General features: G+C 40.3%; 1 non-coding gene and 1 pseudogene across 1 annotated transcript; one reads left to right on the forward strand and one right to left on the reverse strand.

The window, feature by feature from the left end:
* Positions 1–30,616: 30,616 nt before the first annotated feature.
* On the reverse strand, positions 30,617–99,603 carry LOC131748160 (ubinuclein-1-like; annotated as a pseudogene).
* On the forward strand, positions 45,943–46,085 carry LOC131749055 (small nucleolar RNA SNORA62/SNORA6 family). Its single transcript, XR_009333170.1, has one exon. It is a non-coding gene; the product is annotated as a small nucleolar RNA SNORA62/SNORA6 family (small nucleolar RNA).
* Positions 99,604–127,148: the final 27,545 nt, after the last annotated feature.

Consider the following 127,148-nt stretch of genomic DNA (forward strand, 5'->3'; position numbering starts at 1 on the left):
AATAGGTACATTTATGATGACAGAAAAATACAAGTGCCCACCCTCATCCCCTTTTATGAGACAACCATTATGAAAAGTTCTTTATATGTATATTTTAATATATTTATACTTATATTATTTTTATTGTCCAAGTTTGGATAGTATTGATATACACTGAATGTTCACTCTGAAAGGTAAGGAATTTTGTGCACATCCACTGTTTCCCCTTTTTTTTTTGATTGCTAATATATTTTTAGTTTTTCTAGTAGGATACCTTGATTACTTTAAATATTATGCTTTTTCTGTCCTTAGTTACCAGCTTTAGATAATATCTGCTAACTCCCTGTTATTAAAGATGAGGAAAATAAGTGTACTTCTTCTCTGTTACCCTCTGGCCTCCTGATTTTTGTTAAATTATTATTACTTTTTATGGTATAGTCAAATGATAGAATTCTATATAATTATTAAGAGGAATGTAGAGCTATATAAATTGATCTAGAAAGATCCACATATTAGTGATAAAATCAGGTTACAAAAAGTATGACCCCACTTAAAAAAATATATGCAGGTGAGCATGAATGTGCACACAGATACTCACAGAGGCTGTCTCTGAGAGATTGGTATATAGGATTTTCATGTTGTATTTTCAACATTTTTGTGTCATCTGAAGTCTTTACAATAAGTACATGTTACTTTATAGGAAGCAAACATTGTTTGTTTAGAACCAGGAATAGGAATTAAAATTAACAGGTTATTGCTAGTTTAGGGGGCTATTTCTGCTTTATTCAGTGAATTTATTTTTTTTATTTTTATTTTTTTTTAGGTCCGGGGCCCGGTCCAGTCCATGCAGGTGTCTGACCACCGAGCGGTCGGTGTGGAGCAGTCCCAGGGAGCCCTGGCCGTGCTCGCAAGTGAATTTATTTTTTAAGTGGTTTTTGTCAAAATAATACAGTCCAAGAAGTCAAATGGTATTTGACTATAAGTAAGGCTTCTAAGCAAAGGAGCATTTCTCTGTCCTACCATTCCTCAATTTAGTGGCTTTTTCCCCACAGAAGTTTCAACTATATTAGTTGTTTCTCTTGGTATTTACTGCAACCATATTTCTTGGACTTCCTATTATGATAAATAACTTGGCTTGTACTTCCTATTATGATAGATGTGGATTTAGCTCCATAACGCCTTCCTTTTCATATCTTTGTAGTAACCATTTATTAAATTCTATGAAGTTTTATATGTTACTGTGACAAATATCGTTTACTGTTGAATAAGGACACAACTTCCTGTAGGTCCATCTATGTGGGTTCAGCTGGAATCTAGCCTTAGCCTGATCCTGCAAGTAGCTCTGGAGCATGAAGGGCACTGGGGCTGGCAGAATAATCCCACCCCCGCCCCCCCACTGCCGCAAAGATATTCATGTCCTAATCCCCCAAACCTGTGAATACCTTAGGTTACATGGCAAAAGAGAATGAAGGTTGCAGGTGGAGTTAAAGTTGCTCATCAACTGATCTCAGAGAGGTTACTCTGGAGTATCTTGGTGGGCCCAATGTGATCACAAGAGTCCTTAAAAGAGGAGGAAGGCAGAAGAGAGACAAAGATGTGAATATGGAAGAAGAATGATCAGGCCGATGCTGTTGTGGCTTTGAAGACCGAGGAAGGGGGCCATGAGCCAAGGAAAGCTGGTGGCCTCTTGAAAGCTGGAAAAGGCAAGAAAACAGACTACCCTATTGCTTCCAGAAAGGAGCACAGCCCTGCCGACACCTTGATTTTAGCTCAGTGAGGCCCATGTTGCACTTCTTACCTTCACATCTGTAAGATAATAAATTTGTGTTGTTTTAAGCCACTATGTTTGTGATCATTTGTTACAGCAGCAATAGAAATCTAATACTGGCACCACTGAGTTGTGTCCCCTTGTGGCAAGAGAGCTAACTTTTTGTATACCCGTATCAATCAGGCACTGGCTGCAGTCTGCCCTTAGGGATTGGGGTGGGTAACCTCCAGGCTAGGGAGGCACTGTCCTGCTGAGAGCAGCTCTCAAGAGAATGGTGTGATTGTTAGCCGTCAGCAGTTAATAAACAGTAGTAGGTATATTGGCCCAATAAAAGGGCTCTGGGGGGGACACCAACAGTCTCCACTACAGTGGGTAATCTAAGCCAACATTGCTTGTGTAAAACAATAGCTAAGTATCTTCTGGAGCTGGGGGGAGGGGCATGTTGGAAGGGCAATAAAACAAATGTAGAACTGAAATATTTGGAATCTTAATGTAAAGTCCTTGTATTCTTCCAAAACATTGATTAACCTCACACTTTGAGTATGCATGCATGTTAAAATTTTAAGAGCAATCCCTTAAATGAATTACTGTTAGTTGAGGACCAATATATTTCAAACATACAAATAAGCAATCTAAATGAAGCCAGGAAAGGAAGAAGCATAGAGAAAGTAAATAGGAAGCATAAAAGATGGTAAAAATAAATCCAAATATATCAGTAATCGCACTTCAAAAGGAAAAATGAACAGAATTCACAATGTGATTCTATATAAACGTCATCCTATGTAGACCTAAGTAGTGGGATTAGAGCCACAGAAAGGAAATGTTTATAAAACATCACCGTTCAGTGGAGAATTCTCCAAACTTCAAGATGTAATAAAGCCTCTTTTAACTTTCCTTCAAATCCTCTCGCCCTCCCCCCCAATCTGGAACAAACAGTTTCTTTTACGTCATGTGCTCTTTCTCGGATTACTTATATTTTTGGTTGAACTATTTTCTTGAGTAACTCTTATAAGTGTGGGAGGTAAACTTTCCGAGTTCTCGTATGCTTAAAATATCTTTTGTTCTCATACAATTCAAGATTGACAATAGTTTTCCTTTAGAATTTCGAAGACATTGCTCCATTGTATTCTACTGTCTGATGTTGCATGATGTCAGTCTGATTTTGAACTTTCTGGGTAACCTTTTCTTTTGTATTTTTTTTTTTTTTTTTACTTTGAAAGCCTTGTAGATTTTCTTCATCTTGGAGTTTTGAAATTTCATAAATTTGTCTCAAAATGTGAGTTTTTTAAAACTGAATTAGAGAACTTTAAAAATGCATGCTAGTGTCCTTTTGCTGTGTGTTCTTGTCATTACAGAGAAGATACATATTAGCTAACATTTAAAAACTAAAGCCAGTGGGAGGGTCTAAACTCACTCCCTAGAATGTGAGATTGAGAGCCCCGGAATAAGTGCTCAGTAAATATGAGAGGGAGGGATTCAGAATCACAGAAATGAAATACAGTGTTCTTCTTTCATTATACGTAGCATTCTTTAGATTCTTTCATTCTGAAGATTCAGTTTGCCTCAAGCAAATTGTGCTTTTTCAATAGACTTTATTTTTTAGAACAGCTTTAGGTTTACAGAAAAATTGAGCAGATAGTACAGAGAATTCCCATGTATCTCCCTCAGACCCACACAGTTTCCCTTATAATTAACATCTTACATTAGTGTTGTACATTTGTTACAATTAATGAACCAGTCTTGGTATGTTATTATTAACTAAAGTCTATACTTGATTCAGATTTAGTTTTTACCTAATCTAGGATCCCATCCAGGATATCATGTGACATTCAGTTGTCATGTCTCCTTAGGCTCCTCTTGGTGTGACAGCTTTTCAGACTTGCCTTGTTTTTTTGTTGTTGTCGTTGGTTTTGTTTTGTTTTGTTTGCGGTACGCGGGCCTCTCACTGTTGTGGCCTCTCCCGTTGCGGAGCACAGGCTCCGGACGTGCAGGCTCAGTGGCCATGGCTCACGGGCCTAGCCGCTCTGCGGCATGTGGGATCTTCCCAGACCGGGGCATGAACCCGTGTCCCCTGCATCGGCATGCGGACTCTCAACCACTGCACCACCAGGGAAGCCCCAGACTTGCCTTGCCTTGTTTTTGATGATTTTGACAGTTTTGAGGAGTAATGGTCAGGTATATTGTAGAATGCCCCTCTGTTGAACCTTTTCTGATGTATTTTCATGATTAGACTGGAGTTACAGGCCTTGAGGAAGGATATCACAGAGGTAAAGTGTCATTTTCATCATATCCCATCAGGGTACATACTATCAACATGACTTCTCACTGTTGACGTTGACCCTGACCACCTGGCTGAGCTAGTTTTAGTCAGCTTTCTCTTTTTTGTAGAGTTATTCTTCTCTCCACTTCCTATTACTGCATTCTTTGGAAGGAAGTCACTATGTGTGAAATATCTATATGAATTATTTGTAATTCTGCACAGGAGGTATGTATTTTCTCCTTCATTTATTAATTTGTTCAGTCATTTATATCAGTTCGGATTAATGGAGATTTATTTTGCATTTTGGGCTATAATCCAATATGACTTTATTTTCTTGCTCTTATTCCAGCTTTGCTCATTGGAAGCTCTTTCTGTTGGCTCCTGCGTCCCTTTGAGATACCCCCGTCAATATGTTTAGCAAATTGTATTTTAATAATAATTTTGATTATTTCTTCCCTGACATAGTGTCTATCCTCTACTTTTGGAACATTGATCAGTTAGATGTTGGAGCTCCTAGATTTTTCCTTCATAACTTTTATATATATATATTTGGCCACACCGTGCGGGCGTGTGGGAATCTTAGTTCCCCAACCAGGCATCAAACCCATGCCCCCTGCAGTGGAATTGTGGAGTCTTAACCACTGGACTGCCAGGGAAGTCCCCTTATTAGTATTTTTCATCTGTTTTTTTTCTTTCCCCCTTTATTTTTCTAGGTTAGTTCCTTAGTTTTATTTCCAGCCCATGAATTTGATCTTTTAGGCAGGTTTTATCATTCAGCCTATTAATTAAAAGACTTAGGTCAGTAATTATATTCATTCATTCATTCATTCATTCGTTCATTTATTTGCTAAGAACACTTTTTGTGTCTTCGGTTGTTTCTTTTTCATTGCAATCCGTTTTACTTTTTGTATTTTACTCTTCTGTTGCAGGATTGGTTTTTCTCCAAGATCTGGCAACTCTTGGCTTTCAGTTTATTTTTATGAATAAAAGGATTGTTTTGGTTAATATAGATAGCTGGAGTGGGTTTTCTTGGCAGCTCTGTAGGCCTGCTTTCCTGGCAGGGGCTCCTTTGAAGAGGAGGGCTGGGTGCAAGTTCAGTGTGAGGCCAGGTTGTAGCAGCAGGAGGCCTTCCTTAGAGATAGGTAGGGTCAGGGAGTAGTAGGCAGGTGCAGTTCCACGGAGGACTTACCGGAAATCTAGAGGGATGGAACCTGTTTTCTATTTTCTCTTTCCTGACCCTGGGATAGTGCCATTGCTACTTTCTCAGGGTTTTACACCCTCATTAGGGCCAGTTAGAGAACAAACTTGGACTTTTCCTGCCAGCAGTTCTGTTCAGGTGAGGGGGAAAAAAGGGCCAGATGGAGAGAAAAGAGGCTAGTTGTCCCCATTCGTGCCACTAAATTTTGAAAATACATAACTCCGGGAAGGCATACTTCCTCACCCGCTTTTCTCAAGGCTGCTTTGGCAAGAGCCCTTGTGATGACTTGATCTGTGGTTTCCTGTCCTCTGACTTCTCTTCTGGTCCCCTCTGCTGTCAAATGTCTCGAATTTCACAAAAATTTTGGTCTTTGAATGGCACTATTATGGTTTTTTAAAACTTTTTATTCTGGAAATTTCTAAATATATATAAAAGTAGAGGGAATAATATAACAACCCCCCATGTACCCATCCCTCAGCTTCCACAATTAACACATGGCCAATCTTATTTCAGCTACACTCCCCCACTATCTTTAACCACTGCCCCCCCAATTATTTTGAAATATATCCCAGATGTATAATTTCACCAGTAAATACTTTTGCATGTATCTCTAAAACACAAGGACTCTTTAAAGAAAGCTATATTACTATTATCACACCAAAGAAATGAATAATAATCCCTTAATCATATGAAATATCCTCTTGGTATTCAAATTTCCTCAATTATGTCAAGGTTTTTTCTTTTTATTATAGTTGGTTTTTTCAAATCAGTGTCTAAACAGGGTGTCTACACATTGTATATGGTTGCTGTTAAGTTTGTTAATTCTCTTTTAATTTATTGAACCCACTTCCTCTTTTTTTTTTCTTATAATTTAGTCATTGAAGAAACCAGGTCCTTTCCCTATTGAACTTACTATATTTTGAATGTTGCTGATTACCTCCTTGTGGTGTCATTTAACATGTTCTTTTGGTCCCTATGTTACCTGTCAACTGATAGTTAAATCACCAGACATAATTAGATTCGAATTTGACTTTTTTTTTTTTTTGCATGACTGTTTCATAGGTAGTGGTATATACTTTGTGTTGTATTGCAAGAGGCAACACGTAATGTCTGATTACTTCTCTTTTGGGAGCATTAAAACTGATCAGTGGTTCAAGTGGTGTCAGCCTAAATCAACCATTATAAAACTTCCCATCAGCTTATCACTTAATGTTTGAGCAGCTTTTAATGATTGCCTATTTCCATGATTTCATTTGGGATTACAAAATAGTGATGTTCTAACTTAATTATTTGTTCTTGAACAAATAATTTATAAGCTTGAATTATTTTAGAAAAAAGAACATTTTCCCATCAACCATTTGGATATTTTTAGATTTACTTAGTTATAGGAAAGGCAAGATATGAAAATTTACATGAAATGGATAAAGTTTTCAAAAAATACAATTTACCAAAATTTACTCAAGAAGATACAGAGAATCTGAATAAAACCTGAAGAGTCTTATATCTTTTAAAGAAATTGAATCCACAATTTAAAGCCTCCCATAATGAAAACTCCAGGCCCAGTTCACTTCAATGGTGAATTCTTTCAAAATTTAAAGAAGAAACAACGGCAGTCTTATTCAAATTTTTCCGAAGAATAGAAACAGCAGAAACACTCTCATAGTTATTTTATGAAGCCATCATAACCTTAAGACCAAAATCTAACAAGGAAATTACAAGAGGAAAATGAAAGTGTAATATCTCCCGTGAACATTGACTCCAAAATCCTAGAAAAAATATTACAAATCAAATCCAACAATACTTAAAAATGGACAATATATCATGACAAAGTGGGATTCATTTCAGGAATTCAAGATCAGTTTAACATTTCAAAATCAATGTATTTCATCTCATTAACAGACTAAAGGGGAAAAAAACTACATTATCAGTTCATCAGATGCAGAAAATCTTTTTTTTTTTTGGCCACATTGCGTGGCTTGCAGGATCTTAGTTCCCTGACCAGGAATTGAAACTATGTCCCCTGCAGTGGAAGTGCAGGAGTCCTAACCACTGAACCGCCAGGGAATTCCCCAGAAAAATCACTTAATGAAATTAAAAATTATAAAAAATATAGATTCTCAACAAACTAAGAAGGGAACTTCCTCAGTTTGGTAAAGTGTATCTACAAAAAGTCTACATCACATTTAATGGTTAAATATTGAGATCATGGGACCAGGAAGTCAATTTTAACTGCTTCTTTTTCAACTTTGCACTGGGGCTCCAGCCAGTTTGTCATCAAACTTTTGGATTTTGCCAATCTGATAGGTGAGAAATGGTATCTTTGTGTAACTTAATTTGCATCTCTTTTATTACCAGCAAGGCTGAGCATCTTTTCATGTTTAAAGACTATTTTATTTGCATTTCTTTTTCTTGAAATGTGTGTTCTTTTCTCTTTCCCATTTTTTTTTATGGGGCAGATGGCCTTTTAGTTATCTATTTTTAAACAATTACATAAAGGAAATTAAACCTTTATCTGTGATGAAAGTTGCAAATATTCCTTATTTGCCATTTGTCCTTTTCCTTGGTTTGTGATGTTTTTTGGCATGCAGTTTTCTTTTTTCAATTTTATGTGGTCAAATTTAGCAATATTTTTCTCTTCTTGTTTCTGGATGCGTCCTAGTTAGGAAGGTTTTTTACATTCCTGATTTATAGAAGAATTCACATATGATCTGTCCTAGACATGTGGCTTACTTTTTTACTATTAAATCTCTGTTCTATTTGGAATTTGTCAGATCCTATTTTATCTTTTTCTGTATAGCTAACAAGTTACCCCACTACCATTTATTAAAGGTCCATCTTTTTGCCACTGTATTGAGATGCCACCTTTATATGCCAAGATTCCATACTCTGCTTATGTGCCAATACCCTACTTTAAATTATTGAGGCTTTGTAATATGCTTTTTTATATGCTTTATTTATTTTTTCAGATGGAAATATAGGAGATTGCTTTATTATCTCAATAGGATAGATTTTTCAAAGGAACAACAGAATGTGTATGCCATAAAGAAAAAAAAGATAAATTTAACTACATCAACATTTGAAAGTTTTCTGACATAAAAGACACTATTAAAATGGTTTAAAAACATTGGACACTTATATAATATACAAATGTTCTAAACTACATGAAGAGCCAGAAATCACAATGTTAAAGACAACAGGCAACTCATTAAATAGGAACTTGGTCAAACTTAACAAACATGAATACACAGAAGAGAAAGGCCTAATGGTCAAGAAACAGGAAAAGATAATCGACCTCACCAGCAACGGCAGAAATGCAAGTTAATACAACTATCCCTGTCAAGTTTCCACCCAGTAAATTTTCAAAAAATTAAGTCTGAAAATACAAACATCAAAGAGTACACAAGTGTTATGGGGGAAGCGGGGGTGGAATTAGATTTCTTATACACTGATGGTGTGGATGAAAATTGGTACAAGAATTTTAAGATCAATTTGACAATATCTAGCAAAGCTGAATTATATGACCCAGCATTTTCACTTCTAGGTATATTCTCCAGTTAACCTATGGCAAAGGCCAAAAGGTGACATCAACAAAACCGTTTTGTGCAGCATTTTTTTCAATAGACCTTTTTTAGGACAGTATTAGATTTACAAAAAAATTGAGAAGATTGTAGAGAAAGTTCCCATATACCCCACACCCAGTTTCCCCTATTATTAACATCTTAAGTTAGCATGGTACCTTTGTTACAATTAATCAACCATTACTGATATGTTATTATTAACTACAGTGCATACTTCATTCAGATCTCTTTAGTTTTTACCTAATGTCCTTTTTCCATTCCAGGATCCCATCCAGGATACCACACTGGATTTAGTTTTCATGTCTCCTTAGGCTCCTCTTGGTGTGACAGTTTCTCAGACTTTCCTTGTTTTTGATGAGCTCTACAGTTTCAAGGGGCACTGGTCAGATATATTGTAGAATGCCCCTCTATTGGGGCATTTGTCTGATGTTATTCTCATGATTAGACTGAGGTTATGAGCTTTGGGGCAGAAGAGCACAGAGGTAAAGTGCCATTCTCATCACATTATATCAAGGGCACATATCAACACGATTTGTCACTGTTGATGTTGACCTTGATCACTTGGCTGAGGTAGTATTTGTCAGATTTCTTCACTGTAAAGTTACTCCTTTCTCCCCTTGTTTTCTATTTTGTCCTCTTTGGAAGGAAGTCACTATGTGCAGCCCACACTTAAGGAGTGGGGAGTTAGGCTCTATTTCCTTGAGGTCAGATTATCGACATAAATTAAATGGAATAATGCACGAGAGATTTGTCTCGTCTGCATTTATTTATTTATTTATTTATTTATTTATTTATTTATTTATATCAGTGTGAACTCTTGGATACTTATTTTTCGCTTTGGGTTATGCCCTATTTGGATTATTGCCCTATCAGTACCTGATAGGGCAAACCCCCATCACTGCCTATCTTTTTCAGGTGTTTCTTGGCTATTCTTGCTTGCTTGTCCTTCCTAAAGTACTTTATAATCAAGTCCAGGAGACAAAAATCTGATTTTTCTTTTTTTGGCTGTGCCCTGTGGCATGCAGGATCTTATTTTCCCGACCAGGGATGGAACCCGTGCCCCCCACAGTGGAAGTGCAGATTCCTAACCACTGGACCGCCAGGGAAGTCCCTCTGATGATATTTTTTATTGCAATAGTATTAAATATGTATACAGTCGATCCTTGAATAATGCAAGGGTTAGGGTTAACTACAGTGCATACTTCATTCCGATCTCTTTGGTTTTTACCTAATGTCCTTTTTCCATTCCAGGATCCCATCCAGGATGTCACATTGGATTTAGTTTTCATGTCTCCTTAGGCTCCTCTTGGTGTGACAGTTTCTCAGACTTTCCTTGTTTTAGATGAGCTTGTTTTTGTTAGGTACACAGTTGAAAATTTGTGTATAACTTTTAAAATTTATGTACTGTGACCCTTTGGAGGACCACAGTATTTTCTTAAATTAATTTTCATTGGAGTATGGTTGCTTTACAATGTTGTATTAGCCTCCACTGCACAACAAAATGTATCAGCCATACACATACAGATATCCCCTCCCTTTTGGACTTCCCTCCCATTTAGGTTACCACAGTACACTAGGTGAGTTCCCTGTGCTATACATCATGTTCCCATCAGTTGTCCATTTTACATATAGTATCAAAAAGGTATATGTGTCATTCCCAGTCTCCCAATTCCTCCCACCCCACCCCTTTCCCCCTTGGTATCCATACATTTGTTCTCTACGTCTGTGTCTCTATTTCTGCTTTGCAACTAAGATCATCTATACCATTTTTCTGGATTCCACATATATGCGTTATTATATGATATTTGCTTTTCTCTTTCTGACTTACTTTACTCTGTATGACACTCTTTAGGTCCATCCATGTCTCTACAAATGACCCAATCTCATTCCTTTTTATGGCTGAGTAATATTCCATTGTATATATGTACCACATCTTCTTTATCCATTCCTCTGTTGACGGACATTTAGGTGGCTTCCATGTCCTGGCTATTGTAAATAGTGCTGCTATGAACATTGGGGTGCATGTGCTTTTTTGAATTATGGTTTTCTCTGGGTATATGCCCTGTAGTGGGATTACTGGGTCATATGGTAGTTCTATTTTTAATTTTTTAAGGAACCTCCATACTGTTTTCCATAGTGGCTGTATCAATTTACATTCCCACCAACAGTGTATGAGGGTTCCCTTTTCTCCACACCCTCTTCAGCATTTATCATTTGTAGATTTTTTGATGATGGCCATTCTGACCAGTGTGAAGTGATACTTCATTGCAGTGGGTTTTTTTTTTTTTTTTTTTTTTTTTTGCGGTATGTGGGCTTCTCACTGTTGTGGCTTCTCCCGTTGTGGAGCACAGGCTCCGGACGCGCAGGCTCAGCAGCCATGGCTCACGGGCCCAGCTGCTCCGTGGCATGTGGGATCTTGCCGGACCAAGGCACGAACCTGTGTCCCATGCGATTGGCAGGTGGACTCTCAACCACTGCGCCACCAGGGAAGCCCTCATTGTAGTTTTGATTTTCATTTCTCTAATAATTAGTGATGTTGAGCATCTTTTCATGTGTTTGTTGGCCATCTGTATGTCTTCTTTGGAGAAATGTCTATTTAGGTCTTCCACCCATTTTTTGGTTGATTGGGTTGTTTGGTTTTTTTGATATTGAGCTGCATGAGCTGCTTGTATATTTTGGAGATTAATCCTTTGTCAGTTGCTTCATTTGCAAATATTTTCTCCCATCTGAGGGTTGTCTTATCATCTTGTTTGTGGTCTCCTTTGCTGTGCAAAAGCTTTTAAGTTTATTTAGGTCCCATTTGTTTATTTTTGTTATAATTTTCATTACTGTAGGAGGTGGGTCAAAAAAGATGTTGCTGTGGTTTATGTCAAAGGGTGTTCTGCCTATGTTTTCCTCTAAGAGTTTGATAGTGTCTGGCCTTACATTTAGGTCTTTAATCCATTTTGAGTTTATTTTTGTGTATGGTGTTAGGGAGTGTTCTAATTTCATACTTTTACATGTAGCTGTCCAGTTTTCCAAGCACCACTTATTGAAGAGGCTATCTTTTCTCCATCATATATTCTTGCCTCCTTTAGCAAAGATAAGGTGACCATATGTGCATGGTTTATCTCTGGGCTTTCTATCTTGTTCCATTGATCTATATTTCTGTTTTTGTGCCAGTACCATACTGTCTTGATTACTGTAGCTTTGTAGTATAGTCTGGAGTCAGGGAGCCTGATTCCTCCAGCTCCATTTTTCTTTCTCAAGATTGCTTTGTCTGTTCAGGGTCTTTTGTGTTTCCATACAAATTGTAAAATTTTTTGTTCTAGTTCTGTGAAAAATGCCATTGGTAATTTGATAGGGATTACACTGAATCTGTAGACTGCTTTGAGTAGTATAGTCATTTTCACAATATTGATTCTTCCAATCCAAGAACATGGTATATCTCTCCATCTGTTTATGTCATCTGATTTCTTTCATCAGTGTTTTATAGTTTTCTGAGTACAGGTTTTTTGCCTCCTTACGTAGGTTTACTCCTAGGTATTTTATTCTCTTTGTTGCAGTGGTGTATGGAATTCTTTCCTCAACTTCTCTTTCTGCCCTTTTGTTGTTAGTATATAGGAATGCAAGAGATTTCTGTGTATGTATCCTGCAACATTTTTGTGTATAACTTTTTACTCCCCCCCAAACTTAACTACTAATAGCCTACTGTTGACTGGGAGCCTTACCAATAACATAAACAGTCAATATATGCTTTGTATATTATATGTATTATATGCTGTATTCTTATAATAAAGTAAGCTAGAGAGAAGAAAAATGTTATTAAGAAATCATAAGGAAGAGAAAATACATTGGCAGTACTGTACTGCATTTACTGTAAGTTTACATTATCTGTTTACAAGATGAATTATCTGCCTGTCAGTACCTATATCAAAATTGTCCTATCTGATACAAAACATTGGGATATGTGTTATATGTGTTACTAATGCTAGACATCAAAAATGAAAAGATAATATGAAAAAGAAATTCATATTTATTTACAGATATCACGATTCATGCATTGATAATGAAGAAGCAGTAACATGATTGCTTTAAGGTAGCCTAGTGTAATCGATACAATTGCTTCATGGTAGCCTAGCCTATACACTAATGAATGAGTCATTATAAAATGTTATGGCATACAGTATTACAGTCATATTCATAATACAGTATTGGGAAAATTGTTACACTTTTTAAAAAACCACTTACCTGTGATGATAGGCTGATATGAAGCTTCTCCCATTATGAGAGGGAGAGGCATACTGTACAATAATGTAATTCTTTGAGAGCTAAGTTATAAAACAGTAAGAAAACTAACATTAATTTTATATTAAATATCACTCACCTTTATGGCTATGTAAGGCTGTCCACTACAATACAAGTTTTGCATATGATGTTCTACTCATGTATTTTTGTATATTTATTGAAAAAAATCCACTTATAAGTGGACCTGTGCATTCAAACCTGTGTTGTTTAAGGGTCAACTGTACTTAGAATTAGTTGACATCCTTTATGATGTTAGGTCTGCCTATCTCCAAATATGGTCTTTTCCATTGTTTCAAGGCTACATTTGGTCTTTTAGGAGTTTTGTCATTTTCCTCATATAAGTTTTGAACCTTTCTTGTTAAGTTTATGCTTAGTATTGTTATTTATTCTTTTTTAAAAGTATAATTTCTGTCATATCAATGGAATTTGAGTGTTATGGGATGGAGTGTTACGTGTGTGTTCAGTCTTTCCCATTGGCCTATAAGTCCTGATACATTTTTTCCCTTGACCTTTTTTAAATTGATTTTTTAAATTGTGGTAAAATATACAATATTTTTATTATTTTAACCACTCGTAAGTGTACAATCAGAGGCATTAAATACATTCACAATGTTGTATACCCATCACCACTATCTATACCCAAAAGCTTTTCATCATCCCCAACATAAACTCTGTACCAACTGAACAATAACTTCCCCTTTCCCCATTCCTCAGCCCCTGGTAACTTCTATTCTGCTCTCTGTCTCTATGAATTTGCTTATTCTAGGTACCTCATATAAGTGGAATCATACATTATTTGTCCTTCTGTTTCTGGCTTATTTCATTAAGCAAAATGTTTTCAAGATCCATCCATGTTGTAGCATATATCAAAATTTCATTCCTTTTTATGGCTGAATAATGTTTTCTGATCCATTTTTTATCATAAAACATGTTTATCATTCTTTTACCTGGTGAATAGTAGTTCTGGTTTCACTCCAATCCTTACCTGAACTTTTCTCTTTTTCAAGAATGCCATCTAACATTGTTGATTCTCAGTAAATACTGAGCGGGTCAGTGTTTCAGTGTAATTAAAGAAGTATTGCAACATAAAACAAGTGAAAAATTAAGGATGAGGAAGCATCCCCAAAAAAGAGCCTTCTGGAATTAGGAATTTTCAAATATTTATAATGTATCAGATAATTCAAAAAGAAAACAGAATGTCCTCTCTGTTTCATTTGATTGTTAAGCCCAAGGGAGCTTACTATGTTTCTTGTAAGTGAAACTTGAGTGTAGGTAAATGAAGTCTATTACTGGTCACAATCCATTAAAATTCTTAACGTTATAAAACAAAGGGTAGTTATAAATATAAAGTAATAGTTAAAAGCAGAACAAAAAGAAATGATTAGCAATGTCAAGGCCTGTTATGTAGTGACATGCGTGCCTTGGTATGATTTATCCCCAGCATTGCTTTTTGGTTTGATTAGTAAATATCTAAAAACAATTTTTTAAAAAGAGAGAGAGATGAGTTATCTCTTCCTAAATATACATGTTTTGGGTGGGGGCAGGGGAGTAGGTTGTTAACTAGTTTAAGAATGATTTTGTACCATGGGCAAGCGGCAGGTGTACTAAAGTTAGGGGAATTGCTAAGTACGACAAAATGTCATGAGGTAGCACGAGAAAAATGCAAAACATTTTGGAGTTTCCTTTGTCCTTCACTGTAGATGGTAGTCTCTCATTGTGCTTAGTGGTGATATTTATTTTTGGTTTCTTTTGGGGGGGGCAAGTTATGGGGATAGGGGCGTGTCGAGCTACTTTTAGATGGCTGGAACAGGCTGCCAGCTTTCAGCATCTCCAAGTATTCTAACTAAAAACTATTGTTTGCAAAGAGTTTGGGTACTTCAAAAATATGTCCTGTGGGACTTCCCTGGTGGCACAGTGGTTGAGAATTAAATTTTATTTAAAAATAAAGGCATTCATTCGAAAAGATGAATTTTCTCCAGCGTTGGCTACAATAAATTATTGCACTTCCTCAATCTGATCAGCAAATGTAAGGCTCTGTTTCAGCTCTACAGCTTACATGAGTTTAACTTTTTAAAGAAGAGGTTGTACGTTCACATGATTAAAATAGCAAAGTGAGGGCTTCCCTGGTGGCGCAGTGGTTAAGAATCTGTCTGCCAATGCAGGGGACACGGGTTCAAGCCCTGGTCTGGGAAGATCCCACATGCTGCGGAGCAACTAAGCCCATGTACCACAACTACTGAGCCTGTGCTCTAGAGCCCACAAGCCACAACTACTGAGCCCATGTGCCACAACTGCTGAAGTCTGCATGCCTAGAGCCCATGCTCTGCAACAAGAGAAACCACCGCAATGAGAAGCCCGTGCACCACAACGAAGAGTAGCCCCTGCTCGCCACACTAGAGAAAGCCCGTGCACAGCAACAAAGACCCAACGCAGCCATAAATAAATAAATAAATAAATAAATTTATTTTTTAAAAAGTCCTGTAAAAATGATAACATTTATTATTTTTCCTTATAAAAGTAATACATGTTAATTGTAAGTTTAGAAATGGAGAAAAGTATAATGAAAACAGATCCATGATATTATTTCCTAGAGATAAGATAATCATGATTATATTTTGTTGGCATATGCATAAGGTGATTTATTGCAGCATTGTTTATAATTGCAGAGGTTTGGAAACAACCCGAGTGGCCGTTAATAAGAGATTGATTAAATAAATCATGGTATATTCACACAGTAGAATACTATTTAGCTATAAAAATGCTTTATGTACTGAAATAAAAAACCAACAGTATTTATTATTAAATGAGAAAAGCAAGGTAAAGAGTAGTGGATACTTCCTTTTCTGAAAGAGTTAGGAATATATGAAATATATTCATGCTGGTTTGGATGTATTAGGAAAAGGAAAAGATAGATAAGAAATAAATAGAAGTGGTTATCTATATGGGTGGGGGAGGAAATAGGGTTAAAGGAATCATATTGAGAGTGAGAATACCCACACTTTCATTTTGATTAAAAAATCTTTTTCCTATTTTTCTTCTGCAAGTTTTTTAGTTTTCTTTAAAACTTATTTACTTTATTTTTAAATTTATTTATTTTTGACTGTGTTGGGTCTTTGTTGCTGTGCATGGGCTTTCTCTACTTGCGGTGAGCGGGGGCTACTCTTCGTTGTGGTGTGCAGGCTTCTCATTGCGGCGGCTTCTCTTGTTGCGGAGCACGGGCTCTAGGCACGTGGGCTTCAGTAGTTGTGGCACACAGGCTCAGTAGTTGTGGTGCACGGGCTTAGTTTCTCCGTGGTATGTGGGACCTTCCTGGACCAGGCCTCGAACCTGTGTCCCCTGCATTGGCAGGCAGATTCTTAACCACTGTGCCACCAGGGAAGTCCCCACCTGTTCATTTTTAAATTGAGAGGAGTAGAGGTGATTTTGTTTTCTATAAAGCAAGAGTTAATTGGGAGTGTAGATGAAGCTGAGATAGACATTCTCTGGCCAAATATTAATGAATGGGATCAGCTGGCCAGTGAAGTCAGTGCTCAGGTGTCTGGGGGTAGTAATTTAATTTGTAATCTCTCACCCCGAGTCAAGGTTGCTTGAGAACATATTTTATGTATTATATAAATATTCAGTAAAATGTCAGGAAAACGGCACATGTGTAGCAAGTTTTCTGGAGAGTCTGTAAAGATTTGAAAGAATCAAGGTATGTAAAACTGTAGAGGTAGAATTTTTACAGCTAGAGACACATATCAGAACAAAACAACATAAGAGCAACCGACCAAACAAAAACCCTGTCAGTATCGGTCATTTATTGACTGAGAAGAAATGGCAAAAAAAAAAAAAAAAAAAAATCAATGAAAGAAGTGCTCTTAATTTGAGAATAAACTGACCCAATGGGGGAGGACGAGAGAGGGGAAGGGGGAAACCAAGTCCGAAAGAACTGCTAGAGATGGGAAGCTGCAGGAGTAGAAATCAAAGGAAGCCACAAAGACCCAGATAAACCTGCATATCTTCTGCTGTCTACATGGGTCAATGTTGTCAAATAAAAATTGGTATTTCAGGGCTTCCCTGGTGGCGCAGTGGTTGAGAATCCGCCTGCCGATGCAGGGGACACGGGTTCGTGCCCCGGTCCGGGAAGATCCCACATGCCGCGGAGCGGCTGGGCCCGTGAGCCATGGCCGCTGAGCCTGCGCGTCCGGAGCCTGTGCTCCGCAACGGGAGAGGCCACAACAGTGAGAGGCCCGCGTACCACACACACAAAAAAAAAAAAAAAAAAAAAAATTGGTATTTCAGATTAAGAACTGGAAGAACTGCAGGGTCCTAAATTGATGAAAATTCTGTTTTTTCAGCATTCTGGGTTTGACAAGGGGAAAGGCAGAACTGGTGCACTTTAAGGAGATTTTTTTGAAAAGGGTTGGGAAATTGTGGTGATTGACCTCACAATTCCTGTATAGTTCTAAAACTGATTCTACTGTGGCAGCGCTTACAAGTTACTTCTTAGACCATATGCTCATAGTAACATGGAGTGTCACGTCTGTTGCATCAGTGAGAAAAGATATCATGAAAACAAGTAGCTATATGAGATTGAACAATTTGTAAGTATTGGAGTAATGCAGTGGTTCTCAAAGTGTGAGAATCCTCTTCTCAGCGTAACGTTTTTGAAATGAATCAATGTTGTGTTAGTAGTTTGTTCCTCGTTGTTGCTGCCTACTGTTCCATTGTATGAATATACCCACAGTTTATCTATTTGCCTGTTGATAGATACAGAATATTTCTGGCTTTTAGCTGCCATGTTAAGGCTGTTATGAACATTTGTGTACAGTTCTTTGTTTAGACATATTTTCATTTATCTTGGGCAAATATCTAGGAGTGGAATTTCTGGGTTGTATGGTAGGTTATGTTTAACTCTATAACAGACTGCCACACTGTTTTCCAAAGTGTCTGTACCATCGTGCACTCCTATCAGCTATGTATGAGTGTCCCAGTTTGTACTACATCCTTGCCAACACCTCGAAGTATCAGGTGTTTGAATTTTAGACATTCTGGGGGGAGGTTATGTATAGTAGTCTCTTACTATGGTTTTAATTTGCATTTTCTGATGATTTTTGAGCATCTTTCATTCCGTGCCTGCTTTTTAAAAATTTGTAAAATACTAAACTCAAAGAATCTAGCCAGTACCCGTGGAGTCATCTGATTCCAAAAGTCTTAGGACAACAGGACAACAGCACAGCCATTTCACATTGGTATAAATCTCTACAATTTACAGTGCTCTCACGGTCAGTACTGTATACACGGTTCCTGACATATGATATTTTGAATAAACATTGGCCGAATTTTGGTCTAATGAACTGCTTAAAGGCAACAGTCACTATAACTAAGGGTAAGAAGAGTTTTTCAGAAGGTGATGTATCTGGTTTAACTTGAATATTTCAGTATATTATTTTATTGGGCCGTGAGGCTCCCAGGGGGAAATAGTGTTTAAGATTATTTTAAAATAAACGTTCACTGACAGAATCCTTGAAACTAGAAGACTAGAAAAAGGCTCCTGTGTAAAGCATTTCTTTATTTTTTAAAAAATTAATTAATTATTATTTGGGGCTGCTTTGGGTGTTCGTTGCTGTGTGCAGGCTTTCTCTAGTTGCGGAGAGCAGGGGCTACTCTTTAACTCTTCGTTGCGGTGCGTGGGCTTCTCATTGCGGTGGCTTCTCTTGTTGAGGAGCACGGGCTCTAGGCGTGCAGGCTGCAGTAGCTGTGGCTCGCAGGCTTAGTTGCTTCACGGCATGTGGGATCTTCCCGGACCAGGGATCAAACCTGTGTCCCCTGCACTGGCAGGCGGATTCTTAACCACTGCCCCACCAGGGAAGTCCCTAAAGCAATTCCTTAAAGATACAGGGCATGCTCTCTCCTGGACTTAGTTTCTTCATTTGCAAAATGGGACAGTTAGTGAATCTAAGTCCTCTTTCAGCTATAATCAATGCTCACTATTTTGATCTGCCTCACGACAATTAGGTAGTTCTTCCATGTGATTAGATTACTTAGATTTCACAACATGGTTTGGAAGAAAAAGAATATCCCTGTTAGCACTGACAGTGAGATGTTTTCCTTACTTTCTCTAAGATAATTAAGTAAAATGAACCTCTTGATTTTCTAGCTTGCGATAGTCAAATATTCATAAAATCTTTTTCTCCAATATTTTATGATGAAAAATTTTCAGACATACGGAAAAGTTGAAAGAATGTTGCAGTGACTACTCATATACCTACCACGTAGATTCTACAGTTAACATTTTACTGTACTTGTTTTATCACTTATCTATCACTCATTCCATCATATTTTTTAAAAAATATTTCAAAATAAATGACCACCAGTATACTTCCTCTTAAAAGCTTATAAATTCTTTTTTTAAGGCTGGAGTCTGTGGGTATACATATGCACTGTTGCATACATGTGCCTGTTTTCTGGAAATAAGGATGCTGGCGGCGTATTTCCTAAAAATAAAGATCTCTAAATATTAGGGCAGTGGCTCTCGACTGGGGACAATTTTGCCCCTCAGGCGCCATTTGGCAATATCTGGAGACATTGTTGGTTGTCATGACTGGGTGTGTTACTGGCATCTAGTAGGTAGAGGCCAGGCGTGCTGTTGAACATCCTAGGATGCACAGGACGGCCCCCCTGCAACAAAGAATGATCTAGCCCAAAATGTCAGTAGTGCTGAGGCTGAGAAACCTGTTGTAGGAAATGGTAAACTTATCTCTAGAGATACCTAGAAACAAAGTGGAGCATAAAGTTCTTTCGACACACTGTAGGAGAGCTCAGTAAAACTAAGAGGAAACAAAGACTTGAAGAAAAGTTTCTTGTTTGTTTTTTTTTTTTTTAACAATCCTTGTTGTGCTTGTGAAATTATTTTACTGAGGTATCTTGTGCTCATCATTAAATTTCTTCTCTTCCTCATTTGTTAATTAATTTAGATCTAAAATAATCATGTGTTTTCTTGCAAAGTGGTCTGAAACCTGCAGATAACAAGGGACAAATAACTCGACATTTTCGAGATGACAGCTGCCACACACAAACACCTCCTAACGAAAGAACAAGCCATCTCGGGAGTTGGGGAGGAAAGGGACAAGTCGTATTGGAATAGGGGTCTAAACGAGACACATGGATTGATCTGTTTTTTTCTAGTTTTCATGTACATCATTGTTTCCTTAACCCCAATAGCATCTGAATTGATGCCCTCTGAACAGAATTTGCTCTGAATTTCTCATCTCTACTTTCTATGACATGCACATACTCGAGAAGAATAAAAATAGAAGGAAAGCAAAGAGTTGAAAGACAAAAGCAAAAATGTAAAATCATACCCAGCAACAATTATTCATTCATGGTAATTACCAACGCAGGTTTGCCTCCGAATAAGTTAGATGTTCCTTTTCCATGTACCCACCAACCTCACCCTCATCCCCCATCATTACCTGAATGTCATAACAACTACCGTGGAGAGAGGGAGTGCAAATCCTCATAATTTCTCCTGCTACTGAAAAAATAGAATACTGTATTTGAAAATCTCCACTTTATCATTGCACTCCCTCAAGCATCGCAAATGCAGACCGACTTTCTGGACTGATTTTGGTACATACATGGAAATTTTGTGGGTTTTGTGTGTTTCTTTTTCCTTGAAATTATTTATTTACTAATTTTTAAAACAGATAAGCCATTCACATAGTAAAAATTCACCAGATGCAGGAGGATATACAGTGCAAATGTCTCCATCCACCTTACATCGTCGCTCAGTGCCCCAAACAACCATTGTTGCCAGCTCTTTCTGCATCATTCCAGACACATTATATGCCTATCCAAGCAAGTACTTAGAGAATCTCCCCACTCCTTCTTATGCAAATGCAAGCTTTCTGTACACACTGTCCTGTACCATGCTCTTTATTTTAAATGAGGTATAATATATATCCAGTAAAGGGCATAACTCATGAATTTTCATGTAAGTATATACCTGTGAAACCAATCAAGGTAGAGAATGTTATCAGTATGCCAGAGGTTCCATGGTATTTAGTAAAGCCAAGAATCTTCAATCTAAAAGAGACCTCCTCTTCTGAAGCTTTGAAGTGGCAGTAAAATTTTTTAAGTATATTTTAAAATTTTATATTTATTTTACTTTTTAATTTTTAGAAAAACTTTTATTGGAGTATAGTTGATTTACAATGTTTTGTTAATTTCAAGTGCACAGCAAAGTGAGTCAGTTATACATATACATATATCGACTCTTTTTTAGATTCTTTTCCCATATAGGCCATTACAGAGTACTGAGTAGAGTTCCCTGTGCTAAACAGTCAGTTCTTATTAGTTATCTATTTTACATATAGTAGTGTGTACATGTCAATCCCAATCTCCCAATTTATCCCTCCCCTGCCTTTCCTCCCTGGTAACCATAGGTTTGTTTTCTACATCTGTGACTCTATTTCTGTTTTGTAAATAATTCATTTGTACCATTTTTTTTTTAGATTCCACATACAAGTAATATTGTGATATTTGTCTTTCTCTGTCTGACTTAATTCATTTAGTATGACAATCTCTAGGTCCATCCATGTGGCTGCAAATGGCATTATTTCGTTCTGTTTTATGCCTGAGTAATATTCCACTGTATATATGTACCACATCTTCTTTATCCAGTCCTCTGTCAATGGACATTTAGGTTGCTTCCTTGTCTTGGCTATTGTAAATAGTCCTGCTATGAACATTGGGGTGCATGTATCTTTTCAAATTATGGTTTTCTCTGGATATATGCCCAGGAGTGGGATTGCTGGATCATATGATAGTTCTATATTTAGTCTTTTAAGGATCCTCCATGCTGTTCTCCATAATGGGTGTACCAATTTACATTCGCACCAACAGTGTAGGAGGGTTCCCTTTTCTCCATACCCTCTCCAGCATTTACTGCGTGTAGATTTTTTGATGATGGCCATTCTGACTGACTGGTGTGAGGTGATATCTCATAGTAGTTTTGATTTGCATTTCTCTAATAATTAGTGATGTTGAGCATCTTTTCATGTGCTTGTTGTCCATCTGTATGTCTTCTTTGGAGAAGTATCTATCTATATATTTTCAATTGTATTTATTATTGGCTGCATTGGATTTTCATTTCTGCACACACGCTTTCTCCAATTGTGGCGAGCAGGGGCTACTCTTCGTTGCAGTGCGAGGACTTCTCATTGCAGTGGCTTCTCTTGTTGTGGAGCACGGGCTCTAGGTACGCAGGCTTCAGTAGTTGTGGCACTCGGGCTCAGTAGTTGTGGCTCGCAGGCTCTAGGGCGCAGGCTCAGTAGTTGTGGCACACGGGCTTAGTTGCTCTGTGGCATGTGGGATCTTCCTGGACCAGGGCTTGAACCCGTGTCCCCTGTATTGGCAGGCAGATTCTTAACCACTACGCCACCAGGGAGGTCCCTGGAGAAGTCTATTTTTTTTAAGTAACACATTTTCATAGATGCCTTTACTCCTTTGCCACTCCAGTCACAGGTGAATACCTAGGTGCCTAATACCTATTGTCAATTCTTACTTTTTAAAAAAGAATAAATGGTAGAACTGATATACCACTATTTACTCTGGATTCAAAGTAGTCTGGAAAATGCTGGCAATTTTGAGAGAGCAGAATACTTTGAAAAGCATCATTTTAAATTTGGCTCTACCACCTCATGGCTTTGTAATTATGGACAAGTTACTCAACCGGTTTCTTCATCTGTGTAAGCAATAATGTTTACTTGGCAAGGCAGTTGGAAGAACTGCAAATAATAAATATTTGGTGCCTGGCACATAGTAGCTGTGATCAGAAGAGATGGTTGTAGGCTTGAGGGGTGGAGAATTGGAAAGAGAAAGTCTTCAGAACTACAGCAGAGAAGGTTTTTCTTCATGATATAACCAGTAGAAAATTTATTTTCCTATACAAAGTTTGAGATTCCCTTTCATCACCAAAGAAGTATGAATACATTTTGGGAATTTATTAATCTGTTTTTCTTTGAGAATATCTGCCTGGATGTGGCATGGTCGTGGTGATCTAATTCGAAAACAGTTTAGGGTTCATCTGGTTTTCCGGATATCACCTTTTCTCTAAAGTGCCATAGTTTGGAGGTGGTGACATCAAGATAAAGGATTGTCCCTTGGGGACTTGGCTAGCTGCCCAGACCAGGCTAACCAGGTTGGCTTCAGCCTTGCAGATCCAGAACCTGACCTTTTGTTTCCATGGTCACAGCATTGTTTATACTCTGAAGGGGCTGACCCATGTTTAAAGGAGGCAGAATGACAATTTATCAACTTTTTAGCATGGGAGATATTCTGTTTCAATTGCCAGAAGACTCATGGCTCTTGGCCATAGTAACTGTCTTCTTGTTGAAGGAATTTGGAGAGATGAATGAGTTGTTATAAAAGAAAACACTAAGGATGGAATCTGGAGAGATGTGGTGAGTAAGCTCAATGGCTTGTTCATCCTGGCTGTGTGTGTTTCTTCTCAGCCAGTGTAGGATAAACATGGCCTACTTTGGGTTTCTGGGCTTCCTTTTCTAGTCTGGAGCCTGACTACTCCCTTTTTGGGGCCACACTTTCTCCAAACAGGTGCAGTTCAGTTGACTTAGCTTCCATCCTATGTGTTACAACCACATTTGGTCTTTTTCCTTTCTGAGATTATAGTCAGGATACAGAGATAGATCTTGGGGGTGGGGGGTGTGTGAGTGAGTGTGTGTGTGTGTGTGTGTGTGTGTGTGTGTGTGTGTGTGTGTGTGTGTGTGTGTTTGGGGGTGGGTGGGAGCTCACATTAAGAAAAAAAATCTAAAATTAGATTTGACTGTGAACACTTATTCAGAAGTAAATCCAATTTGAAGTGAATATTTATTAAGGATGTCCACAGCCACTCCACCACCACACTACAGGAGGGAAAGTGTTATGAAGAGTACCTTTATGGAGACTGATAAACAAAGACCACAGAGAACTATATTCAATATCTTGTAGTAAACTTATAATGGAAAAGAATAATATATATATGTATATATATATATGAAACTCAACCACTTTGCTGGTTGAGTTGAAACTTGAAACTAACACAACACTGAGCTGGAGTGGAAAGAGACAGCATTGTAGCTGTTTGGAATTTGAGTATCTGACTGTTACGGACCAAAAGTTTGTGTCCTCACACCGACCCCCTTCATATGTTGAAATCCTAACCCTCAGTGTGATTAGGAGGTGAGGCTTTGGGGAGTTAATTAGGTCAGAGCCCTCCCGAACGGGGTTAGTAGCCTTATAAAAAAACACAAGAGAGCTTGCTTTCCCTCCCCCTGCTCTGTGCCGGATGAGGATACAGCAAGAAAACAGCCAACCAGGAAGTGGGCTCTCACCACACACCGGATCTGCCTGCACCTTGATCTTGCCTCCAGAACCGTGAGAAAGAAATGTTTGTTGTCTAAGCCACCCAGTCCATGGTACTTTGTTATAGCAGCCTGAACTAAGACACTGACTTTTGCAAATTTTACAGAAACGTCTGACTGTGTGAGCACGTAGCTAGGACCCCTCCCTGGGGCCTTGGAAGGTGCCATGCAGTGAGGGGCCCTGAAGCTTCTCAGTAGAACCACATCGGCCAGGTTAGAGGAGTCCCAGATGTGACAAGCCTGTTCCTCCTGCAGGCAGTCTGTTCTCTCTCACAGGTCAACTCTATTCTCAAGGTTCACACATGAGTTTTACAGAGGAAGCCAAATGTGCTAAATGACTAAATAATGGATATTTAAAAACCATATTTTAACCAGTCCAATGACCACTTAATTTCTTTAATACTTACTGTACCTGCTTGGAGTGTTGCAGGGAGGGGTTGGGGATGGAGATAAAGGCTTGCTAAAAGAGGCGGTCCAAGAGGGAAGGTATATATGTATACATATAGCTGATTCACTTCATTGTACAGCAGAAACTAACACAACATTGTAAAGCAACCATACCCCAATTTTTAAAAAAAGATGCATAAAAGGTTACAAATGCTGTGCTAAGACATCACTGCCTCTATGAACGTGCTTGTGGCTTTAAGAACTGCCCAAGAGGACAAGCTACCTTATAGCCAAATGATCCTTGATTAACTTTGGTGGACTTTACGAGTAAATTATTGGCCTGAGGTGGGTGATACTGAAGGAAGTGACAAGCTGGATGCCCACTCTCTCTACAGAAGAAATGGGTTTAAGTAGCCGGAAGAGAATGGGATTAGCTATTAGGAAAAACGATTTTATTTAGAGTAGAATAGGTTTATTTGATGTTAGGAGACTAAGCAGAATCACTGCTCAAGATTCCTTCCAATGGAAATCACATTCAGTATGTGTTTACCTTGTTTAAAGCAAATCCAATATTCTAAATTCAATTTCAAAAACAAAAGTGTGCGGGGCAGGGGAACAGGGGAAAAAAGGACTTTTTCATGTCATAAAGAACACCTTACAAGTTTAGTTTACAGAACAAGCTCCCTTCTAGTATGTTTAATCTAGGGGTCAGTAAACTACAACCATGGACCAAATCTTGGCTGATATCTGTGTTTTTTTTTTAAAACAACAGAAGTGTATTTTCTCACATTTCTGGAGGCTAGAAGTCCAAAATTAAGGCATCAGCAGGGTTGGTTCCCTCTGAGACCTCTCTCCCTGGTTCGTAGATGGCTGTCTTCTACCTGTGTCTTTACACGGTCTGCCCTCTGTCCTGCTGACTGTTTTTCTAAATAAAGTTTTATTGGAACACAGCCACGCTGCCCATTTGTTTACGTATTGTCTGTGGCTGCTTTTGTGCAACAACAGCAGAGCTGAAGAGTTGCCACAGAGACCATATGGCTCACAAAGCCTAGAACATTTGCTATCTGGCCTTTTACGAATAAAGCTTGCCAACTTTTGGTTTGTATTACGATGAGGTTGACCAAAATTCAGTCACACACATAGTGTTTGATATAAGATACAGTTTGGTCTTACTCACTTACACGGTCCATGAAGAATTTTAATCAGGGTACATTTTGTAGGTTGAGGATTAAATTTTCACATTAGTGAAAAGCCTAAATAAATAGACCTCCTCTCACAACATCTGTTCTTTCTAGTTATGGCAGCTAAGTGTAGCACTGACTAAATAAACAAATTATTTCATGTTGAATCAGATTATGTGGACATACAACAATGTTAGGATTCTGTGATTGGCTTTAGGAAGGAAGTGCTTAGATGCTGTTCTCACCATAAATGAAGTAAATGGTTTAGATTATGGCATTGCTGACACGGTAAACTGCTTGAAACCAGAAGATGATTTGACACTAGACCATACTACCTATTGCTTCATTTTCTATTTTACTATAATATACTACCTTTAATTTTTGATGTCACTTTGTCAGCTTTTTAATCTTGCTTTCTGATATGTTCCATGCTATCAACCTGAATGGAATATTCAAGTTGCCTTTGAACTCTTTCTGTAAAACCTTAACTTTTCAAAATTCTGCATCTTATGACGGTTTATTTATTTATTTTTTTGAATTTTGGTTTTTCCTTCCAGGTAGGAAAATGTATTTTGGACCCCATGTGTGATTTCTGGTATGAGCTGATGTCCTTTGACAGTGTTATGAATTGAATTGTATCCTCCTTCCTCCCTCCCCTCGCAGCCAAGAAAAAACATATCTTGGAAGCCCGAACCCCCGGTACCTTAGAATGTGACCGTATTTGGAAATAAGGTTGTTGTAGATGTAATTAGTTAATATGAGGAAGACGTAATCATCCTTGAGTAGTGTGGACCCCTGATCCAATATGAGTGTGGACCCCTGATCCAATATGAGTGATGTCCTTATGTGAAGACAGCCACGCGAAGGCTGAGAAACACAGGGAGAATGCCACGTGATGACAAAAGCAGAGAGTGAGGCAGCTGCTGCAAGTCAAGGAACACGAGAGATTGCTGGCAAAACAGCAGAAGCTAGGAAGAAGCAGGGAAGGATTCACCTGCAGGTTCTAGAAAGAACATGGTCCTACCGACACCTAGATTTCAGACTTCTAACCTCCAGAACTGTGAGACAATAAATTTCTGTTGTTTTAAGCCACCCAGTTTGTGGTACTTTGCTCTGGCGGCCCTAGGAAACTCTTTTAATAAGTAAAGATCAAATTTTGTGAGACTGACTCCCTAATGCCTATGCAGTAGGGATATGAGAACACAACAGTGAAACTCTTACATCATGCAAGTTTTTAATATTTTCCATTGGTTACAAATTCACTTTCACTGAGTTAGTCTAACAAGTGCCTTGTTGAGTGGAGTTTTCCTGCCTTTTCTGCCCCTCCTCCTGCCTTTCCCTCTCTGAGAGAGGACTCTTACCCAGAAGTGAAGAGAATGGCAAAAGCCATGACTCAGATGATCCATTCTCAGCAGTTCCTGTTATGTGGGGAATTTCCATAACTCTCTAGGGTGGACAGGTGCAGTCTTGGAAGCCCACCTAGAGACCTGGATGTCATCTTGAAGAAGTACTAGGGAAAGAAGGGGCCCTATACTTTTGTTCCTGATAAGAAGGTACGGCCCTGACAGGGACTGAAGGCTGCCCTCCACCTCAAAATGTGAGTGCACTTCCAAAGCTGGGTTTCAGAACAGTATCAACTGGACCCAAGCCACCAACAGATTTTTCCTTTCTGGTTCAAGCAACATTTTAACTCCGAGTTAACGTAATTCACTTTAATGGCTCCATCTGTAGGAAAATTTCTCCTCCCCTCACCTTTCCTCCACCTAGCTAAGGTGAAGAAAGCAAATCTTATCTGCTTGATAAGAAAGAGCTAACTTTTTGATCTGCTATTTTATGCATGGTTAGCCTAATAAGTCAAGTAAAGAAATAGGTGTTTAAGGTCCTTGGCAGCAATGTAAGGCACCGTTTGAGTGACCCTCTTTATAACAGAGAAGGGTGGTAATTGCAGAGATTTATGGATCCAATGATTTACAGCTGACTTAGCAAAATCAAGTCACATTAATAATATTTAATGGTGAATCATTTATTTTATTTACTGAAGAATACTTAATGTTTCCACAAGTGTTAACATGTGAAAAAGCCCACATCTTACATTTGTCTAGTGTGAGGTAGGGGATCAAGGTTAATTTATTTCCATAAAGATATCCAGTTACTCCACCACCATTTATTGACAGGGCTTTTTTCTCCATTGGATTGCTTTTGTGCCTTTGTCAAAAATCATTTGACTGTATATGTCTTACACCTTTCAGTCACATGACACTTTGTAGTTTTCAAAGCTCTTTCATGTTCATTTCGTTCATACAACAGCTTTGTGAGGTAGGCAGGGCAGGTATTAATTAACCACATTTCACATATATGCAAACAGACTCAGAGAGGTTAAGTGGCTTGTTTAAACTCACACAGCCATAAGTAGCAGACTGGATAAGGAATGGCCTCTGAGTTAGAAATGAATTTATTTACAAAACAGAAATAGACTCATAGACATAGAAGAAAACTTATGGTTACTAAGGGGGAAAGGGGGTGAGGGATACATTAGGAGTTTGGGATTAACAGATACACACTACTATACATAAAAAAGATAAACAACAAAGACATACTGTATGGCACAGGGAATTATATCCAATACCTTGTAATAACCTATAATGGAAAGGAATATGAAAAAGAATCTATCTATCTATCTATCTGTATAACTGAGTCACTTTGCTATACACCTGAAACAAACACAACATTGTAAATCAACTCTACTTCAATTAAAAAAAAAGAAATGGCCTCTGAGGAATCATCCAGTCCTCACTGCTGTATATTGTGCCCTCCATCTTGTGGTCATAGCGTATGGCTTTTATTTCAACCTCCAGTTGCTTGCTAAACATCTGAAATTCTTTGCAACATCTTGAATTCAACATGTCCAAATGGAACTCCCCTCCAGCTGTGTCCCCTTTTCCCTACCAAATCTGTGTTTCTTCAGTCACTGAGGCTCAAAACATTGGCTTAAGTCTTTACTTTCTTTTTTCTTTTCCTCACCTTCTGCAACCAATCAGCTATTAATATTGGACTCCTGGTCTGTTTTCTTCTCTACTGCTCCTCACAGCTGACCTTTCCACCGGGACTTGTCCCACTACCACACCCCACACTTTGGGTCTGGATCATAGCAGAAAAGTCTCCTTTTCTCTAGAGTAGTGGCTCTCCAGTCTAGCTGTACATTGGGACCTGCCGGGGCACTTTCTTTCTTTCTCTCTCTTTATTCCTCTCCTTTCCTCCCCTTTTTTCCCCTCTCCACCCCTCCATGCTCCCTTCCTTCCTTTCTTTCTCCCTCCCTTCCACCCTCTTTCTTTCTCTCTTTCTTTCCTCCCTTCTCTCCTTTTTTCTTTCTTTCCCCTTCCTTTCCTTCCTTCCTCCTTTCTTTCCTTCTTTTTCTTTCTCTCCTCCCTCCTGCCCTCCCTCCCTCCTTCTCTCCCTCCCTTCCTTCCTTTCTTCCTTCCTTCTTTCACATGCATACAATTCACCCTTTGAAGGTGTACAAGTCAGTGATTTTTAGTATATTCACAAAATTGTGCAACCATTACCACTGTCTAATTCCAGAATACTCTCATCACCCTCAAAGAAATCCCATACCTGTTAGCTGGCATTCTCCTGGCGAGCTTTGAAAAAGTATTAGTTCCTGGGCCTCACTCCCAGAGATTTTTATTTAATTAGTCTGGGGTGGGACCAGGACATCAATATTTTTTAAAAGATCCCCGGGTGATTCTAGTGCAGAGTGAGGGTGGAGAACCACACTGGTGTGGCCCAGTGTGCCTGGACCATTTCCACTGCAGTCCATCTCCTGCGTGGCTGCCAAGTGCAGCTTCCTAACACATTGCTTTTTATCAAGTCAGCCTCAGGTCAAAAACTTTGAGGGATTGTTTGCTCAGAGCAAAATCCATCCTGGCATTTAAGTTCTCCTGGGACCAGCTCCCGATTTCATACCTGTCCAGCTAGTCACAGTCTTTCCCTCTCTATGGATGGCCTCTCTGCCTCTGCCAAACTATCTTAATTCTTGTCTTTATAACCCAACAGGCCGCATTCCACCCTGAGCGCTTATCAGAAATTCTGTGACTGGCTGAAGTGGAGAAGCCCCTGGGATTAGGGTGATCTTTATGGAAAGACACAAAATATTGGGATATTTAATTACCTCACAGCAACCTGGAATGATTACAGTTCTCAAAAATAAGACTATATGTAATATTAAGAAAATCACAGCCAGGAACAAACATGTCCCTGCGAAAAGACACCTGTTTTGCCTCGATATATGATTTACGCGTTGTTTATTTTGTTGGCTTCTAGCAGAGAAGCAATAGCAAGCACCAAAGAGAGAACAACTTATAACAAATATAAGTTAGCAAGTTGTTCTTGCACGTGTGCGTGTGTGGAGAGGGGGGGAGGAGAGAAAGAGAAAAGTGGGAACAGACCATCCATGCTGTAGGTGGTTAGAGGTGACCCTGGATGCCCACCCAGGTTCGCCCCCCACTCCTCAGGGGTATAGCGGGCATGTTCTGTCTCCCTAGTTGTAAGTCCTTCAGAGGCAGAGCTGTGCCCTTCAGTCTCTGTGTCCTCTGTGTCTGACACAGTGGGTGCCCGGACCATTATCTGCTCTACATATCCAAGAACGTGGCCCAGGCCTTGGGCTCACACAGACCTTGCCTCCTGTATTGTGGAATCCTGGACAAGTTATCTTCTGTGCCTCATTTTCCTCATCTGAAAAATGGGGAAAACCATGCCTGTGTCAGCTTAAACGGGATAACATTGTCGGAAGACAAATCTCCATAGGTCTCTTGCATATCAGCCGGGTTTGTAAGCAGAGGCACTGCTCACAAAAAGAGAGCTTTTGTTCCAGACCATGTTTTCAAGGATGTTTGTCTGCCAAACAGCTGTGAAAGCTGGAGATAGTGTCTCTCCCTGGAGCAGAGGGCAGACTTTTTGCTGTCATGTATAATATAGACAACGTCTCCTTCTGGGGCAAGGGTCAGGCAGACTTACTGCCCATTATAAAAGATTTGGGTTCCTTAAGCTTGGGGTTCCTCTCCTGGAATACAACCCACTATGTGTGCAGGTTTCACCTGGCCTTCACTGCATTACCTTTGGGGAACTGGAGCTTGGGAAACCGGGCAAATGACGATACTTTGGATACTGCTTCTACTGTGAGTAATAAACTATGCTTTGTCCCTGATCCTTTGTCTTCTGCAGCGTCCATGAAATTGTGGCAGCCCAGCTTCTTAGCTTGCAAGAAGGGTAAAACCTCAGACCCTTCGTAGTTCTTGAGAAATTTATGTAGATCACTTAATGCAGCTCTTGACAGGTACACAGCAGGTTTTCACTGAGTTGTAACTAAATGTATAATAATGGCTGATGACAAACTGTCAGAAAAATGCCATCAACTGGTAACATTTTTACTGCACTCTTCCAAAAAGTAAAATATGGAAAAGCCTCAGAATGGCTAGTAGAGGGAAAATACACAGGGACAGCCATGTCAAGGAGCTCTGGCCCACTTGGAGGAGGGAGCAAGTTTCCTAAAGGCCAAAAATTCAGCTTCTCAGGCCCCAGGTAAGTTTCTCCCTCTGCTCTGTTGTTTTCTTTTTTTTTTTTATAGATTTATTTAATTTATTTATTTGTTTGTTTTTTGGCTGCATTGGGTCTTCGTTGCTGCATGCAGGCTTTCTCTAGTTGTGGTGAGCGGGGACTACTCTGTTGCGGTGCACGGGCTTCTCATTGCGGTGGCTTCTCTTGTTGTGGGGCATGGACTCTAGGCATGCGGGCTTCAGTAGTTGTGGCACATGGGCTCAGTAGTTGTGGCACACGGGCTTAGTCACTCCACGGCATGTGGGATCTTCCCGGACCAGGGCTTGAACCCATGTCCCCTGCATTGGCAGGCGGATTCTTAACCACTGCGCCACTAGGGAAGCCCTGCTCTGTTGTTTTCTGACTTCCAGGACTTAGGAAGAAAATAAGGCAGTGTGTGGGAGACCAGGGCCTTAGAGTAAGAGGGATTTCTAGAAGCTGAACCTTTTAGGAAGGCTACTTGGGAAGGATGGGCCAAGCCCCAGGCTCCAACATCAATTGTGTCTAGACTGAGGCTACACTGGACCAGCCAGGGTGGCTCCTCCCCTGGAGGGAACTCACTACCAGGTTCCATCAGGAGAGGCGCTCAGGGTTCATTCCTGTCTCACTAAGTCCTACCCGCGGACCACAGAACTTTCCTCCTGAGGAGGGCTGCCTCCATTTTCCCTTTTAGAAACTTTGTGTCTTGCAGGCTTGCTAAATAGTTAATATATTTGTTTAGCATATCTTTCCCCCACTAGACTGCAAAGTCCATAGGGGCATGTTTTTTTAAAATATAAGTTGAGGGCTTCCCTGGTGGCGCAGTGGTTGAGAGTCCGCCTGCCGATGCAGGAGACACGGGTTCGTGCCCTGGTCCGGGAAGATCCCACATGCCGCGGAGCAACTAAGCCCGTGAGCCATGGCCGCTAGGCCTGCGTGTCCGGAGCCTGTGCTCCGCAACGGGGGAGGCCACAACAGTGAGAGGCCCGCATACCGCAAAAAAAAATAAAAAATAAAAAAAATAAAATAAAATATAAGTTGAAATTTTTAATTTATTTTTTCCAGTTTTATTGAGATATAATTGACATATAACTTTGTATTAGTTTAAGGTATACAATATAACAATTTGATATTTGTATATGCTGTGAAATGATCACCACAATAAGTTAACATCCATCACTGCACATAGTTATGTTTTTTTCTTATGATGAGAACTTTTAAGATTTACTCTCTTAGCTTTCAAATATACAATATAGTATTGTTAACTATAGTCACCGTATGGTACATTATGTTCCCAGATCTTATTTATCTTATAACTAGAAGTTTGAACCTTTTGCCCACCTTCACCCATTTCCCCTGCCCCCAATCCCCAGGCCTCTGGCAACTGCCAAGTCTGATCTCTGTTTCTATAGTTTGATTTTTTTTAGATTCCACATGTGAGATCATGCAGTACTGCATTCATCTTTCTTTGTCTAACTTATTTCATTTAGCATAATGTCTTCCAGGTCCATCCACGTTGTCACAAATGGCAGGATTTCCTTCTTTTTAATGGCTTAATAATATTCCACTGTGTATATATACCACATTTTCTTTATCTGTTCACAGACACTTAGGTTGTTTCCATGTCTTGGCTACTGTAAATAATGCTGCAATGAATATGGGGGTGCAGATATTTCTTCAATTTTGTTTTCTTCTGTTGTATACCCAGAAGTGGAATTTGGGGATCATGTGGCGGTTTTTAAATTTTTTGAGGACCATCATACTATTTTACATAATGGCTGTACCAATTTACATTCCTACCAACAGTGGACCAGGGTTGTCTGTTCTTCACATTCTTGCTAATAATTACTTCTTGTCTTTTTTTTTTTTTTTTTACTTCTTGTCTTTTTTTGTTTGTTTGTTTGTTTGTTTGTTTGTTTGTTGCGGTACGCGGGCCTCTCACTGTTGTGTGGCTCACGGACCCAGCCACTCCAGGGCATGTGGGATCTTCCCGGACAGGGGCACGAACCCGCGTCCCCTGCATCGGCAGGCGGACTCTCAACCACTGCGCCACCAGGGAAGCCCTACTTCTTGTCTTTTTGATGACAGCCATTCTAACAGGTGTTAGGTGATAGTCTCATTGTGGTTTTGATTTGCATTTCCCTAATTGTTAGTGATGGTGAGCACATGTTCATGTACTTGTTTGCCATTTGCATAGTTTCTTTGGGAAAATATCTGTTCACTTCCTCTGCCCATTTAAAAATAATTGTTTTTCTTTTTGCTATGGAGTTGTTTGCATTTTTATATATTTTGGATATTAACCTCTTATCAGATATATGATTTGCAAATATCTTCTCCCATTCCATAGGTTGCCGTTTATTTTGCTGATGGTTTTCTTTGCTGTGCAGAGGCTTTTTAGTTTGATGTAGCCCCACTTATCTATTTTGGGTTTTCTGTCTATTTTGTTTACTGCTATATAAACTGTAAACAATGGCACAGGAAGTGCTGGGTAAGGAGTCTCTACTTGTGTTCTAGCCCCACTTCTGCCCTCTCCCTCTGCAATAGCCCCCATTTCTTAACTTCCTCAATGCTTTGTCAACTGCCTCTCCTAACCTATTTCCTAGTTTTTTAACCTCTTCTTCTGCAAAGAGACTTTAGGCAACCCACGGAGGTCCTGGAAAACACTTCCCCAGATCCTCAAAAATTCTCTAATTAAGCTCTTTTTTCCTGCCAAGATGACAGTTTTAAAGAGCAGATATCCAGGTGAAAGAAGATGTGATGCCTGAACTTCCCACCTGGACCTAGATGACTTGACTCCCTTATCCTGAAACTTTGAGTGGGTGGCGTTGGAGGGAGAAGGCAGCGGGAATGATGTGGGTGCAGAAGTCATTTCTCAGCTCAAACCCGTCCATTGGCTGCCCTGCCATTCAGATTTAGAGTCAAAGTCCTTACCATGACCCATAAGGGCCTCTGCACTGATACCCCTGTCACCTCTCTGCCCTCCTCTGCTGATTTACCCCTTGTCCATTCTGTTCTCGCCACACTGACTCCTAGCTGCTCCTTCAGTGTGCCAGGCCTGTTTCTCATGCAGGGCCTTTGCACAGGCTGTTTCTTCTGTTGGGAATGCTCTTCTCCCAAAAGCTACATGGTTTGACACTTCATCTCTTTCAGCTATTTGCTCAAATGTCATCCCCTCAGGGAGGACTTTCACGTTTTTGTTTTGTTTTATTTATTTATTTACTTACTTTCTTGGCTGTGCCATGTGGCATGTGGGATCTTAGCTCCCCGGCCAAGGATCGAACCCGTGCCCTGTGCAGTGGAAGTGCTGAGTCTTAAACACTGGACCGCCAGGGAAGTCCCAGGGGAGACTTTTCTGACGACCCAGTTTAAAGTTCCAACCTCCTCCCTCTCCCCTGTGCCACTCCCTATCCCCCTTCCCTGGTTTATTTTCTTCACAGCATTTTTCACCATGCTAAATACTTTATGTATTTGCTTATCATATCTTTTTCCCACTAGAATGCAAAGTCCATGAGGACATGGGTTTTCTGTCTATTTTGTTTACTGCTATGTCCTCAGAATTTAGAACAGCACCTGGAACCTAGTAGGTGTTCAATAAATATCTGTGGAACAAATGAATTAGTAAAAGAGTGAATAGCCTTCCCATCCATTTCCTCAACCACAGGGTCTGTGTGAATGAACACATGTATGTGCATGAGTGTGGTGGAGACCCCCAAGAAAATGATCACATTTAATCCCAAATTAATGGAGTGTGGGAAAGCAGAGCTCCAGAAATCCACAAATTATCCGAGGCAGTTCAGATTAATGGAAGGAGTGATAGGGCAGCAGGCTAGAGACCCGGTTTAAAGTCAATCTTTACCACTAATTGTTTGGGCAAGTTATTTAACCTCCCTGGGCTTCAGTTGTATCATCTGTAAAATGTGAAGGTTAGAATAAAGAATCACTGAGAAAAAGTATGTAGCATGTTATGGCTAAAAAAATTTTTTCACTTGTATTATCTCTGAATCCTGTGAGGCAGCCAGGACAGGTAGATAGATATGAGAGAACACGAAACATTTTTGTAGTCTTTGTTAATTGAAACCCCTCTCTGGACCCCAAGGAGGGGGGGATCCCATAAATGGAGGACCCTTTGTTTGCTGAATAGATGATGGGGGACAAGTTTGGACTTATGAGAGGGGTAAACTGCTTTAGTAAGAATCAGCTGAAAACAATTTTCTATTTCTTTTTGTGTCTATATGGGATGATGTATATTCACTAAATGTACTGTGATAATCATTTCATGGTGTATGTAAGTGAAATCATTATGCTGTCACCTTAAACGTATACAGTGCTGCATGTCTGTCATGTCTCAATAAAACTGGAAGAAAAAAAAAAGAAAAAGAATCAGCTGAGATAGCAGAAGCCTGGAGAAGCAGAAGAAAAGAGGTGGCAGAGCCCTGCTGGGGGAGATCAGGAAGGGGCGATCTCGTGGCGAGATGAGCTAATGGGGCATGGAATCGAGAAATAGCAAGATGGATTGAATTTGCTCTGCTGGGCATGACGCAGTCCCTTCCTACATCTACCTCAGAAAATCCAAGTCACTTCTGAATGCTTTGGCCCAACTTAATTATCTCAGCACAGAAATTGGTGTGGACCCCATGTGGAGGCTGCCAGAAAGGAGGTGACAACCAACATCTTGGCCACATGATAGCAAAAGGAGAGCTCGGGCTCATCAGAGCGGGGCTCTGGTCCAGGAAATATGACCACCATGGGCAGCCCCTCCTGTTATAAGTCGTTCTTGTAACGTCTTCTTAGGGTCTGATACTGCCCATTTCCCCCTGAATATCATATAAAGGGTCTGCTATAGATTGAATGTTTGTGTCCTCTCCAAATTCGTATGTTGAAACCTAACCCCCAAGGTGATGGTATTAAGCACGGGGGCCTTCGGAAGGTGATTAGGTCATGAGGGTGAAGCCCTCATGAATGGGATTAGTGTCCTTATAAAGAGACCCCAGGGAGGTTCCTGGACCCTTTTACCAAGTGAGCACACAGAGAGAAGATGGCTGCCTATAAATCAGGAAGCAGGTTCTCACCAGACCCTGAATCTGCTGGTGCCTTGATCTTGGACTTTCCAGCCTCCAGAACTGTGAGGAATCAATTTCTGTTGTTTATAAGCCACACAGTCTATGTTATTCTGTGATAGCAGCCGAACAGACTAAGACGGGGTCTTATTTACTATTTTAAAATCTCATCAGTTTATTATAATGAGACACTCTTTTGCCTTGAGCTTAGTAATTGCTTTAAGCAGTAGAGCCTTCCTTGACCTGATAAAATAGTCATCATGTTAAGAGTCATTAGGGTTGGACCTGAAGAAATCTAGAGCCTTTGCTTAACACTTTGACTTTGCAATTAGGTTCTTGATTTTGCACACTTAGGTAAATGGAAAAGCACTTTGAACTCACTTTGGGATAATGAGCACAAAGAGAAAATGGCTTTGCAAGTCACAATGTGGCATGGTTCAAACTGAGCAAATGAGAACAAAAAGCAACACTTTGATATTCATACAAACCTTCTGCCACAAAGAATTTTCATTTATTTTAAAGTGATAAATCTGAGTAATTATGTGACATGATTATTCATAAAACTGTTAATCAAACTCACATCTATTTTGTAGCATCTCATACATAACTCTGCAATTGGAATATTTTAGGAAAATATATTATCTGAACTTTAAAATATCACTCCATTGTAACTATTTATCAACAAAAATGAAAAAAATGGCTAGTTTGGTTTACTCAGTTATTGCAGTGGAAAGTGTTAGATGTATTCAATAAATACAATTATAAATAATACAGTGTATATCTGCTTCCAGTGTATACTCCCTGATAAACATCCAATATAAATAAAGAAATATAAATTGGGTCTGGAATGGACATTAAAAATGCTTTAAAAGTGAATGTTGGGCTTCCCTGGTGGCGCAGTGGTTGAGAGTCCGCCTGCCGATGCAGGGGACACGGGTTCGTGCCCCGGTCCGGGAGGATCCCACATGCCGCGGAGCGGCTGGACCCGTGAGCCATGGCCGCTGAGCCTGCGCGTCCGGAGCCTGTGCTCCGCAACGGGAGAGGCCACAACAGTGAGAGGCCCGCGTACCGCAGAAAAAAAAAAAAAAAAAAAAAAAAAAAAAAAAAAAGTGAATGTTTATCATGGACAGGTAAAAGACAAAAAAGTCCTTTCTCCATTTTTGTTATTTTGTTAAATCCATACATAAGTACTTCTTGAGTACATTTACTATCCAGTATCTTATTCAGACTTTTCCCAGATGAGATAGGAAGGTATAAATAAAACCAAAATAAAGATGGAGACTTTGGAGGTGATTTAAAAATCTGATGTGTTCTAAATAGCAGGCCATGATTATCTTGTGCTAGTATGTTTGGAAGATCCACAGGGTGACTAAGCTTTGCTTATTCTCAACTTCATTAAATGAAATTAATTCTCGTGTGATTTGGGGGCGCCTTTCAAAAGAATCTTCTTTTTTCAGTAGCATAGAAGCATTCATTTGCCTCACTTGGATTATCCATATTCTTTTTCAGCTCAGCAGTTTCCAGCTCAGTTTAGAAAGTCATTTCATCCTTGGGTGGAAGTGCATTTCCAGATATATTGGGCACTTTTGATCCCTCTTGGCTCAGAGGCCTTCCTTGAAGATCACAGTCAGTGAAAACATTTTTTCTGTGAATGACAACAATTGAGAGAATCATGGGTAACTCTTAGAACCGGTGAAATAAGCAGCTCATTTTCAACTGGTGTGGTTCTCTCGCAGATTAGCAGATGGGTTGCCAGTCAAGATTAAAGGAGAATACTGAGGATGGAAAGAAATGAAAACTTAATTAACTTCATTCTCCTGTCAATGGACACTTAGGTTGTAGGCACTTTTTCAATATTAAAAATAATGTTGGGATACTTATAGACGTTTCCTTGAGCCTATGTAGAAGATTTTCTCTAGAAAATATTCCCATAAGTAGAATCGCTGGGTCAAAGGGTATATACATCTTTAATTTTACTGGATATTATTACATTTTTCTCCGAAATGCTAGTACCAATTTACACTCTCATCAGCAGGACATAAGAGTTTCTGTTACCCTACTTCCTCATCAGAACTCAGTATTATCTGGATTTTTACCTTTAGTTGGTCCACTGGAGGTAAAATTGCTTTTCATTACTGTTTGTATTTCTCTGATGAATAGCCATATTGGACATCTTTTCACATATTTACTGGTTTTTAAGCTTCCTCTTCTGTGAGTTACGAATCCATATTCTGTTGGCTTGTTTCTTGTTTTTCCCTGTAGGAGCTTCTTTTAAAAATACGCTTTGTAATTTTATGTCTTGCAAATAGCATCTAGTCCATGGATTTTTTAAAAAAATTATTCATTTGGGTGCATCTTAGTTGCGGCACATGGGATCTTTAGTTGTGGCATGTGAACTGTGGCATGCATGTGGGATCTACTTCCCCGACCAGGGATCAAACCAGGGCCCCCTGCATTGGGAGTGCAGAGTCTTACCCACTGGACCACCAGGGAAGTCCCCCATGGATTTTCTTTTCACTTTATCTTTTGGTACATTTTATAGTTCAGAAGTATGTCATTTTAATATAGTTGAATTTATTAATCTTGCCTTTTGTGTGTTAAGAAATCCTTCCCTGTACTGTGACCACAAATGTATTTTTCTAAATTTTGTTCAAAAATTTGTAAAGTCTTATTTTTCACAACTGGAATTTTTTTTTTTTTGATTGTGTGTTTTAGCTCTCTACTGCCCTGTAACAAATTACTACAAACATAGCAGCTTACAACAGCACAGATTTATCAGCTCACAGTTCTGTAGGACAAAAGTCTGGTAGAAAATAGCTGACTTCTCTACTGAGAATCTTAAAAGGTTGAAATCTAGTTGTGACTGTCTGTGTGCTTAACTGGAACTTGGAGCCTTCTTGAAAGCTAACGTGGTTGTGGCAGAATTTTGTCCCTTGCAGCTGTAGGACTGAGGTCTCCATTTCCTTGCTGGCTGTTAGCCAGTGGCTGCTCTCAGCTCCTCTCAAAGCCATCTTCAAAGAATCTCCCTTGTGTGGAATCTCTCTCATGCTTCAAATCTTTCTGACTGAGAATTTCTTCTTCAGGACGAATCCTACCGGTTTTAAGGTCTCACCTGATTAGGTCAGGCCCACCCAGGATAATGTCTCTTCTTTTTTTTTTTTTTTTTTTTTTTTTGGCCGCACAGCACAGCTTGCGGGATCTGAGTTCCCCAACCAGGGATCAAACTCTGGGCCCCAGCAGTGAGAGCGCTGAGTCCTAACCACTGGACCGCCAGGGAATTCCCAAGTTATCTTAAGATCAACTGATTTGGGATCTTAGTTACATCTGCAAAACCCCTAAACATCACTACCTCAATTTGTGTTTGAATAAATAACTAGGAAAAGGTGTGTGTGTACCATGGGCCTGTAATCTTGGAGGCCATCTTAGAATTCTGTCTATCACATCATATAAAGTAATGATTCATATTTTTTCCATGTGGATCACTACTTTATATTCATTTTGGAAATTTAAAACACATACAAAAGAAGAGAAAATAATTTCATGAACCCGGATGTTCCCAGGAACCAGTTTCTGTGATTCCACATGGCTAATCTTGTTCCACCTAGCTCTCGACTTCCTTCTCCCCACTCCCCCAGATTATTTTTCAGCAAATCCATGACATACTAGTTCATCTGTAAATCTATCCATATGTATATTTAAAGACAAGGCCTTCTTTTCTTTCTAACTGGAACTAGCAAAACTTGAGGTTAAGGGCACCATCCTCCAGACTGCCAAGTCTGCCCAAGACTTCTGACACCAACTGCAAGTTCAGTGGTCTCCTCAAACCCCACAGGTTTGCTAATTTGCTAGAAGGACACACAGAACGCACAGAAACCTATTATATTCACATTCACTTTTATTACAGGCAAAGGGTGCAAATTAGAAGATACACATAGGGCAGAATCTTGGATTGGGAGGGTTCCAAATGTAAAGCTCCCATGTCCCCAGGGATGCATTACTTTCCCATCATTGCTATGTGGCAATATGTGCGTGGAGTATTGCCACCCCAGGAAGCTCACCTAAGCTTTGATGTCCAGACTTTTACTGGGGTTTCATTATGTAGGCATGATTGATTGGATCATCACCCATGTGGCTGAACTTGATCTCCAGCCCCCTTCTGCTCCCGGAGGTCAGGCTGATACCCTGAGGCTCACAGCCCCAACTGTCTAATCACGTGGTTGGTCTTTCTGGTGTGGCCAGCCCTTTCCCTGAGTCATCTCTTTGACGTACACTAACAGGCTGGGTCTAAAGGACCCACCAAGAGTAACAAAGACACTCCTGTCCCTTAGGAAACGTTAAGGGTTTAGAGGTTACCTCCCAGGAACTGGCAATAAAAGCCAGCCAAATCCATCCTTCCTTCCTTCCTTCCTTCCTTCCTTCCTTCCTTCCTTCCTTCCTTCCTTCTTTCCTTCCTCCCTCCCTCCCTCCTTCCCAACCACAATACCATTATCACACCTAAAAAACTAAAACAATTCCTCTTTTCATCAAATCTCCAATAAATGTTCTAATTTTTCCCATTGTCTCATTAAAAAACAACAACAACAAAACAGTTGATTTCTACAAATCAGTATCCTAACAAGCTTCACACGTTGCACTCAGTTGATATGTATCTTAAGTTTCTTTTAGCTTAGAGGTTTCCTTTCCCTCTTTTTTCCCCCCTTTAATTTATTTGTGGAAGGAAATGAGTCACTTGTTCTATAGAGGCTGCCACATTGTGGATTTTGCATAAATTACACAACCATAAAATTCACCCGGATTCTGTTTACACTTGACATATTTGAATTCATTTAGCTGGAGCAGACAGTTCAGACACACCTTGTGGTACACATTTCACAGGTACAGGTAAGCACTCTAAAGACCTTTGTGAAACAGTCATTAGTTTAGTGAACAGCTTGGTGGCTCAGGAACTCTGGAATATCTATCTGTCCTTGATCCATCCTCCAAACTTAATGCATGTTACCCTTATGTTTATATATACTCCAGTGCCTGGAAAACTCCAAGACTTCAAGGCCTATTTCTATATGACAGGTGACTTCATAGAGACCTGTTACTATAGCCCTGCCTAAGAGGATTTCTAAGAATAAAACAAACTGGCATGTCTATCTGTGACTTGGAACCCCTCATGACCTCTGCCCATAAAGAGATGAAGATTTGACCAACAAGGGCTTTGTAGCCCTGGGGTCCACCTGTATAAACTCTGGGGGGAAAAAAACAAACCTGGAACTCTGGCTAGATTGGGAATAGAGTTTTCTGGGCTCAGATGAACTTTAAGTCAGGATGCCACAAACTTACAGAATTCAACTGTAAAACTCTCAACTAAATAAAACTGGTTCTGTCTCAAAAACAGACATGTCTTTTTAAAAAGGTCTTTGAAAAGTGCTCAGAGGGCTGAAATGGAGGATGTGAGTTATCTAATTCTGCTCCACTATAAAGGCACCGGAGTCATGTCTTCCTATAATGTGATATGCCACGAACAGTCCTATTCTATCCAATGCATTTAGTGGTAATAGTAAAAGCTGAACCCAGCATAAATGCCTTTAAAAGGCTTATCACAATTGTCTCAAGATTGATGGATCTACAGGTCTTTAAAAGAGCTTCATTGTCATGTTCAGAGGAGAATATGAACATACCCATACAATGAGTATGTATCAAGTGCTCTGAATATATTTTCAGAGACAAAGCTACTTCTCTCAGCTGTGGCTTTAGTCCAGGTTTTTGTCCTGTTGAACACACCATCCAAGGATGAGATGGACACCGTGACCATCCCATGGATCCTCGTGTGGCCAGAAGGAGCCCTTGGCCTATGGGACTCCATGAGGTATTCTGACCAAATGCCAAGGTGTTTGGCAGATTTAAAGTGCAACTACACCAACTGATCTGCCACAGTGCTGGAATTCAGAACCACATATGCTCCCATATGCCAAATTCAGAACTTTCTCCATCCCAAGATCGGTCTCGCCATTAACTGTCCAACAACAAACACAACTGTGAAGCCCAGAGACCAGGCAAGTTCCTTTTGAAGAGCACGGGCTGCTAACCATGGTGGGTTTCAGGGACAAGGTCAGTACCTTTGTGCCTCCTTGGCTCCCATCACTAGAATCTCCATTTGGACCCCCAAGGCCAGCTTCTGAGGAACAGAGCTTTGTTCACTGTGGGCTTGGGACCTGTCCATTGACAGACTGTCCCATGCAGGGAGGCTGTACACATGGGAGCAAGTTTTGGGGAGGAAGGAGAGCTCTGGATTGTGGTTCTTCCAGAGGAGAGCCTCTAGAAGGAACCTCATGTTGGGAGGTAGAGCCAGCAAGGGGAGACTTGTAAGACAGCCCTGAAGAGTTGGCGGAATGTCGTTTTGCCATGTGGCTCAGGGGAGTGTAGGATGAAGCTTCCTGGAGAGGCTGCCACGGAGGAATGGATGCTGAAGGAGGAAGATTTGGGGAGGTTGTTGCCAAGTGGAACTAGGTGAGGTGTGGGAGTGAAGCTTTGCGCTGTTCGGTGACTGCATACAAGATTGACTTGGGTCCGGGTTCTGTGGTACTGCCATTTAGACCTCTGTTCTTCTGGACAGCTCTGCTGAGGGGGGCCTGGCAAGAGAGCTCTTTGTAGCCAGAACTCTTGGGGGTTTTCTCCTCAGACTGCTCCAGTGCCACTGTCCATTCAGCCAGAAAATTGAGGGGGTGATTACAGAGCTCTAGAGAGTGATGGTCCAGAGAATTGGGCTTTGGAAATTTCCCTTTTTACTTTTGTACATAAAGACCCGTGACTTTTATACAAAGCAATGGGGTTGCCCATTCGGGCCGATCAGATGAGAACCTTTTTAGGAGACTTAGTCTATGTTTCCTTCACCTTGACTTTGAAGGAGCCATGACTTTCTTCTCGGTCAGGAGGGATGTCAGGGACCCATGGTGTGGTCTGTTCTCCTTACACAGAGACCTGGTGTGCGCCCAGCTTTAGGGCCAGAGAGTCTGCACTTCAGCATTCAGAAGAGCTTCCACGCAGTCCTCCCTAGACTGGCTCTCATTCCTTTCCAGATCATAGCCATCTGGTTCCATCTTTACCACCTGAAAGAGCACCTTCTTGATTCCAGCATTGCATTGACGTTTCTTCTGGGCTCTGCTCCCCTTTTCTTCTTCGTTACCAGAGCAAATCTGTTTACTCCGCTCCTTGTCTTTTTCCTCTTCCAGCATCTCTGCAGTCTTTGCTTGTGGTGTGCCGGGAATTCATCCTGGTACTGGGCCATCTGCTCTGGCATTGCCCTGCCAATAGCTTCTTTAAGTTTCTGTAGAGGTGCCTTCAGACGCACCCCCTGCCCCCAACACACAGAGATGAAGTTTTGGGGCAAGTGTGACCAGGATGTCTTTGCTGCAGGAGGATCCCATCGATACCCTGGGTGAAGAACTTCCTTTTGCACTGTCCCTCAGCAGGTCTGGCAGGCTGGAGCAGCTCCTCGAGGCACTTCTCCACGGCTGTTGGCAGGCCTTTGCGGAGCAAAAAGGCTTATGATCCTCGTGCCTGTTTTTCCTGGGCCAATTTCTCATTCTGAGATTTCTTTAACATCTCTTTATCACTTCGAGCCTCAAGAACATTTCTTCTTCTTTTTCTCCTCACCAGCATTGAGAGCTGTGAAGCTCCTCTGGGAAAAGCTGAGCTTTGTTCATTTCTTCTCCCTGTTCAAAGTGTCATCTTTTTTCTTTCTTCCCTTCTCACTACCTTCCTGCAGCTTCTTCTCCTTCTTTGGTGATTTTTCCCCCCCTCTTTTCTTTAGTGGAGTCGTTGTCAGATTCTGATGCTTGTTGTAACTGCAGGGCTCTCGGGTTAATGTAAAATCCTCCGTACTTTGTGGTCAGAGAAGCACCATGTGAAGAAGCTCATCATATATTTCAAGTCCTAATCAGTTGGTGGAAGAATCAGATTCATCATTCTCATCCCCCATGATAATCAAGTCTCGTATACGGTCTTTTCTATGATTCTTTCCAACCTTGTTTCCAGGTTGAAGACCTGCCACTTCATCCTGTGAACGCTTCACCAGCTCTGGGTAGTACTCTAGGAAGCGCTCACTTTCTGGGTCAACAGAACAGTTGCTGCAGCCAGCGTAGCATCTCAATGCTCTTCTGCTCTCCCAACGTCCTCTTGCCCAGATTTCTTTAAAAATGTGACATTCAGGGCTTCCCTGGTGGCTCAGTGGTTGGGGGTCCGCCTGCAGATGCGGGGGACACGGGTTCGTGCCCCGGTCCGGGAGGATCCCACATGCCGTGGAGCGGCTGAGCCCGTGAGCCATGGCCGCTGAGCCTGCGCGTCCGGAGCCTGTGCTCCGCAACGGGAGAGGCCACAGCAGTGGGAGGCCCGCGTACCGCAAAAAAAAAAAAAAAAAAAAAAAAAAAAAGTGACATTCAGAGGGCCTGGGAGAGAGGTGAACTGGATCCTGTTGGGTCCTGACGTGACTACAAAGAAGTCTTGGCAGTTGTGACCATTTGGCTTCTTTGTCACAAGTGCAGGGGCTGCAAATGATCTCTCACAGGCAGGATGGGCCAGATGCACTGGTCACAGCTCTAGTTAGCACCTGGGCCCTGAAGCATGCCTACCAATGGTGGCCCATGCACTTCCACGGTCCATGTCCACAGATCAAAAAGCTCTCGTGAGGGTCAGGAGAGGCAAAATCCCAACTCAAGGTTTGTACAACATCTCAGGAACAGCGGGGTGGCTTTTTGAAAAGCAGTCATTAAAAAAGAGCACTTACTGAAAACTCAACAATAAGAGAGCTAACAACCCAATTAAAAAATGAGCAAGAGGGCTTCCCTGGTGGCGCAGTGGTTGGGAGTCCGCCTGCCGATGCGGGGGATGCGGGTTCGTGCTCCGGTCCGGGAGGATTCCACATGCTGCAGAGCGGCTGGGCCCGTGAGCCGTGACCGCTGGGCCTGCGCGTCCGGAGCCTGTGCCCCGCAATGGGAGAGGCCGCAGCGGTGAGAGGCCCGCGTACCACAAAAAAAAAAAAAAAAAAAAAAATGAGCAAGAGATCTGAACAGACACCTCACCAGAGAAGATATATAGATGGCAAATAAGCACGTGGAAAGATGCTCCACATCCTATGTCATTAGAGAAATGCAAAGGAAAACAACGAGTTACCACTACACACCTATTAGAATGGCCATATCTGGAACACTGACAAGCCCAAATGCTGATAAGGATGTGGAGCGACAGGAACTCTCATTCGTTGCTGGTGGGAATTTAAAATGGTACAGACACTTTGGAAGACTGTTGAGCAGTTTCTTATAAAACTGAATATATAGTAGTGTGCTACATGAGGGGCAAGTTTTTCGCTAACGTCACAAGGGTCTCTGGCCCAATGAGTGGAGTTTGATAGTAATACTTGCTACAAATGTATGATTTCAATATATGAAAGCTTTAAGGAGAGATGAAAAAACATTTTAAAAATGGCCTGTGTTTTCTTCTGCTTTTCTCCATTATTTCTTACTCCTGGACCTCTCAGGCATTACTTGGCCTTTCTGTTTTCAGACTAACTTGATGTATCCTGATCTAAGATCCAGAAAGGTGGGTTGCATATGGTTCAAATTAGTCTGGTTTGTCACTGGTCACAAAACCCTGGTTACACAAAAGAATCAGGCAAAGAGGTTTTGGGGTTTTTTTCCCCTCCTACCAGTGTTCAGGCACCGACCCCAGGTAATTCATTTTGTTGTCTAGAGTGGAGTTTTGATTAACCCCCATGATTCATGCCAGTGGCAATCAAGGTTGAGAACCAGAGTTATGGAATACTCTTGTTAAATAAGTAAAGTCTTTTATTATTTTTATTGGAGTGTAGTTGCTTTATGATGTTGTGTTAGTTTCTGCTATACTATAAACACTTTTAAACTAAGACATGTCTGTTCACATGGTACCAAGGGACCCATCTGTTAGGTGGAATGGGAGGTGCTCGCTGTTTGGGGTTTGCGGAGTATCACTTTATAATAACCTGGCACTCTTGCAGAAAAACAAAAACAAAACCAAAAAAAAACCTAAACATATTCTTACCATAAGATGCTGTAATCACGTTCCTTGGTATTTACCCAAAGGAGTTGAAAACTTAACTCCACACAAAAGCCTGCACGTGGATGTTTGTAGCAGCTTTGTTCATAATTGCCAAATTTTGGAAGCAGTCAAGGTGTCCTTCAGTAGGTGAATGGATAAACTCTGGTACATCCAGACAATGGAATATTATTCAGTGCTAAAAAGAAATGAGCTATCAAGCCATGATAAAACATGGAGAAAACGTAAATGCATGTTGCTAAGTGAAAGAAGCCAACCTGAAAAGACTACATACTGTGTGATTTCAACTACATGGTCTAGAAAAGGTAAAATTATGGAGACAGTGAAAAGATTGGTGTTTGCTAGGGGTTAGGACGGAGAGAGGGATGAACAGGTGAAGCACAGAGGATTTTGGGGGGGGCAGCAAAACTATCCTGTATGATACAGTAATGGTGGAGACATGTTATTATATATTTGTCAAAACCCATAGGATATACAGCCACCAAGAGTGAACCACTGTAATGTAAACTATGGACGTTAGTTAATAATAATGTATCCATCTTCATTCATCAATTGTAACAAATGTACCACACTAATACATGATGTAAATAATAGGGGAAACTGGGTTGGTGGGGAAGAGGGGACATTTGGGAACTCTCTGTACTTTCTGATCCGTTTTTCTGTAAACCTAAAACTGCTCTAAAATAGTCTATTAATTTAAAAAAAAAAAAAAAAAAAAAAAAAAGCACACTGTGGGAGAACAGAATAGGCCTTCCACAAGGAGGAATCTACCAGATGAGAGTGACGTCTGGAGCACAGTGGAGAGCAGTCACCGAGCCCAGAACCTGGAGGGGACAAGGGGGCCAGGCTTCCTGGGGCCACACCCAAGCAGAGACCCCAGGAGCAAAGGAACAACCGTGGCCGCACTGCATGGGCCTTGTGGCCTTAAGGGAGAGGGGAGTGGGGTCTGAGGGGGGTGGGGCAGTGCTGAGTGACCAGGTGCTTGTGGTCCGAAGCCCAGGGAGGGGGAAAGGAGGCCTGCCTTCTTTGAATGAGTGTTTTGCCTTCACTGATCTCCTGGAACATCCCAAACATAATTATTTTTAAGTACTTTCTTCTGTTCCGCAATGTTGACTTCACCTGTATTGAATTCATATCAGATTATTTTGTTAGAAAATTTTTTTTCCATAGCGTGAAGTTTCTTCATGTGCTCTAGAATTTTTGTTTGCACATTCAGTTGGAATGTCTTTTCCTTTCTTCTCCTTTCCCTTTGTTTTGTTTTCACTTACATCCTGACTTTGTTGAGTGGTTTGGCAATTGCCTCAACTTGGCATCCCTTTAGCAAGCAGGAAATTGAATACAAGTAGCACCCACACCCTCTCTTTCCTAGGTCTGTCATTCCGTATACTATTGAAGAACCACTGTCTGTGGAAAATGAAACCACCACTTCCACACTGCACCTGTGGCGCCTCTTGGACTGTGATTCTGCACCAGCTCACCTTCTCTCTTACTGGGTCCTCAGCCATGCCTTCTTTCCAGGCTGAGGCTCCAGCCTCTGTGTACACAGACTGCATTCAAATTTTTGTGAACTTGACCTCTGTAGAGGTTTGGTACAGGAGAATGGCCTTCTTTCTATCTCCAGCTGCTTCTTCTGGAGAAACCAATCTAGAATCTTTGCTTCCATTTGCTTGGGAGACAGAGAAAATCTTTCTGAAGTGAAAGGGAAGAACAAAGCAGAAATGCAGAGACAAGCAAAAAAGATGAAGAGAGAGGAATTCATGAGTTCCCCATTTTCCTCAAGCCCTGTTTCCTGCCTTTCCTGAAGTCTGACTGTCTAACTCTTCCTTTAATTCCAGGACACACCTCAGTATCCTTCTACCCCTCCCTTATATATTTTTTTGCTTAAGCTAGCTCCAGTGGGTTTCTGATACTAGCAATCAAGAGGTACAGCGAACACATGTCTTTTGGGCATCCCTTGATCCAGTGTGTTTGTGATTTCTGTGCCAAGCATCACTGCACTTACACTCTGGGACTTCCTGCTCCCAGAACTCCTGCTTTGGAGTAATAATCTTGGCTCTCTGTATGCAGGGGGAGAGTTCAAACATCTCTCAATACAAGCAAACTTTGTCAGGAAGACGGGATTTGGTGAGGAAAACAGAGCCACTCTATGGGTTGTGGGAAACCAAGGGCCTGAGGGCTTACACGATGTGGGGAAGCTTGGGGAGTGAGGGTCTGCGGGCACAAAGCACTGGATGGGACCAGGTGGTTCTCAGAAGTTCCACAGGAAATTAACTACAATTACCACAATTCTCAAGCAAAAATGGCTGAACCGGGGCTTCCCTGGTGGCGCAGTGGTTGCGAGTCCTCCTGCCGATTCAGGGGACACGGGTTCGTGCCCCGGTCCGGGAGGATCCCACATGCCGCGGAGCGGCTGGGCCGTGAGCCATGGCCGCTGGGCCTGTGCGTCCGAAGCCTGTGCTCTGCAACGGGAGAGGCCACAACAGTGAGAGGCCCGCGTACTGAAAAAAAAAAAAAAAAAAAAAAAAAAAAAAAAAAAAAAAAAAAAAAAGGCTGAACCAAAAGATCTCTAGGGTCCTTTCCAGTTTTAAGATATGCTGACCCTTTAACACAGTCCAGAGAGCATCCCCAGTAGACTCATCAATAGCACGGAAAACGTGCAAGGTTGGGGAGCTGGACGACTCTTAGTCAAGTGACAAGAGCCCCTTGCACACCGGCCTGTGATTGGGAAGGCAAAGCCCAGTGTTTCTGCAGTTTTTCTCATAATACTGGCTTTCCTGGACAAACCATCCCTCCCTCCAATCCTTAGCCATCTCCCATTGGTCCTGCCCCCTGATTTTTATGCTGTGACCTGCCAATGAAAATGTGCTTTCCTACCCCAGCTGACTGCTCAGTGTTGATCCGTGAAAGGTGTCGTTATTCCTCCAGCGTGGCTGGAGGGGACAGAAGCACTTTTGCCCCGTCTCCTTGACCAATTTGCTTAACCAAACGCACAGAGGATCTGGGACAAAGACCCATACCTTCCTTTTGCAAACCTCTTCTTCAGTCAGCCTGTTCTGCTCACCTCTCTTCACGGAATATATAAAATCTTCCTTGTATCAAGAGATTGTGAAAGATTTACTCGCCTTAGTCACATGAGTTTCAAAATGTGTTAATTATGCATTACTCACATGCTCTGAGCTTTTGCTGCTAATGTCATCTTATTGGACTGGGGAGAAGTTACTTGTAGTGGTTACATAATCCTCAGACTTGCTGACAGGGTATTTTACCACCATAATATGCTTAAGTGCGGGTCCTAAATTTTGATTCATTGTCCTGATGAAATAAAATCCTGGTGTTTTCTTCCTTTAGTCAGATGGTAGAGGCAGTCAGCATTTTCTTTTATCTAGATGTTCAACTTCAATTCCGTAGACAAATACCATTGAAAGACTGAAGTAATAGTGATAGTCTAAACAGAGAACTAAAAATTCCTATACTAAAGATTAATGGGTTTTCATATTTTATTTGTCAAAGTAAACCATAGAGCATTATTTCACCCCCTCAAATTTTAGTTTCAAAAAGGTTGCAAGTTCAGTACTCATAAACATGGTGAAATTTATTGATCAGAAATGCTATCTTTTCTTCATAGTTGCCATAAATGGTATGATTATAAAATAGACTGACATAGAACACTTGACAGCTCTTTCTTTCTTATACACTGTAATTAATCTTGCAACCTGTCTTATTTGTCAATTAAAAAAAATGAGTCAGTGAAACATGCAGTTAACACATGGCATGATTCTATGACAAATAGACATGATTCACAGTCCAGAGCAGGTCCATGCAGAAACCAGCTTTGCCTTTGATTAAATGGCAATACATGTTTATACAGCATCCTCCAAGAACTTAAGGAAACCCTGTATTTGCGGCTGAAATACGTACACTACCATTTTGTCTTTTCAGCAGCATGGGTCAATTGTTTTTGGTCAAATACATTTTTTGGGTCCCATCTGTACAATCAAAGCAATAATGAATTGTGACAGTTTTAAAATATGTCCACAAATACTTTGGCACCCTTCCCACGTGGGTTCTATGGCCGGCCTCTCCCCCTGAATCTGTACTGACGTTAGAGACTCATTTGTAACCAACAGAACCAGCAAAATGATTCACATAACTTTTGAGGCAATGCAATGTCTGCCTGGTTCCCCTGGGGCACTTGCTGTGGGGGACCCCAGGTACCTTGTAAGAAATCCAACCACTCTGAGACCCTCATGCTGTTGAGGCCACGTGGAGGTGCTCCAGCTGACAGCCCAACTGAACTCCCAACCAACAACCAAACTGCCAGATGTATGAGTGAGTCATTTTGCACGTCCAGCTCAGTTGAGCCTTTAGATGACTTCAGTCATTGAGAGAGTCCAAACAAGAACAGCCCAACTGAGCCCTTCTCCAATTCTGCAGTCAAATAGTTTTAGAGAGAATTTTGCATCTTAGGAGATTGAAAATGCACCTTGTAATATTAAAGGCTCTGATAAGTCCTGCAGTACAGAAATCTAAATAAATTTAGCTTAAATTTATTTAGCCACAGAGCCATTCTGTCTTTAGACATCTATTAGGAACCGACTGATAAAATTAACACTCTGATTAATACAGTTTTCAGTTATAGCTTCGGACTCTAGCTTGGGTCAGAATTCAGAAAGAGAGCTTTTTGCAGTTGCAATAGTTAATTGACTTCATCTTGATAAAGAAATCAAACTTCCATGGGGAGGTATGAATAATAGGGATGGGTGAAGAATCTGAAATATCGTATTGGAAAATAAGAGGCTACTGGTTAAACCAGAAATTACACACTAGTGCAGGGAATACATCAGCAATCATCAGGAAGGAAATTACGTCTGGATAGGAAAACAATTGAGTTTTATTTATTTATTTATTTATTTTATATTCTTTTTTTTTTTTTTTTTTCTTTTTTTGGCTGCACCACATGGCATGTGGGATCTTGTTTTTTTGGGGGGTTTTTTTGGTTTTTTTTGCGGTACGCGGGCCTCTCACTGCTGCAGCCTCTCCCGTTGCAGAGCACAGGCTCCGGACGCGCAGGCTCAGCGGCCATGGCTCACGGGCCCAGCCGCTCCGCGGTATGTGGGATCTTCCCGGGCCAGTGCACGAACCCGTGTCCCCTGCATCAGCAGGCGGACTCTCAACCACTGCACCACCAGGGAAGCCCCGGCATGTGGGATCTTGATTGAACCCGCACCCCCTGTACTAGAAGTTTGGAGTCTTAACCACTTGACCACCAGGGAAGTCCCAACAATTGAATTTTAAAATGTCCCTTGGTTCTGCTTGTTTTGGTGGTCAAAGGAGTGGCAGAAACTTCTGGCTGTCTCAGAGCAAAACAATTTATCTACCTACCTACCTACCTACCATCCATCTTCATTCATTTCATTTGAATGGGTAATATATTCATATAGTGTAAAATTCACAAGGCACAGAGTGATATAAACTGAAAACTGTCCCTCCCAATCTGTCTTTCAACCACAGTGTTTCCAGTTTCTTGTCTATCCTTCCAGGGTTAACTTAAGCATATAGAAACAAACACATATATATGTTCTTAAAGAAAACATATATATTAGCATACTATATGTATTGTATTCTGTGTCTTGCTATTTGTAGGTAAAATATATATTTAAAGTCATTCCATATTCATACATGGAGAGTTTCCTTATTCTTATTTTTTCCATATCCATTTAATATTCCATTGTATGGATGTACCAGAATGTAATTAACTAGTCACTTACTGGTGGGTCTTTTCCTATTATAAACAATGTTGCGATGAATAAATTTGCCTGTGTGCAAACGCATCTGAGGTTAAATTACTAGATATGGAATTACTGGGTCAAATGCTGGCAGGTGTTATTGGTGCCTGGCCCTGACCTCTTTTATGGGACTGGTGTCATGCAGGATCTCGGGATCTTAGTTACCCGATCAGGGATGGAACCCATGCCCCCTGCCGCGGAAGCGCAGAGTCTTAACCACTGGACCACCAAGGAAGTCCCTCACATCTACTTTCTTTCCTGGGGAACTGCTGTTGACTGACAGTTGCTGCCTGGCCCGCAGATGTCTTGGAAGTTACACGCCCTTCTGGGGATAGCCCCTGGCCAATGACTTACAGATGTGCAGGTATCGCAGGCTAGCCTGTGCAGAACAGCCTCTGTGGTGCAATCTTCACTCAGGAGTTCCTTGTGGGATGAGGCTGAGGCTGAGGCTAGACAGATCTTATGCCACATCTCGCCCTATCTCCTTCCTTTGCCATCCTGCTTCCCTACTCCCCTGCAGGTTTCTCCTGAGAACATTCCCTCAGTAAGTCATCTGTACACGAATCCCTGTTTCAGCTTCTGTTTCTAGGGAGCCTAGTCTGAGACAAATGGTATGTGCACATGTAATCTTTTTGTTGCTGTTAAATCACATGGTTTTTTTTAAATTAAGGTGAAATTCACATAACATAAAATTAGTCATTTTAAAGTATACAATTCAGTGGCATCTAGTATATTCACAATTGACACACAATGCCTCTATTCACTTCTAAAATATTTTCCATCACCCCCAATATATAGACTATACCCAGTAAGCCATCATTTCTCTCAGCCCCTGACAACCAACCACTCTGTTTTCTGCCTCTACGGATTTGCCATTCTGGACATTTCAAATAAATAGAATCATATAATATGTGACCTCTCGGTGCATGCGTAATTTTTATAAATTTCATAGATATTGTTCAATTGCCTCCATAGAGGTTGTACCAATTTAGATCCATCCTAGCAATGTAAGAAAGTGTTAATTGCTCATCAAGTATTAGTGAAAGAGTGATTATATGCTGTATCTTACTTGGGTGATAGTATATTTGGAGCAGTGTGCCCCTACTTCTAAAAATGTGTTTGTTTCCAGATGAACTGGGACAACTGTCTGCTTAAAAAGTTGTTTCCATCTCAACAGCCATGTGACCACTGACCCCATGGCCCTTACACATGCCATGTAGTCCCATGGTCAAAGGGACTGGGTAGGAAGGGTTAGGATCCTTTAGGACATAACAAGTTATAAGGTCTCCAGTTTTAAAATCTTGACAAAGCTCAGACTACCTAGTTGTAAGGAAAATATCTGGGACTCATAGGGAGATTCTGTTTCTGAGCCCAAATTTGACCAGTGCTTTTAGAGGGTAGATGGTTTAAGCGGCAGTGTGGTTTGCATAAGCCAGAGGCAGCCTGCTGTGGGCTTTCAGGTCAGCACACTTGAGATCCAATCCCAGCTCTGCTGCCTTCTAACTCTATGCCCTTATCTTTCTGAGTCTTGGTTTCATTTTCAGTAAAACAGTAATAATAACACCTATCTTGCAAAGTTATTATGAAGATTCAATGTGTTTGGTCCCTGGTAGGGGTTCTGTAAAGAGTACTGAAAAGGTAGTAGGAATTGTGGTTATTATTATCGGAGAGCTCTCCTTAATTTTGAGGAAAGGTTTCAACACTAGGGAACAACAGCCCCACTTTTCACCAATTCTTCACGTTGTCCTATTCCAATTCTTTTACACTAACAAAGACCCGTACTCACCTCTCACTGCGTTGATCTCTCAGTTCATTCAGGGGCTGGCATAGACAGCCAATAAAAGAAAGCCAGAGCATGCGGGTGTCAGGGTTTTCTCTGCTGGTAAATGTTTGGGAACCCTATGACCTGTGCTCAAGAGGAAGGACTGACTGCCTATATGACAAGGGGTTTCAATGGTGGGGAGTTTTCCCGTTTCCACTGAGGACAACATAAAAGGAAATGGAGACGCTGGAGCAGAGGGGGTTAGAATGGACTTAAGCAAGATCTTCCAAGACCCTCAGTGCTAGAAGATTCCATACTGTGAACACATTGCCTCTGGGTTTAGTTGAGTGTAGTCCAGCTTTATGGTTCAGCATTGGCTTTGTATTATCTAAGAGACCCAAAGGAATCCCCACACATAATACAAAATGCACACATTATAGAACAAAGCCAAGGATGATGATGATGATGATGATTTTGGCTGCACTGCACAGCTTGTGAGATCTTAGTTCCCTGACCTGGGATTGAACCCAGGCCATGGCAGTGAAAGCACTGAGTCCTAACCACTGTATTGCCAGGGAATTCCCAAGGATTATTTTTTTTAAACCCTCATTATGTTTAAAATCGTTTTGGGGGTAAGTTTCAAATGATCCTCTTTCATTATATTCCCCACTGTTGTCCTGTTCATAAAGGATGTTGTCGTATAATGAGTAGGGTTGTGAACAACTTTATTGGCTTATTTGTTTTGGTGGAAGAGGGGGTGCTTTCTTGAGAAAAGAAAATTTGGAACATTTGTTTAAGAAAAGTTTATGCGGACAGAATTTTCTCTGCTTTGGAAAACTAAAAAAGCCAGCTCTGTCTTGAGCCTTTCATGTTAGGTAATAGTTTGAGAGTATGTCTTCACATCTTGTAAAATAATCATTGCATAAATTATTTATCCTCTTTTCCAGAATGAAGAACTTCTTGGTACCCACACTTGAGAGAACTTACAGATGCAAATTGGGGTGGAGTGTGCTTTTAGCTTTTTTTTTTTCTTCTTCTGCAGTAGGGAAGGCGGATTGGGTAAAGGCACGTACTCCAAGATCTAGGCTGCCATGTTGTTACACGACTCCAAAAGACACTATTACATTATACCCTATGTGAATGGCGCCCCCTGGAATTCAACAGTGTAAATGGTGAGCCCTGGAATTGTGCATCACTTGGTAATGTCCACACTTTGTTTCCCAGTGGCACTTTTGGAGTCTTGCCTCATTTAGTGTCTCTAGGAAGCATTAATGGTACACACGGCACAGGGGGTGACCCATCAGAGGCAGGAGATTTTGGTCCTCTGGTCTATGGATATGGTGACCATATCTTTTCAAACAAAAATCAGGACAAATGGTCTAGCAAGGGATTATTTATGGTCTGTGAATATATTTAAAAGGAGCCTCACAAATAGCTTTTAGTGATTTATGTGACAAATCATTGTGTAGAAAAGAATGAAGCTGTGAAATGGATGTCGTCTCAGGAATTTTAATGTATACTCACCACCTATAATATTAATAGCTACCATTTATTGAAGGCTTATTATTGAAGCTTCAAATTAAGTGCTTTACAGAAATTATCTCATTTTCTCCTCAGGAGAACTCTAGTTGGTGGGCACTACCAATCCATTTTATAGAGGGGATAACTGAAATCCCGAGATGAGAAGTAGCTTACCACGATCATGTAGCTAGGAAGTGGTGGAGATAACATTCTGACCCAGGCTGGCAGGACCCATACTCTTCAATGATACAACACAATACCATCTCTCCTATTTAATGTGGGCTTTTTACTCTTTTATTGGCAAGTTTTACTCTTCTCTTTGGGTCTGGAATGTAGCAAAAGACGGTAGTTCCATCAGGCCAAGAGATTTATAACTCTCTCCTGTCGGTGGAGAATAAGATATTCCTCATTGGCTCAATTTAGTTCAGGACAACAAACATTTATTAAGTATCTACTTGATACCAGCCACGGGGCTAGTAGTTATGGAATATAAAGATTAATGAATATCAACACTGCACTCTTCCTACACTCAAGATGTGTGGATTAGGGGGAAAAAGCAAACACACAAATAACTTTAATGTGAGGCCAACTGGAATAAGTGACATATTGGAGAAGCTAGTTGTTCTGAGAGTTTCAGGAAGGTAGAAATTAAATCTGACTAGGGAATCTGACTACAGGAATTGGCATTTAATTAGGGCCCTGGAAGATTGTAGGGCTATCATCGTTACTATGGTTGTGTAACAATTTACCCCAAAACTTAGTGGCATTAAACAATCATTTTACTCTGTTAAAAAAAAAAAAATCTCATGTTCAGGAATTCAGGAAGGTCTCAGATGAGCAGTTCTTGCTTGGGGTCTCTTAAGTGGTTATGATCAGATGGGACTGGGGCTGCAGTCTTCTGAAGGCTCGAGCGGCTGGACATTCAACATGGCACACTCACGGGGCTGGCATTAATGCCAGCTGTCAGTGGGAACGCAGCTGGGAGCTCAGCTGGGCTGACACTGGAGTGCCTGCACTGGGCCTCTGTAGCATGGGGGCCTCAGGCAGAACTTGCGTGCACTAACCTTGGAAATCACGCAGCATTACTTCTGCCACATGCTGTTGGTAATGAGAAAGTCACTAGGGCCAGCCCAGGTTCAAGGGAAGGGGTCATGGGCCCCACCTCTCAATGGGAAGAGGATCAAGGTCACATTGTCAGAGAGAATGTACAGTCTGCCCCAAGGGTGTGGCAGGTGGAGGTGTGGGCAAAAGGCCTTCTAGGCAGAACCGCAGGAATAGGAAAGAGGGATGTTGGAGGAATGGCAGGTTGTCTGGTGTAGCTGGGGTGGGGAGTGTGATGAATTGGGAGAGAGAAATTTGAAAAATTAGTTGGGGTTCTGTCCACAGAGGGCTTTATAAGCCAGAATGCTGAGTCTGGCTTTATTGAGGGGTAATCTAGTGATGAGACTAAGAGCATGGTTTTGGAGTCAGCTAGAATTCTTTCCAGATCAACCCTTTACTAGCTGTGTGACCTTGGGTGAATTCCTTACCCGTCCAGAGACTCAATGTTCTTACCTGTGAAAGAAGATGATTGTAACTTTGTTGCAGTTTTACTTTACAGGATAAGAAGATGAATGTAAATCACTTAGTATATAATAAAGGGTGGCAATTATTATTACTCTGATAGGAATAAGGCAGCCTATGAAAGTGTTTGAGGATAAAGTAACATGATCATATTTGTCATTCAGAAAGATTCCAGCAGGCAGCTAGCAAGCCTGAAGTCAGGAAGACCAGTTAGGAAGCAATGTTACTAAGTTGGTTAAGAAGCCATGAGCGTCTAAACTGGGGTGGTGGCTGAGGAGGGCTTAGAATGACAATACGTTGAGGAGATAGAGGTTTTATTTGGTGGCTCATGGGCGACAAGGGTGAGGGACAGGGAGAATCTGACTTGGGTCAGAGGTCAGAGGTCAGGTCGTCCTGGTTGGGGTGCTGATTCTAGATGCAGAACCTGAGGCAGAGAATCTTGGGTGAGGGGTTTACTGGGGGAGTGTTCTCAGAAGAAAGAGTGTGGGAGAAGGATGGAGCAGAGGAAAATGTTAAGAAAAGAGGTGGTCTCACCTGACCACCAGCTTTGGTTGGATCCCACAGGAAGCTCTGCAGCTTGATTGCACCACACAATACTTTGCACCTTGAGGCAAGTGTCCTCCCTTTTGTACTTTGCCTGCAGCCAGTCAGTCAGAGCTTTGGGCTGCCTGGGCGTGATGGGGTAAGGTGTAATCTTCCTTGCCAGATGGTTGCATTTGGCCAAGAGCAATTCTCTGGAGAAGGGGGCAGCTGTGAGCTCTCAGCTGCCACCATTTCCGGCAGCTGGGGGAACGGGTGTACTGGCCCAGAAAAGGGGATTTGGACGAGGCACCACCAGTGTCCATTACAAGGGTCAGTGTTGCGATCAGTCTGCTCAACACCTTTCCCAAGCCAGGGAACCAGTGCAACTGAACTTCTGCTCTGCACGCCTATCTTCATTATAGAAAATTCCTATAGGTTGCAAGCTGTGATAATAACTAACATCTAGTGTTTGGGAGGTCATCTTTTCTTCTTAAAGGATCCTGGGGTATGGCATTGTGCATGTGTAGAGTGCTGAAATGGGGGCCACAAGGAAGTCCGTAGAGCCTTTGGCCTACAAAGAGAGAGAGAGAGGAAAAGCAACAGAGGCCAATAGAACAGATAGCGCATGGAGATGTGCATTACATCGTATTTACTGAAGAACTTCCCCCTCTCATAATTTATGTACCTCTCAAAAGACCCAGGAGGTGCTATTTATTCCATCTCTGGCTCTGTGATCTTCTGTTCCACGCACGCTGGATTTGATTGAGATTAGACAAATCACTGTTTTCTCTGAAAAGGGAAACTTCTGAAGCAATCGCTGAATGTAGTGCGTGATAAATTTAACTTTTCACGTAGGTACTGTTTACTTCTTTAAAGTCAGTACAAATGATTAAATGGGAATAACTATATAACTCAAAGCAAACACATACACACGTACCAAATCTTTAGATGAATGGCTTGGCTGCCTTCCACCAGAAATCTCCCACTTCCCTTTTATTCTTCGAAGCAAACACAAAACCAAATCAACACCGTCAAGGGTTTGCCCACTTGGAAAGGATATTGCATTCCAGAGCGGTCCAAAGGTTACACTACTCATGACAATTGTATATTGTTTTCTCTAAAGTTCATGGGAAGATAATAGTTGTTATTTTCTTCCTTCATACTAGCTTTCCAGCACTGCTTGTCCTTCTAAAAGGGAGAAGCACATCTTTTGTGCATTGTGCAAAGTGACCCTCTTTGGGAAGTCCTCCTACTGGGCTGAGCCTGTCTATTTACCACCATGGTTCTACCATGATTTGTTATAGAAGCCTGAATGGACTGCTATTTTCAGAAGGAAAGAAGACACTCATGAAAACCACTCAGACTATCACCATTCCTGTACTGGATTTATAGACATACCTATATAAGAATGAGCTACTGGAGGTCAGAAGTTATATTTTGACCAGATGACCACAAATAAATGGTTTCCAAATACGTGTTAGATGCCATCACACTGAGCGAGCTAATTAAGTCCTAAAGATTAAATGCTAGTGGAGTATCTTACTTCTATCAAGATTCATACTCAAGATGAACATGTTCTGTATATATTTAAAATTTTTAAAAACACCTTTTGTTATCTGATGTGTACTGAAAAGATGAAGATTCAGGAAACCCTAACTTGTAGTGACAGGAGATTTTGGACAAGTCTTTGAAGCCTCAGTTTCTGAATTTCTAAAGTGGTGATATTTGTTAGGCTGGTCAGCCAGAGTTGCTGGGAGCATCTAAGGAGATATAAATGTAAAGAAATTTTGTAAACTTGAGTGATGTTCAAATATTGGAAACTAGGGGACATTAAAGAATTATACATTTTAAATGTCTTCTTTTATTCCATCATATAGGAAATATATACTCATAACAAAAATATAGAAAAGTGGAAAAAAAATGGAGGAGGGGAAACAATTATAGGATTTAAGTGGTTATTAGATTAAAAGTGATACCTCTTCAAGTTGGATGTTATAGTGGACTGAGTGGTGGCTCCTCAAAAGATACATCTGAGTCCTGGCCCCTGGTTCCTTGAATGTGATCTTATTTGGAAAAAGGATCTTTGCAGTTATAGTTAAGTAAAGGATCTTACGATGAGATCATTCTGGATTAACTGGGTGGGTTCTAAATCCAGAGACAAGTGCTTTTATTATAAGAGGAAAAACAAGAGTGGGAAAATGTAGGGGAAGGCCATGTGACTATGGAGGCAGAGAATGGAGTGATGGGGCCATAAGCCAAGGGATGCCAGCAGCCACCAGAAGCTGGAAAAGGCAAGGAAGGAGTCTTTCCTAGAAACTTCAGGTGGAGCATGGCCCTACTGACACCTTGATTTCAGACTTCTGGCCTCTGGAACTGTGAGATATAACACCCTTCTATTGTTGTAAGCCACTCAGTTTGTGGTAATTTGTTATGGCACCCTAGGAAACTAATAGAGATGCTCACCATAAAGAAAGCCCTACGAATTTCATCATGCCAGAGAGTGAGCAGAGTATTGAAAGACAAAGGAAGTATGTGGTTGGCAATCTGCAATGCATGGCTTTTCTCATGAAAAAGCTTATTTTCTGCCCCTTTTAAAGGAGAATAGTCACTTTAAATGAACCAAAAGAAAACAGCAATAAAAACTATAATAAAGGCAGGTTAGGAGAAGGTTGAGAAGGAAAGTAACCACAGCAAATAAGATTAAGTCAGTTGAGTGGCCTTATCTTGTATTAAGGAAAGACTTTTGACATAGAATTAAGTAGGTGAGCATTTCCTCTTTAAAGTGAAGCATGGGAATAAAAGAACAAAGGGACTAGGAATGCAAACAGTTAAGGGATAGAGGGAAAAAAAATCACCCAGTTGATTCAGAATTTATACCACCTTTGGCTCAGACTTTGTCCTTTTTTCGATTTTACATTTAGTTGTGTTTAAACATTTTAATAAAGAAGTTGATTCTTATCAAGTTAAGTTGGAAAAAATTCACTGTTTAATTTGGGTGAGTCTGGGCAAAGGAAGTCCTTGGCTATTTGAGCAACCTTAATGTAGTATCTGGCACCTACAACTCAACCAGTTGAAACCCAAATTTACAATATGGATTTTCCATGTTCTGGGACTGACCTCTTGGCCAGAAGGATATTTAAAAGAAGTCCTGCCCAAGGCAAAAGTTACCTTAATTTAAAGTCTGCCTGGTTCCTATTTTGTTACTCCCCAGCCCCCTTAATGTCTTCTTTTCTATTCACTAGGTACATTTTTATGGTTCTTTTGTTGTTAAAAAGAAAGCACCGATTACCTCTTAGGCACTTATGTTTTCATAGATACCATTTGATTTTCATGATAATCTTGGGAGGTACCTAATACCATCCCTATGTTATACATAAGGAAACAAAGGAACTGTGACATTGGAGGTACAGTGTCTTAAGTGACTCCATGTCCAGAAATAAGCTGTGTGACTTTGAACAGATAAGTTCCATAACCTCTCTAAGCCTCAGTGTTTTCATATGTAAAATGGCATCACACTCCATTTTCTTGTGTTCTAAGGAGACTTTTATTTTCACTTCTTTTTTTTTTTTTCTGGTTGACTTTTACTTTCATTTTTTACTCTCCCGTATTTTCCTAAACATTGACAATGAGCAGGTCAAAAAGGAAACCAATAAATATTTTTACACACAGGAAAGAACAGGAAAGATAATTACATTGTTCAAAAGAGTAATATGGGTGTAATATGGGTGATCTTTCACTTCTTATTTTAATGTTTGAAATTGAAGTGTATCTTATAACTGCCATCTTATATTTTTCACCCTCTAAAACTGCTATTAAACTGATGATGTCTTAGTGTTGATAGCATTTGATAATTGAGGGATTTGGTAATGCATAACCTCCAGGGTTCTTATAAAGCCTAAAGATTATGTATGTAAAGTGCTTGGTACTGAGTCAGAGCTCAGGAAATGTTGATTTTTATTATTTTTTAAGTAACTTGGCCATAGGTTCTACTACTAGTAAGTGGCAAAGCCTAGACTGGAACCAAGTTTCTAACTGTAGTTACGGAGCTCCTTCTTTTCTAAGCCAAAATTCTAGTCCCAAATAGTGAGGGAACCAGCTCATTACATTAACTGTGAGTCGGTCCCCCATATAATGACCCAGACACCTTGATTCTCATAACTTTGCCTGTTCTTCCTAGTTCTTAATATCTTCACGAGGCATAAATTATGTTGACCCATCAACATTTTAAATTTGAAATCGTAATCTTTAAATCAAGGCACACAGGACTTGCATAATTATTATTTGTTATATTAAGTTGTCATGTTATCTTCTGGATACTGAGCTTCTAGGATAATGGGAACTAGGTGAAAAATAAAATAGGCTAAAAGGCAAATAGAAAGGTAAATCTTAAAATTATTGAAATGAAGTTAAGCCTTTAGCCTGTTCCAGTGTCCCCTTTCTGTGTTTTTGCTTTTCCTCCCAGAGGGAACCAACACTTCATCATTGTACCTGTGATTGGTGTCAATGTTCCTCTACCCACTGAAAGTGACTCTGAGCTGGGGAGGGAAGTGTGGCCAAGAATCTCAGGCACAAAGTTGGTTGTAGTAGACATTTATTGTTATTATTATTATTATTATTAATTGCCTACCTAACATCCAGTCTTTGTTCTTTTCCATTGGAGAAACTCTGTCATCCCTCAGTCCTTGTGATTTTGGGGGGTAGGATTCATCCTAGGGGTGATTGAGAAACCCAGGCCCAGACAATGAGCATATTTTATTCCTTTGCCCACCATATTTGGTTCAGGGATGAGCAAATAAGTTACATTTTTTTACCTAATCTAGTTTGAGTTTTAACTTTCTAATACTTTTGATTGAAAGAAAGTAACTAACATCACTAACATAATTGGAAATCAAGACCAGTTGGTGGTTGGGGACACCCCCGGTAGCCACAGGCCAACATTGGAACTAAACCCTTATTGAGGAGTTGATGAGGATAGTTTTTCAGGGTTCCCTGGCACCATCAAGGAAGAGGCTTGTTCCAGTAGACCGACCCAGGTGTAAAGTCAGCCAGGCAGATATTTTCATTAGCAGTGAGGTTATCGTGGTCCCACAAATCAATAACCTTTATTTAAACCACACAGTTCCGTCTTCTTGAATCCAGTGTTTGTCAACCAATCATTTGAACTTAATTTAGCCTTTCTTTTCTGGGAAAGCAGTCCATATAGCAAGTGAAACCCCTGCTCTGGTAGGTATTTGGTAGGGTAGTGTAAATGAATCAACTCATAGTCAGGTTATAAGTGAACCTCCTGTGAATCTGATTGTCACAAGCCAGTCCAACTGGTGAGCTCAACCTCGGATAATTTAATACATTTGAATTCTGAACGCACACATTTGAAAATCACATCCAGAAGAGAAATGACTAGTGGGTGGCAATTTAAAAAAACCCTTACAGTTTACCTTAAAACACCATATTTAAAAATTACCTATTTGCTGTTTTCTCTTGAGGGAGGAATGGGGTTGGTGTTTGTTCTTTGAAATGTCTTCCTCTCATCTAAGATCCTGGATGCACTGTATAGAAAGTCAGTGAGGGTTTGGGGGCTGATTGATTTACTTACTTTTTTCTAAGACCTCAGCCACTAAACAGTGATCCTTTGTGTGGTTGCTGAGATGTTAGTTATGAAAAATAGCCATCACAGCCCTGGTAAGATGTTCTAAGATCTTACTTGATAAAGTGATTCAGTCTTTCAGGAAGTTTATATCTGTGACTACCCCGATAAGACATGAGGCTCTAGAGAAAGGAGTGGAGCGTTGAATGTCCAATGTATTTTAACAGTAGAGCTTATTGCAGCATCTTCAAGATAAAGAATGCCATTTAGAGGTTATTTCTCTTCATTAAGAAGACTTGATATTCCTATGTAGTCTGGAAATACCAAACTATTAATAGACTTGCTAGGAGTTTTGCTTATGAAGTACAACAAACACTGACTATCTACTATGTACCTGACATGGGTTAAGTAAATGTTCCCTATTACACAACCTGAGTGCAAGATACTGTCAAAGTAATTTCATAATCATTTCATAAGTCAGATAAAGGCATTTACCATAAAGGTTGTAATGTTTTTAAATGTCAGAGCAGTAACTGAACAATTATAAGAGGGCACATTTTGTTATTAATTTGTCACTCTTACTGTGACATTAACTTCCTTCCTCCAAATTACTCATTTGACATTTTTCCAAACCGGACTATGTGAAGAGCTTCACAATGGACATTGCCTTATTTTTTTTTCTTCCTTTTTTCACATTGTTTTAAAAAAAACATACAAAGTAAGCACAAATACCTTCTTGTCATAAAAAGTTTTCAAATGATAAAAAAGCAAATGTCCCCTTTTATTCCTACCCAATCTTACGTCCCTTTCCAGAAGTTACACTGTTAACTGTTTATTGTATCTACTTTCAGCCCCTTCTCTATGCATTTATGAAAAAATATGTACATATATCCGTGTATGGTGTTATTTTTGGTATGTGTGTTTATAAATTGGATCGTAGTGTATGTATTGCTTTGTAACTTGCCTTTTTCACGTAATGGGCTGTGTTAGGGATCTTTCCATATCAACACACGTGGATTTGTTCCTACAAAATCATTCAACAAATATCTATTGAGCACTACTGTGGATTTTATTGTTGTCCGCAAATATTCACTCTCCTTTCCCCAGCTCCTCAGGGGAAGAGTATATTTCCCTGCCCCGTTGATGTGGAGCTTGCTCATATGACTTGCTTAGGCCGCCGGAACGTGGATGGTAGAATTGCCAGCATGTCAGATCCTAGCAGAAGCTTTCAGAGGCATTGCAAGTTCTGCTAGCCTTCTTGGTCCCTGGCACAGGAAGACGCATGGAGCGGATCTGAACCCAGCCCACAGCCCGGAACAGAGTTACTGTAGTTGACTGTAGAGCCACGAGCAAAAAATAAACATTTGTTGCTGTAAGCCACTGAGATTTTGGAATTTTTGTAACTCGGCCCGAGCACAGCAAAATCTGATGGATACAAATAGTTGCTATTTGCCAGACATTGCTCTAGATGCTGGGAAAACAACAACAATCCCTGCCTACATGGAGTTTACATTGAAAAGCTGGTTAGTATTCCATGGACTGGTTGAACCATGGTAAGGTATTGTCTCGTTTTCAGTCTTATAGGCCTTTTGTAGAAAGTGCTTAGCATGCAAGGTCTGCACATCCTCAACACTTCTGCCGCCTCTGTCCCCTCCCCTCCTTCCCATCACTGCCGCCACCTGGTCATTCCTCTGTTCTCGACCTTCCGCCTTGACTATGGAAGAACCCATTGGCTCTCCTCTAGGTTCTCTCTACTCTCAGATGCCCCACGCATTACGACAAGTGCGTTTTCTAGCCATGGCCTTGCCTCATGCAAAACTCAGTAACTCTTTTTCCTTCTTTATAAAACACAAAGTCTGGTCTTCAATGTCCACCCCCTCTCAACTTTCCAACTACATTCTTTTCTTAGTCTTGCACTCTCATGTTTTGCCAGAGCAGCCTGCTTTACTGCCCAGGACACACATCCTGTAGTGAATTTTGTGGACAGACAGAATTTCCCTTCGGAACTGAGGTACCCACTCCCCCAGCTGCCAGGAGTGTTCGTGGATGATGGCTGCCATGTAGTCTGCAATCAGATGAAAACACCCACCTCACCCAAGGTTCACATTCCCTTCCCAGGGACAGGCTACATCCAATGACTGGTCAGAAGGGGTGGGGATTCCCTGCTGGTCCGGTGGTTAAGACTCCTCACTTCCACTGCTGGGGGCCCAGGTTCAATCCCTGGTCAGGGAAGTAAGATCCCACAAGCTGCGCTGTGTGGCCAAAAAAAAAAAGTGTGGTGGGGGGAGATGCTATAAAGACCCATCCCCCTTGTCTCAAGGCAAGGCAACTCTGAAAAGTTATTCCAGCTTCAGACCAATCTATGAGATTGGCTCAGGCTTTTTGTTTGGTGTTGGCTATATTGCAGCCCAGTACCTTCCTTTGCCTAATCCTATTTCCTTGTCTCCTCCACAGGGGACGATCCCAAGGATACTCCTTTATACGTTTCCGAAATGCTAAACTCCATCCCAGAGTCTGCTTCCTGGGAAACCTGAGATGAAACACACCCTGCAGGTCCTTGGGCCTTTCCCATACTTTGGGACGTTTGATCACGCTATTCTCTCCACCCAGCACACCTTCCCTATAATCCTCAGCTAGTTAAAACTCTACCCAGACTTGTGACCTCTCCCTAACATCACTCCAGGTAGTTTTTCCTGACTTTTGAACCCAGAAGCCCTTGCTCTCTTGAAAGGCCACCGGTAATGTTCTTCTCATATTTCTGTTATGGTGCTATGGGACCTGGCAGGTTGTAAGGGGAGAGCTTGGACTTTGGAGTCAAGCAGGCTGGTATTCTTTTACTTACTAGCCGTGTGAACACAGACTCTTCAGTTTTTCTCATCAATAAAATAAGAAGAAAATAAAAAGGCTACCTCGTAAGATTGCTGTTAACATTAAAGGGAATTGCACAGATAAAGTGCCTGGTGCAGAGCAGGTGCCCAAGTGTGAGATCCTCCCACGCTCTCCTTTCTTCTTCCCTTTATCATATCTTGTATCTTTATTGATTGTGCCCGTCATTTATGGACTTGTCTCATCTGCCTACAGGCTTGGTAAGGGCTGGAATGTGCCTTGCTTACCTTTGTCTTCCCACAGTGCTTTGCACAAAGAGCTTCATAAATGTTGAGCTGAATGCCACTTCTGGGCCAACATTTCGAGTTTGTTTTGGGAACCAAGAATTTCCCTGTTGTATCCCATAGTTCATAAATTGATTGCACAAAAAAAGGGAGTCCAGAATGACTCAATAGCAACTTAAGCCGCAGAGAGTTCTGCCAGCCCTCCGGCTGGCCTTGTCTCTCACTGCAAGCACCATATGGGAAGCCAAACCTCAAACAAAGGTGCCCTTAGAGAGTCTGGACTCAGATAACAGCTAAGGAATTTCAAGGCAAACCATACACATCAGCGTTCCTATGACTACAGTTTCTTTCAATCTAATTTTTTAATGACCGTACTTGAGAATTCTAAAATAATCTTAAAGATGAGCTCTAGGGTAAGAAGTGACCAAGTTAGCACAGTGCCTAGCATAGGTTCAGGACGTGTTTCTTGAATGAATAAATGAATGGATGGATGGGCTGTGGGTGGGTCATGGGTGAAGTTCTCTAGAAGGGATACTCCCATCTTCTCAGACACGCTCAGGTCACCTTCAGGGCAAACTGGGGGACAGAGTGGGACCTCTCTTATGTAGCCACTCTTAGGCATGGTTACTGGGGTAAGTGAAAGACTCTTGTGTCTGACAGCACCATTTCTGAAGGTGATCACATATGGTGATAATGCTGTAGTGTTGGAAGTGAAATTTCTTTAAAACCCCAGCATAGCTCGAAGTCCAAGTTTCTAAATAGACATTAATGGCCCTTGTCACAGGTTGGCTTCCCTTCAGAAGCAGACTGAGGCTGAGACTGAGTTTAGCGTGCAGGGTGTTTATTAAGGAGAGCCCTTGAGATCAACACCTGTGGAAAGGAGACGAGGGAAGCAGGGGTGGGTGGAGAGAAATGTCGAGCTGCAATGCAGGTCCAAAGACAGCTTTAGCCTATACTCCAGGGGGCTCTAGGGCTAGATGACCCTTCAAAGTTGTCCCAAGCTGGGCTAAGATGATCAGGCCTTTATACCCTTGCCTCAATCAGTCATTGTATGTGGGTCGTCCCCAGAATAGTGTGATTTGGGGTGAGGTGCTTCTCTGCAGCTGAGGCAGACCCTGAGGGGCTGAGGGCTGTCTGTTCACTGTACTTGCACAGCTGGGGTATCAAGTCCTTCCTTGCAGGGCGGCTGGGAGGCGAAGCTCCATATTCTCAGCCCTTTATGCCCATCCCTAGCCCCCCAACCCCCTCTCCTTCAGCCACCCCCTTTATACCCCTGCAGCAGTTAAAAAGTGCTGGTAGTCGCCCTGCCTCGGCTTACGCTGCCTCTTTTCTTAGAATGTTCCTCCTCTCCTTTCTTGGGTTAACTTCCATTCATTCTTTAAGATGAATCCCTGGGCATTATCTCCACTAAAGTGTTCTTCTGGGCTCCTGAAAACAAAATGAGATGTTTCTCCACAGTACTTACAACATATCCTGCACCTCATACTTCTTTACCACGCTGTTGTTGTGTGTCTGCTTGTGTGTCTGTCTCTCGTTTCAGACTGGGAGCTCCATTCAGGGCCGAGCACCTGGGAATGTCTGACTCAGATAACGGGGATTCTATTCATGTTTGTTAAATGAATGATTGGGTGGAAGAATGACAGGGCTCGTTAACAGAATTGTTTTGTGAGTGTGTAGTCCTACTGGCTAAGAAATTACAAAGTAGGTCAATGATAACATCATGTGTGTTTATTCAGACTTTTACACTTGCAAGAAGCAGTCTCGAAAACCCCTTGAATCCTTTTGCATTTGGCTGGCTGGCTGTTTTGCAAAATGAACAGCATATATGGTGCTTGCTGAGCTGCTGTCTCCCAACTGGTAGGTTGGGACACTTTGATGGGTTGCAAAGATGTTCTCGATATGTCACAATCCCCTTGGTTTCCTCATTCTTTGTTATCGATTGCTGACCAGCAGGGTGGGATTAGTGGTAATGTGGCAGAGAGAGGAGGTGGGACAACACAGACAAATATGTGAATGGCTCGAGGTCAGGTGTTTGGGGTATGGGTGGCTATAAAGCTGGAGCAGCGAAGGGCTGGATGGGATGGAGCAGGACGCGGGAGACAGTACACCCTGCCTCACTCTATATCCTGTTTTGCACAAGGTTGGTGAACACAGAGATTTCAAATGACTGCAGATGATATTGCAATGGAAATCTCCTAGTGTGGAATCAAGTACCATCACCAAGTCAGGACGAGCTGAGGTTGGAAAATGAAGCAGAGCATGAACCGAGGATGTAGACCACTCAGAGAGGATTTTACTTAGTAAAAGGGAAAGTTCGCTCTGTATGTCTGTGCAAAGAGTGCTCACATGTTAGAACTCTTGTGGTTGCGCATGATAGAAGCTTGCCTGGAACAACCTTAGGCTAACAGGAGGATTTATTGGCTCATGCAGAAAACCCTGGAAAAGGCAGAGATGCAGCTGACTTCTGGGAGTAGAGTGACAGAGGCCAGTCCCCCTCTAGGGTGGAGAGTGTCCGGTTTCTCTGTGTCAGCTTTCCTCTTTTAGACAGGTTTTCCAGAAGACTGGATCATGGATGACAGCAACTGCCAGCTCTCATCTTCCCAGATTTCATTCATTCAATTCATAAAACAAATAGCCACGGAGCACCTATTACATGCCGGATATTGTTCTAGATGCTGGAATAGCAGGGAAAGAAAGATGAGAAAAAACCCTCTTTTTATATTCCAGGGGAGGAAATTCGGACAGCAAACAAGAGTATAGAACATTTGATAGTATATAGTATAGTATACTATAGTATATATAGAATAGTATATGTATAGATAGTATATATAGAAAGGGATAAGTGCTATGGAAAGAGAAAATCAAGCGTAGAAAGGGGATAGGGAGTGCTGGGGCTGGGGGTGGATACTGCAATTAAAAAATATTATTTTATTGAAGTATAGTTGATCTACAATGTTGTGTTCATTTCTGCTGCACAGCAAAGTGATCCAGTTATATATATATATACATTCTTTTTCATATTCTTTTCCAATATGGTTGATCACAGGATATTGAACATAGTTCCCTGTGCTATACAGTAGAACCTTGTTGTTTATCCATCCTGTATACAATAGCTTGCATCTGCTAATCCCAAGCTCCCAATCCTTCCTCCCCCATCTCCTTGGCAACCACAAGTCTGTTCTCTATGTCTGTGAGCCTGTTTCTGTTTCGTAGACAAGTTCATTTGCGTCATATTTTATTTTATTTTTATTTTATTTTTTTGCGGTACACGGGTCTCTCACTGTCGTGGCCCCTCCCGCTGCGGAGCACAGGCTCCGGACGCGCAGGCCCAGCGGCCATGGCCCACGGGCCCAGCCACTCCACGGCATGTGGGATCCTCCCGGAGTGGGGCATGAACCCGTGTCCCCTGCATCAGCAGGTGGACCCCCAATCACTGCACCACCAGGGAAGCCCCTGCGTCATATTTTAGATTCCACATATAAGTGATATCATGTGGTATTGTCTTTCTCTTTCTGGTATTGTCTTTGTCTTTCTCAGAAAGAGATCATCTCTAGGTCCATGATGTTGCATTTTAAATAGGGCCTCCAGGGAAGGCCTTACGAGGGAAATGACATTTGAGCAAAGACTTGAAGGAGGAGAGGGGGTGAACCATGCAGGTAACTGGAGTTGGAGACGATAGCAAGTGCAAAGGACATGAGGTGGGCATGCCCTTGGCATGTGTGAGGAACACCAGCAAGACCACTGAGACTGAACTGGGGTGAGCGAGGGGAACGGGAGTGGGAAATGAGGCCAGGGAGGTGAGGCAGATTACATAGGGCTTTGTGGGTCCTAGTAAAGACTTTGACGTTGACTTAGAGTATGAGGTGGGCAACCACTAGAGTGTTTTGCAAAGAAGAGTAACATTATCTGATCTGCATTCGGCTCTGGCTTCTATGTTGACAATGAACTGTAGAGAGACCAGGGTGGAAGTAGGGAGACCAGTTGCCTATTGTAATAATCCAGGTGAGAAATGATAGGAGCTTGGACCAGGTTTGCTCTCTGAGAGGGACTGCTCCAATTAAAGGGGAAATGGGGGCTGTGAGGTCATCTCTTTGGTCACAAGTAGAGCTGGTTGCCCCAGTGAGAGCACCTGGGTAGAGTAGGAGAAGGAGTAGTTTCTCTTAAATGTGGAGAGCTGTTTCTAGAAAAAGGGAAATTGGGAGGCAGACCACAGTAGCTGTCTCCCTCAGCCATTGTTTAGTCAAGACTGCTTGAAAGTTTTAGAAGCATTCTCCTCCCTTTGCCTATGTGTTTGACTAGATCTAGGAAACATTCTCTGCCTGTAACTCCCAAGTATATTCACTACACCCATGGACTGGTCTGCAGAAAACAGAGCTAAAGCTTTTGTGAAGAACTGAGCCATGAGTAGATTTCATCCTGACACAGTGTCTTTCAGACTCCTTGTTCTCTTTCTTAGAGAAGTGTTCTTTGTTGAAATATAGCTTACTCAATTTCTTACTTACTGTCACAACAAAGGACTTAAATGGTTTCATATGCATGTGCTTGGTTTTCTCAAAAACTACCTCTTTAGAACACCATACCGATTCCCTGAAAAGGGACAATGTGTGACAAACATTGCATTGCTTCAGAGTGACTCTTGAAAATGCTGGATGGAAATTTAGGAATCTAAAGAGTAAAATGCGCTCTTCCAATATTGCTGTTACAATTACAATGAAAGAGTCTAAATACAGAAATGGTCTCCCTTTCACTTGTCTGGGTGGTCTTTTATATTTAACCATGATACAAACACAACCAGTGGTCCTTGGAGAGTGGGCTCTTTTATCTCATGTTTTTCCACAGATATGATGACATCTGCAACCATTTCAGATGACATTCAGTGCAAAACATATATCTCATAATTTTAATGCCCTCCCACCTCAACTTTTATGATATTTAGTACTATTGGTTTAGAATGAGTTTACCCTTATCATCTTGAATCCTGGAAGGAGAAGCTGAATATTTCTTCTTTGTTTACAAGCTTACCTATGGCCTTTCTAGAATGAGAAGTTTAGACTTTGTCTCTGCTTTGTACTCTCTGGGTACCACAAGGTTCACCCAGATGGGAATAATTCTTGTTAACGTACCATTCTGTTCACTGTTGACTTTATGGTCTCCATCTTCTGACAGCCACAAACAAAAGAAGATATGCAATCAATGTATAAGGTATGAAGAAAAATGTGACAAGTACTCAGCAAGCTAACTTAATAAATACTACTAGATTCTCTGTACATCTTTCTCCTGTCATATCACTTTCCATTATTCCAGAGGCTACTACTATCCTGAATTAATCTCTATTTACTTTTCCTATTTTATTATGTCATTTGCTTTTCTTTCTTGAGTGTGGATTATTTTGTATGTACAAAAGAATGTTATATGGCTAACAAACACTCATGAATCTACCATCTAGCTGAAGCAGCAGACTATGACCAAGACCACTCAGGTCTTTACAGGCTTACTATATTTTCATGTATCCCGAAATAATACGTTCTTCAGTTTGACATTTTAAACTTCATGTAAATGGTGTAATATTGTATATATTCATCTATGACTTGCTTTTTATGATCAACATTATGTGTGTGAGAGTCTAGGGCTGTGGGGACCAATTATGCTGGTTGTGTACTGTACAACTCTAGGGGGGAGCTATTTACTTTGCAGGCTGGGCAAATGGTAACTTCTGGAGCTATACAGTGTACAACTTGTATCTATTACTAGATACCAGTAGCATCTTCAACCCCCTCCCCCAGTATCTTTCTCTCTCTATATATATATATATATTTTTTAATTTTATTATTATTATTATTATTTGCGGTACACAGGCCTCTCACTGTTGGGGCCTCTCACATTGCGGAGCACAGGCTCCGGACGCACAGGCTCAGCGACCATGGCTCATGGGCCCAGCCGCTCTGCGGCATGTGGGATCTTCCCAGACCAGGGCATGAACCCATGTCCCCTGCATCAGCAGGCAGACTCTCAACCACTGCGCCACCAGGGAAGCCCTCTCTGTAGAGATTTTTAATGGCTGCACTAAGTATTATATTACACATAGATAAGTCATCACAGCCTACTACTGTCTACATTTTATGAGTCTGAGTGAAGTGTAGAAATCTTACATCCCTGTTAAATGTTTTCCTCTCCCCTGTTTATAACTATCTTAAATATTTCTTCTGCATACATTGAGAACCACATCACATAATGTTATCTACTTTTGCTTCAAAAGTCAAAATTTAGAAAACTCAAGAGAAAGAAAATCGATTTTATTTACCTGTGTTTTTACTCTTTCCCTTATTTTTTATTCCTTGCTGATGTTTCCACACTCCTTCTTTTACCATATCTTTTCTTTTTCAAGAATTTCCTTTAGCTATTCTTTTAGGGTGGGTCTGCTGGTGACATTCTTTTAGGTTTCTTTTGCCTGAGAATGTCTTGATTTCCTCTTCATTTCTAAAGAGTGTTTTAACTGGATATGGAATTCTAGTTTGACCATTCTTCTCTTTTAGCACTTGAAAAATTTTGTGTCACTTTCTTATGGCCTGCATGATTTCTGATGACAAATCCAACTGCCATTTGAATTGTTTTTGCTATAGGTAGGGTATAATTTCTCTTTCATTGATTTCAAGAGTTTCACTTGTTTTTAGTTTTCAGAATTTTTATTATCATATTTTGTGGCATAGATTTCTTTGACTCTCTATTTTGTGTTTGCTCAGCTTCTTGAACCTATAGGTTTATGCCTTTTGCCAAATTTGGGAAATTTTTACCCATTATTTTTTTCAAATAATTTTTCAGTCCCACACTCTTTCTCCTCTTCTCTTCATGACTCCAAAGACATGAGTATTAGATCTTTCATTATAATTCTATAGGTCCCTGAGGCTTCTTTTTTTCCAGTTGTTTTCTTATTCTATCTCTGTTGTTTAGACTGGGTAATTCCTATTGGTCTATTTTCATACTCACTGATTTGCTCCTCTGTCCTCTCCACTCTGATGGTCAGCCTATCAAGTGAGATATTTTACATAAGTTATTATATTTTTTAGTCTCAGTTTCCTTTTCATTCTTTTTATCTGCTATTTCTATACTGAAGATTTTTATTTCTCTGCTTAGACTTTCTATTTTTTCATGTGTTTTTATTGTGTCATAATTGCTCCTTGAAACGTTTTCCTGATGACTGTTTCAAAATCCTTGTCAGATGATTCCACTATCTGTTGACACCTCATTGTTGGTGTCTGATTGTCTTTTCTTATTCAGGTTGAAATTTTACTGGCTCTTGGTATGATGAATGATTTTAGATTGTATCCTGGACATTTTTAGTATTATGTTATGATACACTGAATCTTACTGAGTTCCTCTGTTTTAGTAGGCTTCCTCTGACACCATGCTTTCTGGAGAATATGGATACAACCTCTTTTCTGCCAGTTTGGGGGTGGAAGTCCAGCCTCTGTTGACACCTCGGGGTTGGAAGTGGTACTTTGTTACCACTAGGTGGTGGTGAAAGTCATGACTCTCCACTAGACCCCCTCTGACACCATCTTAGCAGGGGGAAGGAAAGATTCCTTGTTACCACGGGGTGGGAGTGAAAGTCCTGTTTCCACATGTGATTTCCACTGACTCCATGGAAGGACATTTCATTATTGTCTGACTGGGATGAGAGTCTTACCTCCCCTACTTGGTCTTTCATTACACCACCCTGGCAGGGTATTTCAGGCACCTTGCTGTAGCCTGGCAAAGATGGAAGTCTACTCTCTCCCTTTGTCATTTTCTGATGTGTGCCACAGTTTTTTCCATGATGTTTGGCTGGAATACAGTGGTTATTGTCCAAAAGTTCTCTCTCTTGCTAGGTTTCCCCTTTCCTGGTCCTTTGTCTAGGAAGAGCAAGCTTTTATAGGGACTTTATGGGCTTCCCTGGTGGCGCAGTGGTTGAGAATCCACCTGCCGATGCAGGGGACACGGGTTTGTGCCCCGGTCCGGGACAATCCCACATGCTGTGGAGCGGCTGGGCCCGTGAGCCATGGCCGCTGAGCCTGCTTGTCCGGAGCCTGTGCTCCGCAACGGGAGAGGCCACAACAGTGAGAGGCCCGTGTACCGCAAAAAAAAAAAAAAAAAAAAAAGGTATAGGGACATTTTTTGTCTGTGCCTGCTGGCATTTCTGGGTTGGCAACTTCTGTACCACCCAGTCTGATATATATAAGGCAAAAAGAATACCCAAGGAACTCACTACTGTGTCATTCTTTGGGTCCTGAGGTTCCTAACTGGTTTGCCTTCTTCTCTCCCCCTTTCAAAATATTATGTTTGTTTTATGTACAGTATCCAGTGTTTTTAGCTATACTGTGTGGGAGAAATAGGAAGTGTGTCTACTCTTTTCTGTTCAGGACTAGAAGTCTCTATTCAACAATTTTAAAAAAATTTCTCTTAACTTTTATTTATTTTTATTAGAGTATAATTGCTTTACAATGTTGTGTTACTTCGTGCTGTACAACAAAGTGAATCAGATATATGTATACATATATCCCCTCCCTCTTGAGCCTCCCTCCCACCCCCCCATCCCACCCCTCTAGGTAACAATTTTTAATATGTAACATTTTCATTGTTATTCAGTTTAAGAAATTTATTTTTCTTATGATCTTTTTCTTTTACCAGTCAGTTATTTATATTGTGTTCTAAATTTCCAAATATATAGGATGTACTTTTTTGGTTATTTTACTGAACCTATTTGCTTGTGAGTGAGAAAGTTGCTTAAATAAATTTTGTTTTAAATAAATGCTTCAGTTTTTCATTTGTAAATGGAGATAATAATAGTTTTATTCTCATAGGGTTGTGAAGATTAAATGAATTTGCCCGTGAACTTTCCTAAGAAGTCATAGGTATATTCCCTTCACCATTTTTTCTTGATCTTTTTTTTTTTTTGGCATGCAGGATCTTAGTTCCCCTACCAGGGATCGAACCTGTGCTCCCTGCAGTGGAAGCACAGAATCCTAACCACTCAACTGCCAGGGAATTCCCTCACTTTTTAAAATGAAAGTTTATTGAAATATAATTGCTAGACCATGTAAATCATTATTTAAAGTGTATAATTCAATAGTTTTTTTAACATACTTACAAAACTATGCAAACATCACTACAATCAATTTTAGCATACTTTCATCTTCCCTCAGCAAAACCTATTAGCAGTCACTCCCCTTCGCTCCCCTCCCACCCCACATCTAGACTTAGGCAGTCATGAATCTATTTTATGTTGCTATATATTTGCCTATTCTAGACATTTTACATAAATAGAACAATACAATATGTAGTCTTTTGTGACTACCTTCTTTTGCTTAGCATACTGTAGCATGCATGTATCAGTATTTCTTTTTTTATTGCCAAATAATCTTCTATTGTATGACTCTAACACATTTTACTTATCCTTTCATCAGTTGATAGACATTTGGATTGTTTCCACTTGTGGGCTATTATGAATAATATGTGTGGATATATGTTTTCATTTCTCTTGGGTATATTCCTAGGAGTGGAATTACTGAGTCTTTATTAACTTTAATAAAGTTAAATATTTAACTTTTTGAGAAACTGCCAAACTTTTCCATAGCAGCTACACAGTTTTACATTCACACCACCTACATATGAGAGTTCCAGTTGCTCCACATCCTCTCCAACACTTATTACCATCTGTCTTTTCTTATTAGAGCCATCCTAGTGGGTGTGAAATGTGATCTCATTTTGGTTTTGATTTGTATTTCTCTAATGGCTAATAATGTTGCATATCTTCATGTGCTTATTGGCCATTTGATATTTTCTTTGGAGGAATGTTTATTGAAATCCTTTACCATTTAAAAATTGGGGTCTTTTTTGTTGCCATTAAATTATGAGTTTTTTGTCTATCCTGAATACAAATTCCTTATCAGAGGTATGATTTGAAGATGTTGCCTCCCATTCTGTTTGGTTAATTTTTCACTTTCTTGAGAGTGTCCTTTGATGCACAAGTTTTAGATCTTGATGAAATTTCACTTGTCTATTTTTCCTTTTGTTGCTTTTGTTTTTGATGTCATGTCTAAAACTCTTTTGCCAAATCCAAGGTCATGAGAGGCGTATGTTTTCATCTAAGAGTTTTATAGTTTTAGCTATTAACTTTAGGCCTAGGATCCATTTTGAGTTAACTTTTACATATAGTGAGAGGCAGGGATGCAACATAATTCTTTTGCATGAGTATATTCAGTTGTTTCAACACGATTTATTGAAAAGACTATTATTTCCCATGTCAAAAATCAATTGACTATAAATGTGACTGTTTATTTCTGGACTCTTATTCCATTGATCTATCCTTGTACCAGTACCACACTGTCTTGATTACTGTAGCTTTGTGTTAAGTATTGAATTTGGGAAGTTTCATTCCTCCAACTTTGGTCTTCTTTTGAAGGCTTGTTATGGCTGTTCTGCTTCTGTTGAATTCCCATATGAATTTTAGGATCAGCTTGTCAGTTTCTGCAAAGAAGTCAGTTGGAATTTTGAAGTGGGTTGCACTGAATCTGTAGATCAATTTGCAGGACTATTTTGATCTTAACAATATTGTCTTCTGATCCATGAACACAAGATATCTTTTAATTTATTTAAATAATCTTTAATTTCTTTCAATGATGTTTTGTAGTTTTCGGTGTACAAGCTACATCCTTTGTTAGATGTACTCCTAAGTATTTTGTTCGTTTTGATACTACTGTGTAAGATGTGCTCTTGAACCAGAAGAATGAGGGCCGTAGCCTAAGAATGGCAGACCAAGAGCTGGAAGGAGTCAAGGTACGCTACACAGTTGAGTACCCAAAGAACTTTGTTTCATCTACCCAGACAATTATGTAAGAGAAAAATAAACTTTTATCTTGTGCAAATATATGTTATTTTTGGGTTATCTATCACTTAAGATGAACTCATTTTAATAAATCTAACCCATAATGTTAATCATTTATTTATTCACTCATTCAACAGTTATCTGTTGAACATATAAAATGTCATAACATTGTCCTAGGCCCTGAATGCAATGAAAAAGACATGTAAATCCCAGCTATTTAAGAACCTCTCTATGATACATACACTCCAATAAAATGTTTTGGGTAATGACAAAGTGCCATTTGTCCACTGAAGTGAATAACACAGGCCATGCTTGCCTCAAGTCAGAAAAGACAAGGGTGAGAGGGTGGGAAGAGAAGAGATCCCCTAGGACTGGAGTCTCAGAGGAAGATTTGAGGGAGGAGTCTTGAGCTGGAAGAGGCAGTGGAACTTCAACAAACAGAAGAGGCAGATGATTGAGCATTTCAGATGGAATGTTGGGTGACAGGGAGCAATGTTAACAAAGCCCGGAAATGGGAGCGAGGATGGCAGAAAAACTGAAGGGACAGTGGGGAAAGGGGGCAAGGACCCAATGAAAGAACCATGAACACCCAACTGAGCAGTCTGTGGGCAAGGTGAGGATCCTCCAGTGGTGTAAACTAGACAGGCTTGACTGAGTGGCATATCAAGGGTAGAGTGGGCGGGGGGGGGCCATTGGGCCCTGAGTGCAAGCAATAAGAGGGTGCGTTGTCTATAGGAAACTTAAAAACAGTATTAAAGTGGCCTAGAATTTGGTCTGCTTTCTATTTTTCGCCTTGTACTGACAATTCTAAATAATGTCAGTGTTAAAATACTCCTCCTTCCCATAATCTTTTGTCAGTCTAGGGCAGTACTGCCCAAAAGAAATATAATGCAAGCCACATATGTTATTTAAAATTTCCCCGTATTTACATTAAAAAGTAAAAATAAGTAGGTGAAGTTAATGTTAATAATATACTTTATTTAACACAATATGTCCAAAGTATTAAATATTATATATCCAAAATATTCAACATGTAATCAATATAAAAATTATTAAATATTTTATATAATTGTTTTCACGCTAAGTGTGTATTTTCCACTTACAGCGCATCTCAATTTGGACTAACTACATTGCAAATGTTCAGTAGTCCCATGTGGCTAATGGCTAGTATTGGACATGTTCAAGGTCTAAACAAAAGCTTTGCATTGTAATAATAAGTTAAAAGCTCAAATTAGCACAACGTCATTATTTATCATTTCATAAACATTGTATTCTACATGTAGGTCAGCTTGGAGGACTCCCAGTTATATAGTCAGTCCCTAAAACATGTGGATTCAGGTATATGTGTTTGTTTGGAAAGTAAGTTTTTGTTTTAGGGTTTTTTTTCCCTACTTAATAACATTTTTTAGAAAAAATAAAGTTACATGAGGAGAAACACAAACTTTAACAATAATTATCTGTTAACAGAACAATTAAGTATATGAGAATAAACCTATCCAGGTGTATCTAGCATGTATAATTGTGATCTTTATATTCATATAAAGAACTAGTGTTTTAATTTGTTGTTCCTTTTGATCTGGCTTGGTATTCTATTTTATTGATTTCTGTTCTTCCTTTTTAAAATTCTTTCCTTCTACTTGTGTCACTTCTAACTTCTTATGTTACTTTTTAGCCTTTCACCTTGTCTTTTTTTCCCCCAGCTTTATTGAGATATAATTGACATATTGCCTAAGTTTAAGGTACATAATGTGTTGATTTGATACACTTATATATTGTAAAATGATTAGCAGCAGAGCATTAGCTAACACCTCCATCCTGTCACATAATTACCATTTCTTTTTTGTGGTGAGAACATTTAAATTGTAGTTTCTTAGCCACATTCAAGTATATGATACAGTATCATTAGCTATAATCACCATGCTGTTCCTTAGATCCTCAGAATTTGTTAATCTAATAACTGGAAGTTTGGACTCTTTGACCAATAGCTCTTCATTCCTCTCACCCCCCAAGCCCTGACAACAACCATTCTACTCTCTGGTTATATAAGTTTGGCCTTTTTGAATTCCACATATAAATGATATCATACAGTATTTGTTTTTCTTCTGTCTGACGGGAGAATAAGTTTGTAATGGTTCATAATTATTAGACCTCTTTATAAAATTCACCATCACAAGTGTAGGTTACTGGTTTTACCAGAGAACATTTCTTTATACATTCCTCCTCTCCACCCCACACATATCCCACATAAACAATACTGTGACCTCCACCCACATACTTTAAAGTCGCTCAAATCATGGGCGGTGTCCAAGTTAGCACAGAAAAGTTTTTGTTATTGCCCTCTAAGACAAAATGTCCACAGTCTCTGAGAACATTACTCTTGGTGAACTGACCCTATCCACTGCAACTGTGACAACACTCACTCGTACCTAAAGAGAAGACATAATCAGAGCAAAGGAATGCACTTCAGAAAAAGTATACTGTCAACGCAAATGTCTTCAAGTAAATAATTCTAGCCTAGAGAATGCTTGTACTGAAGCTAAGAAAATGAGAAATAAATTAGGCCATTTGTCAATTCTGTGACTTGGAAGACAAATACCATTTTGTGAATCAGAAGTTTGATATAAGGCATTCTAATGATGTGAGCTTGGATATTTTATTTTATTTTTATTTATTTTTTTTTGTTTGCGGTACGCGGGCCTCTCACTGCTGTGGCCTCTCCCGCTGCGAAACACAGGCTCCGGACACGCAGGCCCAGCGGCCATGGCTCACGGGCCCAGCCGCTCCGTGGCACATGGGATCCTCCCGGAGCGGGGCACGAACCGGTGTCCCCTGCATCAGCAGGCGGACTGTCAACCACAGCGCCACCAGGGAAGCCCAAGCTTGGATATTTTAAAGGACAAATCTTTTGGCTTAAAACCAAAGTGTATGTAATAAAAACCTGCTATAACATGGTTAGTTTATGGGATGGGTGTCACTCTTATCCTGTATCTATATTAATATGGAGAAGGTCTTGCTGTATGACTGAATAAGCATACATACCCTCTGGAGCATACAGAGTGAAGCCCATATGCTTCCCTGGGGAATTTCCTTTCCATCCATGAACTGTTTCTTGGCTCTCAAAAGAGTCTTCATTTTGTTCATGTATGTATATGACTTTATTAGTTTCATTTTTTTCCATTTAGTTATCTTGCACCATCATTTATTGTAGTATTGTATGTCTATCTCATGTGGCATTTATTACAGTCTCTAACTTACTGATCTTTGTATACATCCTTCTTCCTCAAAATTGCTGAAACCATAAAAAGCATCAAAATGTAGGTACTCACATAACACCATAAATCTTTATTTTTTAATTCCTAGGCAGATAGAATTCCAAATTATTTTAGATGATAGTTTGGTATCTGAAATGATTAATCTATCCATTCTTTACACATAGCTATTTGTATGAAACGTTGTCTTTGAATAGACACGTTATCAGTAGGTGCAAACCTTAACACATGAAGAACTCATTGCAACAGGACTCCCTTATTTGGATCTATGATCTTATGATCTTTCATATACCACTCTCCTCATCCAGAAAAAAATTGTTCACTTGCAATAGGCTCTTGGGCATAACACAACATTTACAATGTATAGAGTGTGCATTTCATGTTTTTTTTCATGTATTTCCTTTGGTTAAAAACTAATATGCAATCTACAACATCCAAATAAATGATTTAACATATTTTATACAACATATGTTCAAGTAATTGATTTTCTCACGGAAATGTCATACCATTTAACTCATAGTTATGAGCCAAATATTTGTGCAGTAGTTTGTAATGAATATATACATCATCACAGATTGCCCTATTTTCTTTGTACTCAAATATAATTTAAAGGGACAGAAGGACTTGACATTTTTTTTTTTTTTTTTTTTTTTTTGTGGGGATGAGTTTTTTTGTTTGTTTGTTTGTTTTTGCGGTACGTGGGCCTCTCACTGTTGTGTCTTCTCCTGTTGCGGAGCACAGGTTCTGGACGCGCAGGCTCAGCGGCCATGGCTCACGGGCCCAGCTGCTCCGCGGCATGTGGGATCCTCCCGGACCGGGACATGAACCCGTGTCCCCTGCATCGGCAGGCGGACTCCCAACCACTGCGCCACCAGGGAAGCCCACTTGACATTTTTTAATGCTTGATGCATATTAAGCTCTCAATAACTCCTTGTTGGATGAATAAACACATGACTGACCAGTTTGGCAGATCTGATCAAATCCTGTGAGTTTAGGGTTTTGGTTAGTCTTATTGGAGCCTTATTATTATATTACTAACACAATTGACTGTGTATGATATGTTTTGAAAATACTTGGTTGCCCGAGTGCAGCAAAAATAATTATGGATATATGTGAACAAAAGCTTTTGTTAAAACCAATTTATATGCACCAACTAGGGAATACCTATATCAGTCAGATTATTTCAGTGGCAGGTAACAAAAATAAAGCTCAAACTGGCTTAAAAATACAGAAATCTATTACCATGCCCAAAGGTAATGCAAGCTTCAGGCACTGTTCTTTCAATTCTCTTGGCTCTGCTTTCCTTCATGTGTTTCTTTTCTCTTCAATCTAACTTCCCTCATGGTTGCAAAGTGGCTGCCAGTGCCAGCAGCACCTGGGATAACGTGTTTCCTTGCTCACATTCAGTGGGAGAGTGCAAGAAAGCATCTTCCTCAACCATGTCCTAAAAGTCCTTTCCTATAGTGTGATTGGGTGGGCTAAGGTCATGTGACCATAGTTGCTTGGGGAATGCCATGCACTGATTACCCTTAAGGCTGGGTTTCTGAACCAATCACTGGTAAGAATGATGGGATTACCTTGAATAGGTGAGACTAATCAAGACCTATTCTTGGAGCTGAGGAAGGAGTCAGTTTCTCCTGCATCAGCTGGGCTCTGGGGAAGTGAGGAGGGTACTTGAACAGAACTGGGTTCTGTCAGGAAGGAAGAAGGGGGAAATGGATACTGTGTATGCAAATGAATGTCTATTCCAGCACCACTCTTCTTTAAAAAATTTTTATCATTATTATTTTTCTTTCTTTAAAATTTCTTTATTAAACACTTGATTTTTCTACAGCAGTTTTAGGATCAGAGCAAAACTGAGAGGAAGGTACAGAGATTTCCCTTATACCAAATGCTCCCACTTGCTCATAGTTTCCTCCATTATCAACATCCCCACCAGAGTGGTGCATTTGTTACAATTGATGAGCCTACATTGACACATCATTATCACCCAAAGTCCATAGTTTACATTAGAGTTCATTCTTGTTGTACATTCTACACCTTTGGACAAATGTATAATATAATGACATGTATCCATCATTACAGTATCATACAGAATAGTACTCTGTGCTCCACCTATTCGTCTTTCCCTCTATCTTAACCCCTGCAACACCACTCTTCCTCAAAAGAGGAATTGAACTAGTCAATCAAGGAGAAGTATTCCCATATTGCTGCAAAAATGAGAATTGATTCTCTCCTAAAGATACATTCATCAGTGAATTAAGAAAATGAGGACAGAATGGGAAAATGTAGTCTGTCCTTCCCAAGTTTTTATTTTTATTTTTTTAAAATTCACTTTCCCCTCGATTGGTACCTATCAAGACCCCATCATGCTTTAGTTCTTTTTACCTGCTGCTTATTCTCTCACTTTCTCTTTTCAAGAGTGATCAGCTTCTTTGTATCATCTCTGAAAAAAATAAGTCTAAGAATCACCAAGATAATCCCATTATCAATTCTTAAAGGTTTTTCACTTTCTTCAGCTAAACTGATCTGGAAAAAAAAGACCTACCATCCCCATCAGTGCTTATTGAAAATCATGTGGCTTATCACTTGTATTCTGTAAGGATCCCAGCTTTCTCACAGTCATTTAACTTTTTCTGAAATTATTTGGATAGAAAACCCTGTGGCGATACCTTGGATATCATGATTGCCCATATCTGGTTTAAAAGGCAAAGAAGTGGGTCATCAGCCCACAGAAGAGCAAGCTTACAGGGCTCTGGCCACTTGGAAAAAGGGACAAAAATCAAATGAGAGGTCTGCTGAACCAAACACAGGGACATTGGGAAGAAAACAAAGCAGACTTCCAGAATCCATTCACTTTCTCTGCAACCCAGTGTGAACTTTGAGGTGACCATACTAAAGAAACAGGTACAGCCTGTAGTTTTCTCGAAGAATTATTGCCTTTTCTTTAAAGCCCCACTTTACATAAACATCAGAATCAAACATTAGGGAAAGCAAAATCTCTTATATGGAAAGAAGGGGAGTGCTAGTGACTTTAAATTTTTTTTTTAAACTGCTCCATCATATTCCATGCATATGCTGTATAAGACATTTCCTATGAGAAATGGGGCCATTCTTATGTATGATTTCACTTCTTGTCTTTTCCTTTTTTTTTTTTTTTTGGTGGGGGTGTTGCCATGCCTTTCAGCCTGTGGGATTTCAGTTGCCAGACCAAGGACTGAACCCAGGCCATGGCAGTGAAAGCCCGGAATCCTAACTACTACACCACCAGGGAACTCCCTTAGGATTTATTTTCTTAACTTTTGTATGTAACATACAACAGTGTTCATTATATTTATCACGTGGGTACATTATATCCCTAGTACTTACTTATAACTGGAAGTTTGTACTTTTTAACTATCTTTATCCAGTTCCCCCTCCCCGCAGCCTCCACCTCTGGTAACCACAAATCTGAACTCTTTTTCTGTGAGTTTGTTTGTTTGTTTGAAGTATAATTGACCTTCAACACTGTGATAGTTCCTGGCACACAACATAGTGATTCAATATTTTTATACATTTCAAGATGATCATCATGATAAGTCTAGTTACCATCCATCACCACACAAATATATTACATTATAACTGACTATACTCCCTATGCTGTACATTTCATCCTCATGACTCATTTATTTTGTTTTGGAAGTTTGTCCTTAATAGCTCTCACCTATTTTACCCAGCCCCAACTTTCTCCCTTTTGGCAACCACCTGTTCTCTGTATCTATGACTCTGTTTCTGTTTTGTTATGTTTGTTCCCTTGTTTTGTTCTTTAGATTCCATGTATAAGTGAGATCATATAGTATTTGTATTTCTCTGTCTGACTTATTTCACTTAGCATAATACCCTCTAGGTCCATCCAAGTTGTTGCAAATGGCAAGATTTCATTCTTTTTTTATGGCTGAATAACATTCCATTGTACATATGTACAATATACACACCATATCTTCTTTCCTATTCATCTATTGATGATCTCTTAAGTTTGAACGCATTCTAACAACCCTGCATTTTTACTTCCTTCCCCCAACAATGAATGTTTTTGGTGTCCTATTTCACATTGCTTTGTTTTGAGTATCCCTTAACTATTTATTGTGGCTATAGGTGATTTTACTACTTTTGTCTTTTAACCTTCCTACTAGCTTTATATGTGGTTGATCTACCAACTTTACTGTATATTGCCTCTACCAATGAGACTTTTCCTTTCATAATTTTCATATTTCTAGTTGTGACCTTTTCTGCTTAGAGAAGTTCCTTTAGCATTTCTTGTAAAGCTGGTTTAGTGATCCTGAACTTTTTAGCTTTTTCTTGTCTGTAAAACTCTTTATCTGTCCTTCAAATCTTAATGAAAGCCTTGCCAGGTAGAGTATTCTTGGTGGTAGCTTTTTTCTTTTCATTACTTTAAATATATTGTGCAACTCCCTTCTGGAATGCAGAGTTTCAGCTAGAAGTCATCTGACAGTCTTATGGGAGTTCCCTCTTACATAACTAGTTGCTTTCCCCTTGCTGCTTTTAAGATTCTCTCTTTAATTTTTGCCATTTAATTATAATGTGTCTTGGTGTGGACCTCTTTGGGTTCATCTTGTTTGAGACTCTCTGTGCTTCCTGGATCTAGATTTCTTTCTTTCTTTCTTTCTTTCTTTCTTTCTTTCTTCTTTTTCTTCTTTTTTTGGGTGCACTGTACTGCTTGTGGAATCTCAGTTCCCCAACCAGGGATTGAACCCAGGCCATGGCAGTGAAAGCCCAGAATCCTAACCACTAGGCCACCAGGGAACTCCCTGGATCTGGATTTTTATTTCTTTTCCCAGGTTAGGGAAATTTTCAGCTATTATCTCTTCAAACAACCTCTCTGCCTCATTATCTCTCTCTTCTCCTTCTGGGACCCCTGTAATATGAATGTTAGTATGCCTCATGTTGTACTAGAGGTCTCTTAAACTGTTCTTATTTTTTAAAATTCTTTTTTCTTTTTTCTGCTCAGCTTGGGTGATTTCCACTACTCTGTCTTCCACTTCACCAATCTGTTCCTTTGTATCATCTAATCTACTTTGATTCCTTCTAGAGTATTTTTTATTTCAGATATTGTACTCTTCACCTCCATTTGGTTCTTCTTTATATTTTCTAACTGTTAAATTTCTCACTGTGTTCATCCATATTTTTTTCTGAGTTCACTGAGCACTTTTATAATTATTACCTTGAACTCTTTATAAGGTAGATTGATTATCTCCATTGTGCTTTGTTTTTCTTTTGGGGTTTTATCTTGTTCCTTTGGAACATATTCCTTTGTCCCTTCATTTTGCCTAATTCTCTGTTTCTTTGTATGTATTAGGTTGGTCAGTTACATTTCCTGATCTTGGAGAAGAGGCCTTATGCAGGACACATCCTATGGGGCCCAGCAGCACACCAGAGCTATATGATCTAGCAGTGCCTCCTATGTGGGCTAAGGGGCTCTTCCTGTTGATGTGGGACTGAATACTGTGTATGTGCTGGTATGTGGGGCTGGGTGGCTGCCAGGTTCTGCCTTGTGCAGAGGCTGCCATCTGCTGGTGGGTGGGGCTGGGGCCTGGGCAGCTGGTTGCAGGCCTGGGAGGGGTCCCAGACTGGTGTTAACTGGTTAGCCCTGGTGGAACTAAGCTAGAGGGAGGATTCCAAAATGGCACTTGTAAGCACCAGTGTCTTCATGGTAGAATGAGCTCCCAAAATGGCTGCCACCAGTGTCTACATCTCCAGGGGGAGTCCCAGTTGCCTCCTGCCTCTCTGAGAGGCTCTCCAAGATCAGGAAGTGGGTCTGACCCAGGCTTCTTTAAAACTACTGCCTCTGCACTGGGTCTCAGAGTGTGTGAGATTTTGCAGGCACCCTTTAAGAGCAGAATCTCTGTTTCTTACAGCCCTCCAGCTCTCCCACAGGCAAATCCCACTGGCTTTCAAAGCCAGACGTCCTGGAGGACTTGTCTTCCTTGTGTGGGGTGGCTGGGGAGCCTGATGTGGGGCTTGGACCTCACTCCTTGGGGAGAACCTCTACAATTTTGATTATCCTCCTGTTTGTGGGTCACTTGGAGATATGTATCTTGACTACACTGCATCTCTGCTCCTCTTACCCATCTCGTTGTTGTTCTTTCTTTAAATTTTTAGTTGTGGAAAATACTCTCTGCTAGTCTTCATGTTATTCTCATAGATAGTTGTTCTGCAAATAGTTGTAATTTCAGTGTGCCCGTGGAAGCATGTGAGCTCAGGGTCTTCATACGCTCACATTATGGTCACTCTTTGGGTATGGGATCATAAAAATTATTTTTAAATAGTCATGTTATAAGTCATACTATGTAAGTACCACAATTAATAATTATCTCCTTTTAAAATTCTTTAAAACATTTCTTTGGCTTCCCTGGTGGCACAGTGGTTGAGAGTCCGCCTGCTGATGCAGGGGACATGGGTTCATGCCCCAGTCTGGGAAGTTCCGACATGCTGCAGAGCGGCTGGGCCCGTGAGCCATTTCCGCTGAGCCTGTGCGTCTGGAGCCTGTGCTCCACAACAGGAGAGGCCACAACAGTGAGAGGCACATGTACCGCCAAAAAAAAATTTCTTTAAAAATCGAGATATAATTTACAGACTGTAAAATGCACAGATTTAAAGCATACAGTTTGATGAGTTTTGACAAATGCGAACACACTCTAATCAAGATAAAGAATATTTCTCTCAGCCCCAAAAGTGCCCTCATGTCTCCTCCTATTCAATTCCCTATCTTTCCACAACCACTGCACTGATTTCTATCACCATAGCTTCATTTTGCTTATTCTTGGACTTCATATAAGTGGAATTATACAGTATATACCTCATTACGTCTGACTTCTTTTTTGCTCAACAGTTACCTTTTTAAAATTTATTTTTAATTGAAGTATACTTGATTTACAATGTTGTGCTAGTTTCTGGTATGCAGCAAAGTGATTCAGTTATATATATACATATTTTTTTCATATTCTTTTGCATTATGGTTTATTACAGGATATTGACTATAGTTCCCTGTGCTACACAGGGAACTCATTGTTTATCCATTCTGTATGTAATAGTTTGCATCTGCTAGTCCCAAATTCCCAATCCACCCCTCTCCCACCCCCTTCCCCCTTGGCAATCACAAGTCTGTTCTCTGTGTCTGTGAGTCTGCTTCTGTTTCATAAGTAAGTTCATTTGTGTCATAATTTAGATTCCACATGTAAATGATATCATATGGTATTTGTCTTTCACTTTCTTACTTACTTTACTTGGTATGATAATCTGCAGGTCTATCCATGTTGCCGCAAATGGCATTATTTCATTCTTTTTTATGGCTGAGTAGTATTCCATTGTATATATGTACCACATCTTCTTTATCCATTCATCTGCTGATGGACATTTAGGTTGTCTCCATGTCTTGGCTAATGTAAATAGTGCTGCTGTGAACATAGGGGTGCATGTATCTTTTTGAATTATAGTTTTGTGTGGATATATCACCAGGAGTGGGATTGCTAGGTCATATGGAAACTTTATTTTTAGTTTTTTGAGGAACTGTCATACTGTTTTCCATAGTGGCTGCACCAATTTACATTTCCACCAACAGCGTAGGAGGGTTCCCTTTTCTCTACATTTGTTATTTGTAGACATTTTAATGATGGCCATTGTAACCAGCATGAGGTGGTGCCTCATTATAGTTTTGATTTGCATTTCTCTAAAGTTAACGATGTTGAGCATCTTTTCATGTACCTACTGGCCATCTGTATGTCTTATTGAAGAAATGTCTATTTAGGTCTTCTGGCCATTTTTTGATTGGGCTGGGTTTTTTGGTTTGGTTTTTGTATTTGTTTTTTGGCTCAACAATTATTTTGAAATTCACCCAAGATATTGTGTTTATCAGTAGTTCATTCTTTATTATTGTTAGTAATATTTCTTTGTATGGATATGTAACAACTTGTTTATTTGCCAGTTGATGGATATTTGAGCTGTTTCCCGTTTGGGTTTATTATGAACCATACTGCTTCGAACATTTTTTTTCAAGTCAATTTTAGAGGGGGTGAAAAGTGATAAGAAATGATAGCTAGGTCAGTGATTCTTTTTTTTTTTTCTTTTTGTAGGGAAGGTACAGAGAAGCAGGGGATGCAGTTGAAAGACTGGGAATGGAGGGGTGGTAAAAAATGAAGCAAATAGGGCTTTTGAGAAGGAAAATCCAAGGGGGAAATTAATTTAAAAAGAAAAAAGAGAAGAATGAAAATGGGCAAGGATAAGAAGAAGCAATCAATCAAACACTAAATGAGAAACAAGAAAAGCCTATAAAAATTAAAATAAGTAAAAAGAATTAGAACCACAAAACATATTTTTAATCATGTTCTTTGAGAACTCCTGGAATGAAGAGAAACAAACTTTTGAGCTTTCTCCGCATGGACTTCCACCCCTCACATATTCCTGATGCTCTAATGCTTTCTTTACATGAACATTTTCTACAAGCAACACTCTTTCCCTTGCTTGCCAGAGCAGAAGAGTGTGTTCAAAGTGGCTTTGATCAGGGCAGGGAGGAAGCCAGGAAGCTTTTAATTTAAAAATAAGTGCTGCCTTGTCTCCCATGTTTCCTTAATTGAGGCAGAAGCTGAATCTAGGACACAGCCTGGTGGGAGATTGGCTATGGCCCAGTCACGTGGGGATTGGATTCTGAGCGAGAATGGGATGGTGAGCAGCGGAAAGGCAGAATGGCGCAGATGTGTGTGAATGTGTGTGTGTGTGTGTGTGTGTGTGTGTGTGTGTGTGTGTGTGTGAACAGTTACAGGGAAGTGTTCTCAACTGTTAGGCCTGTCAGATTAAGATATCTGAATGGGCTATAAGGGAAAGAATAACTGAATCTGCATTAGCTGTATTATTTCATTTTGTAGATGTGGTGCAGAAGGATTTAAATGCCTTCACCTAGAGATGGAGGAAAACAAAGAAAGGCAAGAAGATCCAAGATGGCTGGAATTGTTTTTGTCTGAAAGAGACTCTGCAGGCCTGAGAGTTGAAAATTTCTTTTCTTCTGTAATGTTGCTGACATTTTGACCTAGGATATTTCTTTTCTCTTGAAACCAGAAAATAGGCACAAAAATAATTATAAGAAATGACAAGCAAGAAGGATGAGGAAATATATAAGGTATATTGAAGACATTGCTGGTGGAGTTTTATGGTGCTTTATGGCACTTTTACCCCTGGCCCCAACTTTCAAATGGGTTTGGAGTGAATTTGATGGATAAAAGCATGAAAGGAGGGAGAGAAATGGGCTATGGCTGGCTGCGATCTACAGCTATTGAAAGTTGTTAATGCAGAGGAGGATTTATTTGGTCTATAAATCCCAAAGGGACATAACCATGAGAAATATGGTGTGGTTTACAAAACTTCTGATTGAAAAAGAGGAACAATTTCTTGATGTGAGAACTATTGGAATACAAAATAAAACAAAATATTATATATTAACACACTTAAAGGAGTAAAAGTGCTATGCAAATTCAAAGCATCATTATTATTTAGCTCTTAAGGGAGCTGGTGGTAACTCCACCATTAAAATACACCAGAGCAATCCCAAAATACAGTCTCCAAAAACCCTGGTGACCAGATGAGACCACAGCATATGCTGGGGTCCCTTGGGGAAGTGAAATATTCTGTCTGCTTCCCCAGATTCCCAGAAGGTTACCCCTTCCATATGATGGGCTTTGTTGCTCCCCTGATATAAATGGCTGCTTCTGTTGAAAAATCTCAAGTGATGTATGTGGCTGAGGACCATCTGCTTGGTTTCAGGCAATGAGCTAGGGCAGACATTAACCTTTAAAGAAACTCGGTGAATTTTCATCTCTTAGGTGTTAAAGCATATTTCTTGCCCAAATCAGGCTGGAGTAGGGGGCATTTCCACATTCGGTGTTTGAGAGTAATTGGAACTGGGCATATGAGTGTGAAAAAGAGTTCTCTTTGGGAAGCCACTTTAAAACAGAAAGTACAGTTTTCTGTTCCATAGCATAGCCTGGGGATGGGAGTTAGGAGGCTCTCAGTGATAATAATCTCATCCACTTTCAAGTTCATCCTACATTCTGGGCCCTTTACACCTATTATCTTGTTCAGTACAACAACCCTACGAGGAAGGATATTACAAGTGAGTAAACTGAGACTCCAAGATAGGATATAACTTGGCCAGAGTTACAGAATTAGGATATAGACAGCTCAGGATTAGAATCCAGTCCTATCTGACTCTGAAGCCTGTGCTTGCTTCACCTCATCGTAAAGCTGTGTGGGATAGTGGCTCCTTTCCTCCCTGCACTCGGTTTCAATGTCTGTGTTTTCATTTGGATTCTCCTAGAAGCAATTCTGAGACAAGGATTTGGAAGCAGGTCGTTTATTCTGAGGGTGATCCCAGGAGACACTGGGAGGGAAGTGGAGAAGCGAGACCGGGAAGAGAAGGCAGCCAATAAATGGTCCATTATTGAACAAGTTGCCTCTGCAGGTGACTGGGGCTCAGTCCTGCAGGAGAACTTTGGAAAATGAGTTATCCTGCCTAGAAGGCAAGGAAGCTGGTGCATTTACATATCCTCCACCCCTGAGCATGAATTCCTGGCAGGCAAAGCTGGCTCTGGCAGCCAGAGAATGCCTTCAGCCCAAGAAATGAAGTGAAAAAGGTGAGGACAAGTGAGGTATAGACGCCTGGGGACCTCTCCGGTGCCCAGGGTGCTGGCTAACTTGGTGTTAGGCACTGAGCCTTAAATGGTGCTGATCTCCTGGCTCTGCAAGGGCTCAAGTATCTCCCTCTGCACCCCTATTTGAGAGCAGCAGGGAATCCAGACACCACCATCTTGCCCAGGGGGAAAGCCAGTGTGTTGGGCAAAGAGGGAACAATGGGGTTATTTTTCTTACCAGAGGAGTCTCTCTTAGACTCATGACTGCCCAGAAACCCAGCGATGTGCTCACCATCTGTAGAGAGATACCAAAGCAAAATATGTAACATTTACTGGAGAGGATGGGGATATAACAGAGGATCTGCTGATTCTTCTAGATGCTGTGTTCCAGCTGTTTTTTTCTGGATGTTTCCCAACACTCTGCAAGGCTCTCCCAGGTCTCTTAGCAATTAGCATGTGTCATTAAAATCTCCTCTACAATTGTACTCTCCAATCTAAATTCTAGCTTTGAGTTTTGCCTGCTCTTTTCTTCCCTGAGCACATGAGTAGTTCAGAGGCCTGTGAAATAGACAAACCCCACAGAGAATTTGGTATTCCAAATCACACTGAATATTTTACCAAGAGGGTAAAACTTGAAAATGAATTTCTGAAAGGTTGTGCTCCTTTACATTGAAGTTCAAGCTTAGAGGTTGATAAACTGTTACTGTTAAATAGTGTGGTCAACACTTCTATTTTAGTAACAGAAAATTTGCCCTGAAAGGAGCCAAAGACGTGATGGGGCTCAATGGCAGGTGAGAGCATCTGCCTGAAGCCATCAGAGCCACCTTTGAGACATAGACATAAGGGTACTTTCAGAGTAAACAAATTGTCTACATTTCTTGGACTGTTTAGAAACAAATCTGAAGATTCTTCTATCTGAATATGCAAATTAAAATTAGCAATCTTTATGAATAACATTGCATGACTTCTCAAAAATGAGAAGTTAAGGTGTGCCACTCAAAGATCAGATTTTCTTCCTCCTAAAAATCCAAATTCTTAGGCATATAGGGCATACTTGTTGAGTCAAACACTCTCTGGGACTAAGTTACACAACTGTAAATGAGGTGTCTTGGTGATTTCTTAAATTGTTCCAGGAGAAGTTTTCAGTCATTTCCTCAGAGAACAAAGTCAACCCTTGGTCTGAAAATGGCAAAAAGTTCACATAAAGAGGAAGTAGTTGAGGGCCTAGGAGATCTCTGATCCATGAGAATCATGTTTCTTTTTACACTATATTCACTCTGCTGTGTATAATTTTATATAACAGAGATCATATTTTATGTATTGTCCTATAACTTGTATTCACTGGACAATACGTGGTAGGTCTTACAACGTCAATCATGATCAACTGACATCTCAATGGCTACATAGTATTCCAGTTGGATCAGTGGAATGCTATAGACCGAATGTGTCTGTTGAAATCGAATCCCCAATGTGATAGTATTTGGAGGTGGGTTTTGGGGGAGATGATTAGGTCATGAGGGTGAAGTCCTCATGAATGAGATTAGTGCCCTCATAAAGAAACCCCAGAGAGCTCCCTGGTCCCTTCTGCAATGTAAGGATAAAGGGAGAACATGGCCATCTATAAACCAGGAAGGGGGTTCTCACCAAACACAATCTGCCAGCACCTTGATCTTGGACTTCCCAGCCTCCGGAACTGTGAGAAATAAATTTCTCTTATTTATAAGCCACCCATTCTATGATATTCTCTTATATCAGCCCAACACAGACATTTATTTACATAACTGATCCTGTTGTGATAAACATTTTGGTTATGTTTGATTTTCCTGTATGATGAATAATATCTACCATAATTAAGGACTTACTATGTTCCAGGCATTGTTCTAAACATTCATATATAATAACTGATTTAATCCTCACAGCAAAACTTAGAAAGTAAATTTTATTATTATACCCATTAATAATGAGAAAACTGAGGTGAGAGAGGGAAGTATTGGGTTGGCCAAAAGGGTCATTCGGGGTTTTCCATAAGATGTTATTTTACTTTGCCCAAGATTGTCCAGGTAGTGAACAGCTATAGCGTCTACATTGGTTAGCAAACTGGACACCCATTCCCAACACTTTCTCCTTTGCCCCACCTCCATCATTAGACAAGAAAAGCCCAATTCTGCTTTCCCAGCCTTCTTTGCAGCTAGGAGAGGCCAATGAGACATAAGCATAGGTTTGCTGGTTACTTCTAGCAAAGACCTTGTACGTCTTATCATCTCAAATACAGAAGAAATGATTTAAGGTTATGCAGCCATCTCACCATCTTTCAAGTGTAAGTGAAAGGTCAAGAGAATTGCAGAGATGCCAGATCTGACACTGTGAAGCCTGCAAACCAATGCCAGGACCTGCCTGTTTTAAAATTGTATATAATGTGAGAAAAATGAACTATTTCTTTAAACCCCTGCTGGTCTGCTTTTCTGTAACTTGCAGCCTAAAGCACTGCTAGCTGATACACTACTGGGGCAGGGATTTGGGCCAGGGAGGCTGGGTCCAGAGCCCATATTCTTAATCTCTACACTATTGTGCACATTTGTGTATCTAAATCAGCTGGGACAAACATCTTTCCATGTACATATTACTTCTGCTGTTGTATTAAGGAAGAAAAGTTGACAGAGTTACTTGTCTGATTTTCTGTTTGTGTCTAAAATCCAACAGATAAAGGATGGGGGAGGTGAGGCTCAACAGCAGCATGCATGAGAATGATTGAAGTAATTTAGTATAAAGTACATCATTCCCTTGGGTCAGCTATGGGAAATGCTGAAAATGCTGACCCGACCTGAGATGTATTTAGAGAATTGTGATGTCTCCACGGAAGTGTGGTGTTTAGTTCTGACAACACCAATTAAGAAATATTGTGATGACAATATGCTGAGTGAAAGAAACCTGACACAAAACAATGCTGTCTTGGAGCAGATCCTCTGAGAAGCAGACACCCAGGCAAGAGTAAATGTACGAGGACTTTATTAGGGGAAATGACTATGAAAGAAACAGGGAGAGACATCGGCAAGGCTGGGAGATCTGCCAATGTGCTGTAATGTTGGTTTGACCCAAGGGAAGGCGAGAGGGCAGGGAAGTGGGCAGGAGCATCCTAGACTGTCATGCAGTCTCTGGAAGGTTCAGCGAGGCCGGCAGGCTGTCCTCAAGCCAAAGTCAGCTGTCAGAAGTCTTGTTTCTTTCAGGAACCGGCCTGCCTTAGTGCCACGCCTGGATCAGTCATTGGCTGGGGCAGCCAGTGGGAGGCATGGCATCAGTGCAAATACCACGATGGATTTTGGAGCCCAATAGCTGTGGCCCTTGGTCAGTGATGCTCCCTGGAGTTGGATGTCTGCAAGGCACATTCTTCCTCTTGCCTGCCATAAGTACATAATGTATGATCACATTTATGCCAAGTTCTACAACAAGCAGAACTAATCTATGGTAGAAGAAAATCAGAGTGGTTGCTTATTCTGGGGGCAAGGACTAAATGGGGAAGGGTATAAAGAAATTTTGTTTTATATCTTGATAGGGATTGGGGTTACACTGGAGTATGCATTTGTCAAAACTCAGTAAATGTATGCTAAAGTTTTGAGCATTTCATTGTATACAAACTTTATATCAAAAGAGAAAAGCCTGTAAATAAATTTTAAACTCCAGCTAATGATATGCTCTCTGAAGTATTTTTTGAGGGGGGGAGGTCTGCAATTTACTTTGGAATGCACCAAAAAGTAAAATGGAACTTCATACCCATTAGGATGGCTACTACAAGAAAATAAAAAATAACAAGGGTTGACAAGGATGTGGAGAAATTGGAGCCATTGTACACTGTTGGTGGGAATGCAAAATGGTGCAGCCGCTATGGAAAACATTACATATGGCAGTTCCTCAAAAAAATTAAAAATAGAATTACCATATGATCTAGCAATCCCACTTCTGGGTGTATACCCCAAAGAACTGAAAGCAGTATCTTGAAGAGATATTTGTACATCCATGTTCACAGCACCATCATTCACAAGAGCCAAGAGGTGGAAGCAACCCAAATGTCCATGGGTGGATGAATAGATAAACAAAATGTGGTATATACATACAATCGAATACTATTCAGCCTTAAAAGGGAAGGAATTAATGGGTGTTGAACTCCATGGTTGGTTGAATTCGCAGATGTTGAACTATGGATATGGAGGGTCAACTGTAAGTTATACTCGGATTTTCAACTGCATGGAGGGTCAGTTCCCTAACCCCTGTGTTATTCAAGGGTCCACTGTACTTATTAAGTATAAGAAATAGTTCGATAGTAATTCTGCTTAAATATGGAATCAAGTAGTTCCCAGTCCTTGGCAGAGTTCAAGTATGTGTTGGTGAGGAGAGACAAATAGGACACTTGTCTGCTAGAAATCCCCAAAGCTAACTGGGACAGTGGCTCCCAAAGGAAGGTGGTGTCACAATGGTATGCAAGTTCCCTAGTCAGCGGGCAGCCAGTTGCGGGGGTCTGTCTCTGTTAGGAAGGCCTTTCTTATGATCATAAGGGTGTCATAGTCACATGCTTGGTTAGAAACTGCGGCAGGAGCGTGGGTCCCTCCCTAGAGCACAACCTGTGATGTATTTAGCCCAAATACACCACTTCATGGGATGGCAGGAGACAGAGGCACTGTGTGCTTTCTGTGGCTGATCTGCTTGCGAGTTCTAGCCTGAATCACATAATGCTTGTGATGTTTGCCCAAGTCCTTTACTCAACACTTAGACAATCACCTTGTAAAAAATATCAGAGGGAATTTAGGCTCTGCTGGTCAGATAGTTGCATTAATGCACTTTTACTTCACTAAGGTTCCCATGGCTTTAAATACCACCACAAACTCGTGTCTACCAAAATTATATCTTCAGTCCAGACCAGTCTCCTTATCTCCAGGTTTATATACCAAATTATATGTCTAATAGGCATCTTTTTTAAAACTTGAAATATAGTTGATTTACAATGTTGTGTTAGTTTCAGGTGTACAGCCAAGTGATTCAATTATACATATATGCATATATATCTCTCTATATATCTCTCTACCTCTATCATGGATTATTTTTCAGATTCTTTTCTATTATAGGTTCTAATAGGCATCTTAAATGTTAAAGTGTCCATAACCGAGTTCCTGCTTCCATCTCCAACACCCCTCTTTCTGCTTCTCTTGTAGTTTTCCCCATCTCAGTCATTGGATACTTTATCCTTTTGCATAGCCAGAATCTGAACATCTCGCAAACCCACTGCCACCATCGTCTGTTGTCTGGTTGATTTAATATTTCTAACCTCTTCCCTTTTTTTCTCAGCCCTAGCAAGAGTAGCTACTTCCTTCAGTTGCTACTCCGTGATAATTTAGAGTCCCTTTTTAACTTATCAGTTACTGACTTATAATATTATATTAGTCTTAAATGTTCAACATAGTAGTTTGATATTTTTTACATTATGAAATGATCTCCACAATAAGTCTAATTATCATCTGTTACAATACAAAGTTATTACAATATTATTGACTATATTCCCTATGCTGTACATGACATTCCTGTGACTTTTTATTTTATAACTGGAAGTTTGTACCTCTTAATTCCCTTTACCTCTTTTGCCCATTCTCCTACCCCAACCCCCTCTGGCAACCACAAGTTTGTTCTTTGTATTTATGAATTTGTTTCTGTTTCGTTTGTTCATTTGTTTTGTTTTTTAGATTCCACATAAAGTGATATCATACAGTATACGTCTTTTTTTGTCTGACATTTCACTTAGCATATACCCTCTAGGTCCATCCATATTGTCACAAATGGCAAAATTTCATCCTTATTAAAGGCTGACAAAAAAAAAAAAAAGGCTGAGTAATATTCCACTGTGTGTGTGTGTGTGTGTGTATCTCAGTGTTCTTTATCCATTCGTCTTTTGATGGACACTTAGGTTGCTTCAATACTGTATATGGGTTATTGTAAATAATGTCACAATGAACGCTGGGGTGTGTATATGTTTTGAATTAATGCTTTCATTTTGTTTGGACAAATACCTAGAAGTGTAGTTGCTGGATTATATGGTAGTTCTATTATTAATTTTTTGAGGACTCTCCATACTGTTCTCCACAGTGGCTGCACCAATTTACATTCCCACCAACAGTGTGCAAGGGTTCCCTTTCCTCTGCATCCTCACCAACACTTGATATTTGTTGTGTTTTTGAAAACAGCCATTCTGACAGGTGTGAGGTGGTAGCTTGTTGTGGTTTTGATTTGTGTTTCCCTGATGATTAGTGATGAGCATCTTATCATTGTCTGTTGGTCATCTGTATGTCTTCCTTGGAAAAATTTCTATTCAGATCCTCTGCCCATTTTTTAATGTGATTGACTATAACATGCAGGTTTATTTCTGGGGTCTCTATTCCTTTCCATTGATCTATGCATCTGCTTTTGTGCCAGCACGATATATATGTCTATTTCAAACTGATAGTCGCTTAATTTCTAATGCATTCTAAAAGCACTACGTTTTAACTTCTTCCCACCCATGTTTTGTGGTTTTCATGTCATATTTTACATATTTCAATTTTGTGTATCCCTTATATTATTATTGTAACTATAGTTTAATACTTTTGTCCTTTAACCTTCATACCAGCTTTTTAAGTGGCTGATCTACTGCTTTTACTATATGTTTGCCAGTGAGATTTTTTTTCTTTCATATATTTTCTTATTTCTATTTTTGGCCTTTTTTTCCCCCTTTTTTGGGGGGGTAGGAGGGATCTTAGTTCCTCGACCATGGATCATACCTGGACCCCAGCAGTGAAAGCATGGAGTCCTAACCACTGGACTTCCAGGGAATTCCCATGGCCTTTTCTTTTCCACTTAAAGAAGATCCTTTAACATTTTTTGTAAGGCCAGTGTAGTGGTGACAAACTCTTTTAGTTTTTGCTTGTCTGGGAACTCTATGTCTCCTTCAACTCTGAATAATAATCTTGCCAGATACAGTATTCTTGGTTGTAAGATTTTTCTTTTCAGCACCTTAAATATATCATGCCACTTTCTTGTGGCCTGCAAAGTTTCTGCTGAAAAATTAGCTGATAGTCTTATGGGGGTTCTCTTGTATGTGACATTGTTTTTCTCTTGCTGCCTTAAAATTCTCTTTTTAACTTTTCCATTTTAATTATGATATCTCTTGCTGTGTATCTCTTTAGGTTCATCTTGTTGAGGACTCTCGCTGCTTCCTGGACCTGGATGTCTGTTTTCTTCCCCAGGTTAGGGGAATTTTCAGCCATTGTTCCTTCAAATACTTTTTCTGTTCCCTTCTCTCTCTCTTCTTTTTCTGGGACCTCTATAATGTGAATGTTAGTATGCATGCAGTTGTCTCAGAGGTCCCTTAAACGATCCTCATTTTTATTTTATTTATTTATTTATTTATTTATTTTGCGGTACGCGGGCCTCTCACTGTTGTGGCCTCTCCCGTTGCGGAGCACAGGCTCCGGACGCGCAGGCTCAGCGGCCATGGCTCACGGGCCCAGCCGCTCCGCGGCACGTGGGATCTTCCCGGACCGGGGCACGAACCCGCGTCCCCCGCATCGGCAGGCGGACTCTCAACCACTGCGCCACCAGGGAAGCCCGATCCTCATTTTTAAAAATTCCTTTTTTTCTTTTTCCTGTTCTGATTGGGTGATTTCCACTCTTCTGTCTTCCAGATCACTGATATATTTTTCTATATCATCATATCTGCTGTTGATTCCCCCTATCGTATTTTTCATTTCAGTTGATGTATTCTTCAGCTCAGGTTGATCCTTTCTTATATTTTTAAACTCTTCGTTGAAGTTCTCATTGTGTTCCTCCATACTTGTCCCGAGTTTAGTGAGCATCTTTAAGGCCATTAGTTTGAACTCTTTATCAGGTAAATTACTTATAAGTTTCATTAGGGTTGTTTCCTTGGGTGTAATTCTTTCATTTGAAACATATTCCTCTGCCTCCTCATTTTGTTTGGCTTTATGTATTTGTTTCCATGAATTAGGTGAAACAGCTACTTCTCCTAGTCTTGAAGGCATGATCTTGTGTAGAAGCATCCCCTGTGTAGACTGCATGTGGGTGGCTTTGGCTGTCTGGTTGGACATGGAACAGGCATAGGCTGGGGGGTCCTGGGGAGTGCTGTGCTGGGGCCACCTTGGTGGGACAGCTGGAGCTGGAGTGGGCATGGGCAGAGGGGTCCAGGGTGTGCCACACCAGGGCTGCACTGGGGTGACAGATGTAACTGGTGAGGGTCAGGGTCCTGGGGCATGCTGTGGCGGCCTTGGCAGGCTGGCTAGTGCCTGGACTGTGTTCCCACCTGTGCTATCCAGGTGGAGGGGGGAATGCAAAAATTGGTACTCTCTGGCACCTCCAATCTGGGAGAGAATTCCAGCAGTCTCTCTGTCCATTTGGAGATGCTCAAGGGTTAGTAAATGGATTTCTTTCCTGTATAGTCTAAGTGCCCTTTAAATCACTATTTTTTTGCTGTGCCCCAGGGTGGGCAGGTCTGCATGTGGGGCTCTCAGTGATATCCCTCTCTACTGCAGGTTGCTATGTTGGAAGTATCCCATAGATACTGTGTCTCCATCTCTCTCCTGTTTGTCTTTATGTGGTCCCTCTATTTCTTGTTGTGCTGAAGCTGTTCAATCAGCCCTCATTTCTTCCTCAGGAGGGATAGCTCTTCCTCTATATAGGTTTAGATTCATTGTGTCTGTGGGAGGAGGTCAGTCTTCCTATGCCATCATCTTGGACTGGAAGCTAGTGCTCCATTTTCTGATTTGATGATGCCTCCATCCCCCAGTGAAGGACGAGGCTAGGACAGAAAAATAATCCAGAAGAGGGATAAGCATCTAGAGGAAACTCACCTCAGAAGAGGGCTGGAGGGAGGAGAAAAAATCGATTTATTCTTTATATTAAATTCTATCTGTTCGCTTAACTAGTGGGCTTTCCGCTTCCTGTCTAGACCCTAAATAATACAGCCAACATATTTTAAATTGCAGTACACTTATAGTACTCCATATTCCCTTGGTTAATTGTCCTCCTCCAGAGGCAGGAGATAGATGGGCCCCAGGTCGAGGAGCTGGAGTTTGTCCCCTGGAGTTTATGGACAGATACTACTCTAAAGTAGCAGGAGTGAGAGAGGCTCTGGGCCCTGCCCAGATAAAAATAAGAGACCATGTATTTCTCATTCTCAAGGTCAAGGAGACTTTCCCGACTACACATGTGCAGAGAAGCTCCTTGGAGATCAAAAAGGAAGTGATGTCAACCTACCCATAGGCTCTTAGCTAGAATCCATCTTGGCTAAGAGATGCACGCGCACACATGGGAGGACCCTGAGATAAACCAAATACCGACTCAGAACCAGGCAAAGCAAGATGATTGGCCAAAAGAAAGCTGGAAGAAATGCACCGTATAAAACTACCACGAGGACGCGACTCTCTCTCTGAGTCCACCCATATGTCTATCCACACTTACTCTTTTTCCTCCTAATAAACACTTTCCTTGTTTCACTACTTTCTGTCTTTGAGGGAATTCATTTCTACATAGCCAACGGGCCAGGCCCTTGTCACTGGCCACTGGTCCCTGGTGGTCTAGTGGCTAGAATTCACTGCCGTGGCCTGACTTCGGTCTCTGGTCGGGAACTGAAATCCTGCTTCAAGCAGCTGCAAGGCTGAGGCCACCTGAGATCACTCCCACCAGAAGGTAAGCTCCATGAGGGCAGGTATTTTCCATTTTCTTCATTGCTGTAGATCCAGTACCTAGATTAGTCCCTGATATATGGTCAAAATTCAATATGTATTTGTTGAATGATTTCTATTATGTGTAGGAAAAGTAAGACGTGCACAATTTCCAACTGTAACTGGAAGAGTGAGATCATCCTTTTTCTTCCTACTGAACTGAGAATGAGGTCAAAGGCAACCATTGGTTAAGAAGGTAGATAAATCTTTCCAACTGACTGTTTCAAAAGTTTTGATGAAGCCCTTGTGTAAGTAATCTGGGAAGCAGCCACCAAGATGAGCCACCAAGGACTCATCAACAGGGTAGGCAGACACTTTTGTTTGCTCCTCTTCAGAGAGCAACAGATGAATGGAGAAGTTGAGGGTCAAGGAAAGTGACTAAGTATTATTATTACTACTGAAGGGGAACAGAATTTGCCACCCTGAACTATGCCTCTTTGGCATAAGGATTATCTTGAGCTGGTTATTTTTAAGAAAGAGAAGACATAGGAGAAAATCTGAAAACCAAGTAGAAATTAACCTCTGAAAGAGACATTTACATTTGTAAGGGAAATCGCCATTTGTCAGGGTGTCTCCCTCTCCGTACCAGGAAGAGAGGGATGACTAAATCTCTAGAACGCTTATCAAATGGAGAAGGCAAGGACCTAAATCTCATAACAACCTTATCCTTGTTAACTGTGCTTTTCCTGATAACCTCCCACAGCCTTGTTAAAGATAGTAAGATAGACTCTTCAACAAGGACCATTGCAATGCCGGTTTTCAGTAGGGGTGAGAGATTGGGCTCCAGTCTGAATACAATTGGACAAGTGGAGATTTATAGTCAAGGAGCAGGGTGGGGGTCTGTGGATAGAAAATTACTAGGAGGAAGCATTGGGGTATGGAGGATTCTGTCTAAATTGACTTGACAGGATTCCTGACTCCAGAAAGGCCAGAGGGTTAAGATATTGAAGGTGGGGGATGAGGCATTTGGTCAGATATCAAGAGTGAGGGTTTTTGCTAAGCTGACCCAGCAGGATTCTTGCTAACACTGAACTAAGTGGGCCGAGGACAGAACGGAAGGTTGACTCAAGTTTGGTTAAGGAGAGAGTCTTTGTCAGAAGTAGGGAAAGCTGACACGTTGGGGGTTACATACAACTTGGTACAATTTTCATATAGCTTCTCATTCCAAAAAGAAAGATAATCTATTATCTCTCATTTAAGTGCAACTAAATGCTTTAACTAGAATGAAGGTTTGCTTTAAGAAATGTGTTAAGTCTGTCTTTATGTGTAATTCAAATGTATGTCTAAGTGACTCATTCCTGGTGAAAACGGAGAGCAGCTATTGATGATGATGATGATGATGATGATGATTGTTTCCTGTGCTTGGAAGCTATTTTTAAAAATATCCCCAACTTCCATTTTTCTCTCTTTTAAGGTAATTAGTCCCCACTTCTAAAATTTAGTCCTTTTTAAAAAATCTTGGGCCTTTGAATTCTAGTAAAGTGTGTTGACCCTTTAGGTTAAAGTTTCTTTTTCAAGGAAGTTACACAAAGATTCAATTGCTTGTCTGAAAATTATTAAAGGGGTTAAACAGTCTTTTTGCCTTTTATGTCCAATTTCGGGTTCCTATCTTATTGAGAGCAACCTTACTGTTTTGTCTATTTACTTTTTTTCCCCCCAAAATATTAACATTCTTTTTGAGGAGTTTTTAAGACAGTCACCTGGAGTATGGGGTCAGGATAAGGATGAAGCAATCGAGGCACCTAGGCCCTAAGTGCTTAAATATGGTTTTGACTAGAGGCCTGGAGATGAAATAGAAAAACTCTTGGTTTCCCTCCTGCTTTGTAGACCATCACTGACCTATTCTTTTGAACCAGGAAGTGTTCACATTAAACGATGTTGACTCTGGGGAAAAAAGAGTTGCTTCTTGAAGAATACAGGGCCTGCAAATATTAAAGGAACATTTTCCCTCGCAGGGATTGTGGCCAGCACAGCTCTCTCCAGTGGAAAATGAATTAACTCAGGGCATCAATCTCCTAATTAGAAGAGCTAAAGCAATGGTCCTCAAGAGAGGGAGGTATGGAACAAAATCAGCCAGGGAACTACACATATCACTTCTCCCCCTTTCTCTACCCCCTGGAATCTGATGGGGGTGTGCATGTCAGGATGGCCCAGGTGGTTTTGACAAGTTTCCCAAGCAACACAGAGGGGCAGCTCTCTCTCACCCAGCTGGGAATCACTGGGCAAAAGAGACCCAATGTTATTTATGCAAGTTTGAAATACATATTATTGACTCTACTTCTAGAAACCTATTATTCAGAAATACTTGGATGCTCGTTCAAAGATAAATATACAAGGATGGAAATTACAGCACTTTGTAATAGCAATGATAGTAATAATAAAAATAATAATAACAACAACAACTTGAAAGTCCATCAGTAGGGGACTGGTTAAATGTTTGATTTAGCCATACTACTAAATTACATGCCTTGGTGAGAAAGAACAAGGTAGTTCCTCATGTGCTAACATGGAGTGATGTCCAAGGAGATCCAAGGAATATATCTGGGCAGAGAAAGCAAGCTGTACAACAACAGGTATAATGTGATATTTTTAAAAACAAAACAAAGAACAACCAAACCATGTGCATACCTGTTAAAGTGTATTAAAAAAATTCCGAAAAGAGACATGCAAATTCTTAACACTGGTTACTTATGAAGATGGGAGTAGAATAGTGTAGGATTTTCAGTTTTTTAAATGGACTTCGGCACTTGACCATTTTTTTCAAACTCACATTTATTCGTGAATTTGTTTTTGTCCAATGAAAAAGTTAATTTAAAAAATTGCCCAGGGGCTTCCCTGGTGGCGCAGTGCTTGAGAATCCGCCTGCCGATGCAGGGGACGCGGGTTCGTGCCCCGGTCCGGGAAGATCCCACGTGCCGCGGAGCGGCTGGGCCCGTGAGCCATGGCCGCTGGGCCTGCGCGTCCGGAGCCTGTGCTCTGCAACGGTAGAGGCCACAATGGTGAGAGGCCCCTGTACCGCAAAAAAAAAAAAAATTGCCCAAACAAGTCTCCTTTGCCTCACATGGTCCTCAGTTTCCTCTCCATTGCAGGCTCTTCAGTTATCTTCACCATCACTAGCTCCTCTCGTTCACACCTACACTGCCACCATAAGCTTCACGTTGAGACATGAATAAAGGGAAGTAAAAGCTTAACGTGTTCTATAGGAGAAGGAAAAAGGGAAGTGGTGCAAAGCATGTGTTGTGTGACTGGCCACTCTCTGCTAGACAATGTGTGTGTATTACTCAAGATGATCCTGAGAGAGAGCATTTTATAGATGTTGTCCTTGCCCATCATAGTCTCTTTTTTTTTTTTTTTTTAAATATTGATTATTTTTAGACACATGGACTTTTAAGTCTTTATTTTTATTTTTTCGTGGTACGCGGGCCTCTCACTGTTGTGGCCTCTCCCGTCGTGAAGCGCAGGCTCCGGACGCGCAGGCTCCGGACGCGCAGGCTCAGCGGCCATGGCTCACGGGCCCAGCCGCTCTGCGGCATGTGGGATCCTCCCGGACCGGGGCACGAACCCGTGTCCCCTGCATCGGCAGGCGGACTCTCAACCACTGCGCCACCCGGGGAAGCCCCATAGTCTCTTTTTTGAATACAGCTTAAAAGATGGTCTTGAATTGGGATTAGCCAACATCTTCCTAACTGGACTCAATAGCTTCTGCTTTAACCCCTTCAGTCTGCCCCAAGAGATATTTTTTTTCTCACATAAACCTTATTATATCTCTTTCTTGCATAATATTCTTCAAGGATTAAACATTGCCTTCAGGACAACATCAACATTCACAAGCAGAGTTTCCAAGCCCCTTCATGATCTGGCCTCTGATAATCTTTTCAGTTCTATCTCCTGCCACATGCCTCACCCTTGGCAAGCTAGTTTTACTAAGCTACTAGCAATTTCCTTCAACATGCCATTTGTTTCCATTTCTGGCTCTGATGGGGTTCAGGGCAGGCTACCCCCAAATATGCCACTTTGTCATGTTCATTATTTTGAATTAAAGTTACTTAAGAAACAGCTGGCACAAGAAAGACACTCTGACCTTCCTTTGTCCCCCTGAAATCAGGAAATAAATCTCTCATGTGAAAGGTACCCTCCCTGTACCAGGAGGGGAGAAGGCACCGTCATCACCAGAGACAGGGAATTCAGGGCTGAGAAGGCTATATAAACAAACCTTGTTGCTTCTTCACTAACTTACTACCCTAAGTCCAAACTTCTTTGTCTTGTAGATTCTTCACAAACTTATTATTTCTTTGTCTAAAAGGTATAAAACTCCCTGTTTTAGTCACTTCTTTAAGTCTCATATTTCTATGAGCTCCAGTAAGTCTGAATTAAATATTTTTTTCTCCTGTTCATCTGTCTTATGTCAATTTAATTATTAGACCAGACTAAGACCCTAGAAGAAAGGAGAGTCTTCCTTGTGTATAGGTCATTGTATATGCAGAATGTTGGAAGTTCTCTGATGAATTCCCACTTATCTTTTTTATAAATTCATTTATTTTATTTATTTATTTTTGTCTGTGTTGGGTCTTTGTTGCTGCCTGTGGGCTTTCTCTAGTTACGGCGAGCGGGGGCTACTCTTTGCTGTGGCGCGCAGGCTTCTCATTGTGGTGGCTTCTCTTGTTGCGGAGCACGGGCTCTAGGCACATGGGCTTCAGTAGCTGTGGCTCGCAGGCTCTAGAGCACAAGCTCAGTAGTTGTGGTGCATGGGCTTAGTTGCTCTGCGGCATGTGGGATCTTCCCGGACCAGGGCTCGAACCCGTGTCCCCTACATTGGCAGGCAAACTCTTAACCACTGCGCCACCAGGGAAGCCCTACTTGCTTATCTTTTAAGACTCAGTTCATATATCTGAAACCTTTTCTGACTCTCTTGAACTGTGTCCCCTCTACTTATTCCATGCCCTGAATACCTGATGTTTTATAGATATTTGTATTTTTTAAACCTGTTTGACTTTCCTATTAGACATTTAATTCCTTGAGGATAGTGACCTTGTTTTCTTCATTATTTGTATACATAATAACTAGAAGGCATGTGATATACATTAAATAAATGTTTATTCCATGAATAAATAAAAAGAAATACATAATCAATTGAAAGCAGTGTTGGGGGGATAAGGATCTGAAGAACGTATACAGGAATGTCATTATTTGAAATACTATAATCTTCTAGGAGTAAAAATTGAAGGTAATTGATCTGTAAGATTTGGGTATCAGATGATATAGAAGAATTCTTAGGAAGTGAGAGTCTTATTTGAATAAACTGTGATTATCACCAATCTCAAATATTTCCCAGCTTGTGAAGCTTTGACTTTGCTTTATGCAGGATTGACATGCATGTCAACCACACAGTAAACAATGAAAGGGAAGTAAAAATCTGACTCATAAGCAAACTCAGTACTAAAAATGGAATTACTGTTTCATATACAACAGACAAGGTATGGACATTAAAGAGAAAAATGTGACCAAAGTAAAGAAGAAATGTTGCTCAGAGGAGTATGTTTTTGTTCTCTCCCTGAGCACCTACATATAGAAAACTCATGTTAAGAGCAGGTGAAGCAAATTTTAATGGCTGAAGGATGATTTTAAAAATACAACATTGGGCTTCCCTGGTGGCACAGTGGTTGAGAGTCCACCTGCCGATGCAGGGGACACGGGTTCGTGCCCCGGTCTGGGAGGATCCCACATGCCGCGGAGCGGCTGGGCCCATGAGCCATGGCCACTGGGCCTGCGTGTCCGGAGCCTGTGCTCCACAACGAGAGAGACCACAACAGTGAGAGGCCCGCATACCGCAAAAAAAAAAAAAAAAAAAAAAAAAAAAAAAAAAAACCACTGACAGTAGGCCACAACACTTTCTTGTAATTACTCATCTGGGTGAGGACTTCAAAATGCAGTAGCTATAATTATCAGAGAAATGCAAGTCAAAACTGCAATGAGGTATCACCTCACACTGTCAGAATGGCCATCGCTAAAAACTCCACAAATAATAAATGCTGGGGAGGGTGTGGAGAAGAGGGAACCCTCCTACACTGTTGGTGGGAATGTAAATTGGTCAGCCACTATGGAAAACAGTATGGAGGTTCCTCAAAAAACTAAAAATAGAGTTGCCATATGATCCAGCAATTCCACTCCTGGGCATATATCCAGACAAAACTATAATTCAAAAAGATACATGCACCCCTATGTTCATAGCAGCACTATTTACAATAGCCAAGACATGGAAAAACCTAAATGTCCATCGACAGATGAATGGATAAAGAAGATGTGGTGTATATATATATATAATGGAATTCTACTCAGCCATAAAAAAGAACAAAATAATGCCATTTGTAGCTACATGGATGGACCTAGAAGTAAGTCAGAAAGATATCATATGGTATTGCTTATATGTAGAATCTAAAATATGACACAAATGAACATATCTATGAAACAGAAACAGACTCACAGACATAGAGAACAGACTTGTGGTTGCCAAGGGGGGTGGGGGATGGGGGAGGGAAAGAAATGGGAGTTTGGGATTAGCAGATGCAAACTAGTGTAAGTAGGATGGATAAACAACAAGGTCCTACTGTATAGCACAGGGAACTATATTCAATATCCTGTGATAAACCATAATGGAAAAGAATATGAAAAAGAATATATATATATGTATAACTGAGTTACTGTGCTATACAGCAGAAATTAACACAACATTGTAAATCAACTATACTTCAATAAAATTAAAAACAAATTTTAGCAGTAAAGGAAAGACTCCAGACAACATTTGCAACCCAAAATGTTTAGGCTGACTCAGGTATGATGATTATTTTACACACACACACACACACACACTCAAAACCCAAATATATGTTAATTCAATTCTACTCATAGGCCTGTGCTTTAGATCTCAAGAGAATGGAATAATGATACAACCCAGGAAGAAAGAAAAAAGTATCCATGGGGCAAATATTACCCTTACGGCAGAAAAGAGTTAACATAGCATGCCTAACTGCTTATCCTTGGAAAGGATTGGCCCTTGGCTGGAGTCTGGGAACTTGGATTTGGGAAGGGTTCTCACCATTCCCAGAACTGATAAGGGCGGCTCACTGTGCCTAGAGTGTTTGTGCAAACACTAAGGTTTATGCTGAACACCTGCTTGCCTTCTGGGAGTCTGGAATTCGGGGATGTGTGAAGCAAGGGGTGCCTATGTGACCAGCCCCCAGCAAAAGCCCTGGGCACCGTATCTATAAGGACCACCTATAGTTGGCAACATTTCACATGTGTTGTCACAAGTTGTTTGTGACTCCACTGGGAGAGGACGCTTGGAAAATTGCCCCTGGTCTCCCTTGGACTTCTCCTCACGCACATTTTCCCTGGACTGATTGTGCTTTGTGTCCTTTCACTGTGATAAATCTCAGCCATGAGTACAATTATATGCTGAGTCCTGTGAGCACCCTCCTTGAATCATCGCCTGGGGGTGGGCTTGGGGACCCCCGATACACCCTCAGACACAAAATGTGGTTGCTTTTATGACCTTACTTGAAAATCATTCTTACTTAATACTCTCAGACTCTCTCCCAGCGTATCTTCCTCTTTGATGTGCTACAAATAGCCAGTTAAAGCAGAACCTGCTTTAAAAAAAAAATCTCATTGTTACATACAGAGTCCTAGAAAACAAAATATAGTTGGAAGTTGAAATTGCCCCCCAAATAAGCCAGCTGGTTCTATCTAAGAGTGTCTGAATGTTGTAACTGACAATGAAAAAGTCTGTAGGTACATGCAGCCCTCTGGGGATATTCTGTTTTGATGACAAGACACCTAACTCACTTTTCTAAAAAGTGAGATTTCCTTTTCTCTCTTTTCCACTTGGCAAGTCCTTGCTCAGCCTTCAAGATTTAGTTCACATGTCACCTCCTTAGTGTAGCTTCTAACCTCCTCCAGGCTAAGTGGGTCCTTCCTTTTGTCAGTCTGCACATTGTATTTTGTGCCCACTGCTTCCATAGACTGATTGGCTTACATTAAGATTGTTTACCTCTCTCTCCTGAACTTTGAGGTTCAGGACTAGGTCAAACCATCCCCCAATTCCCAGACCACACCTTAGCACGTGACAAAAAGCAGGTACCCAGAAACAGTTTGTCCCACAATATTAAATGAATCACTAGGCATCTATTTGATTCATAGATGAATTTAAATATATTTATGTTTGCAGGACCTTTCATTCACTGAGGTACTCTGAGATATAACTGAGATCTCGGTTTTGAAAATTTTCTGAAAAGTATATTTTATAGCACTACATTACTCATTATTATGAATCATCATCATCATTGAGAGTTCATATTATTATAAAATATACAAGTCCTGGCATTTTGAAAATGTGAAGTTAAGAATCACTGTTCTAGCTCTTGCCAGAGCCAGTATGGAGCCAGACACTATCTCATTACACAGTATTTCATCTTTTAAGAAACTGACCAAATATAATCAGAGAGGAAGTGACAAGTGGCTAACAGTTGTACTAATTCAAAGTAAACCAGATAACAAGAAAGCAATATTGGCCAGTGGTGCTGGTCTCTTAAAGATCAGCAAGGACCTCCTACTTCCCAAATACAGTGACCTTTTCTCCTCAAACTGCAGTGTCTGAAGCTGATGCCTTCCTGTTTCTGGAGACTCTCTCTTTCCTTGCTTTCTAGGGCACCACAATCTGTTATCTACCTTCCAGTTATTCTGTCCTTTCTCTACTTTCCTCTCTGGCTTTCCATCCCCCTCCTACCCCTTAAGTGTGCTCACTCACTCATATTCTATCCATGGGCCTCTTTCTGTTCCCTCACTTGAAAAATAAGATAGTTAACAATTACCAAGCATCTACTATTCAATTTAAGCCTCAAACTATTATACAGGTAGTATTATTATCCCCATTTTAAAGATGAGGAAGCTGAGGCACAAAGAGATTTAGTAAGTAGTCCACGATCACATAGCTCATCAGGGGAAGAGGCTGGGATTGAAATCAGACAGCCTGGTTCCAGAGTCCAGACTCTTGACCACTCCATCACTCTTTTTAAAAAATTTTTATTGGAGTATAGCTGTTTACATTGTTGTGTTAGTTCAGGTGTACAGCAAAGTGATTCAGTTATACATATACCTATATCTACTCTTTTTTAGATTCTTTTCCCATATAGGTAATTATAGAGTATTGAGCAGAGTTCCTTGTGCTATACAGTAGGTCCTTATTAGTTATCTATTTTATATATAGTAGTGTCCATCACTCTTTTTAGAAAGCATCTTCAGGGACTGGAAACAAATTGCAGTAGAGTGCTGAGTCTGGAAGAACTGAGGATTGACTGTTTTCTTGTGAGTTCCTCAAAGGGATCTCAAAATCAGTTTACTTAAAACAGATACCATTTGCTCTGAAGTTGTGAGACCAGGCAACTGAAAAAATCTTGGTAACACTGACCCCAAACTCATTACCTTTATGACTTTCCTATCCCTGGAACTGATACTACCATAATGGTGGAGACTGCACCAATGAGATACTTTTCTGTGACCGTATCAGTCCAAAGTGATCTCTTCACTCGTCATTTACCCTGGTGTGACGTAAACATATAACCATTGTGTATTGCACAGTTCTGGGCACTGTTGTCATCTTTTGTGAAAAGTATTTGCAGAATGAATGAACACATTTCTACCAGATTGTAAGTTCCAGAAAAGTAGGAGCAGTCACTCTCCTACATTGTATTCTGTAGGGAAGTACAGAATCTCACTAAGTAATCCTTCAATTAGGTGTATCTGTTAAATTCCATTGATTGATATCAACCTTTTCAGATGGGTACATTTGAATGCAGTGGAAAGCTTATTTCAGGATTTAAGAAATAGTTGCATCACTTTTAAGGAGCTTATTAAATTCTAAAAAGAGCCAATTTAAAAGCCTTTTTATTGAACCAAGAGCGAAGGTAATGAAAACCAATTTTGCAAAGTTAAAAAAACAGTGAAGCTCTTAATAATAATTGTTTTTGAACTCCCCATTGCTTAACTCAATACATTTGTTTCTGAGTAAAACTTTTCTTTCCTCTTGGGAACTCCTTAACCAGTCGCAAAGTTACACAGTAATTGAAGTTGTTAACTACTCTGCCAAATGCAGATCATCTGCCTGGGAGTCTGAATCACTTTTAAAAGCTCACTAATAACTGCTTGTGGTGCGGAAACATTCATGGATGGTTCAGAAAATTCCTGCAGATTCACTTCAGGTTTTTTTCTCAAGTTAAATTAAAGTATTATTAAATTTCATATGTTTTATTAGATCTAACATGTCTAGTCCAACTGTATTCTTATGAAATTATTTCAGAGTATCTGGACTGTTATATTCTCTGTCTCCATCATTGGATCTGTAGACGCTGGATCTTGCCAGGGACTCTGGGGGATTTGCAGCTTCCTTCTTTGTACTTTGATATATTTCTTGACCATTTTTTTTTTATAAAGAGCATTTCTCATTTTTATAAAATCAATATGTCATTACTTGATTTAAAAATTTTACTTTCTGTGTTTCAGGTTCAGTTCAGACAATAAAGGTCTATCGAGCTTCTACTGTATACTAAGATGAATATGGGTCAGATGGGGTTTCTTCCCTTATGGAGATTTCAGCTCAGTTGGAGAAAGAAAAACATATATGGCCAAAAGCATGTACGCTGGTGGTCTGTGCAGGAGACTATGGGAATGGAGGAGTTCTCTTGGAAGAGGGAGACTGGGTATGACAAGGACAAGTAGTAACGGACCAGGAGGCTGGGGGCAGGAAAGGCAGAGGCCTAGAGATAAGAGAACCCTCTTACACTGTTGGTGTATGGAAAACAGTATGGAGGTTCCTCCAAAAATTAAAACTAGAGTCGCCATATGATCCAGCAATCCCACTCCTGGGCATATATCCAGACAAAACTGCAATTCAAAAAGATACATGCACCCCTACGTTCATAGCAGCACTATTCACAGTAGCCAAAACATGGAGACAACCTAAATGTCCATCGACAGATGAATGGATAAAGAAGATGTGGTACATGTATACAATGGAATACTGCTCAGCCATAAAAAAGAATGAAATAGGGCTTCCCTGGTGGTGCAGTGGTTGAGAGTCCGCCTGCCAATGCAGGAGACATGGGTTTGTGCCCCGGTCTGGGAAGATCCCACATGCCACGGAGCAGCCAGTGAGCCATGGCCGCTGAGCCTGTGTCCAGAGCCTGTGGTCCGCAATGGGAGAGGCCACAACAGTGAGAGGGCCGCATACTGCGAAAAAAAAAAGAAAAAAAAGAAAAAAGAATAATGAAATAATGCCATTTGCAGTAACATGGATGGACCTAGAGATTATCACACTAAGTGAAGTTGTCAGAAAGAGAAAGACAAATACCATACCATATCACTTCTATGTGGAATCTAAAATATATGCAAATGAACATATCTACAAGACAAAAACAAACTCACAGATATAAAGAACAGACTTGTGGTTGACAAGGGGGAGATCGGGTGGGGGTAGGAAGGATTGGGGGAAAAAAAGAAACATTGGGTTTTTTTTTTTTTTTTTTTTTTTTTTTTGCGGTACGTGGGCCTCTCACTGTTGTGGCCTCTCCCATTGTGGAGCACAGGCTCCAGACAAGCAGGCTCAGCGGCCATGGCTCACAGGGCCCAGCTGCTCCATGGCATGTGGGATCCTCCCGGACCAGGGCACGAACCCGTATCCCCTGCATCAGCAGACGGACTCTCAACCACTGCACCACCAGGGAAGCCCAACATTGGGGTTTTTGTGTCTTGGTGCAAGCCTCACTGGGATTGCTGCTAAGCAATGTGCTGGGCACAGTCAGTGTGAAAAGATACTAGAGAGGTATCCAAGGATCAGCTCAAGAAAAGCTTCCTTCCTATTCTACGACTTTACACACATCCAGGCTTTATATATGTCCCCTAGTGGTGAATTTTAAAGAATATCTACTGTCCAATATTGTCAGAAATGGAAACACAGATTTTTTTCTGTACATTTAGATACACTGCATGTACAAGCATCTTCCCTTAGCCTCACAGCTGTCTTACTTTGTGGCTTTATCAACCTACCTTGAGCTTTTGTTTTATTGAGTTCCTCTAAAGCCTAAAATATTCTTTGGGAATTTTCTCCTCTGCCTTGTCATGCTGTATCATTTGTTCAATATGTTGCTAGGTACAATTTTCTAAGGTTTTATTTAGGATTTTAGCAGCTATGTTCATAAGTGAGATTCACCCATAGTTTTTTCTTGCTCTCTCTTCCTTTCCCTTCCTCCTTTCCTCTTTCCCTTCTTTCTTTCCTAGCACTCTTTTTGTCTGATATCAGTATTAGGGTTTTGTTAATTAGCATAACAGAAGGAGAGTTGGAAACAATATTTTTAGAAGTTCTTGATCAGTGTAACGAGGAGAACATCTGTTCTTTGAAGGGTTAGGAGACATCGCCCATTAAACCCCCTGGGCCTGGTGGCTTTTTAGCAGTAATCTTGGATTGTCTTTTTTATTTCTTCCAAGGTTATTGATTTATTCAGATTTTCCACTTTTAATTTTTAAAATTATCACACTGTAACAATGACTTTTTCATTTGATGTATGGTTCTGTGAATTTTAAAACATGTAGATTTGTGTTACCCTTACCACTGTCAGCATATAGAACAGTTGCAACATCCCCAAACTTTCTCGTGCTCTGCTTTATAGTCATACTCTGCCCCACCTCTAACCCCTGGCCACCACAGATCTGTTTTCCATCACTACAATTTTGTCTTTTCAAGAAAGTCATATAAATGCAATCATACAGCATGGATCCTTAGGTCAGATTTCCTTCACTTAGCAGAATGTGTTTGAGATTTATCCACTGTGTTGCTTGTATTGGTAGTTCATTTTTATAGCTGAGTAGTATTCAATTCTATGGAAGTATCACAGTTGGTTTATCCATTCTCTCATTGAAGGACATTTGTGTTGTTTCCAGTTCTGGGCTATTACAGCTAAAACAGTTATAAATATTTGCACACAAATTTTTTAGTGTACACTGTTTTTGAGCATATAAGTTTATTTCTTTAGAGTAAATACCCAGGAGAGGGATTCTGGGGTCACAAAATAAGTGTATGTTTAATTTTATATGAAACTGCTAAACCACTTTCCAGAGCAGCTATACCATTTTGCATTCCCACCAACAATGTATGAGAGTTCCAGCATCACTCATTTTTGTTCACTTGACTTGTTTTTAACTATATTTCTCTATAATGTTGATGGTGGCTTGTTTTTTGTTTTTTGGGTTTTTTTTTTTTTTGATGGTGGCATGTTAACAGCATATATTTGATAAGCTTTCATGGTGAGCTTTTTTTTTTTTAACATCTTTATTGGAGTATAACTGTTTTACAATGGTGTGTTAGTTTCTGCTTTACAACAAAGTGAATCAGTTATACATATACCCATGTTCCCATATCTCTTCCCTCTTGCGTCTCCCTCCCTCCCACCCTCCCCGTCCCACCCCTCTAGGTGGCCACAAAGCACAGAGCTGACCTCCCTTGTGCTATGTGGCTGCTTCCCTCTAGCTATCTATTTTACATTTGGTAGTGTATATATGTCCATGCCACCCTCTCACTTCGTCACAGCTTACCCTTCCGCCTCCCCATATCCTCAGATCCATGCTCTAGTAGGTCTGTGTTTTATTCCCATCCTACCACTAATCTCTTCATGACATTTTTTTCCCTTAGATTCCATATATATGTGTTAGCATACGGTATTTGATTTTCTCCTTCTGACTTACTTCACTCTGTATGACAGACTCCAGGTCTATCTACCTCATTACAAATAACTCAGTTTCATTTCTTTTTATGGCTGAGTAATATTCCATTGTACATATGTGCCACATCTTCTTTATCCATTCATCTGCTGATGGACACTTAGGTTGCTTCCATGTCCTGGCTATTGTAAATAGAGCTGCAATGAACATTTTGGTACATGACTCTTTTTGAATTATGGTATTCTCAGGGTATATGCCCAGTAGTGGGATTGCGGGGTCATATGGTAGTTCTATTTGTAGTTTTCAAAGGAACCTCCATACTGTTCTCCATAGTGGCTGTATCAATTTACATTCCCACCAGCAGTGCAAGAGTGTTCCCTTTTCTCCACACCCTCTCCAGCATTCATTGTTTCTACAGTTGTTTTTTGTTTTTTTTTGTTTTGTTTGCGGTACGCCGGCCTCTCACTGCTGTGGCCTCTCCCCTTGCGGAGCACAGGCTCCAGATATGCAGGCTCAGCGGCCATGGCTCACGGGCCCAGCCACTGCATGGCATGTGGGATCTTCCCAGACCGGGACACAAACCCATGTCCCCTGCATCAGGCGGACTCTCAACCACTGCGCCAGCAGGGAAGTCCCTGTTTGTAGATTTTTTGATGATGGCCATTCTGACTGGTGTGAGATGATATCTCATTGTAGTTTTGATTTGCATTTCTCTAATAATTAATGATGTTGAGCATTCTTTCATGTGTTTGTTGGCAATCTGTATATCTTCTTTGGAGAAATGTCTATTTAGTTCTTCTGCCCATTTTTGGATTGGGTTGCTTGGTTTTTTTTGTTATTGAGCTGCATGAGTTGCTTATAAATTTTGGAGATTAATCCTTTGTCAGTTGCTTCATTTGCAAATATTTTCTCCCATTCTGAGGGTTGTCTTTTGGTCTTGTTTATGGTATCCTTTCCTGTGCAAAAGCTTTTAAGTTTCATTAGGTCCCATTTGTTTATTTTTGTTTTTATTTCCATTTCTCTAGGAGGTGGGTCAAAAAGGATCTTGCTGTGATTTATGTCATAGAGTGTTCTGCCTATGTTTTCCTCTAAGAGTTTGATAGTGTCTGGTGTTACATGTAGGTCTTTAACCCATTTTGAGTTTATTTTTGTGTATGGTGTTAGGGAGTGTTCTAATTTCATACTTTTACATGTAGGTGTCCAGTTTTCCAAGCACCACTTATTGAAGAGGCTGTCTTTTCTCCACTGTATATTCTTCTCTCCTTTATCAAAGATAAGGTGACCATATGTGTGTGGGTTTATCTCTGGGCTTTCTATCCTGTTCCATTGATCTATATTTCTGTTATTGTGCCAGGACGATACTGTCTTGATTACTGTAGCTTTGTAGTATAGTCTGAAGTCAGGGAGACTGATTCCTTCAGCTCCATCTTTCATTCTCAAGATTACTTTGGCTATTCGGGGTCTTTTGTGTTTCCATACAGATTGTGAAATTTTTTGCTCTAGTTCTGTAAAAAATGCCAGTGGTAGTTTGATAGGGATTGCATTGAATCTGTAGACTGCTTTGGGTAGTAGAGTCATTTTCACAATGTTGATCCTTCCAATCCAAGAACATGGTATATCTCTCCATCTATTTGTATCATCTTTAATTTCTTTCATCAGTGTCTTATAATTTTCTGCATACAGGTCTTTTGTCTTCTCAGGTAGATTTATTCCTAGATATTTTATTCTTTTTGTTGCAGTGGTAAATGGGAGTGTTTTCTTAATTTCACTCTCAGATTTTTCATCATTAGTGTATAAGAATGCCAGAGATTTCTGTGCATTAATTTTGTATCCTGCTACTTTACCAAATTCATTGATTAGCTCTAGTAGTTTTCTGGTAGCATCCTTAGGATTCTCTATGTATAGTATCATGTCATCTGCAAACAGTGACAGCTTTACTTCTTCTTTTCCTATTTGGATTCCTTTTATTTCTTTTTCTTCTCTGATTGCTGTGGCTAGAACTTCTAAAACTATGTTGAATAAGAGTGGTGAGAGTGGGCAACCTTGTCTTGTTCCTGATCTTAGTGGAAATGGTTTCAGTTTTTCACCATTGAGAATGATGCTGGCTGTGGGTTTGTCATATATGGCCTTTATTATGTTGAGGGAAGTTCCCTCTATGCCTACTTTCTGCAGGTTTTTTATCATAAATGGGTGTTGAATTTTGTCAAAAGCTTTCTCTGCATCTACTGAGATGATCATATGGTTTTTCTTCTTCAGTTTGTTGATATGGTGTATCACGTTGATTGATTTGTGTATATTGAAGAATCCTGGCATTCCTGGGATAAACCCCACTTGATCATGGTGTATGATCCTTTTAATGTGCTGTTGGATTCTGTTTGCTAGTAGTTTCTTGAGGATTTTTGCATCTATGTTCATCAGTGATATTGGCCTGTAGTTTTCTTTCTTTGTGACGTCTTTGTCTGGTTTTGGTATCAGGGTGATGGTAGCCTCATAGAATGAGTTTGGGAGTGTTCCTCCCTCTGCTATCTTTTGGAAGAGTTTGAGAAGGATAGGTGTTAGCTCTTCTCTAAATGTTTGATAGAATTCACCTGTGAAACCATCTGGTCCTGGGCTTTTGTTTGTTGGAAAATGTTTAATCACAGTTTCAATTTCAGTGCTTGTGATTGGTCTGTTCATATTTTCTATTTCTTCCTGGTTCAGTCTCGGCAGCTTGTGCATGTCTAAGAATTTGTCCATTTCTTCCAGGTTGTCCATTTTATTGGCATACAGTTGCTTGTAGTAATCTCTAATAATCTTTTGTATTTCTGCAGTGTCAGTTGTTATGTCTCCTTTTTCATTTCTAATTCTATTGATTTGAGTCTTCTCCCTTTTTTTCTTGATGAGTCTGGCTAATGGTTTATCAATTTTATTTATCTTCTCAAAGAACCAGCTTTTAGTTTTATTGATCTTTGCTATTGTTTCCTTCATTTCTTTTTCATTTATTTCTGATCTGATCTTTATGATTTCTTTCCTTCTGCTAACTTTGGGGTCTTTTTGTTCTTCTTTCTCTAATTGCTTTAGGCGCAAAGTTAGGTTGTTTATTCGAGCTGTTTCCTGTTTCTTAAGGTAGGAGTGTATTGCTATAAACTTCCCTCTTAGAACTGCTTTTGCTGCATCCCATAGGTTTTGGGTCGTCGTGTCTCCATTGTCATTTGTTTCTAAGTATTTTTTGTTTTCCTCTTTGATTTCTTCAGTGATCACTTCGTTATTAAGTAGTGTATTGTTTAGCCTCCATGTGTTTGTATTTTTTACAGATTTTTTCCTGTAATTGATATCTAGTCTCATAGCATTGTGGTCAGAAAAGATACTTGATATGATTTCAATTTTCTTAAATTTGCCAAGGCTAGATTTGTGACCCAAGATATGATCTATCCTGGAGAATGTTCCATGAGCACTTGAGGAAAATGTGTATTCTGTTGTTTTTGGATGGAATGTCCTATAAATATCAATTAAGTCCATCTTGTGTAATGTATCATTTAAAGCTTGTGTTTCCTTATTTATTTTCATTTTGGATGATCTGTCCATTGGTGAAAGTGGGGTGTTAAAGTCCCCTACTATGATTGTGTTACTGTCAATTTCCCCTTTTATGGCTGTTAGTATTTGCCTTATGTATTGAGGTGCTCCTATGTTGGGTGCATAAATATTTACAATTGTTATATCTTCTTCATGGATCTATCCCTTGATCATTATGTAGTGTCCTTCTTTGTCTCTTGTAATGGTTTTTATTTTAAAGTCCATTTTGTCTGATATGAGAATTGCAACTCCAGCTTTCTTCTGATTTCCATTTGCATGGAATATCTTTTTCCATCCCCTCACTTTCAGTCTGTATGTGTCCCTAAGTCTGAAGTGGGTCTCTTGTAGACAGCATATATATGGGTGTTGTTTTTGTATCGATTCAGCCAGTCTGTGTCTTTTGGTGGGAGCATTTAATTCATTTACATTTAAGGTAATTATCAACATGTATGTTCCTATTACCATTTACTTAATTGTTTCCAGTTTGTTCTTGTAGGTCTTTTCCTTCTCTTGTGTTTCTTGCCTAGAGAAGTTCCTTTAGCATTTGTTGTAAAGCTGGTTTGGTGGTGCTGAACTCTCTCAGTTTTTGCTTGTCTGTAAAGGTTTTAATTTCTCCATCAAATCTGAATGAGATCCTTGCTGGATAGAGTCATCTTGGTTGTAGGTTTTTCTCCTTCATCTCTTTAAATATGTCCTGCCACTCCTTTCTGGCTTGCAGAGTTTCTGCTGAAAGGTCAGATGTTAACCTTATGGGGATTCCCTTGTGTGTTATTTTTTGCTTTTCCCTTGCTGCTTTTAATATGTTTTCTTTGTATTTAATTTTTGATAGTTTGATTAATATGTGTCTTGGTGTGTTTCTCCTTGGTTTTATCCTGTATGGGACTCTCTGTGCTTCCTGGACTTGATTGACTATTTCCTTTCCTATATTAGGGAAGTTTTCAACTATAATCTCTTCAAATATTTTCTCAGTCCCTTTCTTTTTCTCTCCTTCTTCTGGGACCCCTATAATTCGAATGTTGGTGTGTTTAATGTTGTCCCAGCGGTCTCTGAGGCTGTCCTCAGTTCTTTTCATTCTTTTTTCTTTATTCTGCAGTAGTTATTTCCACTATTTTATCTTCCAGGTCACTTATCCGTCCTTCTGCCTCAGTTATTCTGCTATTGAACCCATCTAGAGTATTTTTCGTTTCTTTTATTGTGTTGCTCATTGTTGCTTGCTTCCTCTTTATTTCTTCTAGGTCCTTGTTAAATGTTTCTTGCATTTTGTCTCTTCTATTTCCAAGATTTAGGATCATCTTTACTATCATTATTCTGAATTCTTTTTCAGGCAGACTGCCTATTTCCTCTTCATTTGTTAGGTCTGGTGTGTTTTTACCTTGCTCCTTCATCTGCTGTGTGTTTTTCTGTCTTCTAATTTTGCTTATCTTACTGTGTTTGGGGTCTCCTTTTTGCAGGCTGCAGGTTCATAGTTCCCGTTGTTTTTGGTGTCTGTCCCCAGTGGCTAAAGTTGGTTTAGTGGGTTTGGTAGGCTTCCTGGTGGAGGGGACTAGTGCCTGTGTTCTGGTGGATGTGGCTGGATCTTGTGTTTCTGGTGGGTAGGTCCACGTCTGGTGGTGTGTTTTGGGATGTCGGTAGCCTTATTATGATTTTAGGCAGCCTCTCTGCTAATGGATGGGGCTGTGTTCCTGTCTTGCTAGCTGTTTGTCATAGGGTGTCCTGCACTGTAGCTTGCGGGTCGCTGAGTGAAGCTGGGTCTTGGTGCTGAGATGGAGATCTCTGGGAGATTTTTGCCGTTTGATATTACGTGGAGCTAGGAGGTCTCTTTTGGACCAGTGTCCTGAAGTTGGTTCTCCCACCTCAGAGACACAGCCCTTATGCTGGAGCACCAAGAGCCTTTAATCCACACGGCTCAAAATAAAAGGGAGAAAAAATAGAAAGGAAAGAAAGGAAGGAAGGAAGGGAGGGAGGGGGCGAGGGAGAGAGGGAGAGAGGAAGGAAGGAAGGAAGGAAGAAAAAAAGAAGGAAGGAAGGAAGGGAGGAAGGAAGGGAGGAAGAACGGAAGGAAGAAAGTAAGGCAGGAAGAGAGGAAGGAAGGGAGGAAGGAAGGGAGGAAGAAAACAAGTAAGGAAGGAAGGAGGGAAGAATGGAAGGAAGAAAGAAAGGAAGAAGATAAAATAGAGTAGGATAAAATAAAGTTATTAAAATAAAAAATTATTAAGAAGAAAAATTTTATAAAAGAAAAAAAAAACGGGTCAGTCAGAACCCTAGGACAAATGGGGAAAGCAAAGCTATACAGACAAAATCTTACACAGCAGCACACACATACACACTCACAAAAAGAGAAAATGGGGAAAAGAATAATATATCTTGCTCCCAAAGTCCACCTCCTCAACTTGGGATGATTTGCTGTCTATTCAGTTATTCCACAGGTGCAGGGCACTTCAAGTTGATTGTGGAGCTTTAATCCGCCACTTCTGAGGCTGCTGGGAGAGACCTCCCCCTCTCCTCTTTGTTCGCACAGCTCCTGGGGATCAGGTTTGGACTTGGCCCCGCCTCTGCGCGTAGGTCGTCCGAGGGTGTCTGGTCTTCGCTCAGACAGGATGGGGTTAAAGGAGCAGGTGATTCGGGGCCTCTGGCTCAGGCTGGGGGGAGGGAGGGGCACGGATGCGGGGCGAGCCTGCGGCAGCAGAGGCCGGCGTGACGTTGCACCAGCCCGAGGCATGCCGCGCGTTCTCCCAGGGAAGTTGTCTCTGGATTCCGGGACCCCGGCAGTGGCGGGCTGCACAGGCTCCTGGGAGGGGAGGTGTGGAGAGTGACCTGTGCTTGCACACAGGCTTCTTGGAGGCGGCAGCAGCAGCCCTAGCATCCCACGCCCGTCTCTGGTGTCCGCGCCGACAGCCGCGGCTCGCGCCCGTTTCTGGACCTCCTTTACACGGCGCGCTTAATCCCTTCTCCTCTCGCACCAGGAAACAAAGAGGTAAGAAAAAGTCTCTTGTCTCTTTGGCAGCTCCGCGCCCTTCTCTGGAGCTCCTTTAAGCGGCGCGGTTAAACTCGTCTCCTCGCGCACAAGGAAGCAAAGAGGGAAGAAAAGGTCTCTTGCCTCTTCGGCAGCTCCAGACTTTTTCCCGGACTCTCTCCCGGCTAGCCGTGGCGCACTAGCCCCTTCAGGCTCTGTTCACGCAGCCAACCCCAGTCCTCTCCCTGGGATCTGACCTCCGAAGCCCAAGCCTCAGCTCCCAGCCCCTGCCTGCCCCGGCAGGTGAGCAGACAAGCCTCTCGGGCTGGTGAGTGCCGGTCGGCACCAATCCTCTGCGGGAATCTCTCCACATTGCCCTCCGCACCCTGTTACTGCGCTCTCCTCCGCGGCTCTGAAGCTTCCCCCCTCCGCCACCTGCTGTCTCCGCCCGTCAAGGGGCTTCTAGTGTGTGGGAACATTTCCTCCTTCACGGCTCCCTCCCACTGGTGCAGGTCCCATCCCTATTCTTTTGTCTGTGTTTTTTCTTTTGCCCTACTCAGGTACGTGGGGAGTTTCTTGCCTTTTGGAAGGTCTGAGGACTTATGCCAGCGTTCAGCGGGTGTTCTAAAGGAGCAGTTCCATGTGTAGATGTATTTCTGATGTCTCTGTGAGGAGGAAGGAGATCTCCGCGTCTTACTCTTCCGACATCTTCTCTCTTCTCCCATGGTGAGCTTTCGTGGCTGAAATTTATTTTTATTTATTTGGATTGTGATCTGTTGTTTTTACTGTAACTAAGGATTCATGTCTTTCAAGCACTGTGGAGAATCCTTAGTCATTACCCCTTTGAAGGTTGTTTTTTTCCACATTCTCTTTAATTTCTCTTTCTGGAACTTTATTAAGTATATGTTGGACTCTTTCATGCTTTTCAACATGCCTCTTTCCTTGTCTTTCATTCATATTTTCCAGCTCTTAATCTCTTTGTGTTGCATTCTGGGAAATATCCCAAGAAATGTCTTTCAAGTCACCAGTCCTCTCTTCAAATATATCTAATTCCTTAAATTGCCCACTGAGGTTTTAATTTTAGTGATAACATTTATCATTTCTAGAGTTCATATCACAATTATTCCTTATCCTTTTTGGTAGTATACTGTCCTTTTCTCAAATTTGTATTTTTTTAGTTTAAAAATAACTTTAACACATGTATTTTACAGTGTTTATTTGTGATATGGTTCTCAGATCTGTTCTGTTTCCTTGTTTACTTGTGCCTATGATTCTCTCACTTAGAGAAAAAAAGAAAGAAAGAAAAAAAGAAAGAAAGGGTACCTCTACTTAGAAGGGAAATAGATCAAAGTAATGAGTAAAGTGATGCATAGTTTGGTAACTGGGAGGCAAGGGAGAGATTAGCTTGCCCTAAGAAATGGAAGACTTTTATAAAAATATCAGGAAGAAGAACATTTCTTTAGAGTTTCAACAAATATGTTTATGTGCCTAAATACTACTTTCTCAGTCTCTGATCATTCTGTTTCTAATACAAAATTAAAAATAAAGTGGCACTTATTGAGCACCCATTATATGGCTGCTACAATACTAAGTACTTTACATACAATTTCATGTAATTCTCATGACCATCTATTTTACAGATGAGAAACTGCCACACAGAGAGGTTAAACGGTTTTCCCTGAGATCACCTAGCTAGTAAGTAGCAGAGGTGGGATTTGAACACATCTTTCTCTAATTCTTGTCACTTCTATCAAGTCACTTGACTTTGTTAAGATAATAGCAGTAGTAAAGGAGTCTGTTTTCCAAAATTTATTCTTCAGTTCTCTTCTTTGCATCATTTGTAATCTCCTATCAGAGAACTCATTTTCAGTTTTAACAGCTATCTCTATGTAATGTACTCCCAAATATTCTGTCCTTGGTACTAACATCTCCTTTAAACTCCCCTAACCACTAATATCAAAGAAGTGGAACTGGACATTGCCTAATGGATAGCAAGAGGTGCACCTGTATAGCAGTTAAGCGCAAAGGCCTTGGCTGTGGACTGCTGGGATTTGAATTCCACTTCTATCACTTGTCAGCTGAGAAACTTGGACAAGTTGCTCAAACTCTCTGTGCCTATATTCTTATTTATAAAAAGAGAACGAGATAAGTTTGCTGTTATGTCTCAGACATAAAATTTCTACCTCCCCCTGAAAGCATATCTTCCCTTTCTTCCCACCCCTTAGATGTAGGCACTTTCTTGTCTCATTGCCCCTAGAGCCCTTCCATGAAGTGTTTCGAATCTAGCCCTTTCTTTACAGTTCCTTGGTCACCACACTTTACCCCATCTTTGAATTACTTTAAGAGCCCCTCCTCTGTTTTTGCTTTGCTCTCAGGTTTTTCTCTTTTAATTCATCCAGTCTTCTCTCCATATAATATACCTTGAATATTTCCTGCAAATCTATTATTCTTTGTTATAAAAATTTTTTCTGTTTTCTTTTTTTTTCTGATGGTGAATTGCAAAAAATCCAACTCCTATACAACAGAGAAAATTAAAGACAGCCAAACTGTCCCTAGGACATAACCACTGTTAATTTGGCACACATTTTACTTAATATTATATATAACCATTATTAAAATTAGGTGCATATTTTATTTAATAACCACTATTAACATTTTGGTGCTTATTTCCACTATTAACAATTTGTGCATATTCTATGTAATATTTTACACAGCCACTATTAATATTTTGGTGCATATTTTAATTAATATTGTGTATAAGGGTTTTCAACATTTTCACTTGACCGTATATGTTGTTGACATATTGCCATGGTAGTGTTATAGATGTATATCATTATTTTTTAAAAGTTGGTCTTTATTAAATATTGATTGAACACAAAACACTATTTATAAAGCATGTGTAAGGTATAAAGAATTTTCATACGATGAACACTCATGTTCACATCACTCTGTTTAAGAAATAGAACATTATCGTCACCTTTGAATTCCTGTTCCCTTCCTACTCAATTGTAGCTCTTATCATTTCCACTTATCATATTCTTACTTTTCATTCTAGTTTGCATATATGTTTGTATAGCTAAACAATATATTGTTTGCTTTTGTGTGTTTTTGAAATTGATATAAATAGATCATTCTGTATGTTGTCTTCTGCAACTTGATTATTTTCCCCCTCCACTTTATGTCTCTTTTGGGATTGTGACTGGAATGATATTAAGGAGAATTGATATCTTCATGATATTGAATCTTCCAGCCCATGAATGTAATATATTTCTCCATTTATTTAGGTCTTCTTTAATGCCTTTCAGTGTAGTTTATCATTTTCTCCCTAAATGTCTTGCTTATCTTCTGTTAGCTTTATTCCTGGATAGATATTATTTTTTGATTTATTCTAAATGGTCTTTTTAAAAGTTAGTTTTCTAGCTGTTTGTTGTTGGTAGACAGAAGTGCAATTGATTTTTTAAAAAACGAAACTGCTTATTTAACATCTGGAAACAGGAAAAACACATTTATTGTTTATGAATACATACAGCTGTAGTGAAATTCTATAAATTTGGTTGGAAAGATGGATGGAAACTCAGGATAGTGTTATTTGGAGAGGTAGAGGGAATGGGATTAAGGAGAGGCAGAAAGAGGACATTAATGGTATCCATAACATTTTATTTCTTTGTGAAGCAAATATGGCTAAATATTAAGATTTGTTAAGGCTGCATAGCAGGTATATGAGTGATTATTTTATTATTCTTTGTACCTTTTTGAAATAGGTCATAATTTTAAAAAATGAGATACACAATATTAATTATAGCCTCAAAATAAATCACTTTCATGATGGACGACCTCAGAATCCATTAATTCTATTGATTATTCTAAATTGGACCTTGTAGAGTGGGGGCTGTGTACTGAACCCAGGCTCCAGATGTGATTGTTTTTTTGTGCTCTATAATTAAACAAATGAACCAGCAATGAAATGCCGGAGATTTTACGTAAGAATCTGGATTTCTGAATTCTCTTAAAACGTTAGAAAATCTGACAACACTATATTTTCATGAGGTAATTGTCAATTAGATATGAATAAGTAGTGGCTGCCTGTTTGTTTATTAACTGTTTATTATGAAAAATTTCCAACATTTTCAAAGACAGAGAGAAGGGCACAATGAGCTCCCAGACACCCATTGTTGAAATTCAACAGTTATTGACTCATGACCAATTTTGTTATATCTATTTGCACTGATCTCCCGATCCCTGGGTTATTTTGAAGCAAATCCCAGACATTGTATCATTTCATCCATAAGTACTTTAGCATTTATCTCTAAAAGATAAGTACCTTCAGAAGACATAACCATGATTTTATTGTCATACCCAAAACATTTAACAGTAATTCCTAATATAACCAAATATCCAATCAATATTCAAAATTTCCCCACCTTCTCAACTTTATTTTACTGTTTGTCCAAGTAAGAATTCAAATAAGGCTCTTACACTGCATGGTTTGATATATTTCTTAAATCTCTGGGATCTTGTAGTGAGACTTAGGTCAACACTGTTCAATAAAATTTTCTGTGATAACCCAAAATGTTCTATATCTGTGTACTCAGTGTGGTAGCTACTAGCCATGTATGGCTATTGAGCACTTGAAGTGTGACTAGTGCAACTGAGGAAATGAATTTTTAATTTTATTTAATTTTAATGAATTAAAAATATTTCCTTATAGCTTTATTGAAAGAAAATTCACATACCACAAAGTTCACCTTTTAAAGTGTACAATTCAGTGGCTTTTAATATATTTATAAGTAGTACATTGATCATGATTTATTCTAGAACATTTATGTCATCCCTAAAAGAAACCCATTGGCAATCACTCCCCATTTCTCCTGCTCCCAACCCTCAGCAACCACTAACCTACAGCCTTTCTCTATGGATTTACCTATTTGGATATTTCATATGAGGAACTTATACAATATGTTTTGTATGCCTTTTGTATATTGCATTTTTCACTTCACATAATGTTTTCAAGGTTGATCAACTGATACATTAATATGAATCAGTTAATTTATATAATTTTATGGCCAAATAATGCTCCATTGTATGCATCTACCATAGTTTCCTTATCCATTCATCAATTGATGGACATTTGGGTTATTTCCACTTTTTAACTCTTATGAATAATGTTACTAGAAACATTCATGTACAGGTTTTTGTGTGGACATATGTTTTCAGTTCTACTGAGCATATACATAAAGATGGAATTTCTGGGTCATACGGTAACTCTGTGTTTAACTTTTATAGAAACTGCCAAATGGTTTTCCGAAGCAGATGCAATATTTTACATCCCATTAGGAATGTATGCAGGTTCCAAATTCTCCACATCTGCACCAATACTTATTATTGTCCATCTTTTTGAGTATAACCAATCTAGTGGGTTTGAAGTAGTATCCCATTGTGGTTTTGATGTCCATTTCCCAAACAACTAATGATATTGAACATCTTCTCATATGTTTACTGGCCATTTGTATATCTTCTTTGGAGAAATGTCTATTTAAATCCTTTGTCCATTTATAAATTGGGTCACTTGTCTTTTTTTGTTGACTTGTACAAGTTCTTTATAAATTCTAGATACAAGTCCCTTAGAAGATATGTGATTTCAGATATATTCTCCCTTGCTGTGAGTTGTCTTTTCATTTCTTGATGGTGTGCTCTGAAACATGCAAGTTGTTAAATTTGATGAAAT

Source organism: Kogia breviceps, chromosome X (genome assembly GCF_026419965.1).
Source record: "Kogia breviceps isolate mKogBre1 chromosome X, mKogBre1 haplotype 1, whole genome shotgun sequence".
NCBI classification, from domain to species: Eukaryota; Metazoa; Chordata; class Mammalia; order Artiodactyla; family Physeteridae; genus Kogia; species Kogia breviceps.